Source organism: Lissotriton helveticus, chromosome 2_1 (assembly GCF_964261635.1).
Source record: "Lissotriton helveticus chromosome 2_1, aLisHel1.1, whole genome shotgun sequence".
Lineage (NCBI taxonomy): Eukaryota > Metazoa > Chordata > Amphibia > Caudata > Salamandridae > Lissotriton > Lissotriton helveticus.
The window spans coordinates 1,954,526,157-1,954,670,335 of record NC_136059.1 but is presented as its reverse complement, the minus strand read 5'-3'; the positions used below and the strand labels follow the sequence as shown (position 1 = coordinate 1,954,670,335).

At 46.2% G+C, this 144,179-nt stretch overlaps 1 protein-coding gene and 1 long non-coding RNA gene across 2 annotated transcripts; one reads left to right on the top strand and one right to left on the bottom strand.

Annotated features, from left to right (window-relative positions):
* Positions 1–42,195: 42,195 nt before the first annotated feature.
* POU4F2 (POU class 4 homeobox 2) lies at positions 42,196–48,366 on the bottom strand. Its single transcript, XM_078677658.1, has 2 exons — positions 48,184–48,366; positions 42,196–44,892 (listed from the first exon to the last, which is right to left on the bottom strand). Exons 1-2 carry the CDS (start codon positions 48,364–48,366, stop codon positions 43,918–43,920), a joined length of 1,158 nt encoding a protein of 385 aa, XP_078533784.1. The 3' UTR covers positions 42,196–43,917.
* LOC144819986 (uncharacterized) lies at positions 44,597–132,818 on the top strand. The gene is made up of 3 exons (XR_013607655.1): positions 44,597–44,727; positions 131,890–132,079; positions 132,724–132,818. It is a non-coding gene; the product is annotated as an uncharacterized LOC144819986 (long non-coding RNA).
* The last annotated feature ends 11,361 nt before the right edge of the window (positions 132,819–144,179 follow it).

Sequence of the window (144,179 nt, the reverse complement as noted above, 5' to 3'; positions counted from 1 at the left end):
ATAGTGTCGGGGGATAAGTTGTGGGTAGCGGTGTCCTGGGGTTGTCCTGTCGGTATATTTCTCTACTTGGTTTGTCCTCGTCTTTTCTCTGTCGTTGCATAGCCTCTCTGCGCCACATACCGAGACTGTCGAGCATAATTGGCGTTGTCTTATTATTTCGAAGGGTTATTTCTAACGTTTCTATTTTATCAAGGTCAAAGGATCCTGCCAGTGGCCACTGTTTGTCTTGACTCTCTTCGGTATACCTGTGCCACAATTTATTATAGGCTATGGTGACTAATCCATAGTTTATGAACATGTCCTTATTAGGGGTGCCTTCTAGTGGAGCTATATGGTCCACCTCTAATACACGGTCCGGGCTAAACAGGCTATTAATCAGTGGGGAGAAGACAGACATGACGGCTCGTAACGAGGGACTAAAAAGTCAGCACTGCCTATCTTATCACTAGGTGCAAAGACTGGACAGAATATTTCTATTCAACGTTGTTTGCAGGCAGTGAATACCTCATGGATCAAAAAATAACAAAAAAAGACCAATAAATAACAATGGGGAGAATGAGTAGGTCCGCAAAGATCTGCGTTACCTACCCTTTTTCACTATCTGCAAAAAGGGTGGTCTCTTCCCTGTTTGCAGACAGGGAATCTCCAGGAAACAATAGTTTTGCGAACAACAGTTCAGTTTCAAGTAATTATTGAGTGGGGGAGAAAAAATAAGCACGGCTGCTGCCCTACCTATCCTCCACTGCTTGCAAAGAGAGAGCCCGTTGTTTCTCCGTTTGTAGACAGTGAATCTCCAAATAAATAAAGAGCAATACTAGTATTTTTAAACAATCAAACAATCAAGCAATCATTTCGCAACTTGTCGTGATTACACGACCTTACCCGGACCATGTGGACAGTTTCTTGTCTTCCGAATCCAGCGCCCGATCGTCCTCTTTTTCTCGTATTTCTCACGGCACTCCTGATGGTCCCCAGTCAGGACCGTAGATCACTCGAGAGAGGTCTGTTCGGAACTAGTGAAGTTCGGATGATCGGCTGCCAGACGAGGGTCTATTGGGCAAGAGCTCTCCCGATCGTTGCAGTCGTTCACTCTGTCGTCGGGACCTCTCCCACTGGATCCACGAGTCGCTGATGGGCCCCACGCTTGGGACGCCAATTGTTAAAACCTGAGTCGGGTCGGGGACAATCGATATTTGCCCGGCGGTATTGCCTCTGTGACCCTCTAGTTATTTAATCAATGAAGAGGCAGGCGCTGGAGACTGGAAAGCAGGAAACAAGGTTTTTATTCTCTCCGGAGGAGAACACAACAAAACCGGCAGAAGGTATCGTTCTGAGGTGCTCTGGATACATTTCTGAGGCCTGGCCTCTTATACACTGTTTTATGACTTTATTGTAGATTACACATTCATGTTAAAGCTTTGATGTATGGAAAAGACATTCCCGGAACTCCCCTTTGGGCCCGTTCCCACACACATTTACAGTTGAAGTCCCCACCCTAGTCACAACAGGTGATGAGTATCACGCAGCTGGATATTCCGCCGATTCACGGAATGTGGGGGGTTTGATCGGATCTCATGGAGTGGGGGCCTTGATCAACCCGGGGATCCTTTGATGGGGGAAACTTTCTATTGTACGGGGAGGGGCAAGGAATGGTATCGGCAGAGCTGGGTGTCAGCCTGGGAACGGGGAAGACAAAACGGGCACACGGGGAAGAAGGGGGTTTGCATCTAAGGGCCGGAGATCATGAAAGGGAAGCAGGGGGGTGTCGCGCTGGGAACAGGATGAGGGCCTGGGGCAGAGCAGCGCCGAAGAGGGGTTTATGACTCAAGGCAGGTGCAAGCAGGGGGTGGTCAGCGTGCAGGCTTAGTGAAGGCGAAGGGCTATGTCAGGGGCCAGCGGCATGCAAAAGGGTTCGTTCTGATCGGGGCATCTTAAAAAAATGGCGGGCGCGCACGACAAAAGTGTGGCATCAGGGGAAGAGGCAAGATGGCGCAGATAATGTTCACCAAAACGTACTAATTTTCAACACTGGGATTTCCTTGTAAATGTTGCGTTGTGTGTTTAGATGCAGTTTTTTCACGGGAACTCCTCCCTTGCATCTCATTTTCGTTAAGTCATGCTAAAAGAAGTGGCGACCTTGAAAATTCATGGTTACGGTGGAAAATTGCTGCTAACTGTAGTTAGCGGCAACTTGTAAATATGGTGATACCAAAAGCTGCTGTAATGTCAAAAAATGGACGCTACGGCGCAGTTAGGTTGTTGTAAATATGCCCCTCAGTCTTTCCATTGTGACTGCCTGCACAATCGGGCGTGCCATTGTGTCAGGGTGGGGAACTCTCTCTTCATCCAAGCTGCAGATATTGCCAGTTTCCTGCTCCTAAGCAAAGCCAAACCACATCTCAATATGTGTTTGTTTGATATTTCAAGTAGGAATCTCTCAAGCCCAATAGGACATAGTCTGGGAGTGGGTATCCGAACAACTCTTTCATTTGTGCCAGGATCTCTGCCAAGAATGGACGAATCATTGGGCAATCCCACCGTATGTGTTGGAAATCGCCCAGCATGACGCAACCCCTCCAGCATAAATCTGAGGTATTAGGGAAAAGTCATTTCAATTTAGCAAGGCATCGGTACCAATTGTAAAGTAGCTTGTAATGGGTTTCCTAGAGGTCTAAAGAGCGGTTGTGGCAATCTATATCCTTCCATACGGACCTCCAGTGTCCCTCCTGCCTTTCGTGTTCCAGTGTATGCTCTCAAAATACAATGTGCTGTGGTCTCGGGGAAGGCAGTGTGTGGAGGAGCAAGGAATATAAGGATATTGGGCCTTTATTCGATTTGAACCTTTACATGAAGCGCTCTACCTATGTGAGTTACCGAGTTTCCGCCTCCCTCATGTCTGTCTGTAATGCTCAATGACGTAGTTGCTAATAATTGAAATGTTCGGTATCTGAGAGCTGAAAATCTCGCTTACAGTGTTCAAAAGTAAGAATGTCCCAGTTGTGAAATAAGTGGAATAATGTGAGACATCCCCCTTCTTTCTTTATTTTTGTTGATTTTTTTTATTGAGAGAGACATAGAAAACATCTTTCTCCCCCCCCCCCCCCCATTTTATCCCCAACATCCCCCTCTACCACAACCCACATTTACATCAATGCATACTTCTGTTCCAGTGGTGGTGCATAAGCCTTAAAAATACTCTCATTGTACATTTAGGATATTTAAGGTGCCAGGTGCAAAAATGTGTAAAACTGTGCATCTATACTATACAACTCATGAAGTTTGATACGTAGCAGCATAGATATTTAAAGTAACAGCAAAGACAAAACCGTAAAGTGTTTAGTGCAGAGTGCAAACTGCAGACAATATTTTTAAATGCGGTAGCTGGGTCCTGAAGCAAAATTCTTTTTATCAAATACATTAGTACATTTGGTATATCACCCTTCCCCAAAGCATACCACTTAATCTCTTCGCCCCCCTAGCAATCCGGTTGTTCAACCCAGTCTCGGATACAGCTTCCAAATATATATTCCCTTCTTCTTCGCCCTGTATCCCTTTCACCTATTAAAAGCTTTCTCCAGGTTGTATATAGCCAGTAATCGAGCCACCCAATGCAGAGTTGAGGGGGGTGCCGGGTCAAGCCTGGCTGATGCAATGCATAGTCTATACACAGCCATTGCTATAGTTAAAAAGTCACCTCCTTCCTTTTCATTCAGCCTAGATATTGCCAGCAATATTAATGGGAGGTCCAGCTCGACCTGAAGCTGTAATTTCCCATTGAGAAATCCCTTGATCTCCCAAATCAGGGGGCCATGCTCTCAACAAGTCGCAAACATATGGACTATATCTACCTTATAAAATGCACATCGTGCGCAGTGCGCTCCCTTCCCATTGCTCCACTTCGCAATCCTATTTGGGGTATAATAAAGCCCAAAGTAGGTCTTGTAGAATTGAGCTTGGAGATTAGCAGATATTAGAGTTGTCTGGGTGCTTAAAGAGATCTTTTGGAAGGTAGCCCCTGTGATCTCTAACCTCTCTTGCCCCTTGCTGGAGCATCTTTCCATATCGTCTTTGGAGTGCACATTCAACCGCTTATAAAGCATTCCAATCCTAGAGGGCGTGGGCAGTATTACTTTATCCACCAATTAATACCTCCCAAAGTTATCATCCCCACCCCCATTTTTCGGACAGAAATTTCTATTTTGAACTCCCTATGGGTGAGGCCGAATTTTGAGGTCAATTCCACATGTTTTAATTACAACTGTGGCAATAAAAACAGCATAGTTGTTTGATTCCAGCATCTATCCAGATCTTAAAATGTAGGTCGATAAAAATATCTGGTAGGTTTCTGTTCCACCATAGCGGTGTGTAATAATTCAGCCTCCTCAGCCCTTTTAGTCGCCGTATGGATCTGCATTTTCTAAAGGCCGTGTGTAATGTCTTAAACCTGACTCTTTTATAGTATCCATAACTTAGCTGATGCCAAAGGCATCCCCGGTCATCAGAACCAATCACTAGTTCCCTTGGGGTAGGATATCTTGTTTGCGTCCTACTATTATTGATTCTCAAAAGTGTGGTAAATTATGCACGTGAGGCCTCCCACCAGTATAGCCTCAGATTGGGGAGGCTCAGACCTCCACGCTCCTTGGTGAATGATAAAAATGTAAATGCCTTTCTTGGCCTCGAATAGGCCCAAATAAATTGTGCAAAAATGTTCTTACATTTTTTAAACCAAATGTTTGAAAAGGCAAGAGGTATTGCTTTAAAAAAAATTTGGGAAAAAATAATTTTAATTATATTACTTGAAGAAATAAGGGTTAAATGTAAGTGATCCATTTTTTTTAGCGCTTTCCTGGTCTCCTCCGCGCAAGTCCCCAGATTATCCTTTACTACCTTATCCAGATCTGAGCTAATCTTGACCCCTAGATAGTTTGCTTTTTTAACAACCTTATTATTGTTGAAGTGGATACATTCATTAACAACTATCTGGGTCTTTTCCGGATTCAGGGCATATCCTTAAAGTGCGCCATACTTTCGTGCTTCTTCTTCTATCACCCCAATAGCCTGTTCTGAATGTGGATTTACAATGGCTATGTCATCGGCACAAGCCAGAACTGCTCTCATAGTCATACCTCACAATAGGGGAAATATTGTGGGCCACTTCTAGTTGTTTTAAAAAAGGGTATATATACAGTGCGAATAGGAGTGGTGAGCAGGGACACCCCTGTCGTGTCCCCCTCATGATTTTCAAATGCTCTGTCATTTCCCCATTTATAAGTACTCTGGCTTCTGGGTCTTTATATAAGGCTTTTACTGCTCTAGTGAACCTTGTCCCTATCCCTTTCTTTTGCATCGTAGCCCAGAGGAATGGCCAGGAGGCCCTATCAAAAGCTTTTTCGGCATCTAGAAAAATTGCTGCCACAGGGTCTCCTGACACTTGGTGTAGGATTGTTCTTTTCCAGACCTTCTGGAATCCCTTCTCTGGCGATTTTCGTAGTCTTCTAGTTTGGTCATAACATCAATCATAGCTGCACTTTGTCCCGTGCCTTGCACCTTTAAAGATTCCACCTCGACTTCCAGTGCTTCCGTACGAGTCTCGACAGTGGCCAGGCATTCCACAATTTCCCTGCAAGTTTTCTTTAGCTTGCAGATTCCTGTTTGGACTTTTTTTGCGGCGATCCTTGATCTACATCCTTCATTCCTGTTTTCTTCTTATACTAGTTTGATTTATGCTAAGATGGTTATCGGGGAGGGCTATCCATTTTTCCCCGACTTGTCTCCTCCCTCCTTCTGGGGCCACATCTGTGTATCTGAATAGTCCCACTTGAGTTGTTTACTGGTGCTTTTTTTTCTACTTTCCTTTCTGCTTTTATTTTTATTCATTGGTTTTTCCTGTGGGTTGTTTGTGTTGAAGAACTGGTACTGTCATTCGATACGTAGACTTCTAGATGATCCTGGGCCTAGGAATACCACCCAGATTTTCTCCCTCACAGCTTTCTCCCCCTGGCCGGCTTCCCTGGCGTATATCCCTTGTGCCTTAGGTGTTGACTGAATCAGATTTTCATGTCCTGCTTCATTTCCTGAATATCTATCCATTGCATTGTCAGGGGGATTAGGTGCTCATTTGCACCAGTCATAGGACTCCCCTCTTCCTCCCCCCTCTCATCCTTATTATCTTCCCCAGGCTCTTCCGTTATGGTCTTGTGCCCCCCTTCCTCTTGTGAATTATGTCTTTTCTGTGTGTCCCCTGCCATGTTTGCAAACATTGAGGCAACAGTCGGCTGTGCAGGCCCCCCCTCTATCTGTACATTGGGTCTGGCAACAACTGGTTTCTTGGTTCCGGCTTCCTGCTTTGTTTTACCGACTCTGCCTTGTTGTTTGAAATCAGGTAGCGTTCCGCTGTTCTCCTGCTGCTGGCTGCCGCCGCATTAACTCCACCATTTCCAGGAGCTGCAGTAATTTGCCCTCTCGTGGCTTTCTCACCTCTGGAAGCCATCCAGCTGATTGGTGATTTCCTTCGCTGCCGCCGCCGAAAACTTTGTGTGGCCTCGCACAACTCACAAGCGCACTAGCTATACCCTGAGCCATCCATTGCCCCCACGCTGTGCAGTCACTTGCCGATTTGTAGATCCATCGGGGGAGATGGAGGGAGCAGCCGCAGTTAGTAACCCGCCATCTTGCCTCCGTGACATCCCCAGTCTCCACGCATCAAATGGACCTTGTTGAAGCACCAGCGGGAAGGCTGGATTGTAATGCATGGGAGTGAAAGGGGAAGGAAATGTTGTCCAATCGGCCATTTTGATTACCTCCTCCCAGACTGGTATGGTTGTTCTCGTGGGTGTGCTTATGTATGCATTAAGTGGACGGTCCGCCTTCAGGTTCCACAACATGTCCCATATGGCCCGCCCTGCAATCGCCCTGTCCATATTAAGCCAGTGCTTATCAGACTCTCTCTGGGACCAATCTGCGATGACACGTAATTGTGCAGCTTTATAATGAAGAGAGATCCAGGAGTGCTAGCCCCCCCCCCCCCATCCCTTGGGTGCCAAAGCAGATTAAAGGGAAGACGTGCTCTTTTGTTTTCCAGACAAACCCCGTTAGTAGAGTGCAGAGCAATTTCAAGAAATCTCTTTCCGGGGCAATCGGCAGACTTTGAAATAAGTGTAAAAACGTTGGTTGGATCACAATCTTGATTGCATGCATTCTGCCTAGTCACGATAAATACATGGGGACCAGCGCTTAAGATCACCCTGTACTTTACGGAGGAGTGGAGGGAAATTGGCCTGAAATAAGCTAGAATTCTTGGGTGTAAGTTTGATACCAAGATAGGTAAGCTCCTTCTCTGCCCACTGAAAGGAGGTCATGGTTATTAGCATCCCCACTTCTGCGTCGGGCAGTGTTAAATTAAGGACGTACAATGTAGCTAAATTAATATGGAGGACGACTATTTCCTCAAAGTGTTTGAACTCCTCCTGCAGTGTGGACAGGGAGTTCTGGGGGTCTGTGAGGGTAAACAAAATATTGTTAGCGAACTGAGAGATCTTAGGCTCCTCAGACCTGAAGCTAATTTCATTTAATCACCTGTTGTGCTCTTATCCTGGCCGCGAGAGGTTCTATGCTAAATGCGAAGAGAAGGGGTGACAGTGGGCACCCCTGTCTCGTTCCCCTCCCCACTTGGAATGCCTCAGAGCTTACTCCATACACAATTACTCTGGAGCATGGGGTCGCGTACTAGGCCTGTACCATCGCGATAAAAGTCACTAAAGTAAAATTTCTTCAGGGTACGAAACAAGAAGGGCCAGTCCACTCGATCGAATGCCTTCTCAGCATCTAAACTGAGTAGCACCGCTGGTATCTTTTTTTGGGCGCTTTTTCGATCAAGTGTATCACCTGTCGTATGTTGTTGTGGGTCTGCCTGCCCTTAATGATGCCTTATTGGCCTGGGTGAATCAAGTTAGGCATCAGGTCCTCTATATGTGTGGCTAGGATTTAGAAGTATAGCTTTGCATCGAGGTTAAGAAGGGTTATGGGGTTGTACGAGCCACAGCTCTGTAAGTCTTTGTCAGGTTTTGGCAAGACTTTGATGACTGCCTCTCTCATTGTTGGCACTACGCTGCCCATTTCCGCGATATGATTAAAGAGAGAAGGTAAGTGGGGGATCAGCTCTGCACTATATGTCTTATAAAAGTGCACCCTCAGGCCATCTAGGCCTGGTGATTTATGAAGCTTCAACGCATGGATGGCCTGTCTAACCTCCTCCTCACTAATGGGTTTCCTCAAGTGTTCATTCTGGGTCTGTGCCACTAGTGGCAAATCTACAGTGTGTAGGTAATCTTGTTGGGCTTGTGAGTCGGCTGGGTCTGCTGTATATAGGGTTGAGTAAAACTGCCTAAAAACTTAGTGTAAATTTCATTAAGTTTCCCCTTTATAGCTGTCACTTTCCTTTGGAGGACTAGTGTGGAGGTCTGTTTATGTGCCTCTTCCAGTGTACGTAATTTCTCTTCTAAGGTCAATCTGTCTATGGTCTGTGGTTTATTTAGGGACGAGTTTAATGCCATGCATTGGCCTCACACCACTGCCTTAAAGGAATCCCAGTTTTTGGAGGGGCATATATCCTGAGGCTTGTTCAGTTTAAACAATTCTCTGATATGATTGCAGAGCTCGTCTCGGGACAGCCAGTCCTGGATCAAGGCATGGGGAAAGAACCACCATTTACATTTAGGCTGGGTTTGGACTACTCTAGTATGACGACCACCGGGGCATGGTCCAATATGGTAATTGAGTGAAATGTTGTGTCCTGAATTTCTGACTAAGGAATATGTAGTCCAACAGCGGGAGGCATTCCTGAGACGCGAGCGGCGGGTCGGGCTGTTCCTGTGGCTCACCCTTATTGGCTGCGAGGTCCACCATCTTGGGGGGAGTGCGCGGTCAGCGGGGCAGTTCTTCTGGCCCAGTGTCTACAAATGCAGGCAATGCCGCGCCCCCAAAGGCAAGCCCGTCTGCACCTGTCCGCGGCGGGCCGCCGCCAGCCGCCAGGACCCCTGGATCTGTAACTGCAAAACCGCTCAGGTATTTACGGGAAGAGTTTGTTTCCCTGAGTTCTAATTGTCCCTCCTCACCCTGGGCTCTTAATGAGCCCTCCTTTCATTGTCAACTCTGCTCTTTTCAGCTGCTCTCTTCTGAGAGGGTTGGTCGTCTTGCCGGCCACAAGACGTACAGGTTTTTGAGCCTGAATTGCCGCTCGCTGGCAAAACATCATGCGGAGGTGCTTGATCTCCTGGTCGATGAGTCTCCCGATGCCCTCTTCCTTACAGAGACGTGGCTCACTCCCGACTCAGTGGCGGAGTCGTGGTTAGCACTGCCACAGGGGTATGTACTCGCAGCTATCAACAGAGAAGGGGTAGAGGGGGAGGTATTGCAGTAATCACCAAAGAAGCCTACTCTCTCAGCCTATGCAAGGAAACGATCGCGGGCTGCGAAAGCGCTTTATTTAAAATGTGTCTGACTCACAACCTTACTATATCCGGCCTGCTAATTTATAGACCCCCAGGTCCATCCAGGTTGTTCAGGGACAACCTACTAAGCATGGTTGGGTCACTGGCTAGCAAGTCAGCTAACTTTACCATTCTGGGTGAGCTCAATCTTCACTTAGAGAGCGGGGGTAATGCTGAGGTTGCTTGCTTCCTAGCAGACTTAGATAGCTTCCAGCTAGTGCAGCACGTTACTGACGCCACCCATGTGGCGGGTCACCTGTTAGACCCCATCTTTTCTAACCTTAGCTCTCTGACTGTTCCCCCTCCGGTCCCGCAAGTCTGGACTGACCACTTTCTGGTCCCATTTTACCCGCAATCTCTGGGCAAATTAGAAGAGCCGCACGTAACTGGAGCGCTTACACGTCCATGACACAAATTGGACCCGGACCGTTTTTCTAGCTGGCTAACTGAGCACCGGCCTCAACTTCCATGTAATGTGGAGGAGGCCAATTTGTGTCTCCAAGATTGGCTGATAGCGGGTCTGGACAGTTGTATTCCAGCCAGACAAGGGGGCAAGAGCCGTGGGCCTACAAATCCTTGGTGCACTGAATCTCTCACGCTGGCGAAAAAACACTGTAAGCGGCTAGAATGAGCGTGGAGATGCTCCTATGAGCCGTCAGCCAAGACAAAGTATCGGGCAGCCATCAAACAGTATCATAAAGGTATTCGCAGAGCCCGTGCTGACTATGTGGCCAATAAAATCTTATCCAGCTCTAACCCTGTTAAAACTATCTTTTCGCTGCTTAACGATATGAAAAGTGCAGGGCTCAAGAGGGATACTTCCATCACCTCTAACCAACATTGCGATGAGCTCGCCCAGTACTTTCTGAACAAAGTGGAGCTGATCTACAGGGGGCTACCGACAATGTCTACCGAAGCTGGGCTGTCAGGCGCTCCTGGACAGATCCTTTCAGGTCCTAGTTCCTCCATATCACTCTCGGGAGGCTGCTTTACATCGGGGAGTACTGCAGGGCTCCGTTCTGAGTCCCTTGCTGTTCGATTTATACGTCAGACCCCTGGCAGAGGTGGCCAAGAGCAGGGGTCTGTCCCTGGTGTCCTATGCCGACGAAGAAGTGCGATAACAACTTGGTCAAGTTTAAGGACGATCTCTTGGCAATCTTGGACTGGATGGCGGCTAACTATTTACAGTTGAACGCCAGCAAGTCTGAGGGTCTCCTCTTTGGCAGGGATCGCGAGCTGTGGTCCGACCAGTGTTGGCCGGATCACCTCAAGCCCGCCCCTTGCCCCTAAGAGGCAGTGAAGAATCTGGGCGTATGGTTCGACAGTAACATGTCCTTTGAAAAACAGTCAAAGGCTGTCGCAGAGACCTGCTTTGGATTGTTACGTGACCTCAGACCACTACTCGGGTTCTTTCCCCCCAAGGTGCGACAGACTATCATCCAGGCATCCAATGTGTCCATTGGACTATGCTAACTGTCTCTACTTGGGTGCCAACAAAGCAAGCATTAAACGCCTACAGAGGGCCCAGAACGCGGCAACTAGGTTCTTAGTTGCTCTGCCTAGATCGCACTCAGTTGCCCATGTGCTTCCGAGACTTCATTGGCTGCCAGTCGATCGCCGTATTGAGTTCAAGGCACTGTGTTACTCTCATAAGATTCTGGCACGACAGGGCCCGCCGGGGCTATTCCATCTGCTGGAGTACTATGAGCCGTCCGTCCGCTGCGTTCTGCTGATCTTGCTTTGGTCCGTGTTACACGCATCCAGAGAGCAAGGGCCGGGGGTCGTTCCTTTGGTTACCTGGCTGCAAAACTCTGGAACTCACTCTCTTTCTCCATGAGAGTAATATCGAATCATTTGGCATTTCGTAAGACCTTAAAAACCTGGCTTTTTCCCAGTAAGTAGCATATTTGTCGTTATTCACTTACTGACTCTGGTCCTTGGGGTTTCTGATAGCGCTGGGACGCCTCGTCGCTGTGGCAGCTACGCGCTCTATAAATCCTAAAAAATAAAATAAATAAACGTGGAATATGTGCGACGGACATGAGAGAAAAATGTATATTCCTTGTCGCTGGGATGTTGCTCCCTCCATTTATTTATTTTAAAAGTTTTGTATAGTGCAAACAAGACACTGAAGGGTATCGGTGCACTTCACAGTAAATGAGGGAGGAATAAAGTAAGGGGACATTGAAGAGAGGGTAACATAATGAGATACTAAGATGGTACAAGGATGCGAGCAAACATTACTTAAAAGGGTAAGGCAGGGAATCAAAGTTACATAGAATACAATTGTTAGGCAAAACAACAACAGCAAAAAATGACACTTTGCAAACAGATGGGCCATGACCAATTCACCACGGCCATGACCATGCATCGAGTAAACCCAGATCGTGTATTTCGTGTTTTAATAATACAATTGTTAGGCAAAACAACAAAAGCAAAAAAGGACACTTTGCAAACAGATGGGCCATGACCAATTCACCACGGCCATGACCATGCATCGAGTAAACCCAGATTGTGTATTTCGCGTTTTAATCCATTTGTAAAGCTACCGGTTGGTGTCCTGTGTGGGTGTGTACTATCTATACTGGAGTGCCACGTGAGATTGAAGTCTCCCGTGAGAATTATATCACCTTCCGCAAAGCCCCCCAGTAGCGTCAGCAGAGCCGAAATATGGGTTACTTGTTTGGAGTTAGGAGCGTAAGTCACTGCCACCGTACAGAGTCTCCCCCTAATACGCCACTTTACCATGATAACCCTGCCCTCTTTAACCATTTCGTAGCCCTCAGGTTGGAATTTTAATGCAGAGTGAAACAAAAGAGCAACCCTATTGTGTTTCGTGGAGGCAGAGGATTTGTATATTAGAGGGTAAATTTTATGTTTAAGCCTGTGATCCTCTGATCTTTTAAGGTGGATCTCCTGCAGTGCCACGATGTCATCATGTTGGTCTCATAAATATTTCCACAACTTATGTCACCTAGCTGGTGTCTTAAGCCCCCTAATTGTCCATGTAAGAACTGTGACTACCATTGTGCCAGTTGGAGGAGCTCCACCTGCCTCTGGTTCTGCCCTCCACTATTTTACTCCTCCCCGCGGGCCCCTCTTTTTCTCCTCCTGCCGCCGTTGATGGTTCCCCCATCCATGCATTCTCTGCCCAAGCCTCCTGCATCTATTGTCTCATAGTGTGATATAGTTCCTGAGTACCTGCAAATGTAAAAAATGAAGTAAAAAGAACCCTGGTAGAGACATCAGGTCCCGAATTTAGAACATGATAAATGATCGTCATGTGAGGCGACTTGGATCATAGCCTCTACCATATCTGCGTCGTTGCACTTGTATGTGAGATCCCTATTTTATAACACCAACAAAAAACAAGCATTTGCAATGCAATAGGTTTCGCATTATTAAAGTTGGAGCTATTGGTGTTGCATTATTTAGCAATGCCAATAGCTCAAACTTTAATAATGCGAGACCTATTGCATTGCAAATGCTTGTTTGCATTTGTCACCCCGAGTGGGACAGGTATGCCTAGACGTGTGTCCTGTGCTTACCATGCCACTGGCGTCAAGCTAGCCTGGCTAATGAGGGGTGATACCCTGAATACAGTCCCAGGATGCTTGTTTCCGGTCCATGGAGGACCAGGCCTGGCATTTCGGGCTGGACTGCTCCCATGGGGAGCAGGGTCAAGACTTATTTGCATAAGTCTTGGTCAAAAGTGGAATGACGTGGTGAGCAACAAAACAATGGATTTAAACCCAGATCTCGGTGCTAGGGGTGAATGTTTGACATTGTTAAGCATTGTGTCCATCTATTGTTCTTTTTGCAGTAATCTAGAGATGGTATTAAAAGTCAGTAGAAATCTCTTAAAAGATATATAACCAGTATAGTTCCATATTAGCCAGGTTCATTTCTATTCATATGCTGGGGTCAGTAGTGTTCTGAAGTAGTGAGGCTCAATGGGTCCTTAGTAAAATGTGCATCGAGTAGCAAGCGCCGAGAAACCTTCCTGCCTGCTGCTGAATCACCGACTGGCATGAGCCTCTTGAAACATGCTCCAGGAACAACCTGTGCACTGGAATGGAAAAGCCACACCGACCACCCCACTGGCACGTGTCATCTTGGCCAGTTGTCACGCTCCGCACACAAGGCGCCTGAGGATCACCCTCAACCCAAAAAGAGACGCTGGATGCCCATGTCGGATAGGAGTCAGTACATCAACACTCTGCCAACTCGGAGGCATCCTTCACTTTATCCTCTCAGAAGACCAGCAGTAGAAGTAGGGCTGCCACTCAAAGGACACCTTATCCACTTTCGCCTTTCGTCAACATGCCAAAACACAAAATACAGCACTGCCTCCCCGGGCAATCCCCGTGCTCCTCCAACCAAGCCTACTGACGTCACTAGCACACACTGCAACTCTGAAGGAGGCAGATTCTGGCAAGTTCAAGGACAAAAAGGCAATACGTGCAGTTTTATTAAAAATTAAATAAAGTGAAAGCACTATATCTCCAACAGTATTAGGATTACTAACTTGGCGTCGTTCTGTTTCCCAACTAGGGGGCTCATTAGGATCGTGGTTTTCCCGCATCCTCCGGGCCGGCGGAAGCCACCGCCGGCCCGGAGGATGTGGGAAAACCGCCGCGGAGCCTACAAAGACCCACCGGCAAATTAGGATGGCTGGTGGGTCTTGGTTCATGTTTGCCGCTTTTCCGCCGCGGTCGGCTTACAACCGCGGCGGAAAAGCTCTTATATGGGGGTGGTGTCTCTCAGACACCGCCAGCCATATTAGGATTGCGTATCGGATATGCTTTTCCGCGGTGGGTTCTCCGCCGTGGAAAAGCATACGGATGTGCACTTCGGTGGCCCGTTGCAGGCCCCCAGGGTGAAGGGGGGGTGGGGGGTGCACATGGGGGGTGCATTTACATGCAGACAGCGGCAGGCACCGCGTGGTGCCTGCAGCTTTCTGCATGTAAATGCAATGCGTGCTTTTTTACCATTGCGGCGGGATTGAAGCCGCACCCGCCGCAATGTTAAAATTAGAGGATGTGACCGCCAGGGTGGCGGTCACATCCTAATTGCAGAGGAGGGAACGCCGCAGCCCATGCGGACGTTCCCTCCTCCTCAAGGGACTTGAGTCCGTCCGCGATCCTAATGGGCTCCTTAGTTTGCACTATAAAAATCTCATCACAAACATTCACATATTGTTTACCAGATTCCAGCTATAAAAGTTCATCAATTCAGCAACCATATACTCATCCATCCACTAGCACATGCATCTATCGATCCACCCATTCATCCATCAGCACACCCATCGTATTACACCCATGAGGAAATCTGTCCACTTGCCATTAATTGCATATTTATGAACTGGAAAATGAATTCCCCAACACATACATCCGCACATAGCGCTTCATACTCCTTACAAGGTGCCAAAGCTTATTTGCAGTTAGGTAGCATGCTACTCTGCAGGAGCGCTTGAATGGAACAGTGTGTATTTCTGCTGAGGAATGTTCAAATGTCATGTGTAATGACCAGTTGTGTTTGGACTATGTTTGTTGTACTGCACAGTGTCTATAGTGATGTGAAATGACAGACAGATAGGAAACTTATGATTATAAGCCACTTGAAGGTCTGCGTGTGGGGGGTGTGGAGGGCAAGTGTTTTTGTGTTGTATTTGTGCTGCAGGGACTGTTCTTACTTTGTTGATGGGAACATGAGCACAGCTTATGCATGGATTCCAGCGTAGGACTGAGAGGGATGTGGAACCATCCAACCAGTCACCCATTCATCCCTACATTTATCCACACATATGCATTTCCATCCACCCACCCACCGGTGCCTTCATCCATCCATCCATCCGCCGCCCAATCACCCACTTTCAATACATTCATCCACTATGCATCCACACAATCACCCAACAAATCTTCACCATATTAGGAAAGTAGTAGGCACTTGAGGTTTTCTCCGAGATAGGAGTCTAAATTCTCTAGAACAAAGTCCTACAGAGGCAGAACAGATTCCAAATGTCTCATTTCGTTACAGAACGCATGCCACCATTAACAGGAGAGCTCTGATCCTTCACAAAGGCTATGTCCATCTTCCTCTGGGACACTCAGCTAGTTTTGGACTGAGGCCATGAACTGCAGATGGTTAGTCTCACAAAAAAATTGCAAACGACATTTACTAGAAATTAATTATAGCAGTGACACTGCCAGTGATTCATACGAGTTTAAGTAATGCTACCCATCATTTGGGACCATATAAGCAAGTGTGCGAGTGGTTTACAAAGACCTGGCTTCTGCGCCTTGCTGTGCCACAGCGAGTGGAGTTGTATTTCACCGTAGAGGCCAAAAGAGGTCCCTGGATCCTTGTGTCTCCTGACAGAGAGGGCGTGGTCACACAGGATCCACTTTTCCTTTTAGGCCAGGGCAAAGATGGTTTGCAAATGGATGGGACCGTGTCCAAATCCAAACAAAGGATTTCCTACTATGATGTTAGTTTACTCGTTACAGAGATCATTATTGATCCACATCTCTCCATCCATCACTTCTGTGCTTTGTGGGCAAGAGCCCCACAGGTCTGTAACCCCGCTTGCGTTCTTTGAATACTGGACCTGGGTCCTTTAATCCTCTGCATTAGTATCCGTATGTAGAAGTGCAGTATCTTAATACAGAAAATTGCATTCAGAGTCCAAGATTCCCTTACAGCCGGTGCCGCTAACACATCGACATCACATGTTTTACTTGCACAAAAGGCTCACTATGGGCAAGAGAAGTACTGTATTCGCTTACTACACCAGACATTTAAGCACAGACTTCCTCACACACGGCAGATACAGTACAGTATAGGCAGCAGTAGTGCAAGGTTCCATCGCACCCAGGGAAAACAGGCAGAAGCAGTGCAAGCTTATCTGGCACATGAGGAGAAAAGTACCGCACAGGAAGCAGTGAAACCTCTCCTGACAGACCGATGTTAACGAACGTGTGCAGTATTGTATGTACGTCTCTCTCGGATTAAAAACAATGACGTACCCATGGCTACCTCCCACATCCGGGTAGCGGGGGCGGGGAGCCGGCTGGAGCGTTTCCAGGTCAGCAGAGGCGGCTGCTACAGGCAAGGGGTGCGCTGGGGACGCGGCGTCCGCTTCCACTCAGGAGTCGTGACAAAAGAGCCAGGTGAGTCGGGGGACGGGAGTGTGTGCGCGTGTGTGTGTGTGTGCGTGCCTGTGTGTATGCGCGGCCGGGGGGGTTCTCTATGTGTGTGTGTGCGTGCGTGTGTGTATGCGCGACGGCGGCGGGGGGTTCTCTATGTGTGTGTGTGCGTGGGTGTGTGTATGCGCGACGGCGGCGGGGGTTCTCTATGTGTGTGTGTGCGTGTGTGTGTGTATGCGCGGCGGTGGGCGGGGGGGTTGGGGGGGTTCTCTATGTGTGTGTGTGTGAGTGTGTGTATGCGCGGTGGCGGTCTGTATGTGTGTGTGTGCGTCTGCTTCCAAGGAGCCATGGGAGACAGGAAGCACGCGTGACCTTATCTGTTTACGCGCATGTGCACATCACTTGTCTCCTGTCTCCCTTGACTCCTTGAAAGCAGAAACGATTACAATAAAGTTTCGCAGCGACGATCGCTTCGCGATCGGTTCGCAGTGCGAAACCTAAAAACGAGTGGCAGTCTCCTAGTCTCTAAAGAAAGGTGTTGGCTTGACAGGCTAGCAGGTAACACTGAGGCCGCACCTTCCACCACAGGGCCAGGGACATTAACTCCTGGAGAGACGGTTCATCTAACCTTGAATGCAAAGACTCTCCGACGCTACGCCAGATGCCTATGAAGTGAAAAGAGGTCCAAAGCTTCGGCATTTCAGTGTCTATTCTGTTTGTAGGACCGTTGGGAGAGCCATGGGCCTCCTGCCTTAAATCTTGTGTTGTCAGTTCCGGATACGCTAGGTTCCACAGATGCGGTGCTGCCCTTCCCTGTATCCATCCCCAGAAGCTTCAAGGCATCCTCCAGGTCCATTACGTGGTGAGTTCTATTGTGGAATTCAAAGGCCAAGCCAAATGGGTATGTCCAGCGGTATTTCCAGCGGTATTTTATCTTGTCTTGTCTGAGGTTGTCTGTGACAGGCCAGTTGCTGGGGCCACGCCTTGGAACAGGATACATGTGGCTCCCTGGAAGGACACTGTGGGCCTCATTTATGAGGCTGTGCGTCACTTTTACGCCGCTGGTGCGTCACTTTTTGTGACGCACCAGTGGCGTACAAAATGCGCTGTGTTGCGCCATATTTACAAAGTGACGCATCTAGGTAGATGCGTCACTTTGTAAACCCCTGCGCCACATTATACCTGCGCCAGGTATAATGTATGCAAGGGGGGAGTTTTGACGCAAGAAAGGGTCGTAGAAGTGACGCAGTGAAATCTATGAGATTTCACTGCGCCACTTCTAGGACACAAATGCGTCAATTTCTTATGCCTGTCTCACAGCAGGCGTAAGACTGACGCAGGCCCTTTCACATGGGGCTTGCCCCATGTGAACGGATACATTGCTGGAGTTGCGTCACTTTTGTGACACACTCCAGCAATGCGTCACTTTTGCGCCATGCAGGGACGTCAGAAATACTGATGTATCTGTAGCTCCTTGTGCAATGATGCATCATACTGTAAATATGACGCGTCATTGGTGTCGCAAGGAGGACGCATTGAAAAGTGACACCGCTGGAGGGGAGGAGCCAAGCTCGCGAGCGTAATGGTCGCCTTGTAGCTCGGCTCCGTCAGCCCTCTGGCCTGACTCGCCTATCCTGTTGTATATCCTGCCCAGAGACGACACAATTCCGAAGAAATAGCAACGCAACGTTTCGCTCTTACTCACCGTTTGGCCTGGAGACTCCGGCGTGCTGCGGTTCCGAAGTTGTGCCCCCCAAAGGGACCTGGGCCCTCGTGGTGTTGAGACCGGGGCCTCGCCTATCGGATCCGGCCTGGCGTTGTGGTGACCGTCGGCCCCGGCCGAGAGACTGCGCCACTGGTGAGAGCCGTTGTGAGAACATCCCGGTGACCCTGATCCGGGCCCGCCTTGACGGCCGTGAGGCTGGTGCGGGGCGCGGTGCTCCGTGGACTGATCGTGGGAAGGGGTCCCCCCGCCGCTGCTCCGTCCATCGACCCTGGACCCTCGTCTTCGGACTCTGTTTGAGAGGAGCACCAGCGATATTGCAGACGGCCCCCCGCCTTGGGCGAATCTCCTTTTTTCACCGAGGCTGCCATTGCTGGGTCCCCCCGGAAATCTGTAAAGGCCCGCATTTGTGAACTGTTCCGAGAATCGCGGAGGGTGGTGAGGAGGCTGAATTCACAAAATGGCTACCGACGACCTGTGCTGTGGGTCTCCTCGTGATGACGGCCTTGGGTTGCTGGACTGCACGGGGGCCTGGACGTGTGTGCGTGAGCCTACGATTGGAGACGTTCTTGATGCCTTACGATCCTTACGCGCGGCCCTGGCCCCCGGTGCTCCGGAAGACTCGATTCGTTCCACCGCCATCTTGGGTGAACGCTCCTTCATGGTCCCCTCTTGCCTCAGTGATGCCACCGCCTCGCCTCCCCAGGTTGCTACGAGGGATACTGTCGCTATCCATCGACGGGTCTGCTGGCCGGTGGATTTGGAACCTCCTGCTCTTCGATGTTTGGAGTTTGGGGACTTGGATGTCGTGCGGGGATCCGATCCTCCCCGGGTGCCTGAGACCAATGGTGGACCGCTGCCTGTTGTTGCCTTGATGAGGTCGTGTTTCTATTTTGCAGGGAAATCCCCGCTTTTCCTAACGGCGAGACTGAACTCCTGTCTATTATTGCCCTTGTTGCTATTGCTGAGACATTTGAACTGCCTATTTGAACTTTTGCCCGCTTGCTTATTGATTGCCCTCCCTGGCCTACGTTTTGCTCGTACTCTTTTTCAATTGTGTGCTTGCCTCGCATCGTGCTGTTTACCTCACACTGTCCTGTGGTGGGTGGTAACTGTGGTTAGGAAGGGACTGGGGTGAGATGCACGGCTCCCGGTGGTTTATTGATGTACGGATCTGTGGTGACGTTGCTCATAATTATTGTGCTGTGGGAGACCCCCCCCCGTACGTTTTTTTGGCGCTCGAGATTGTGTCGTTCTGGTTCACATGTAATATGATCGTATGGTTGGGTGGAGGGCTGTAGCCGACCGTATTTGTTTCTGCCCTTTTGCTCCTCCCTCCCATTTATTTCCTTTGTTTTGATGTCCTTTTTTGTCTCTATATTCTTCCTTTCTCTTGTCTCTACTACATTTCGGGTTCTGGTTTAGGGCGACAGGCGCGCTGTTTGGAGGGTAGGCCGTAGCCTTCTGCAGGGGTGCTGGGTGGGATGGGTGGGTTGGGTCTTATTTGATGTTTTATTTTCCTCAGTTCTATGGCCCTTTTGTATCTCTTTATTGGAGTGCCGCGTCTGTCCTTGCCTTCCGTGGTATGATTGGGGTGGGGTCTGTAATGTCGCTGTTCTTCTTTTTGTATTTTTGCTGCTTTCCATTGAGACTCCCATGCCCTTCTCGTTGTTGATATTGTTGCTCTTTTATGTGTTCCTTGCTACGGGGCGCTTGTTTAGGCGCGGCAGTCTTCTCTTTCAGTTTGTGTTTTCCTTTCCCTCTCTTCTTTCCTCTTTCCCCCCCCCCTCCCTCCCTTTTTCCTTCTCTCCCAAGGTTAGTATGACGGGTTAGTCTTGGTGTTGTCGCTATTCCGGCCCCTTTGTTCTGTTTCCGATGTGCTACTGGGTGGTGGGGATGCAAAGTTGTTCTTAATTATATACTGACTTGTGTTCACGGCCCTGTTTTTATACTGATATATACAGTGATGACATTCCTGCATGGCTGCCCTTTAGCCGTTCTGTTACCGATGGTTTGATTTGGGAATCCGGATTCTTCTATATTGTCGCCGAGCCTGTCATACTCCTTATCGCCCTATTATAAAAAATAACCTTCTTTGCTCCTGTTTGCTGGCCGTTTGGATCCTCTCTCCCCCCCCCCTTTTTAAGATTGTATTGCTTACGTTTCTCTATGATTGATTCTGTAACTCCATTCTGGACTTCTTGACTGCTTTCACGTATTATGGCCGGCCAGTTTGGTTGTAGGCCCAGATTTGTATATCCTGTCTATACCAATAAAGGTTTACAAAAAAAAAAAAAAAAAAAAAAGTGACACCGCTGTTTTCACGCAACGATGCGTCACTTTTCATTAATGAGCAGGCACGGCCCGTGCAGGGCGTTATACCGGGGCGGTGACGTCAGGTGGGGGAGGGTCAGGGTGGGGGGTTGTAAAATGCGGTATATGGACCATTACAGGTAAGTACCGGGGAAAAAAAAACGAATTTCATTACCTGCGCTGCATCGCCAAATGTGATGCAGCGCGGGCAACAAAATTAGTTGGTTTTTTTCCGGTACTTACTTGTAATGGTCCATATCCCGTATTTTACAACCCCCCACCGCCTGACGTCACCGCCCTCGTATAACGCCCTGCACGGGCCGTGCCTGTAAATGAGGATCTGTGTCTTTTGTCTGGCGGCCTGCAGGATAGCCTCACTTGTTTTAAATGAATGCAGTTTAACCAAGATGTCCCTCTGGTGCTGCTTCTCGCCCGGGAGCAATCTCCCCACACTGTGAATTATATCTATTTTGATTTTCACTGCTCATGGGCCCAGCAGCTCGGCGAATAGCCCTGTCACAAAGGCATCCAGATCCAGTGCCTTTGCCCTCTCTTTCAGGTTTCTGATCCTGATGTTATCTCATCTGGACCTGTTCTCTAACTCTTTGCTTTTCAGTAGGGCTGTCTTAAGCAGAGATTGCAGATCTTAGGTAATGTCGTGCATGTGATCCATGTGTTGTTCCAGCTCTGATGTTTTGGTCTCCATTACTACCACTCTGCTCCCCACAGAATCCGCATCCAGCCGGACCGCCGCCAATTTCTCAGAGAGAAACCATCATCATCAAATGCGATGCAGCGCGCGCAACTATATTTATTTTATTTATTTATACGTTTATTTACCTCTAATTGGCCGTACTCCGTAGTTTACTACCCCCTGCCCCTCCCCCGCCCCATGTCACCACCCGGCAGCACTCCCACCACGGGCCGCTACTGGTTCCTCCCACAGCTCCCTTTTAAAGTCACGCAATGAGGCAAGGAGGTCCTCCTTCTTAAGACCCATCTCCTCCTGATCCTGATCCACTGTGCCTGACCCTGTGGCCTGGTCGCCCCCTCACTCCTCCTGCCTGCTGCTCCTTTTGCCGCCTTTTCTCCAGCTGATGACCGGACGACCCAGCCGTCGCTGAGCCGCCCGCCCGCACCAGTCTTTCCCGTCGCTGCCTCCCTGCGGCCCCGCCCCCCGCTAGCCCATTCGCCGCCCCACCGCTGACCCTCCTCCCGGCTGCCTACTTAAGGAAGCTGCATCCTCGTCCAGGGAGCGACCACTGTGCCTGACCCTGTGGCCTGGTCGCCCCCTCGCTCCTCCTGCCTGCTGCTCCTTTTGCCGCCTTTTTCTCCAGCTGATGACCGGACGACCCAGCCGTCGCTGAGCCGCCGCGCGGTCGCACCAGTCTTTCCCGCCGCTGCCTCCCTGCGGCCCCGCCCCCCGCTAGCCCATTCGCCGCCCCACCGCTGACCCTCCTCCCGGCTGCCTACTTAAGGAAGCTGCATCCTCGTCCAGAGAGCGACCACTGTGCCTGACCCTGTGGCCTGGTCGCCCCCTCGCTCCTCCTGCCTGCTGCTCCTTTTGCCGCCTTTTTCTCCAGCTGATGACCGGACGACCCAGCAGTCGCTGAGCCGCCCGCCCGCACCAGTCTTTCCCGCCGCTGCCTCCCTGCGGCCCCGCCCCCCGCTAGCCCATTCGCCGCCCCACCGCTGACCCTCCTCCCGGCTGCCTACTTATGACGACCCCACGCACGCGCAGCGTTGACGAGCAGCGGGCGTGCCGATTGTGCGCCAAAGGCGCGCCAAAGGCAAGCCCGTCTGCGCCCGTCCGCGCCTGGACCGCGCCCAGCGCCAGGACCCCTGGCCCTCCCCGCCGATGCAAGACGACCCGACTGACCTACGACGACGCCACTCTCAACGCACTCAAAGCCGGCCGGACCCACGCCTGCTGCCGAGCCACCCCGAGACGCACCCACGAACCCTTCACCTGCTGTACCTGCAAGTTCACCTGCCCCGGACCCGCCAAGACAAACACCAGCAGCAACCACCTCAAGTGCATCCTGCTCAACACCCGCTCTGTCCACAGACACGCCGTGGAACTCTGGAACCTCCTCGACGCTACATCACCGGACGTCGCCTTCCTCACGGAAACCTGGATGAACGCCTCCTCTGCACCCGACATCGCCATCGCCATCCCGGACGGGTACAAGATCATCAGGAGGGACCGCATCAACCAGACCGGAGGAGGCATCGCCATCATCCACAGGAACACCATCCGCATCACGACCGACGCCAGCGACTCCTTCGCCGCAGCCGAACATCTCCACTTCCAGATTCACACCGACCCTAAGACGACCCTCAGAGGCACCCTCGTCTACAGACCCCCGGGACCAAGCACACAATTCAGCGAAGACATCACAGACTTCATCCGCCCACACGCCCTCCCCTCCGCTGACTACATCCTCCTAGGGGACCTCAACTTCCACCTGGAGAACAACAAGGACCGCAACACCACCGCCCTGCTGGAAAACCTCGCTAACCTCGGACTCAAGCAACTGGAGAACAACAAGGACCGCAACACCACCGCCCTGCTGGAAAACCTCGCTAACCTCGGACTCAAGCAAGTTGACCGACGCCAGCGACTCCTTCGCCGCAGCCGAACATCTCCACTTCCAGATTCACACCGACCCTAAGACGACCCTCAGAGGCACCCTCGTCTACAGACCCCCGGGACCACGCACACAATTCAGCGAAGACATCACAGACTTCATCAGCCCACACGCACTCCCCTCCGCTGACTACATCCTCCTAGGGGACCTCAACTTCCACCTGGAGAACAACAAGGACCGCAACACCACCGCCCTGCTGGAAAACCTCGCTAACCTCGGACTCAAGCAACTGGTCAACACCCCCACCCACTACGCCGGCCACACGCTTGATCCCGTCTTCTCCTCCAGCAAGTACATCACCTTCAGCCACGCCACCGGACTCCACTGGACCGGCCACAGCTGCGTCCACTTCAGCTTCAAAAGAACCACGACCCACCACCACCCGCAACAGGTACCTCACAGGAGCTGGAGCAAGATCACCGCCGACCAGCTCACCACCTCCCTCAGCCAGAGTTCACCGGCCAACACAACGGACCCCAACGAAGCAGCCCGCAACTTCACACAGTGGCTGACCGCCTGCGCCGACGACCTCGCACCACTAAAGAACCCTCCCAGCAGACCCAGAAGTAAGAAGGCATCCTGGTTCACCGACGAACTCAAGGACTCCAAGAAGACCTGCCGCACCCTCGAGAAAGCCTGGCTCCTCGACCAGACCACCGACAACATGACCGCCCTCAAACACGCTACCCGCAAGCACCACCAGCTCATCCGCACCACCAAGAAGAAATCCCTGAAGGAACGACTAGACAACAATGCCCACGACAGCAAAGAGCTCTTCACCATCGTCAAGGAGTTCTCCAACCCCAGCACCGGCACCAACGACATCACCCCGTCACAAGACCTCTGCGACTCCCTCGCCTCGTTCTTCCACCGCAAGATCGCTGACATCCACAACAGCTTCGGCGCACCACCCACGCACCCAACCGTCGAACCAACGCCCCCCACCACCACCCTCCGCACCTGGACCACGGTGACCACCGAAGACACAGCCCGCATGATGAACACCATCCACTCCGGATAACCGACCGACCCCTGCCCACACCACGTCTTCAACAAGGCCGACTCCACCATCGCACCCCAACTCCGGAACATCATCAACACCTCCTTTAACACCGCCACCTTCCCGGAGAGCTGGAAGCACGCCGAGCTCAGAGAAACCTACAGCGGACCCCACCGACCTCAAGAACTTCCGCCCCATCTCGCTCCTCCCTTTTCCTGCTAAAGTCATCGAGAAGATCGTCAACAGACAGCTGACCGCCTTCCTCGAGACGAACGGATCCCTCGACCCCTCGCAGTCCGGCTTCAGAGCCAACCACAGCACCGAGACCGCCCTCATCGCAGCCACCGACGACATCCGGACCCTGCTCGACAAGGGGGAAACAGTGGCCCTCATCCTCCTGGACCTCTCCGCTGCGTTCGACACTGTCTGCCACCGCACCCTAGTCCAGTGCCTCAGCAACATCGGTATCCAAGAGAAGGCACTGGAATGGATCATCTCGTTCCTCGCCGGAAGAACACAAAGAGTCCGCCTCCCCCCGTTTCGCTCCGAGGCCACCGAAGTCATCTGCGGCGTCCCGCAAGGATCTTCACTCAGCCCCACCCTCTTCAACGTCTACATGAGACCTCTTGCAGCCATCGCACGCCAGCACAACCTCAACATCATCTCTTACGCCGACGACACCCAGCTGATCCTCTCCCTCACCGGAGACCCCGACACCGCCAGAACCTGCCTACAAGAAGGGATGAAAGACGTCGCCGAGTGGATGAAGGACAGCCGCCTGAAACTGAACTCGGACAAGACAGAAGTCCTTATCCTGGGATCTTCGCCCTCCGCCTGGGACGACTCCTGGTGGCCCCCAGCCCTGGGCACCGCACCCAAGCCAACCGACCACACACGCAACCTGGGCTTCATCCTGGACTCCTCCCTCTCGATGACCAGACAAGTCAACGCCGTCTCCTCATCTTGCTTCAACACCCTGCGTATGCTTAGCAAGATCTTCCGCTGGATCCCGACCGAGACCAGGAAGACTGTCACCCAGGCACTCGTCACCAGCCGACTGGACTACGGAATCGCCCTCTACGCTGGAACCACGGCCAAGCTACAGAAAAGACTCCAGCGCATCCAGAACGCCTCCGCCCGACTCATCGTGGATGTCCCCCTACGCAGCCACATCTCCAGCCACCTGAGGAACCTGCACTGGCTCCCCGTCGACAAGAGGATCACGTTCCGGCTCCTCACCCACACACACAAGTCTCTCCACGACCTGGGCCCCAAGTACCTCAACGACCGCCTGACCTTCTACACGCCCACCCGCCAGCTACGGTCCACCAGCCTCGCCCTCGTAGCCATACCACGCATCCGAAGAGCCACCGCCGGAGGAAGATCCTTCTCTTACCTGGCTGCCAAGACATGGAACTCCCTCTCCATCCACCTTCGGCTGACCCAGGACCATCTCGCCTTCAGGAAACAACTCAAGACCTGGCTGTTCGAGCAGTAGCATACCCCTTCCCCCAAGCGCCTTGAGACCCTCCCGGGTGAGTAGTGCGCTATACAAATGGAATGATTAATTGATTGATTGATTGATCCTCTGGAGCCGGTCGACCACCATTGGTGTCTTTGGGGGCAAAGTGGCTGGAAACCCTGTTGCTCTGCTGTTTTTTTGGTGGCATAAAAGGACCCACTGAACTGGTAGGCATGTGTGAGAAAAGCCAGAGGTAGTGATCTAGATCCGCTTATCACCAACCCCTGTTCGAGGAGAGAGAGCCAGAGTTACTGCTACCGACCTGGAGACCGCCCTGTTGCCTCTGTATCTGTTCCTGCTCTCCTTATCCCTGTGAGGTCCCGGGATGCTTACATCGACACCTCCAATACAGCGCCGTCCCTCCCTCTGTGCACCTGGAGGTGCCTTTCCAGCTGGCTTAATGTAGTGGTGTTGGTGTTTAGATGAGTGTAGAGCAGCATTTGATTGCACCCTCTCAGCTCGTGCCAGCTTCACACCTCAATCGGCTTCCTCAGGGCATCCTGGTGCAGTCCCACATCTTGGGCCTTACGATGCCATGCTAGGATCAGTCACTGCCAATCGGCTGTTCTCCAGCGTTAGCTCAAGCCGGGCTGGCCTACCGCCTGCCAGCACTCTATCCACACAGACACTCAATCTCCCGGGCTTTCTGCAGCCAGACAGTAGCTCCACCGCCTCTCCGCTTTCCTAGCCTCGCTTGTCACCTTTTGGAGCTGCATCTAGCCGCCATCATGAAGCCAGGCAGGTCATGGCCCCCCACCACCGTCTCAGCTTGGCAAGGTTCCCAACAGACCCGGGCACCTCCGCTCCTTGCTCGTTCTCCGACAGCCAGCAGTAGTGCTCCTTGCTCACCCCCGCACCTCACATGTTGGGGGCCACTCGTCCGTAAAGCCCCATCCAGCACACTCCACCACTCACTGGGAGCGTCCTGGGGGCCACAGATCCCTTTCGGCGACCGCCCTGCGAATGATGACAGTTCTGCAGCGACCCCTGAGCACTGGCACCTCTCCCCACTGTAGCCCAGCGGTCTGCTGCCCAGCACTTTGTCGAGACAGCCTTCACTCAGCTTTGCTCCTGGGCAGGCCTATCTGCAGCCACTCTCATCTGCCCACAATCCGTGCACTGGAGGCATCGATTGTATTTATTTTTAGGTCAATGAGTGCCCCTTCAACAATTTTAATCTGATGATGTGCCGCTAGTCGCCATTACTCTGCATTAATTTAGCCATCGTGGATCACGTCCACACAGCCATCTTGGTTGGCCACGCCCCGCTCCCTCACCTTTTATGGGGCATTTATGACCTCTGAGCTAATGGCAGGATCCAAAAGAGACATTCATTGTCAGATGATACTGGACCACATCTCCTGGTTAGAGGGAGAATTTGTAGTTACCTTACCTCATTCTAAGACTGGCCAGTCGAGTATAGGAGAGCGTGTGATCTTGAGGCATACAAGCGGGGTCCGGTGTGCCTAGTCGCTATGGTAAGAAAATGTCTATGTCTTTAGCGTGCTGCTGCGTCCTCCTCCCTATTGATCCACACCAGCAGTAGCCCTCTCACACGGTATCAGTTTAACAAGATAATGGCCATTGCATTACAGGTTATTGGCACAGATAACTACAACTATAGCACCCATTCTTAGAGCATAGGTGCTGCTACATCAGCAGCAAGTGTTGGCCTTGACGTAGGGACAATCAAAATGATATGAAGATGGAAGTCTGCCTGCTACAAATGCTATGAACTCCTCAACATGATCTAAGCTGCATGTACCAGAAGGAAACTGAAGTGATTCAGTAATGGTGCCTTTTTTCTTCCTCTAACTTTTTACATTAGATCACATGGTTTCAGCCAGTGTAGGGATTCTTGGGCACTCATTTATGAGAAGAGCAAGAGCAGCATTTAAATGAGGTAAAATTCACAGGCATGCAGCTGAGGCTTTAGTTGAGAGGTATATTATTCATTCAGGAGTATGAATAATAAGGCCATATTGAGGGTATTGGCCATAAGTATTAATTTATGGAGAATTCTAGACCTGCGATCTTTTAATGCAATGTTATTCTTTCTTATTTACACTAATTAAAATGTAGGCTACTATTTGTTAATTTTTCTACTTATATGTATTCAGATTGTCTAATAGGCAGGTTGCGAGAATAACTGTTCTGATTGTACCATTCTCACATTGTAAAATATTTATTTGTATTTTTTAAAGGTGTTTCAAATTCTGGATGAAACGCGTTGGCTGTGTAAAGCATTAATTGTTTTCAAGTTGGATGATATTGATGACATGATTTGATGCAAAATAAAGAACAGAATATGAAGCAGACATCATAAGGATCTTCTGTGTTAGGACTCCAATATTTGATTGCAGAATCTTTGTATATATTTGACGCTCCTTCTCGAGTATCGTCAAATATATGCAGCTGAGGCTCTCTAGCTGATGCACTGGGAATGTGTAGGCAGGCTGTATCTGGATGGATTGCACCAACTTGCTAAGGAGGTGGAAAGCAAGGAGCTACAGAAACCTGTTCTCATCATTCTTAACACCTGCTGTAACAACTTGGCGGTGCTGGAGAAGAGGGGCCATTTTGAGTCATTAAAGATTAAGATTTCCTTGATGGGTAAAAGGATCCATGGGCTGTGATTGCCCGGTCTTATATCATTCCTGTATAGTGTGGTGGACAGGTCCCTCTTTCAGAGTGCTTACTAAGTCAGTCAGGTGCTTGAATAATTATCTGAAGAATCTGGTTAACACAGCCCTTCTGAAGACAATATCCCATGGCTGCCTCAGGGGCGAAGTGTATTTCAACTTAGATGGTAACCTCATAGCCACACAGGGCAATTAGCTGCTTGACGAGGTTTGTATGGCTTTTGTGGTTCAGATTTTTTTCAGGAACTTAGGAAAACCACCTTGTGGAGGGGGTACAGACAGACGGTTAATCATCCAAGCCCGTGGCGAGGTAGACTCATGGTTGACATCAAAGCAGTTGGACACCTTGGCATCAGGAATAAAAAAGCCATGTGAAAACTAGATTTATTTGCTTTAAAATCTAATCCCAAGCAAGGGCAGTGATACTGCGGCATTTAGAGTGGGCAGCAGAGTGCTTGCTACAGCGATTATCCCTAGCACTTCAGAGTCATCTATAGCATAGAACTGGTGATGTCAGAAAGTTGATGCTTGTCCCAGGGGAGCAAGATATGGCCTGGTTGCCCTGGCACATATCCCAAAAGGTGCCAGAAGGATTCCCCCTCTTTTGGTTTGCCTCTGTCATGGTTGGTTAGGGGCTCAGCTTACAAGTTTGCCTGTGGATCCCATGGCATGAGGAAGTGGGCATGTTTGTGGGCAGAAACATACATCTGAGGGTCCGGGGGTCACTGGGGCCCAAGTCAATCAAATGATGCTGTGAGGCCCAGCTAGGTGGTCAACCATGACTCTGAGGAAATCTTGGTTAAGGAGTAAAGGTCTAATTATTGTTGAAAACCGAATATGTCACAAGGTGTTTTGCCAAGTTAGGTAAATATGAAGAAAATATTCATCACGTTTGGTTTGATGTGTAATAAACGTGGTCTGAGAACTGTTTATTTTCGAAGCTAGTAATCAGGCAAGCTCAGGCTGTTCATTTTGCTTATGTTGACTATTGATTGTGAAGAGTTATTTGTGTTTGACAGCTCTTGACACCCCCCCACCCCGCCCCCCCCCCCCCACCAGCCTGGGTGGGTCCTCCATCTGTTAACAAAGGGTCAGTACTTGCCCCAAAAAGTGAAGCCACTTAGGCGATGTGCTGAAGCACAGTGTGCTGGGACCTGCAGGGAATTTCAATGGCTCCATCGAATAATTGCAGCCCTGACGTTGATGTTCTCCGAGTTTGCTAACAGTGAGCTGGCATGGGACCGGCATCCAGTTGTAGAACTGAAGACTTACTTTTGTTGCATTAAAGTTCTACTTAGCTAGTAAAAGATTTATCAGAGATGGTAGGGGCAAGGCAAAGAAAACCCACACCTAGCACTGCCCCAAATGTCATTAAATCACAAGAGAACACTTAAGAGAAAGCGGTGCATGAGTCTGAGGGAACAGCCACCACGCACCATCTGTAGGGGAATCAGTCCCTGATCCTAAACTAAATAATACTACTCAGCACTTTGTGTACGTATGTGACATCAATATATCACATATCGCGGACCCCTTCGTATTAAACTGTGTTCAAAATTCATTCTCATTTGAAGAAATCAGAATAGGTCCATAATCCAATTCGTATCCAATTGTTTTATTAGTTCATTCCTTAATTAAAATGGATTTCATTGTGGCAGGATTAAACATCTATCAGGAAGGCCAACACGGTTCGTTCTCATGGAGCTTCTTCAGGGCTCTTTGGTCCATAAGGACAGTCATAGTCTCAAAGATGCGGCCATCACACTGCACGCCCGTCCAATGAGCTGGCGTTTTAGTGATTGACCTCCACTCCTTCGCTAGTAGCCTTGACTAGTTAAATTGTTAAAATCATCAATGTGTGAAAATAACTTCTCACACCGCCCACCGTCTCCAGCCCCCTCCTCACCCGCCCCGCCCCCTTTAACACAGCAAAATTTAAGACTGTACTTTACACACGTGCTTTATATTTAGAGCGAAATGCAAGGTGGCGTGTTTACTTTATATTTCTGTTTCATTAAGGGAAAACCCCGTTTTAAATAAGGTTTCAAGCAGTTAGATGGGTGTGCTGCGCTGGGCCAGATATTCCTTGCATTTAATGCAGTTCAGAAAAAGACAAACGCTTCATCTAGACTGCTATTGCCTCGGCCACATTTGTTTCACTCAGCAGAAATGATAAATGCGATAATGCAAATATGAACATTTACGTCCAGAGCGCTCCCCGCATAACAAATACACACATAGCGGGATGGAAATAGGATTCCCGGAAACGTTGGCACTTTATCGAAGAGTCCAGGTTGCTTGTCCGCAGTGAGGGGGGGCTTGAGACATCCCCCGAGGGTTTATGTTATGAGTTTTCGTTGGAGCCGTTTTCAGGCGCCATGAAAGGGTGGTGTCGAAATCCAGGGGTTTCCCCAAACTTTTCTGGCCCAGCACTGGAATCAGTAGCGAGGATCAGATGCGTACACCAAATTCAAACAGACTTCCGGATACCTCAGTACCTCACGTGTACCTAAATATTCGATTTTATTCCACGTCATATTTTACCGATGATATGCGTGCATTTGCCTTTTATCTATTTTGCCGGTTAAACCAATCCAGGAAAAGGAGACTCGGAAACAGGATGTAGTAGGTGGGACACACATGGGCCTTTCACACAAGAGGTACTCAGCAACCTATTTTACTAGTTCCTCATTTTTACGTCCCCAATGAAATGTGCACTTATATTGTGGCGCGTCGCTGTTTTTATATTAAATGTTCTGTCTGCTTTCCTTGTTTCCATTCGTTTCCGGGATTGTTGTTCATGTGGATTAATGGACAGCTATTTCCCGTGTCTTCCAAAGCTGTGAGGGGTGAGGGTATATGGTGTTAATGTAAACCAAATTAGCTGTGAGGTAGGAGTTTACGCCCGTTTGTTTACACGAGGCTTGGCCGCACGCGCCCTTTTGTTTACACGAGGCTTGGCCGCACGCGCCCTTTTGTTTACACGTGGTTCCATGCACGCGCCTTGAGCGCCGGGACGCACTTGGAAGCTGTTCATCCTTCAGAGGCCTGCAGTACCAGTCTGTCTTCTATTAGACGCAACCATTAATGCCCGATTCTTGAGATAGGTCCTTTCTCTTTGCAGTTTTATATAGCGTGAACTCGACTGGAGAACTTTCCGTGAGCACCAGATTACATCACACAAGGTTAGATTAATTATTTGTTTCAGGAACAGCAATATTACGTGATTTGCCCGGAATCACAGGACGTTGAGCCGACGCCGGGACTCAAACCTGGTCCCCAGTTCCAAATTCGCCAGCTCCGGCCACCGGCTGGGACTGAAAGGGACACGGGCAAATATATTCGTTAGAAAGAAAGAGTGTCTCGTGGTATTTGCGAGCACAAAAAGGAAGCGGGCGCTGTGGGATTATTTGATACATTCCACTGTGCCCGAGGCAGAGTAAGCCGTTATTCAATGGGAAGGGGAGGCGCGAGCATGAAATGCACTCCCAGTGTCAGGCCATGAAACAGCTGGTCTCCCTTTTAAATTGGATATCCCGCAAAGAGGAGGCTGCGCACGTGTTTCATCTCGTCAGCTACCTCATTTTTTCCTCAATGTAGCTCTTTATTTTTCGTTCCGTGTTCATTCCCTCTTTTTCCTTCTCTGTCCATTTTTCATCCGTACGTCTTCTTTTTTCCTCGGTAGGAAATGTGTGATTTATTTATTTCCCGCCTGTCCTTTCTCCGAATTTTTTTCTTTCCTGGCTCATTTCCTTTCTTCTTTGTTTTCCTCGTTGCCTTTTTCTTCTTTTCTTTCTTCTTCACTCAAATGTTATTTCCTTATTTCTTTTTTCTTCTATATTTCTTCAGCTCTATCTCTGCATCTATGTTTTCGTTTGCACTATGTCACAGTTTTTATCTTACACATAACTCTGCATTTCCTGTCGCTGGGGGCTCTCTCTGGCTGTTGGGACAGTCCTTTGAGGGCACACATTTGCGGAACTTTGGGGTTCGAGCCCCGGCAACATAAAGGTGCACCAAAGCCGTGGGCCCTGCGGGGGAGCAGAGGAGGCGCGAGCAGGGAGGGGTCCTTTCATCTCATCCATTCCGAGTTCAGTTGCTTCTTCTGCTGCTGCTGCTACAAAACGAGACCACAGGAGAAGTGCCGGGTACAGGACACTCTGTGACATTGGCCCACCACCCTCCCCGGGGTGCGGTGGGAAGCAAACTTTGTAGAAAGCCCATTTCTCTTGGAAAGTGTGAATGTTTACCGGCTAGCACTGGGAATGGCACTTCAGCGTCGCAACTTCAATGATTCACCTTTGCTTCCAAGAACAAAGTAAAAACATTGTAAAGTAAAAAAAAAATTAAAAATACTTTTTTACACAGTTGCCAGTGGTTCGCTTTTTAAAGATTTTATTTGGAGTTTTTAATAAGGATTTTGATATGGCTAAGTGCCGGTGCCCAAAGTTTGCTCAGAAGCCAGTATCGGAGGAGAAAATATAAATTCCAGTCCTTACAAACGAGTGTCGGTGGCCACCGGCCCCAAAAACGAACACAGATCAAATTAAGCGCTGGCAACCTAGTTAATAACTGTCTTCTGTGACCCCATCAGCCAATCGTGGGTGTTCGCGCACCATCGCGATGGATTATGGGGCTGTGGGTCTAAACATCGCAAGCAGGGTTTGTGACTTGCACCATCCACAATGCCGCTGGCTCAATAAACGTATTTTAGCAATTTAGCAATTTATATTAAAAATTGGGTCTGAATCTGGCTCCTGCCCTCGAGAGTGCTAGGCTCACCCCCTCCGTCCCATTGCCCTGGCCCCAGCACCTTGAAGCGCTCTCTCCTCCTTCCTGAGAGGCCAGCGGTGGTCGGCGGACGCGGCGTTCTGCAGGCCTCACCTGCTGGTGTAGGGCCACATCCGCGGGAATCCGCGGAGCGGGAGCTCCCGAGGCACCCATTAGCAGAGATAATGGGTAATGAAAACCTTCCTGCCTCGGAGACCGGCGTGTGTACAAAAGTTTGCAAACAGCGTCTTTACGGATGTTTCTGAAGAAGAGAAACTGCTAAAAACAAGAGCAGGGAATGTGTCAAGAGAGGCCCGGTGGGAACCACTAACCCAAGACAAAGCTTACAAACCCAGCCCATACAATGAAAATCCTCAACATCCGGCTTCCTTCTCAAATCAAAAGTACACGGTGGAAATTGGAATTATCGTGAAATATCTATAATTACAATTTGAAATATTGAAACGGGTGTTAAACTAGTGAGGGCGTATTATTTTGTCTGTGAAGGAGTTTGTGATGTTTTCGTGGTTCTCCCCTCAAGGCCTCGGCGAGGCCCCGCTGGCCCCATCTGTGTATGTTTATCGATTTTAAAGGCGACCGTGGACTTTTCACCCAGACTGGATATGTCGACTCTAAGGAGGGAAAGTGAACGTGACCTCGGGGGAGGCGACAGCCTCAGCCCCTGGCCGGGGGGAGAGGGGAGAGGGGGTCTACCAGGAAGGTTCGGAGTCTGACAAGACCCCAGCCTGCCGGTGACGGTCGCTCTCTCTTCTATCCGCCTCATTCACCCCATGCTCGTCTCGGGCAGTCTCTTGCTAACCACGCACCCCTCTGCCCCCTCCTCCGCCTGTCTCTGGGTATCTGTCCATCTCACGCTATCTCTTAATCTGCCCTCCCACACACCGCCTATTTCCACCTCTCACCAGCGTTCCTTCAGCCCTCTCATCACATTCCCTTGCCGTTGAGCCGGGCTCGCTTCTCTCTGTCTCTAATGTCTCTCCTTCTCTTTCTCTCGCCCCATCTTTGCCTTATCCCTTCTTCTCTCTTCTCCTCTCTTCTTCCCCGTCGTTTCTCGCCTCCCCCTTCTCTTTCTTCCTGTCCTCAGCACCCCTTTCTCTCCCTCGCTCTCATGTTCTCAATTTCTGCCTTTTCTCTCGCTTTCTCGCCATCTCGTTCGTCTTCCTTCTCTATCTCTCATTCTCTGTCGCCCTTTTCCGTCGCCTTCCTTGCTGTCTCCCTCTCTCTTCTTCCTCCTTTCTCTTCTTTCTCGGACTCTCTTTCTACCTTTATGACCTCGTTTCTCATCCAAACTCTCTCATCCTTTCCACCCCTACTCTCTTCTCATCACAACCCCCTGCCTCTTTGTCTGTCTCTTCCGCCCTCTTCTCGTTATCGCTCTCTCTATTTCTACCTCTATATACGTCGTTCCTTCTCTCTCTCTTTTCTCGTTCTCTGTCTCTCTCGCCCTCTTCTCTCTCTTTCTACCTCTGTACGTCGCCCCCTCTCTCCCGTTTCCTCTCTCTCTCTCGTCCTCTTCCTCTCCACCTCTCCCGCTCTCCTCTCTCTCCCTCTCAGGCCCGGTACCCTGCACCGTCTCCATCCGCAGGGCCCTCCGCAGTCCGCACTCACCTCCAGCCCCGGCCGGGCCCGCCGGAGCCGCAGCCCGCGCAGGGCGCTCCCCGCTCCAGCCTCATCGATCTGCTCCTGGAAACACCCCGCGCATTCTTATAACCGCTGCCGCCAATTAATATTGCATTAACCCTATTTAAAAAAAAATGTCAGGGCAGGAAAGCACTGCACCCCAGCACACCAATCTATTATTAACGAGCGTGTAACCCGAGCGCGGGCTGTGTGCAGTGCGCGGATTGTAGGACCAGGAAATGCGCGAACACACAACAGGGCTCAACTCCTTGTGGGCGGGGGTACCCCCACTGTCGGCGGCCTGAACCCCATATTCCGGATCCAAAAGACGACTGGCGTGTTTGTGGCAGGCTGCGCGGTGTTAATATACAGTTACAATATTCAGGCCCTCGCAGACGCGGCTCTCCGCCGGGCCCAGCCCTCATTAATTTTTTATCAGCACCCCAGACTGGGGCTGGGAAAACCAGCGTCCGCCTGATCGCAAGCGACGAAAAAAATAAAGGCCTGTAAAGACCGAGGCCCACGTGCACCTGTCGGTCTGCAAGGAAAACACAAAATAAATCAAAACACTGGTACCACAAATATATTGCGCCGGTGCATTGTGGGAAGGCTGCTGAACGAGTTCAAGCAGGGGGGAGAAGTACCGCAACTATGAGGCAATGGAAGGCTGCCTGACGAGGGGAGGACCGTAAGACGGTGCTTCCGGGAATGAAAACAGAACCATGACATCATCCTGGTGGGAAATAACCTGCTGCACGCATGGGCGTTTATGCTGCGTCTGGGCCGGGGCATGAGAGCACAACAGATGCATCACTATGTGTTGATTCAGAGCTGAAGGCGGCGTGGCCTCCCCTAACAAGACTTCCATCAATTCCATTCAATTTTTATTTATTTTTAAATGGAATTCCACAGAAAAATACATCTTAAAAACACGTTTCATTCCACAAACATTACCTACAACACTTCCCGTCATTGTACCTCACCTGTACCCAGTCCTGGTTTTAAGGGGGGGGGGGGCACATTCGGAGTGCTTTGAGGGGGTGGGTCTGTATTCTCTGCTTTGCTGACCAGTGGACCCGTCTGTCCCCGGGGGTGCCTCAGACAGGACCCGTTAGCGCTGCAGTGCGCCGGAGACAAATGACGATCTATGCCAGGGGTGGGGCGGAAGGCGGATCTACAGACCTCCCCCGCGCTGGTCCTTACCGCCGTGCGAGTGGGCTCGGAGGCTCCTGCAGTGCTAATCACCTACCGCCCCGCGAGGGGTGACGGCCTCCGGGAGGGCCCTCCAGGACTAATCTCAAGCCGCCTTACGAAGGAGAGCGACTCGGGCCCCTTAAGCACCAATCAATGTCCGCCCTTGAGAGGGTGGGCGGCCCCCAGAGGCCCCCTCCGGCTCTAATCACTCACCGCCGATGCGGTAACTAACCGTTAAGCACGGTCCTTAGAATGCACTAATTCCTCTCCAGTGACTCCCTTGGAGGCAGTGACTCCCGGGCACCACTCCGCAGAGACTGCCCCCACGGAGAGAGGCTGCCGGAGGGGAATCGGGGACAGCAGGATGTGGCTCGGGGCACGTTCACCGGAGGCAGGCAGCCCCATGTGATCGGAATAACGCCCTGTGATGAATCCGTGGAGTCCACAACCTCCAGAACTCTTGCAGGACCGCTAGCACTCAATACGTGTCTATTGGAGAATTTGTGTCATTTTTGGACCTCTTGTGTTGTGCGATCCATGTGTACCACTGGGGTTTTCAGAAGCATGCCTTTCTCGGGAATGCACAGCAACACAAGGTCCGAACCATGTGTGAATGCGGAGTGCAGCCCCTCAGATCAGTGTACTCACGCGCTCGCTCGCTGTCAGTTTCGAGTTAACTCCATGGGACTCTTAATGGAGTTCAGCCCGAAAACCATGACGAGATAGAGGGAGGTAGAAGCAGGAAGAGAGAAGTGAGAGCTGGGTAGTGAGAAGGTGGTACGAGAGAGATAACAGTGGGGCAGGGTCAAGGGGAGGGATGAGCGGTGTGTGAGAGAGGTGAGGGTGAGAGTGAGGTAGAAAGAGGGGGTAAGATAAAGAGAACGTGGCTGTGTGACAGGAATGGGAGAGATGTAAAAAGAGAGCAGCGGAGACACAAAAACAGAGAGAGCGCGAAATAAATGCACAGAGAGGAGTAAGGGGAAGAGTTAGGATAAAGAGAAAAAGAGATAGAAGCAGAGAGGGAGATAAGAGAAGAGACAAGTTGGAAAGAAGCGTCTCCGTGTCGCATTCAACAGTCCACCAGAGACAGCCCTCCGCGTCCATTCTCTCACAATGGAAGGGTCGCAGTGACACCCCGAGATGATGTACCCCAGCACTGACATATGCACTGTCTGTGACCCCGGGCCTTGCATCTCCCCTTCGATCCCAAATCCACGCCGAAGACGTCTTCCACAATCTTGGAGCTCAGTGGATGCACGTGACAATCGTGGTAACAGGAGAATAGTGCAACAATGTGATTTTATCTTTTGCTACCGGAAACGGAAGCGCTCTCCGTCGCCCCGCCTCAGCCCTGCTCAATGTGGCCACACCCCTAATCCTCCAAGCACCTAGTGTGGCTGCCAGGCAGGTGATGGTTGACTTGTCTGGGACAGCACACCCCAGAGTGTGCTGTGTCCGGATGTAGCGCCTCGAGCCAGAGATCACCTCTGTCTGTTGTTCAAAGCACACTGTTCACCAAGAGTAGAAGGCTGCTCCATGAAGGTCGCTTCTGTCAGCAGGGCCCAGAGCAGGTACTTGCAGGAGAGCAGGCCACCCGTGCTGTGCACCAGCAGAGCGCTGCTGTGCTTTGGGACCCCGACACCTATACAGCCTCGGTCACCGCAGGCTATGTGACGTCACTGCTACGCGGCTAGGACTGCATTCCTTGCTTTAAAGATCTGCCTGCCCTCTCGGGCACTCCATTTCTTAAAATAAGTCATGGATGACAAAGTGCTGAGCGAACTGGACCATCAACCTTCAATTTTTGTGGGGCAATCTGGACTTAGCAGCAAGTGGCCATTGCAAGCATCACCCCATGGTTATGGCCATGCATCAAAACCAGGAAGCGCGGGGAAAAGTCACGTGACGGCGTTCTCCTTGAACCCGTCAAGGGAGTATTCGGATTCAATCCAATCACCCATGAAAACCTCTCAGGTTCATATAATACAACCACCTCTCATTCTTAGTCAACAACCCGCTCATCAAGTGTTCATTCATTCTTTCATTCTCTGGCCATACGATATGCATGGCTAATCCATCTAATCATCAAGGAATAAATCGCCCATCCATTCATACATTTCCATGTTCTGCAATCCACGATTTCACTAGGCCTTCAACGTCCTTTTATGCACCCGTTCATCGTTCTCTCATTCTTACAATCTAATCCTTTCATCCATCTACCCTTCGGGCATTCAACTTCCGTTCATTCAGTCATTCATCAGTCTGCCATTCATATAATCCAACCGACTCTTCAATCGTCCATTCTTTTGCCCATATCTGCTTCCTAAGGCACACTTGGTTCATCAATCAAGTCATGCATCATTCATTCATCCATTTTTCTTTGTATAATATGATTGAGGTCATCCAAGAATGAAAGAAATGTGGATCATATCTTTGTGCATCTCCTCAAATAAATATCTACATTCTGCAATCACTGTGTCCTTCGAGCCATCGAGTATCAATTTTCCATTAATTCGGCCATTTGTATAACACAATCAACCTCTTCTCCTCATCATTTACTGATTGCCCAGCTCCCCGAATCCTCCACCCACTCTTTCATGGCTGACTGTGCCTAGAAGCACCGTATAGAGCCCGACGGTTGGCATCGCTCGTCATGCCAAGACCAACAGTAAACTCCAGCAAATCTGCTTCGATTTTGAGCACAATATTGCCTCACGTGAGGGCGTGGTCAAAAACACACATCCTTGAGGTTTGAAGCGTTGTAAAAGGCAGTTGTTAATTACTACCAATAACACGAAGTTCAATGGAACTCACTTCATAGCACTCGCTAGTAAGTAGGATTGACTCAGATAGGCTGTGAAGTCCACCTGGAGCCTTATGGCTTCACATAGGTGTCTGCAGCCCATTGGTGTCCCCGGGGAGCTATTCTGCCAGCATGAAGACGGACTGCTGTGTGCGTCAGTGGCACGTGCACCGCAACTGTCACCACTCCACGAAAAAAGCTAGAAGCGGAAGCAGCTGAGGAACCCTGCAGTTCCCACCAGACATCTGCAAGAATACACGCCATAAGGCAGCATGCTGGCCAAGGGTGTCTCTACATTTTCTAATAGCAAATTGCCCACCGAAATGACAGTACGTCATCAACGCAAGTATGACATGCTACTTCACTGTTATAATTGCGTTTTCGCCTATATAGAACAACCTCTTGGAACACATAAAAATATGTAAACAACGAAGTAAAACACATAGGCGTCGTGCGTAACACAAACTGGAAAAGCTGCCGATTGGCTCTCGGAAAAGGCCTAGTGAGCTAGTGCTCACCTCGGTCATTTGCAGTGATCTGAAAGGCAAGGCCGACTCGACCTGCCACCTTTCTTGGATGGATAAACAGAATACTATAAAGTGTCTAATAGTAGCGCCTGTTATTTAGAGTGGTTAGAAACCCAGAAGAGCGGTAAAACGTGTTGTTCATAACCGGATGTTAAAATAGGGGTATATATTACTCCCACATCGCGCACCTGTATGGTATATATATGAACATGAGCATGTACATAACAGTGACGACGTGATCAGACGTGATAGTGTGTTTGCAGTGGAAGTTAATATCAAGACCTACCACAATGTACATAAATAAAATGTCAGTAGACCAGATGCATACATCTGCAACTGAAAGCCCGAGGCGCGTTAGCACAGACGATTGTTGGGTGTGTGCTGAGCAGGCTCCCCTGGGAGAGAACAGGGGAGGCACAGACCTGGCAGACTCCTGCGCAAAGTACACATATTTGAGGGCGGCTTTATTGTGCGGGAGTGTCCGGCAGCAAAATGGGCGCTGTAGACCTGCAGAGCACTGTCAACATTGTGCTGCACAGGGCATTATGAACATCATGTCTCAGGGAGTGGTGTGGCTCTGCAGTGCGGCAGTCCCCAAAGCGGAACTCACAGGAGTAAGAGCCGCGCAGAGCCCTGTTCCTGGTGCTGAACCAGGCCAGGGCGGATCTGGAGAAAACAGTGGGAGCCGGAGCTGCACAGACTCCTATCCCTGGTGCTGAAGCGGGCCAGGGTGGATCTGGAGGAACCAGTGGTAGACGGAGGCCCCGCAGGGCTCTATCCAGAGTGCTGAACCAGGTCAGTTCGGATCTAGCAGAAGCAGCGGGATGGCCAGGCTGTGCAGTCTGCGCGCTGCCCATGGTGCTGAACTTCTCGTAGCCCGCTATACCCCAAGCCTGGTCGGTTCAGCTGTGATGTGAATGAAGCAGCCCCCAAAGATGCAACAGAGAAAGCCACAGTGTAGAGGTGGTGAACAGGTAAACAGGAGAATTCGATTCGTGATTGAGAGTAAATGTACTATTTCAAATACAGAAAGAAGCCCACGTCCCTCATGTCCTGCCTCCAAGGAATTCAGGCTACAACTGACTTTGCTGTAGCTGGGTGCCATTGAGAAATGTGAGCCAGAATAAATATCAACACTTTCGCAAGTAAACACAGTCTACTACGCACAGGCTATGATAAACAGGTTCCACAGTGCTGGGCGTGACTGCGGCGACTCGGGAGACAACAGCGAGTAATGGAGGCCAATGCAAGCCGCACGTTGTCCATGGTGCTGGACCCCCGAGGGGGCATCAGTGGGAGAGAAATGCCGCATTGAGCCTTGTCCATCGTGCTGAATCGGACCCCTCCCCGCCCCCAAAGCACCCAGGGCAGCGCTAGGCTGACCGGGCTGTCCCTCGGTGCTCTCACTATCATTGCGAACACGCCTAGCAGTAAGGATATTTTGATGAAAACAAGTGCAGAGATTCACACCATGCAGCGCATTCTGGGAACAGCTACAGAGGTATTTCACTGTTAATTCACCAGCGGGCCGCGTGCATTGAAAACACACGTGGAGTGTTACTCCACAAACGTGCCAATTCAATATTTTATCGTCAACTTCACTCATTCAATGACGCTATGTGAAATAGAAAAAAACGGTAGATTTCCGTTGCAGCGACCTTCGAGTTTCGTTTTTGTGCATTTTTGCTACCAATCCCGGCAGCTCTATTGCAGGCCTAGAAGCAGCGTGTGGAAACCTCGCGGCCGTGGCAAGGTTAAGGGGGCAATGAGCAATGGTGGCTCTTTTGTCCTCACAACTATCCCTGCGGGCACCTCCTGTACCCACTGTCCACGGACAAAGCGCGTCTGCTCCTCTTTCAGGCCATTAGCCTTTGCGGGCGGCCAGCAGACGCCACCTGCACCCCTTGCACTCGCTGCGAGGGTGTGAGCCTGGAAGTGAAGCCCCTGTTCACCCCGGGCGCTGCCACAAAAAGTCGTCCCGTTTGGAAGTGTGACAGGGCACTTATGAGGTGGTGGGGCGGAGGAGAGGTGCTAAGTGCCTGGTTAGAAATCCGGACTTGGGGAGACCGTTCCCCTGCTGCATGTTTGAGATTGGAGGTCCAGACTCCAACAGCATGCCTGAATGCATACCATTAATTTGGGGAGGGGTGATAATGATAACACATGTTAATTACAGCTCTTAGAAGCGGTAACAGTGAGCTGTGAAACAGTATACACGAAACACATTCTCATTGTTATGGCAGCGTGATCAGAGAATGCTGCTTTTAGACATTTACCACATGAGTAAAACCCGCAGGGTTGCTTATCTCAAGGCAGTAAATGAGTTTCCGGCTTATATAGACTCACCCATTTGCCCTACACTCATACCCAGATGTCTTAAACATGTATATGAGGGTGGACTTTGTATGCTTACATCCATGTGTGAATGTTTCTCGTTTTAAGCGGTATTCAATTGTTAGCATAACGTTTAAAAAATAATATCTTTTCAGGATTCCAATATTACCAACACTACATAACATATACGATTGATAATTTTAGAGCTCTCACGAGACAAGCATCTATCCGGAACATTAGCATCTAAAATGATAATCTTTTGCGCTGGGCAAAGCCCTTTTGCGTGCTCCAAGTGGTGACTGCATTTCGGGCATTGTGCACAGTATTAAATACTACCTAAGATATGGAGATATGGTAACTAACAGTCATTTCAGGTTACGGAAAAAAATCTGAAAAATGATGTGATAACATTTAACAGGAAAAAAGGCATTTTAGGTTCAATTCCATATTTTAATGAAAAAAGGAACAGCAAACATACGTTGCCAGTAAAACATAAACATCTGTTCAACGAAAGACAGCCCACCACCATGATAAATAACATAATACAATACTCTTTTAAATAAACCCTTTTAACAAAACGACGTCATCGTATCAGACACAAGGGTCGAGACACCAAATCGCCTCAGGACAGCAATAGAGCAAAAATCTGTAAGAATATATCTATGTGTGCGCCATATTGAATGAAATATTTACAGTACATAAAAATGCCAAAAAATGTGGCACTTCTGATAATCGTACTAAAAGAATTGTACCAAACAATGTGAATTTACAAGATGTGTACACTATATATTTTCTCTTCTTTAGAATCGCAGTCTTTTTTTTGTAAACAGATCTCGAATGCGGAAGTAAAAAACAATGTAAACAAATAACATTTTGAAGACATGAAGGGGGGGGGGCAAATACACAGGGCTAAGAGTAGTCCATAGGGGAGAAAGTGATGCACCGCTGGTGCCCCTAGTAACTGGCTCGTTGTATCTTCAGGGGAACACTGTAGGACTCCCCGAATAAATATTTAATGATGTAAACATCAGCTCGAACAGGATAATCCGCCACAGTCTGGAGTCTAATGGAGACAGGGCTTCATCGGAGACAGTGAATAACAAATCAGACATGTCAGAACAAAAATGCACGTGTATTGTGTCTGAAAAATATAGCTGCAAATAAACAATTCCTGACAAGTTCGAATAAACATTTCTGAACAGCACGCCAAAGCAGATCATACTTTCTAATGTTTTTGTTTTCTTTTAGTTTTGGAATAAATAGATAGATTAATTAGCAGGCCCAGAAAATTAAATTGCCAGAGCTGTGAGGGGATATTAATAATTTACAAGGGATTGCTTGGCAGGCTCAATAAAAGCGTTTCAAAACGAGCAATCATTGCAGCGACAGCTCCGTTTCTAGGAAGGAGCTGCCGAACTGCATGATACAAACACCATAAAATATATAGCATATAATGTGTAAACAGGGAAAACAAGGCAGCAGCACCATCAAACCCCAAAATCAATCGAAGCACACACCATGCCTCACTTGTGTTTAGGTGTCATCAAGAAAATTGCAGTCTTAGTTTTCTTTTTATGTTTGGAAGTAAAAACGAAATACTGTAGCGTGACATTATTTCCTCTCCAATAAGTTCTGCATGTTTATGAATAAAAGGATATCTTACTTGACAGATTATTTACTTCTTTAATATCGATTCAACGGTGGCTTTTGAAAATGTTCTGACCGAAGAGTTTCCGTGATTTACCAGCGGCGTGTTAGCTTGTTGATCTCATTTTGATTAACACGGTTTTTGATTGCATGTATAAATATCTATATATACATATATACATATGCACACAAATGTTCTCACGTAGAAATATTTATAAATATTTACATCTGTATCGTCGACCCTATAAAAAACATAGTAATCAAATATTCCAATCCTTTTTACAACGTGTTGATGGATGGGATCTGGCTGAAGCTAAGCCAGTGTCTAGTTTCTATCCAGAAAAACTTTGAGAATAGTCACAGGCTTGGTTGATCTGAAACCGTTTCTTGCTTAGTTCCACTGGTCGGTGTATTTTAAATGTCCAGATACATTTGTGTTTGTACATAGAGATAGAAACATGTCCTGTCCAGTATATTCCACAAAAAGAGTCATGTGCACGAGGCCAGGGCGCTAGATCCCGGCCGAGTACTTCATGCGCTTCTGCTTCTGTCTCTGGTTGCAGAACCAAACCCGCACCACGTTCTTCTTGAGGTCCAGCTTCTCGGCGATGGCGGCGATCTTCTCGGACGAGGGCCGCGGCTGGATGGCGAAGTAGGCCTCGAGCGAGCGCTTCTCGGGCGCCGCGATGGACGTGCGCTTCCGCTTGCGCTCGCCGCCGGCGCCGCCGCTGAAGAGCTCGGGCTTGGCCAGCCGCTCGCGGTGCGCCTTCTCGGCCTCCTCCAGCCAGGCCTGCAGGATGGGCTTCAGCGCGATCATGTTGTTGTGCGACAGCGTCAGCGACTCGAAGCGGCAGATGGTGCTCTGGCTCAGCGACCCCACTCCCGGGATCTTCAGGTTGGCCAGCGCTGACCCCACGTCGGCCTGCGTGACCCCCAGCTTGATGCGTCGCTGCTTGAAGCGCTCGGCGAAGGCCTCGAGGTCGCGCGGGTCGGCGTCGACGTCAGCCATGCAGCCCATGTGCGCGGGCAGGCCGGCGTGCGCGAGGCCCAGCGCCGCCGGGTGCATGGCGCTCATGACGCCGCCGCCGCCGCTCAGGTGCGCATGCGCAGACGCCGTGCTGACGGCGCCGCCGTCCGGCCCGGAAATGGCGCCCAGCGCCGCCAGCCCCGGGTTCAGGTGCTCCATCAGCTCGCCCTCCAGGGGCTGGTGGTGGTGCGGGTGGTGCGAGTGGTGCGAGAGGTGGTGCGAGGGCAGGCCCGCCGGGTGCGAGCTGGGCACCGAGGAGGAGGCCGACGTGCAGGGGATGGTGTTCATGGTGTGGTAGGTGGCGTCCGGCTTGAAGGGGCTGTGGTGGTGGTGGTGCGGCGGCGGGTGGTGGTGGTGGTGGCTGTGGTGATGGCCCTTGCTCTGCGAGGCGATGTCCACGGCCGCCAGAGCCTCGGCGCGGGCCAGCAGGCTCTCGTCCAGACCGCCGAATATATTGCTCTGCAAGGGCAAGTAGAAAGCACACATTACTTGTCAGCGGGGGAATTCCCCGAACATTTGCAGAATGTTAAAAAATGAAGAGGCGGCACGAGCAGGGTCCGGGAAAGGAGACGAGAACACAGAGCACGCCGGCATCCCAGGTCATAAAAATTAATACCAGCGGCAAAGACCTGCTGAATACATAAGTTGGGGGGAGAGAGGGAGAGGGGGTATGGAGGAGTCATGGAGGTGTGGGGTGATTTGCTGTAAAGGTATGAAAAAATCATCAAGCAGATAAGGGGGCTGGGACTGGAAGCACACATTGCAAACATTTGAGAACTCTACAGAAGGAGATGAGGGGAAGGAAATGGCCAAATCATAACTGGTGTTTAGAGGGAGGACACAGGAGGAGTGAGGTTAGTAGAAAGGTGCAAGGTGTCAACGTTTTTGGTTAAACGGGAAGAACTGTAGTTCTCTATCAGGAAAAGCTGAATGTGTGCTGCAGCGTTCCTGGATAGAGTTGGGCCATGTGATTAATGATGCTTAGCAGTAGGAATTATGCCCTTTAGGTGCCCTCACAGGTAGATTTGGATGTATTATCTAAGGTGCCCTGGCAAGTACTGGTAGAGTTGGCCTAAATTCTTTAAGGTGCGATTAATAAGTAGAATTGGAGCATTTTCTATCTAAGGGTGTAATCGGGTCTGTTGGTCTGTGTTCTGTAAAGTGTGACAGAAGATAGAGTAAGACTGTATTACACATAATAAATCGATGTTCAATGTATTGAAAAAGTGTAACAGTAGGTAGAGCAGGATCGGAACCCATGAAACGTCATAATAAGTAATGTTGGATTATATCCCGCAAGGTGTTCTAATGAGTAGAGTTCGTCTAGATTCTGGTAGGCAACATTTCAATATAGTCTGTGAGATTACCCATGGGCAGAGTTCAACTGTATTAAGTAAGTTGCGATAAGTAGGATAGGGCTGCATTCTGTAAGGTGCCCAATGGGTGTCCTTGGGCTGTATTTTGTATTGTTTAAGGCTCCGTGATAGACAGTCTAAGGTGCAGTAATATAGCGGTGTACTGCATTCTCTAACGTGCCCTAACAGGTGGCGTTGGAATGCATTATGTAAGGTGGGCTTTATTCTGTAAAGTTTCGTAATAGAGTTGAACTGTATTCTGTAATATGCCGTAAAAGACAAGACGAGGACTTTATTCTATAAGGTGCCCTAATTTATAGAGTTGGACTATAGTCTGTAAGGTGTCGTGATGGACAGTGTTCGAAAGTTTTTGTAAAAGGCAGTGCTGGGATGTATTCTGTGAGGTGCAATGATAGAGTTGGACTGTATTTTCTAAGGTGCTATAACTAATAGAGATGGATTATATTATGTTAGGTGTACTAATAGGTCAAGTTGGGCAGTATTATCTAAGGTGCGAAATAATTTAGAGTTGGGTTGTATTCTGTAAGCTACTCTAACAGGTAGATTTGAACTGCAAGATGCCTTGATATGAAGAGCTGAACTTTACTCTGAAGTACAATAACATAAGTTGACTGTACTCCGAAATGTGATCTATGTACAGTTGGAAGTATTCTAAAAGGTGCGCAAACAGGCAGAATTGGAATATATTCTGTGAGGTGCATTGATAGGGCTGAACCTGATTCTATGAAGTACAATGAAACAGGTGCTGGTGGACTGTATTCTGAAAGGTGCACTAATAGGTCAAGCTGAACTGTATTCCGTAAGGTACCCTATTATGGCGCCTAATGGACTGTGTTATGTAAGGCGCCCTAATAGACGAAACTGGCCTGTGCGCCGTGGTGTGGTGCTCCTTTCATATGTATTGAAGTTGGTGTTGTTGGAACACAAACGGGATTGTAGAACACGCAGTCACCACTGTTAATTGTGCGCTGTAGAGGGGTCGTGGCAGCCTTGGGCTACGGGACCTTTGTTTCTGACCGCAGTGCAGGTGGTAGCACCCAGTGCCATGCCTGGCGTGGACAGACAAGAATACTGACAAGAATACCAGGCAGGATTTGAGATCCTTAAACGCAGGGCATAGAAACAGCAGATGAAGGGCGGGGAAATACAGCTGTGGACTCATCACACAACGCTTAAGTGCAAAATAAAACCTGGTGGAAAACAAAACCTTACGAGACTCCTACATAATAAAGGGCAGAGTGAGTCTGCAAGTGTGAGCTGGACAGCTCCCACCGGAGGGGTGTGGAGGCGGAACGACATGCGCAGACTCAACGGGTGTATTGTGTAAATGGCGCAAACAGCAACACTTTTCCCAACAATAGTCAGAAGAAAACGCATAGCATTGAGGATCTATATAACTGTGCCATCGAGTTGAGAGGTTTAATGTGTCCCGGTAATTACTAGGGTCACGTTCACTGCCACGTTTTCAGTTTTTTGGGCGGGAATGTGGGAATGAAGAAAACAGCATATTGTGGAAACCTGCGCAAACGACGTTGACTCTCCAACAAACGCGGAAAGAGTTTGCGAGTGAACTAACGTGCCAGCAGAATACTTAATGCCCCGTTCACTGCCACCAGCAGAATTCCTGTTAGGCAGGTATTAGTCTGAGGGGATCATTAGCCAGAAGTGGCTCCCAGTGAAATATTCCGCAGCCAGGACTGAGCGCAACGTAAAGGTAAAGGGAGAACTCGTAAGCGCATCTCTAGAGTTGTCACCGAGGGAGCGCGGAATAAATAATTTTGCAGACATGCGTTAACTGGAGATATTGGCTCCTTAGCAGAGGTAAGAGGAAAGCGGACATGTGCTTCTAGCGCACTCACTAGAGCTGTCAGTGAAGGGGTTTTGAGGGATGTGTCAGGTTGCATGCTGCGTCTCCTATGCATAGATGCAATCATTTCTGCTCGCCCGGGTTGTAGACGTAGGGAATTTAGAAGAGGTAAATGGAAAGTTTACAGGCAGTAAGGGATCTCTGGAGCGGGGCTTAGAGAGGGAGTCCTGTATGCATGCCTACAAGCTATGACAGCTGGAGAGGGGCCCGTGAAGGGCTGCAGAGGGGAAGTCTCTGATCAATGCCTGCAGGCAGTAAGTGACCTCCGGAGAGGGGCCACTGTAGGGGTGCAGAGGAGTGTCACTGAATGCCTGCCTTCAGCAGTGGAGAGGTGCCAGGGAAGGGATATCACGGATCCCCGTGTGACTGTGTGGGTGCGGGCAGTGAGCTCTGGAGGGCTGCCAGTAAATGGCCATGATGGGGATGCCAGGCTCTCCTGGAGAACGTGCATGGAAGGGCGGGCTGTGCTGCGCTGAGGCGAAGGGAGCGGCTGCCCTCTGTACTCACCGGCGGGGTAGGCAGGCAGGAGCGCCTCATGGCCTCCGAGGCGGCGCCGGCGCGGCTGCTGCTCAGGCTGGGGGAGCCTCCGGAGGGCGCTGCTGAGGAGCTGGGCAGCGTTGAGTACTTGGGCTCGTGCAGGCCGGGGGGCATGCTGAATGCCTGCTTGCTGTTCAGCGACATCATCATCATCCTGGCGGCGGAGGGGGGCCGAGGCCGGGCTGCAGCCTGGACTCTGCTGGCGCTGAACGAGCTCTGGTCCCGCTGTCTGTGTCCGGCTCCTAGCAGCGCCGGCCCTGCAGCAGGTGGAGTGAGCAGCGCCGAGCCCGCCCAGGCTCCGAAGAGCGGCCCCGCCCCCCTCGCCGGGGCCGCTGATTGGCTGCGGAGGGACCAGCGTCCAGCCTGTGTTTGTGAGTGCGGTGTGGCTCCCTAAAGCAGCGGGTGTGTGCTTACTCTCCCTGCCCTCCAGAGCCCCAGGTCCGCCTCGCCACTGACACCTCCCACCAACACCCCCACGCCCCACCTCCAGCAAATCACTATTTCCCCTGCAAGACTTCCCTCCCTCACAGCATTCCACACCCCGCAGGACGTCCCTCTATCAGCACTCCCCCACACATAAATACCGGCATTAGCGCCCCCCATGCCTCCAGGATCACCTCTCACAGAACCCCTCACAGGACTTTCATCCCACAGTACCCCCTCCCTCCACGAGCCTTCAATCCCAACACTTCGCTACATCAACTCCCTTCAATATTTCCTCCTTCAAACACCTTTCTCGCTGCACCTGCCTCCAACAGAACCACTTTCCCTCCAAGACCCTTTCCTCAAGCACCTCACTCCCACTCCCAGCACCCCCTCCCCTCACGGCGACTTCAGCAATCCTTTTAGCCTTCACCTCCACCACCCCGACTTCCAGAGCCTCCCTCCATCCAGGGCTACCCCTCACAGCACTCCCATCCCTCCAACACACCTGCTGCACAGGACCTCCCCCAGCGTCACTTTCACACCCCTCTCTGTCTCTGCAGCGCCTTCATTCCGCCCGCCAGCATCCATCTCTCTACGCACATGTCCCCCTCACTCGGTGGCCCCTCTGTGGAACTCCTTCCTCGGTCCATCACCCTCCTTCGCACTCCACTCCCACAGAGGACCTCCTTCCCACACTTCCGGGCTCTTTCCCCAGCACCTCCCTTCACTGCACCTCTCTCCCATGCTCACCTTGGTACTGAACAGCACTTCACGCAACCTGCACCCCCTGCGCACACACCTTTGCTCATATAACCATCTGCTCTCCACACAGAACCCTTCCCCCTGGTATATGCCATACAAATCCGACTGACTCACACTCGGCGGTGGGACACTGGTCTCACCCTTCCATTGCAGCCCGACAGACCTCATGTACACTCCAGCCCCTCCCCTTCCACGCAGGCAGACGCCACCGTAAAACATCCTCTGAGCAGCATTCCTACTGGTCTGGGGCTGCTGCTGCTATTAATAGGCATGTGCTGGCACCCCTCCATGCCCAGCCCGGGCCTGGTGACAGGGGCGGCCTGCAGCATGGCGTCACACTGCAGCCACGACAGGCCACGGGGAGGTGGCAGGGTGTGTCCTGAGCAGGCCAGCTCTCACACAAACCCCGACGGCCGGTGGGATTACATCTTCCTGCCTCTCGATTGTCACACCATCCTTGCTGTGAAGATCACAACACAACCGGCCCCGTTGTTGTGATCAGTGGCCACTTCCTGTGCGGAACATGTTTAAAGCGCATTTCAAGGCCTCCAAATCCCCTGAAAAGAAATCTCTCCCCTCAGCAGACGGTCACAACATTCTGTGCATTAACACCAGACCGCCCACGGACCTAAGCGTGCCCTTATTCCGGTCTTCGCAGTGCCAGTTTGCACACAAGTGTTTACAATATGCTTACGATTTGGACTCAGAATGCTTGTTACATATGGAAAAGAAATCTGGAACAACAACAAGAAAAAAAAGAAAAAATAAAGGCATTGTAAAGGTATTCACCGCCGTCCCCTCCCAGAAATGAAATAAATCAAAGTTAAAAGCTTGGAGGATCATTTAATTATGGGCGCGAAAAGCGCGTTGGAAGAAGTAGAACAACATCTCTAAGCAAATTACGGCCTGGCCAGGAAGGAATTATTAGATTGAAATTTCATTTGCGCGCGGCAGACGCAGCGCTTCAATATGTAATCCGCTAGGCCTCATCTGATTTGTGTGACTAATTCGGCTTGACGAATTTATTAGTTTTCATAATAGTGAAAAGAGCGCGACGGCCCCGCTCGTGGGGCGCGCACTGGGCGCTGTAAATCGCAGGTCGGTGCTGAGAGGCGCTGGCCGGCGCATCTATAATTCATGGGCGCGGGGGAGGGGCGCTGCGCGGGGACCCCCTCAAGCCGATAAATAAATACATACTGCGGAGGGAGGAGCCCAACGCACCCTCACAGGGCGGTTAACACACTAGCATGCTAATTAAATTACTTCATGGGCGAGATCATTTCAAAGTTTAAATTATGTTCTAATTAACAAGGGCTCTCGCTCTCTGTTTAATATTCCGAATACTTAGGCGGATCTAATTAGTAAAATTGTTGAGCACGAGAAATGAAAGTGACTGATGAATAACAACGGAAAATACTTTGTCGGGGCGGTCTATCTATCTATCTATCTATTGATGGATTTCTATTTATCACTATTTGTGCTTGTGTGTTAACGGCCACACAAGCGCTCGAAGCACATGCGCGTGCGCGCACAGAGGAACGCGAGGGTCGTGGAAGAGAGGTGCCAGGGGTGTGTTTACCACGCACTGTATCAGCACGTGTAAGTGCAGGTGTCCTGCAGATGGATGGTTTATGTGTAAATATGACAAGGTATCACACGTTTCCCCATGCCTTACGCTACAATTGTGAATTGAATATACGTGTTTTCATACCAGTGAAAATCGACGCAGCCCTAGAAATCAAGCCATTGGAAATCGGAGTGTTCATATAATCAGATTCCTAGAATTATGAACCCAGTGCAAACTCGTCTTTACGGTTCTTGCCATAGTTGGGCGTGGCTCACCTGTGCTATCCCTGCTCATTGCTGCTCAGATTCCACCTTACCATCTCGTGCCTTTAAAAAAGGACTTGGGGTCCTTTTCAGGCCTTTTTAATGATATTGTGACCAGGGCCTTGTTAAGCACGTTAGTTTGTAATTGTTGCTCTTGTAAAATAACATGGTATAAACAAACCACAGACGAAGATCACCTGAGAGGGGTGAACTGCTTATGATCACTGTTGAGGCAATGAGGGCTGTTGCATCCCACCCCAGCCTCTATGCCCCCTCCATGCCCTCAACAGCGCCAATAAACAGCGTGTTACACTATGCACTGCAGGAAATCTCATTTTTTTTAAAGAAGTGCCACATTTTTAACACATTTATAACTGTTTTAAATCGTGTCTTTATTCCTGCGCGATGCACTCGAACCGACTGAGCTGCATCATATTGTGTGTGGCGGGTTCAGGTGAGGAAACAGTGCAGGTGTAAAGAAGGAAACTCGCTGGATCTCATCTGAGTAGGTACCCGTCTCCTCTCTGGCTATGTGCTCCTACTTCCTGCTGACCCCATGACGTCCTTGTTCTGACGCACGATGCGCAGTTGCGTCATCGACTCGTCTCGTGTTCTCTGTAAGAAGTGAACACACGGGCATCGTGATTTATTTATTCGGGGATAACGCCTATCTCGAGCTGTTTGCAAATTTGTAAAAAAGCACAAAGCAGCCTGGAATTGATCATAAACTTGGACATCACAAGTAAAACACCAGTCTGCCCGTTCCGAAGTCATTTTATTGATCTTAATTTCTTCCAGTTGATGCTTTCGTGCATCTCGTCACAGACGATGACGGGGTAATACGCATTTAACCTGACTGTAATAGTACCTGACAACACATCTCTGAAATGCTAAAGACGTGTCGCTGTTCTGCTCTGTGTAAAAGCGGTGTAATAATTAATTAAACCAGCAGCCGGTTAATAATAATTGTGTAAACTTTCCCGGCTTTGACAGTCACGTGACCGTGCCCGGATGTGCCCGATTTGGTGAGCACAGCGAATCATAACGAAGCGACACAGAGGACATAGGTCTGCGAGCCAGTGGATTTCTGTAAATATCTTCGACAGAAACACACCACCACAACAGGCTAGCCAGTGCCTGCAGAGTGGCGGGCTTTCCCGTTTGATGCACTTGACGACAAGGCGTTTATTCACATGGTCTCCTGCACCGAAGGTTGTGCTTAATTTGAGGCAATGGGGACCTGCACTTCTTTTTCCTCATCAGACTTTCACACTGAACAAGAGAGAGACAAAGACAGAAGGAAGAAAGAAAGAAGGAAGAAGGGATACACTGAAAACAGTGAGAAAGAAAGTAAGGATGAAAAGTAATCTGAAATACTGAAGTATAGGGGCAGGGAGAATCTGGCGGTGAGAGAAAGAGTTGTGTGCGGTATCCTGACAATATGCCCTTGCTTTTGTGCACCCCAACATTTGATAGTGCTGTCTACGGCACCTATTCTTTTACAAACGAAGCACTGTTAATGACTTATATTATGGACGTGACCCTTCAGCGACATGACCAGCCCCAGAAAGAGCAGCCTTAGACACATGGCGGATTTTGGGAAACATTTTCTAGGCCATATTTATTAAGCCATTGTATAGGACAGGTGTCTCCAACCAGTCGATCGTGAGCTACCAGTAGCTTGTTGACGCCTTCAGAGTAGCTCACAGCCTTAAGTTATTATTTTTTTTAAAGCACAGGGTCACATTTTTTGTTTAAATGATAAGGGAAGACTATGTTACATTTTTTTTTCTTCAGGCTGTAGATAGCAGGGCTTGATAATGAGCAGTGCTGGAGTCAGATTTATGACCCAGGGCACAGAGGGGAAGAACTGAAGCGTTGAGGTATTTAAGTCTTAAATAAGTCCTTGTCAACTCAATATTGGAGTGTGAGAATAAAGTGATGTTTCTGAATGCTTTTATAGAAAATTAAAATGAAAAGTTACCTTAATGATTAAGTTAACTCTTTATTTTAATTTTCTACCATTTCTGTCACATTTACAAACAGCAGGCATCTTGCTCCCAGTAGCCAGTAGGCAGTGTGCCATATTTATAACTGAAACATATAGTGTTTTTTTTTGAATGGGAGAAATTTAAAGTGAAGAACAATATTTCTATGAAACATTAAGTCATGTTGGCTGATTCTGACTACGGAGGTCAATAGAACCGCTGTAGCCGCAGTGGTGGTCCGAACATCGCCAAATTACAAGTGTGGTGGTGAGAACATCCACAGCACCTCCGCACCTGCTGGGGATCATGGATCCAGAGGCAGGGGCACAGCGGTCTGAGGCTGAAATATCCTGGCAGTGCCACTGTGGCACCACTAAGCATATTACAAGTTTCCCCATTGCCCTTCTTTTCATGGTGGTGAGCCTGCCATGAAAAGGGTGGCATGAGAGAAACTCAAAGGGCCCTAGCAGGGCGCTTGTTGCCTCTGTGCATGGGGGTACATGCAGTGGGGCACATGTTTTGCCCCCCTGTTTGTTTGCAGCCTTTGTTCCTGCACAGAAAGAAATGCACAACATTGTGTATTTCTTTTCGTGCAGGAACGGGCTACAGCAGTCTCACTGTGGTGCATGTCTAAGGCACACCTATGAGCCTTAGATATTCTCTGCAGTTGACCGCCGCAGCAGGACTGCCCTCACAGGATTAACTTGGACTCCATCAGGCGGTCTTACTTCAGGTTTGGCGGTCTTGCAGCGGGGCGGCCCGCTGCAAGACCGCCAATCTCGCAATCAGGCCTTTGATGTTTTTCTCAACTTTCAGGACCTTGGAGGGGCCAATAAAGATTTCATTGTTAGATGTGTAAAACTTATTTTGACCAACAATGTTTTTCTCTTTAAGGATGAGCTATTTAAACAACTGAAGGTGACCAGCATGGGGGCCACCTGTGCCCCCAGTCTGGCCTGCCTCTACGTAGGCCAATTTGAGGGCAAACATGTATATAATGAGGTCGCCCCTTTTTTCGAAAATGTAGCGGGCTGGTACCGCTACATTGACGATATTTTCCTCATTTGGGAAGGCTCGACTGAGTTGTTAAATGAATTCTTGCTATGGCTGAATCTGGGTGACCCCAACTTAAAATTTACATCACATTACAGCACCTCAAAAGTGGACTTTATAGATATTACAATCAAGGAAGTAAGTGCACATTTGGAGGTAGAACAATTCACTAAGCCTTCAGCGAAAAATACACTTCTTCATTTTTCGAGTTTCCATCCTAGGTCGCAAAAAGAAAGTATACGATTCAGTCAATTTCTGCGAGTTAGGAGGAATTGTTCGGAACTTGAAGATTTTTACAAACATACAGAGATTCTCAAAAAGAAATTTAAAGATAGGGGCTATCCGCAAAAACTTCTAACGCACTCAATGAAGAGAGCCCGATTCTATGATCGGGAAGCCCTAGTCAATAAATCTGTGAAAGAAAAAGAGCCTTTAAACAAAATTGTGTTTGTGAGTAAGTTCTCAACCCTCAGTAATAAAATAAAAAATGTAGTGAATAAAAACTGGCACATCTTAAATCATGACGAAAACGTCACTCTGGAGAAACCACTTTTTGCGTTTAAGAAAAATAGGAACCTGCGTGACCTCCTAGTCCATACTTATAGGGAGGAGAACCAATCAGTTCAGAAAACGATGATAAATACGACAGCAGTAGGGAATTTCAAGTGTAGTACCTGCAATATATGCCCACAATGCCTGCAGACTACGGAAATATTCCACAACGGCCTAACATTAAAATCCAAGACCATGAGCAACTGTAAAAGTAAGAATGTTGTATACTTTCTGAGATGCTCCTGTGGCGTTGGATACGTTGGGGAGACAGGTAGGGAGATACGTGTCAGGCTTCAGGAGCATAGGTCCTCGATTAAAACCAAAAAGATTACTGCACCGTTGGTTACACATTTTCTTGAGGCGGGTCATAACGAAAGTGACTTCGTAAGGTTTGTCCTTGAGAAAATAAAAATTGGGAAGAGAGGAGGAAATATGCATTCCAAAAGGAAAATGCGTGAACAATGGTATATCTCCTATCTTAATACAGTGAGAAAGGGCCTTAACTCCAGAGAGGAATGGGAACGGTTGCTATGATGAACCCAGGATAGCAATTCTGCACACTGTAATAAAGAGATATATATATTTTGTTCCGTGTTGGCTGTATTATAATGCTCGGCTGTTATGTAATCTCGCCCATTCTCATCAATATACATCGAAGTCACATATCGTGAACAATTGTATTTGTGTGGTGACTATCAATTTGTGGTATAATCATGTACATAGGGCTACAATGAAATTAGAATGAGGCATCAACTGTAACATCTATGTCTAATGTAGGATCAAGGATAGCTTTATTCGGTGTTTGTACAAAAAACCATAAAAGCACATTAGTTATAAATACTCTACATCCGTACATACATACATTAGACATTATTACTCTGGGCATCCTAATAAAAAGTATTTCAGAACTTTCATTAAGAATATTGAAAGGCAACTATTAAGACAATTAAAAAAGAAATTAAAATAGGTGAGCGGAGTGGACCTGGGTAGTTTGTAATGTACTATGAGGTGTAATAAAGTACAGTATGGTACAGCATACAAACAATTTATAAGCATTTAACCTTCGTCTCTCTGCATCTTACTACGTACATAAAAGAAAACGACAACAGAGGGGACCTGGGTAGTTTGTATTATACTATGTGGTGTCATAAAGTGCAGTGTAAAACAAACATACAGACAATATCCAAACATTTAAACCATCGTCCCTCTGCATCTTACTGCGTACTTTAAAAAAGCAACGGCTGCATATATAGTGGATTCATCTTGTAATAAGTAGAGTCTAATCAATGCTGGTTTACATTGCCTCAATCCCCAAGTCTTAAGAATGGGTAGTAGATAGCGCTTCCTACCCCACTCGTAATATTTGCAAAACAAGATGCAATGTATGTTTGACTGGGTTGATGTGTCATCACACGGACATTTGATTAAGGAGGCAGACCAGTCATTTGTAACAGGAAAATATATCAGTCTAAAAAAACAGTCTGTTCTCATCCTCGTCAATAACATTCTATGATAGCAAGTAAATGCCAATTCCAGGTAAGGGTGTAAGCCTGTCCCATGGAAAATGAGACGGTGGGAGATGACCGTAGGTTTATTACCATCGGTAAACCACCGCCTTTCTTCTAATAACCTGAGACAGATTTCCTTTAGGACTTTCTTAGGTATTTGCGAACAAGTACTTGGTGTCATGAACAGATCTGGATGGCCAATAGAGTACAGAATTTTTTTTACATACGATAACCAAGTGAACCTACTAGCAGCTGACTGATTCATGCAGTCTTCGATAACATCCCTGCTAAAAGCTGTCTCCTTGGAGGACCATATCTTGTGCCACAGCATGACTGGGGTTATCTTTATAATGTCTGTAATGTGAACTCGATCTAGTTCGTTGTGGCATACGGTCGTGGAGATAGATCTTGGGACTGCAAGTAAAAACCTAAAAAAAACATTTTCTAGTGTTTGAATTTCTGTGCAGTCGGCCGTCCCCCAAATGCCTGCACCATATGTTGCAGTTGAGACGCACTTCGCTGCGTAGATCTTAAGCAGGGAATCGACTGGTTTCCCCCCCAGTCTCTTTGCGAATTGTTTTAGTGCGCCTATGGTGCGGGTGAGGGCCAGGCTGCGAGTGGTAATGGCTGTAGACCATGTGCCCCTGTTATTAAAAGTGATGCCTAAGTAAGTAAATGTTTTTGTCACGGCTATCTTTGATTCGTTCACGAAGGTTTTGCAGTCAATTTTAGGGTTGTTAGTTGAAGTACAACACATAGTGAAAGTTTTACCCACGTTAATCTTCAGCCCTCTATTACTCATGAAGGTCGAGAAACCAGTTAGAGCCTTCTGCAGGCCTATCTGGGTGCGTGACATAATAACGGCGTCATCGGCATATAGGAGTAGTGGTACCGATTCGCCGTTAATTTTAGGGTAATCAACTTCCAAATTAATAAAAAAATTTGCTACTTCGTTGATGTATAAATTAAAAAGAAAAGGGGCAAGAATACAGCCCTGCCGTACGCCCTTTTCTATGGGGAACTTTTTGGTTAATTCTCCCTTTTTCCATATCTCACCGTGGCACCTGCATCTCTATAGAGTTCCTTAATGAAGTTGAGAACATGTGGATTTATCCCCATCGCAGTCAGAGTGTTCCAAAGTAGATTATGGTCCAAGCAGTCAAAAGCCGAGCTGAGATCGACAAACGTCAGGAACAGATTCCCTTTCTTGACGGTCGTGTATTTATTCATGATCAATGTCAGGGTTAGGCTCTGCTCCACCGTACCCAGGCCGCTCTTAAAACCGTATTGAAATTTAGAGAGAACCCCTTTGCATTTGGCCCAGGTTTGAAGTTTTACCAATAAAATCCTGCCTGCTACCTTCATTAGGGAGTCAAGGAGTGAAATGGGTCGATATGATTTTGGGTCCTGCCTATCACCTTTTTTATAGATAGGGATTACGATTGCTTCGTGCCATGTTACAGGAAAACCTGTTTGGCTGTAAGTGTTCAATACGTTTGTCAGGAGTGGGGCCCAGAGTACAACATTTTCTTTAAATATGTCGATGGGTATTCCATCGGGCCCTGGGGCTTTTGAATTTGCACTCTCTCGTATAGCTTGCTCAACCTCTAATGGAGAAAAAGTAATGTTCAAAGGAAAGGCACTCATGGTGGGTGGTACCTCAAGCTGTAAAGATATATCAGGGGGTTGTAAAGGCACCTGATGGTTTGGCATAGCTAGATCCTCATTTTTTTTGTATAAAGCAGTGAAGTAGCCAACCCAAGCGTCTTCGGGTATAGCCATCTCCATGGAGTCGGTCTTATTCTCCGCCAAAAAAGGGGCATTAACTTCCCTCCAGAAGGAGATGTTATCCCCGAGGGCACTGGCCTTGACTAGGGCCTCCCAAGCTAAGGTTTTGAGTTCATTCTTCCTGTGTTGTAATGTCTTTTTATAGAATGATCTCGCAGCTCTAACTAGGCTGGTATCTTTCGGTATGGTTTTTATCGCCTGTAAGAGAGCCTTATGGGCTAATCTAGTTATCTCTCCGGTTTTATGTTTCCTTGTTAATTTGTCAGTTATGGTGGCAGCAATCTTATCATATGCTACTCGGATCGTGTGGGGATTAGGGTTTTGGTCTAAGCATGTTATAAAATCCTCTTGATTTTTACTAATGAGTTCTTCCAAGAATTTTTGGGGATCAACCTTGGCCCATTTAATTGCATACCCATTTTTTTTGGACAGAGAAATATCATGGCAGTATCGACTTACAGGTATACTTGTTTTTTGGCTGTCAGGGCTGCCAACAGCAAGGCTGACGCCTATTGGAAAATGATCGCTCATGGCCAGTTCTTCAGTTTTAAACCCTTTTGCGATGCCCTGATGGTTATTGGACATCAGCACAAAATCTATCACGGTGTCTGCCCCTCTGCCGTGAAATGTGGGTTTAAATTCGACCATGGGCTCACTTAGTTCATTGGCATAGCCTAGATCCCAATCATGCATGAGTTGATTAAACAAATTGCCAGGAACAGTGTGTTCAAAGTGCGTGCAGGGTTCCCCTTTTAGGTTTGTTATGCCGCAAATTTTTGAATCACCGTGGGGGCATACATGGCAATTAAAGTCACGAACTATGAGGATGCAGTCACTTTCTCCTACTCCTTTATTTAGAATAAAAGACAACTCGCTAAAAAATATTTTTGCATCCTCTTTTTTAACATTATTGTATAGATTAATCAAAAGAGTGCGCCACCCTTTCCCTTTTAACAGGAAGCCCTGCAGCAAGTTGCATTCTTTGATTTTGGGTCCCTCTGCTTCATATATTTTCACTGCCAGGTTGGCCAAATTGGAAACATACGTGCACAGGCCTCCAGATCCTCTACCCCAAGTACCCTGTATTGCAGGAGTATAGAAAGTGCTAAAACCCTGTAAGTGGGTCGCTTCTCGGTCCCAACACTCCTGCAGACAAATTATATCATATTTATCTGCAAAGGCTAGGAAGGTTTGGTCGTTGGATTTATTGGAGAGGCCTGCGATGTTCCACGAGGTTAATGTCAAGCTAACTCTCCTGTTGATCTGGGGTGGGCGTTCTTTTAGTTTGGGTAAATTAATGATGGTGTGTGCATTTTTCTCTGACTTTTCAAGGATTTCAGTGGGTATATTATCAACGGAGAGAGTATCAGTATACTCCTTGATGTTAGTTATGGATGGGCCCTCCACAGTTGATTCTGTAACTAGATGTTGGGAGGATAACTGAGTCTGAGCTGTTAGCATTTTATTCGGAGAGGTGGAGGTGGTTGTCGATATGGGGCTAATATGAAAAGATATCTGGTTGTCATTACACAATTGCTGTGCTGGATCTGAGACCACAAAAGCTGAAAAGGAACTAGGTGCCTGGTAAGTCCCTTGTGCGTGCCCTAGTGGTCAATCAACCATTTCTAGACAGTCAAATCTATTTTTTGTAGGGGGTTCCCAGTCTCTAGACCAGTTTCTATTTCTATTTCTCTGCCTATTCCAGTGGCCCGCCTGGCGCCAGGACCAGTCTGAACCCTCTTCCCAGTTTGAAAGTACTCCGTAATCATATAGATTCGAAGGTGGGTAAAAGAAGGACAGTCGGTGAGTGTCAATCCCACCCTTCTTATCCAGGTCAGGCCAGCAGCAAATATAGTCCACCGTGGAGGGGTCGTCGAATTTGACTATTATGCAGTCGCCCTGTATGTTTTTTTTGGATTCACCAACCCATGGCACTCTGCGAACCGTAGAGATTCTGCTAGTAATTGAGGGTTCAAGGGGCCTATTGTGACTCAACCATTGTAAAACCTTGTTACGGAGAGACCAGGGGCGTTCGTCTGTGTGGTCGGACAGCTCTGGAACCCCAGTAAGGATGACAGTGTATGGGGTCGCCTCAGGTGGCAAGTGTGTTACACGTCTCGGCCTGCCTCCCTTTCTCTCTACACCCAAAAACTTTGGTGGGATAAGTAATGTCGCTTTCGACTTGGTATCCTGAATTAGCCCTTTAGAATAGCCCATAGAAACTTGGGGGGTCTGTGACACTTGATTTGGTTTTACCATCCCGCTTCCTGTGGTAGTTTGTGATGTATCCTGTGCGGGGATCTGCTGCCTAAGTGGAATGTTTGAAGTAGGTATAGGATTCGCTAGGGAATCGGATTGCACTTGTTGAGCTGATGTGCCAATGCCGTTAGTTTCCCCCCCCCTATGATGAGCGGGGCTAATGTTTTCTGAGAGAACGGTGGTGTGTTCAATTTTGCTAAAAGTTTCTCGATGTTCATAAGACTTTTTTCCACAGGTTGTAAATGGCGTTTAAAAAGTTCCCCGACGTTTTTTAGAAGTAGTTGGTTATTAGCTGTGCATGAGCTGCATGTATTACAAGAGCCCCCTATTGCCCCCGTGCCAGTTAAATTCTCAGCTACTCCCATGTTGTTAAGTTCGGGGGAATTATTGTCATTTATGGTTTGTGCAGGAGGGGGATTTTGAACATGTTTTTGAATGTTATTCGGGGGTCTAGGTGGTAAGGTGTTCTTTTTTCCCCCCACTCTTTTTGCGATTGCTCCCTCCCTTTTACCCATATTGCTTTTAGTTAGGGTTTCTGCGTAGGAGTGTGACAGTTGTAAATCAGGGGTTTTTTCCAGGTCATCACTAGATTGTGAGTCAAGAGACAGCTGGGTTGCCGAGAGATCCACTACACTAGGGACTGTATGTATCTCCACAGTAGTTTCCGGTGGAAGTAATAAGGGGATAATCTGCCGCTGATGGATGGGGGTTTGGGCAGCAGCAAGGAGCCCCATGGAAGATCTTTTAGCTACTTCCAGTTCGTGGGACACTCGGCGCTCAAGCAGGACAATACTCTGGTCTATTACCTCGTTAGTCCGGGTGATAAAGAGATCTATGGGGCCCGTAACCTGTGCTGTGCTAAGCGCCGTTTTACTTCTAGTGCCTCTAGTCATAATGTAACAGGGTCTACTATAATTTGATAGGTAATGAAAATAACAATATAAGCACGTAGAAATTTACAAGAGTTACTTCACAATAGTCAATAGAGTGACTCTATCAGGAAGTCCAGAAATAAATACAAGGGACGTGGCCCAGTCCAGTCTTGCCCGGTCTTGAACGGGCTTAAACGGGCCCGCCCTTGGCCCGGGCTTCGCCCCGTGCTTTGTCCCGCGCGCGTCCCGCTGCGCGGTGTAGCCCTATTAATTAAGTACTTACAGGCGTGTGGGCGTATGGGCGTGTCCGCCGGGGGAAGAGGCACCAGCTGTCAGCACAGATGGGTGCTGGGCCTCGCAGTCCCCCGGTCTAGCGCCTAGCAATTCAGGGTCCAGCACACGCTGGGAGCATGCAGGTAAGCCGCCGAATGCAGAAATGCTCCCACCAGCGGCGCGACCACACAGGTTAGGCTGTATCAGAGAATACCCCTCCTGGGGAGCTGGAAACCTCCTTTGCAAGCAGGCAGGAAAAAATGAGGAAATGAGCGGCACCCGCAAAGCGGGTGACGCGAAAGTTAAATGGGGTCTGGATGCAAGTGGGCGTGTCCGCCGGGGGAAGAGGCACCAGCTGTCAGCACAGATGGGTGCTGGGCCTCGCAGTCCCCCGGTCTAGCGCCTAGCAATTCAGGGTCCAGCACACGCTGGGAGCATGCAGGTAATCCGCCGAATGCGGAAATGCTCCCACCAGCGGCGCGACCACACAGGTTAGGCTGTATCAGAGAATACCCCTCCTGGGGAGCTGGAAACCTGCTGGGCAAGCAGGCAGGAAAAAATGAGGAAATGAGCGGCACCCGCGAAGCGGGTGACGCGAAAGTTAAATGGGGTCTGGATGCAAGTGGGCGTGTCCGCCGGGGGAAGAGGCACCAGCTGTCAGCACAGATGGGTGCTGGGCCTCGCAGTCCCCCGGTCTAGCGCCTAGCAATTCAGGGTCCAGCACACGCTGGGAGCATGCAGGTAATCCGCCGAATGCGGAAATGCTCCCACCAGCGGCGCGACCACACAAGTTAGGCTGTATCAGAGAATACCCCTCCTGGGGAGCTGGAAACCTCCTTTGCAAGCAGGCAGGAAAAAATGAGGAAATGAGCGGCACCCGCGAATCGGGTGACGCGAAAGTTAAATGGGGTCTGGATGCAAGTGGGCGTGTCCGCCGGGGGAAGAGGCACCAGCTGTCAGCACAGATGGGTGCTGGGCCTCGCAGTCCCCCGGTCTAGCGCCTAGCAATTCAGGGTCCAGCACACGCTGGGAGCATGCAGGTAATCCGCCGAATGCGGAAATGCTCCCACCAGCGGCGCGACCACACAAGTTAGGCTGTATCAGAGAATACCCCTCCTGGGGAGCTGGAAACCTCCTTTGCAAGCAGGCAGGAAAAAATGAGGAAATGAGCTAGATTCAAGAAGAGGTGAATTATGGGCAGTGTAGGCAGGAGTCATTACAATAGTGCCTCAGTAAGGTTGTGATAGGTCACGTTTAAGAGGTGGGGGCAACTTCTTACGAGTTAAATGAGCGGGAAAACATGGTGCGTCAGTAAAAGCCGACAGAGAGAGGGAATTAAAGTTGAAAGGAAGTACGTATTTTGGAGTTGTCGAGGTACGAGGTGAAATGTTTGCAATCTGGGGAAAGGAAACCTGTCAAGGGGTGGAGTAGGGAGTAGTAAAGTAGGATCGAGCACTTGGGGTGTTTAATAGTTAGGAAGGTTAACATCACAGAGTAAAGATGCTGGCTAGAGGATCTTTCAGGTTTAATTATGGGAGCATTTAGCTCCGTGTTTAGAGGGAAAGCGCTGTAAATAGGTTAATCTAACATATAGCACGACGTTGTAGGCAAGAAAATGTAAAATGTTAAACATAGCGATTTGAAGACAGATTTTAATAGCAATGTTTTTTACTTTGTAGTGAACCCCTGACGAAGGACTTTTTACAGTCCGAAATGCATTGGGTAAAATAAGAACCTGCAACCGATGATGTTCTATGTTTTTTGGCGTGCCCGGAAAAAGGCCTGGATAGGCATATCCGTGGCATGAGAAGTTGTTTGAACATAAGCGAATCACGTGTGCTAAAGAACATTGAAAAATAAAAATGGAATGAAGAAAAGTGTTGGATAACAAGGAGCATTTATTGTAAAAAACGGTAAAGCTATTGAAAAAGAACGTGTGATCATCACAATACCAGCTGTGCGTCTGGATTGGAGTCTAGTACCGCTCCACATCTGTTGTTGCAAATTATCGACGTGAAAAGGGGCAGATCACGTATTCCAGGGAGCACACATACAATTTAGAGTTCGGAAGAACTTCGTCTAAAAGGAGTAAAATTGTGTAAACAGGAGTGCACGGCAATCTCTGACAATGTAATTTGATTTCACTGCCCTACTTGCATGTAGCACCCACAGAAAAGACTAACCGATAACGGACCAAAAATGGATTTGAGCACACACGTGATATGCACATCAAAGGACCACAAGAAACTTGCGAGTGAAGATTTGGTTCCAAATTAGCTTATGGACAGGATTTATTTCTTTGTGTAACATCTTTTTCTATTTAACATCTTTTTAAACATTGTACATGTTGTGTTAAATGTAGTATAACCGCATGAAGTGATTTTTGCCATCGTAGTTACGGCGCAATGGATAACATCAACAGGGAGGGCGGGGTATAGTAATTATCACCTGGGGTACCTTGAAACTAGAAAAGCGTTGCACTAACAATTATAAACACAGGGTCGCTAGATTCAAGAAGAGGTGAATTATGGGCAGTGTAGACAGGAGTCATTACAATAGTGCCTCAGTAAGGTTGTGATAGGTCACGTTTAAGAGGTGGGGGCAACTTCTTACGAGTTAAATGAGCGGGAAAACATGGCGCGTCGGTAAAAGCCGACAGAGAGAGGGAATTGAAGTTGAAAGGAAGTACATATTTTGGAGTTGTCGAGGTACGAGGTGAAATGTTTGCAATCTGGGGAAAGGAAACCTGTCAAGGGGTGGAGTAGGGAGTAGTAAAGTAGGATCGATCACTTGGGGTGTTTAATAGTTAGGAAGGTTAACATCACAGAGTAAAGATGCTGGCTAGAGGATCTTTCAGGTTTAATTATGGGAGCATTTAGCTCCGTGTTTAGAGGGAAAGCGCTGTAAATCGGTTAATCTAACATATAGCACGACGTTGTAGGCAAGAAAATGTAAAATGTTAAGCATAGCGATTTGAAGACAGATTTTAATAGCAATGTTTTTTACTTTGTAGTGAACCCCTGACGAAGGACTTTTTACAGTCCGAAATGCATTGGGTAAAATAAGAACCTGCAACCGATGATGTTCTATGTTTTTTGGCGTGCCCGGAAAAAGGCCTTAATAGGCATATCCGTGGCATGAGAAGTTGTTTGAACATAAGCGAATCACGTGTGCTAAAGAACATTGAAAAATAAAAATGGAATGAAGAAAAGTGTTGGATTACAAGGAGCATTTATTGTAAAAAACGGTAATGCTATTGAAAAAGAACGTGTGATCATCACAATACCAGCTGTGCGTCTGGATTGGAGTGTAGTACCGCTCCACATCTGTTGTATGAATGTAAAACCATGTGCAATTACATCTTGGATATATGAGAAATGGCTAATATATACTGGGAGGATTTGGATTTATCAGCAGACTTGTGGACGAAAGCTCGGCCGCGTCCCACTAACGGAATTGCAGTCATTCACCCGGACGTGTCGTCAGGCGGGGCGTGCTTGTTGAGGCAGGTGGGCGGTGATCAACGGAGGTCGTACAGCAGGATTGTGGTAGCTGTGCTGCGGCAGGGGGGCCGGGAGACCGAGCTGCTTTCCGCCCACTGGGGTACTGTCGGTTCTCCTGGTCTGAGTCCGGAAACCGGGAAAGGGATTCTGCGGCGGCTGCTGGCACACCGGTAAGTCGGCAGGAGTGTGCGGGAGAGTGAGGGTGTGGAGAGGCGTGAGGCGTGTCTCCGCCTCCACTGCCGCGGGGGTAGTGGGAAGTACACCTTGTTGGCAAGATCGTGTCTCCTTGTCTGCCCTCCCCCCTCCTCCTCGAACCGCGCATCGCCGCACGGACCCACAAGCCCTTAGCATCCCTGTACTCCTGGGTTACACTCCTGGTACCCCCCTGTGTCCGCCCTCAGTGGTCCCAGTTGCGCCGGTCGGCGTTTTTTGCTCTCCTGCGCTGCCTCGCTCAGCCGGTCGGCCGCGCGGGTGACACAGCTGTTCTTCTAGCTCTGGGGCTTCTCCCCCCGCCTCCCATCCCCGGGTCCGCTCAGCGACAGCCAGCCTCGCCTCTTGCTTAGGGCCGTTGACTGGTTAAGCGGTTGAGTCGGTGACTCGGTTCTATCCCCCCACTCGCCCCACAAGCCAATATAGTGGTGGGATTCCGACTCATAGTTCAGGCTTACAGTCTAGGTCCGAGCAGTGCGAGGCACAGGCGGCCGCGCGGGCTGGGGTTGGGTTAACAAAAGAGCGGGGGGGTGCCACTATTTGGACAGCATTGGGCAGCACTGAAGCGACGAAGAGCCGCGAAGAGCTGCAAAATGACTGGCCTATGACCGAAGAATCACAAACTAGCACCACAGCATCAGTCGACCAGTCGGTCAGACAGCGGGACTCAGGAGTGGCAGAACACCAAGACCTACCTGAGTCAGCAGAGCCTCGGAGTCTCAAGACAGCGCAAGATATCGCAATCTTTTCCAGACTTTTAACAGTTCCGGTTGTGCCACACCAGCGCTACCGCAGTTATTTCAGTCGACCCAGCAGTACTAGCCTCAGCTAACTAGTTAACGTTGTGTTACATCAGCGTTACCCCAGGCACTTCAGTCAGTCCGGCAGTTAGTCCGGCAGTACTAGCCACAGCTAATTAGCCAACGCTAGCCAACGCTATGAGATCTGGGAAAGTAAGAAAAACTGCGGTGGCAACAAAACGGAGGAAATCGAAACAGCCGGCACCTGACGGGGAGCCTCACCCGGGTACCTATAAGCCCACCCGGGCAAGCCAGGAAATATCGACTGTGGGCATATTCTCTCCTAACGGCTATTGCAATTCCAGCCAAAAAAATCCAAAAGGCAAGAGCACGGGCTCGGACATGTCAATCGCCTTAAAACCAGCAAACTTGTTGGACTACTTAAAAAAAAAATTTCCAACAATGACTAACATTTCTTCACAGTTCCAGTCCCAGTCCCAGTCTCAGCCCCAGGAGGCATCCAAGTGCGGAGCTTCGACCCGGCAGCCGGACACTAACACACTTCTTCCCCAACCGCTATCCCCACAACAGTGGCCGACTGAATCCAAAAAGATAGCCAAACCCATGGGAGTATACATCTTTGGCTCAGTATTTAACGATCCCACACTGGCATGGCAGGAGGATGCAAGCTCCAAACTGTACCCTCTTAAACATCAACCTGACCCACAACAGGACCAGCAATTAGGACAGCGAGTCTTACCAACGGCAGTAGACAAGCAAGGAACAAGCCTGCTGCAGACAGCTCCACCAAGCTCATGGGATAGCCCGAACTCCATAACAGGCCAAACCCAGAAATCGGACACATCAACTACACCTTTCCGACAAGACTTTGTCGCGGCAAAGGTAGTCACAACGATCCCACACTGTAAGTCAACTCTTGGTCAAATCCATGTGCAAAGCTCCCATTCGGGCAATAATACCTCTCAATTGTCCCACCCGTTTCAAACTGTGAGCACACCCAAGGAGCCACTGACTGTGTTAAGTCCTAAGGACACCGCATTCTCATCACCAGTAATAATAATGACATCGCCTCAAAAGTTGCCTAAAAAAGCCGACAAAAAAGACCAGCTCTTAGCGGACCTGTCATTTTTCTTTAAAAATACTCAAAACCCTATTAAAGACACGTCAAACACCAAATCCAATCAAGAAGAGCCTATAGTAACTAGCGTTTGGCCCCAACTTCTCCAAACATTGCAACAAACAGTCAACGCACTCGGACAAACTGGACGCGCAGGTTGACCTTTTAAATACTCTAGCGTTGTTCACGGCAGGAATTGACAATAAACTCGACAAATTGAATAATCTAATACTCGGAGCGCAAGCCTCGACAAAGCTCGTACAGTCGGTCTGTTGCTGTTCCCCAATTATTGACTCGCTCTCTTCACTTCCAGACTTCCTAACTAGTGTTATAAATGAAGTAAAGATGTTGAAAGGAGGTAACTCACATACAATCCCCTGCCCGCAATTGCAAAATCCGTCGGACACGACCCAAGACCCAGCGAACTTGAGATCCATTGCAAATCAGAGCGCCAAACCAAGCGGGGGACCAGTTCTCTGTCTAAATCAGCAGAGCGAGCAGCTAAAACCCGATGAGTTACAACCGGACCCGGCCAAAGCAGCAACTGAAAATGCCGGGAGCCCAAGTGGGCGTACCACCCGCATTTAGCGATGGGTCAACGGCCAGCCTAGCGATCCTGGCCTCCCGTAAACAGGAAGTGCCGCTGGCTCCTGAAATCCACCTCCGTAAGAGAGAGCTTAAACGCCAGCGCAAGCACAGAAATAAAGCAAGGGCAAAAACAATAGCTGTTCACCCGGAGCACTACCCCCTCTTTGCAACGGCAGCTAACAAACAGGCTTTAAGTAAGGCAGCCGCACTTCCACCCTTAGGAACCCCCAGCGCGATCAATCTAAAAGGGGACATACTTGCAAATGATATTCAACCAACTGCGGAGAGTTCACAAGAGGTAAGCGAGCCAGCAGTGCAAGCAGTAGCAGACGAGTTTAGCACTGCTTTAGTAAAGCCAAGTACGAATATCGAGGAATTAAGTGCATTGAGGCCAAAAGAGTCCCAAGTAAAACTAAAAGTAGTGCCAGCTTTAACCGCGTCTCGGGCGGTCACTACCACAACAGGAAGGATCCCAATAAAAACAATTTACAATGAAAAAACAACTCTCTCCATAATTCGCCAGTGCTCGGGGGAAGCCCGCCAATGCCAGACACAACTGGAGCAGGAATCGGAGGACGGTCCGTTAATTAACAAATCGAATAAGATAGCTCCAAGCCCAAAATACAAGGAGACCAATAAGGAATTACCACCCTTTCACATCTTACTGGCACCTGAATACACATCGAAGGGCCGCCAGGATATCCTCAACAGATCAAATATATTAAAACTAGTAGATGGCATTCCGGGGTTCACAGGTCTGGTATCGGACGACATAGAATCTATCGAATTCCTTCCACCAAGAGGTGCCCAACCGTCTGAGGTAACCCTGGTGACCCTCAAGTCGGCCAGCTGGGCAGGTGTGTTTTTGGACCACGAGGCCACACTGAGGGAATGGGGCATTCGAGTGTACCCATATTCCACGCCAGGCTACCCAACCGCATTACTAAACCAGCCAACAACACCCCAAAAAGCTGGAATTATAAGATGGAAAGACCACCCGAAACCATACTCGATATTAAAAAACGCGTCAGGACCGGAAGAAGATCATAAAACCTCGCCAAAAGCTGTCCCTAACAAAGACATATGTCAAGTATGGGGATGGCTCCCAGCCATCCTGTCAACAAGAAGCAAAGAATGACCTCTCGAATCAGAGTCCGCGGGCCACAACCACAAACGCCTGGTCAAGTCAAACCTCCCAGTAGCTGTACTAACAACCGTATCTAATTCACAAGCGGACCCCATTTTCCAAATGTGTTCCTGGAACATAAGCGGCCTTCATCAAAAAATTAAGAATCCCGATACTCTCGCCTTCTTGTGTGAGCATGCAGTGATAGCTCTGCAGCAAACTTGGGCCACACAAGGATGTCCAGTTACTGGCTTTATTGAGTTATAGAAACCAGCACTCAGGGACAGCCGCTTCGGACATTCCAAAGGCGGGCTGTCAATATATATATCAGACATCATAAAAGGTCCAATTTTACGATTACCCCTTGAGGAAGACTGGCTACTTGGGGTAAAAATCAACTCATGGCGGAAACAGCGCCCACTCTTTATCCTAAACGTGTACATCAATCCTAGTACACGTACAAAAAAAGATCATCTGGCACGCCTAACGGAAATCATGAATGAGTTAGCCTTGGAACACCCCAACTCAGACTGCATCGTTACGGGGGATTTTAACACCAACCTATTCCAAGGGGAACTAGCAGATCCTGATGGGCCTTTTTTATTTCCTATCACCGAGTTCATGATACAAACCAAACCGCCCAACCAAGCTCAAGGCGGCTTGGGCGAACTCTGTGCGATGAGATTTTATAGCGCAGGTTATCTTGTTATTAATGGTAGGTCGGCGGGCCCCTAAACTGGTCCTGGACTAATGGCAGCAAGCAATCCTACTTGGATTATACCATCTGCAACGCCGCCTTGCTTCAATGTCTAGCTAACTTCCGCATCTGTCCACGAACTGAAAGTGACCATAGGCCCCAGGTCATATCCTTCAATACATGCCCAGTCAATCACAAATCTGCCCCCCCAACCTGCCGGGGAATATACACGGAAAACCTAATGCGCCTCAAGTGGAGTGAAGATATTAGCCCGAATATTCTGCGTGTAAGCATGGACATCATAAGAGATGGAATCGAGCAAGAAGCTTCTCCAACCGCAACATGGTCGATACTCTGTTCCCACCTGACCAACCTTTTCCCTGCAAAACCGCAGCTCCAAAGGGCAACCCAGGCTCGTCAGTTTACAATTTCACCCCTGACCAAGTCACTCAAGAAAGTTAGAAACAACGCCTTGTGGGCACTGGCACAATCCCCGGGGAACAGCGAACGTTTAATGCTCTACCAAACTGCCCAAAAATCGTTTAAACTGGCGATCAGAAAAGATAAATGATCACATGATAACCAATTCTGGTGTACATTGGTGTTGGAAAGCAAGAGCAAAAACTCTAGAAAATTCTGGGCCCTAATCAACCGCTCAAATTGTAGCACATCGACGTTTGGATCTGCAAATATCCAGGAATCAGACTGGGTATCATTTCTAACGGATCATTTTAAGTCTCCAGAACACCTAGGGCTCACAGGAAGCAGCACCCCAAAAGAGACTGATGCGAGCTTTGCTATCAAGCGTAGTACACCCACCGAGTGCATACACCCCGCCTATGAGGACCTCGAGGTGACACAAGAAAGGGTTGTCAAAGCTATAACAAAAGCAAGAGCTGACGGCACGCCAGGCCCTAATGGATTGCCACAGAGCCTGTTTAAATCGAACATTGCCTTTTGGTCTGGAACGCTAACAAACCACTTCAACTACGCTTTGAGAACAGCAACAATCCCCGACTCATGGCGGGGCGCCATCATCCATCCAATTCACAAATCAGGATCACGCGCCTCGCCGAATAACTACAGACTCATCGCTCTTTTGGACATTGAGTCCAAGCACTATGCAGGCCTCCTTTTGGAGGACCTGAGGCTGTGGGTAAAAGACCACAACTTGATGCCGATGAATCAAACAGGGTTCATTGCTAATTCAGGGACTAGGACTAATCTGTTAGCAGTATCAACCATCGTCGACAAAGCTTTTTTAACATCTAGGTCAGTGTTTTGCTGCTTTGTCGACTTCAAAGCAGCATTTGATTGAGCCTTATGGGTAAAACTAAGGAAGTGGGGGATTCCAGAGAATTTGTTAGAGGCAATCATCCAACTACACTCCCGCACCTGGGTCCGGGTGAAGTTGGGGTCCGGCACACATCTCTCGCGGAAAATTATGACAACCAGAGGCGTGAAGCAGGGATGTGTGCTGGCCCCCCTTCTGTTCAACCTGTTCATAGCAGACCTGCCGCCGACCTTGGATGATACAAATAGTCATCCTCCAAAGGTGGGAGGCTTGGCACTAAGCAAACTTTTGTATGCCGACGACCTGGTTCTCTTTAGTGTTACGAGGGTCGGGCTACAAAGGCTCCTGGACAAATTGCTTAGCTACACGATCATGAACCAGCTAGAGGTCAACCTAAAGAAAACGTAAGTTGTCCCCTTTGGTAAGAAACGTTACGCTAGTGGCGGTGGTTATTTAACAACGTAAGCCTCGTCACAGGTCAGTCGTATAAATATCTAGGTGTCCATCTGGATTCTAGACGCAATCTCACAAAACAGCGTAGTGAGATCGCAGTCAAAGCTACGACCCTTGCGGTGTCACTAGGCAAGCTCTCAAAAAAACTCTCAGGCCCAACCCTATCGCCTCTTCTAGAAGTAATGAGAGCGAAAATTGGCCCCACTTTATCATATGGCATAGAGACATTCAGGGGAAAAATGAACACTGCTTTGAATAGGCACACAACTAAAATGTATAAAAAGGTTCTCCAGCTACCAAAGTCCGCATCAGCTGCACAGATAAGACTAGAGATGGGGCTATTAAACTATGATGCCTCCGACACCGGGGCATACTGAACCTTTGTCACAAACAGAGGCAGGCGGACCCTGGCACATTAGAATCCCTAGTCTGGTTAGAAATCTCCCAGAAAAATTCAGGTGGAACGTTCGGCCGCCTTTTTAAGGACGCAATTCAGCAAGTGTCAGCGAGTGACCTATGGGCCCCTAACCCCAGTCAGACAGCTTTTAAAATGGGGATTAAAAAATGTGTGAGAATGAAATCTCTCATCATGGATAAAGCACACTTTTCGAAACGCAGTCATGCTTGGGCTCTTTTAAATTCGTACAGTCGGCTAGCCCCTGCCACCTACCTGGCCTGTACATACTCATTGTTCCTTAAACGCAGTCTTACCGCTATCAGAATGGGTGACTGGCGATTCCTGCAAGATCTACCTTCATGGCGACGCATGGCGGAGGATTTAACTTGCAGAGGATGTGGCAAAACAGCTGAAACTCTGCTGCATGTGGTGTGTCTCTGCCCAGCCCTAACTCCGAACGCAGGTCAAAACTTAAAGCTGAATAGAATAGGCTGGGTGTCCGGTCCTGTAGGCAAGCGATCATGGTGGCTCTGAACCCCGAAAATACTGTTTTAAATATAAAACTCACAAAATTCATTCAGCTGGCATACCGTAATTTTAATCAAAATGGGTCCTGCCCCCCCCCCATTGCTTTTAATCTTTAATGTACCCCACAACAGATTTTAATTTTAAGGGGGGACAAAATGAAATTTTAATATAGAGGTTTAGGAATGTTGGTTGTCTTTTGCATGTACGGTACCATCGACAATGGGTATATCATACAATGGTTGATGAGAAAAGTTATCTTGCACAATATGTTCTAAGCTATCCTTTCTCTTATTACTACCACCCTGTGTTTTTACTTTCCTTTTAAATTGCTATGGAACAAGGAGGCCCAAGAGTGGATAACTTCTACTTTTATCACGGCTGGTTAATTGTCTGTTGCTTGTTCTTTCTTCGCATTTTAAAAGTTGCTATACAATGTGAACTTTATAATTTTCTTTTAAAGATATATGTTTATATCTAAATAAAGATATTTTTGATTTGATTTGATTTGATATACTGGGAGGAGAACTATCATAGTGTGTTACACACAATATGATAATAATGTGCTGTCAAATGGATAGCTGTGGTATGGAGAAGTAGATCTGTAGAGGCAAGTAAGCGCCATATATACCTTAAGGTCCATTCATCCGTAATGCCTATAAATGAGCATTATCTCCGCTTACGCACATATATGACTTTTGTGAAATAAAAACTCTGATGTATGCATTCGATAAACTCGGCAATACCAACAAAATGAGGTTAGCTGCCGCTTAATAATACCATGATTGATATCATTATACATAATATGTCTATAATGAAGATCGGGTCAACTATGCCTTTACGACAGTATGTATTTATCGTAACTACATATATACGGTAGCCCTGTATAAACGCGATTAAATGAAAAGTAGGATCATGGAATAGTCTTTCTTCTAATGCGCCAATGAGTATTTGGCCTCTTCAGCGTTGCAGTGGCTGGAGAACAGGAAAACAGGAACTGATTAACGCCGGGTAGTAGCGAGCGGGACAAAGGCAGAAGTAAAATCTAGAACAGCCTAGCCCTGAGTCTATATAACGGGGCGTTTTTTGATCAAAGGCTGATCAAACTTTTGCAGTGGGTGCCCTGATATGGAGCACGTATGAAAAACAGCAGGTAAGGGAATTATTTATGGAACATTCCCGAGATCTATGAGAACGCAATCAAACTTAAAGCGCTGACTAAACCATGCTTATTTTCTATCTACTGTTCATTTGCAGACCGCTGGCGGCTGTAAGAGGGATTGCTAAGTAGCCCGACATCACGCAAAGCTACGCACGGTCGTTATTTTAAAATACGGCAGACTCTCCGTTCTGTTTTTAAGGTATGTTAACAACTATGCTTACCTTTTAAAGTAAGATCGTCGAGTGTTATATAAAAAAAACATACACTCGTAGGTGCGCGAAAATGACAACATGCATGTGTGTATGCACGGAGTAAGAGGCAAATAAAACGTTTTTTGGGCCCATTAATGCTCTGTGGCACGGCCAAAGTCGCGTTTGTACTGGTGTTTTGTGTATTATGTAAATCAAAGGAATGATACAATGGTGGACTCTGAAGTGTTAGGAAATAAAATAGCAATTTTGGGGCAGTTTAACATTCTGATGACACTTATGTCTGGCCCTAAAATGAGGCGTTTGTGAAACAGAAACCGTATGAGAACCTAATGAAGCAGGCCCTATTCTGTGATGTGAAAAATAGGTTACCATGCTTTTCTCGCGTCCTTATGTAATCTGTGAGACGATACGTGTTCCATGTTAAACCAAGAAAAATGGAATGCGGTGAAGTGGTACAACCTATTGTTGAGAATGTGGTAATTCCATGAATGTTGGGCTGTATTCAATGTGAGTTACCCTTACATCAGAATGATCACATGTTTTCATTTGCAACTTCAGATTAAATGAAGACATCACTGATAGATGCAACATTAGCCTGTCCAGAATAACTGAAAAAAATGTGCGCCTAAAAGAAAGGTTTGTGTTACATTTGCAATACTTTATAGAATATAGATGACATACATACAAAGAACATCGGTATTGATGATGTCTCTTTTCTAAAATTTTTATGGTATCATCTAATGCACCAGAAACAACTGAAATTCTGAGTGATCTTCTGAAAAGGTAACTATTAGTTTAACCGTGACGTATAGTACGACAGTTAATAGCACAGATCTGGGGTGATGGAAGCAATATGGGTTTCAGAAGTAGGAGACTATAGACTGTTCACATATGCCAAGTATGAAATTGCATAGTGTTCACTATTAAAAAATAGAAGCTGTAATAGGAAGGTTTTTTTTAACTTGACTTGATAATTTGATATAAAGTATGGAATCGATGTATGTGAGGATGATGCGTTAAGCATAAAATAAGGAGCATGGTGGATGTGTTTTGGTAAAACTATTGATGGTTATAACTTTTGTAATTTATAAAAAGCTGTAAGCTATGTGTATCTAAGATATCTTTTCTTACATTTCAGATGTTTTTAAAAAATGTTATGTGGGATTGAATCATTTTTTCCTGAAGAAGGTGTTAGCCCTTTAACATTGGGCCCACCGAAACGCGTCGATGCCCTTTTCTGAGTCAAAAGTACTTTAAGTTCTGGTAATACCAACTCTGGTTGAAAATACTTCCTGGATATCAGAGCAGGATTATAACTGTTACTAATGTACTTGCCTCATGTCATAGGATCCATTTATTCCTTTGGCTTTGTTTCCCACGTGTATACTGTTATAAATTTTTTATTGTATATTATTTTGTGAATGTAATTTTTAACTGTGTCTAATGTTAAGAAATGATAAGCTTTTTTACGAATCTAACTGAACAAACTGTCCTATTTTAATCAATTCAATCTTTCTGCTCCTGTATAAATGAGTTGTTAGGAGTAAAAAGTGTTTCTACATCATAAGGTTGCACCCAAAAGGGAATCTTTTTCTAACATTTGTCGTCTGGTACCCTACCCTTTTCGACGCTGGGGTCCCTCTCTTTTATTAGATATCAACTTTCAATTTAGCCAATTGTGTCTTAATGTTTTATGAACTCACACGAAGGGACCTCATTAGATCCACAAACAAGCGGCACAGCCTTGAATGACTCCAATAAATTGAATTATAATAATAATCTTCAACTTTTTTCACATTGTAATCCATTTCTTTTTCCCTTTAACTTTTTATCAATTCATTTTACTCATTCTTTGATTTATGCGATCAAAGAGAAGAACGCCTGTCGCCCATCGCCTCCCTGCAAGCCGCTCCCTCCCTGCATCAGGGCTGTGCGTCGGAGGGTAGTGCGGTGCGAGGTGGAGGGCAGTGCCAAGAGCCCTCGGCTTTGCAGGAGGTCGTCCGGTGGAGTTTGTCCTCGGAGGGAGCGTCCGTGTCTGCCACAGTAAGGACGAATGAGGGCTTGTCCGGCGGAGATACCAGGGAGAGAACGGCCGGGCCTAAAGCCGTTTGGGGAAGTGCGAGAAGAGAACGTCCCTCGCCCTCTGCCTCCCTGCAAATAGCTTCATCGCGGAGCAACAGTAATGGCGGCGGCCATTGCGGGATAAGGCGGAAGACAGCGCCGAAAGCCATAGGCACTGTAAGAGAAGGAGCACTTTTTGTGGAGGGAAAGCACCTCAGCCCTACACGTCCCTCGCTAGTGAAAGCAGGGTTCGCTGATCCGGTGCGAAGAGGAAAACAGCGCCGAGAGCATCAGGCTTCTGCAGGAGGTCGTCTTGTGGCTGGCTCGCCCCTCCTCCCCACGCGTGTCTTGCCAGATCCTCCAGGATTCCGCGATTTCGCCGCAAACCGCAAAATCGGCACTTTTGTAAAAATGCCGCAATTTTTACAAAAGTGCCCGCGAAATCGGCACTTTTGTAAAAAGTCTGCGGTTTTTACAAAACTGCCCAGGAAGGCAGGGACTTCAGCGGGGTAAAACAGTGGCAAAAGGAGATCGTCGGAATTAAGAACAATCTGCACAAGTGTGATAAAATAGCTAGGAAGTGTATATAGGTAGAAAAAAACGGCATGGAGTGGAATCAAGAATAGCCAGCTTTGGTATCTGTCATTATAAATATATATTATGTTATGTAATCCCCCCCCTTTCTGTACAAATTAAAATTAGGCCATATCCTAGGTTGGAATTATGAAAAAGTCAAAGTGAAAAATAAAATAATGAATTGTTAAACCAAGTACCTGGTTGGAAATATTTAATTTGAAGCTAACATCTGAAATTGCGAACTTTTCTGAAATCAAATATTGTAAAGGTGTTCTGATATCTGAATTGATTGATTCCCTAATTAGGAATACAATTAATTCATCAGCTTCAGATTAATTCACTCAACTGTGACTGATAGTTTTAAGGCCATACCTGAAGATTATAATGCTCTAAAACCTCCTTTTCTAATCTGGTTCCAGCCCTCTGTCTTGGCGTAAGTTCAACAGACTCTTAATAGACAGGTGAAAAATGACCATGACCATATTTCAGAATGTTGGATATCACCTAATATGAAAGAAAAATTTATTTTGATCATAAGAATTACAGAAGACTCAGGCTGTGCTGTTCTAAGCAATAATATGGTCCGTTGCATTCTGTAGTTTGTTGTGTAATGGACGTTTTTTAACTTACCACGGACTTACCCATTAAAAAAACTTTCAAAATTCACCTTTGTTATAATGTTCCCCTCTTAGGGCATTAAATACACTGAGAGCATATGAAAGTCCTTCTTTTTGGGCCTGGGTGGGGATTTGAAGACTTTTATGGGGGCATAGCCTGGGTCTACCGGGTAGGAATGTTTATGGAAATGGTGAGGTTTAGGGGTATGGGATAATTTAGGGAGATGCGGAATAGTTGAAGGAAGTGGAGGAATTGGGTCACCAGAAGACATTGGGTGGAGTTGGGACAGTGTGAGTGCTTTGAGTGGGGTCAGGTGGCGCAATGAGGTTATAGGTTGGAATGGATGTACATGGAGGAATAGGGGCAGGTGTGCTGGAAGCACTTGTCATAGGAGGTATTAGACCTCCCTGTGTGGCAGACAGGGCAGAGAGCATATCTTCCAGGATGTTAACCAATTTAGACAGTTGCTGAGTTAGATTTGCTTTAATACACTTGGAAATTGTGGCTCGTCATCCTGTGATTCTGGGCACGTCACTTAATCTCCCTATGTCTATAAACAATGCATGTGTTTGTGTTGTAATTGTGTAGTGTGACTGGTGCACATGTGAAGAGCTTCAATACCTTCGGGTCAAGTTGGAGCTATAATTAAAAAAAACTACAGAAGAATGCACTAGGAGGTTAAAACTAAAAACAAAGTCTTAACATAAGGAAATACAGGTGAAGGCTGTTATTCCTTGGATTGCATTTCCAAGTAATAACAGCCTTCACCTGTGGGCTGCTTCCTCTGTTCCATATCCCAGGTTGCCTATTTCAAAGCGAATACTCTGCTAAAATAGTTTCCATTGATATAAGGCTGAAAATGAATGATTCTGAGTAAAATAAAGTGCTGCAAAAATGCTGCTATATTTCCATATTTGTGCCGCTAAATTTGCTAATCCATGCCCCTATATCCTGGGGGACTATCTTGCTAGTGAAAAGCAGGACAACGCAGGAGAGGGACAGGGTCACGCCGTGGATTAGGAGGCAACATCCTCTTCAGCGCAGATGCAGGGGACTTGGTAAGAGATGGCCATGACCTGCAGAATCGACGGTGAGGCACCTAGTTATACCTACTCTGAGAGGTGAGGCGCATTGGTTAGTCCTTGTGGCAGTGGTGAAAGAGAAGGACAATTTTCACTGCAATTTATCACCGCACAAGGCTAATTGCATACAGGCTTGGCCCCAGTTGTGTTCTATCCTGGATATTAGAAGGGCTGCCACCATATTGGGGGGCCTCACTAGTTGTTGGATTGAAACTATTTAAGGCACAGTGCAAACTGGTGTTGAACTAAAATAGAGATAGGACTAGTGCAATAAGTAAGTACCAGTGAATTTCATCAGAGGGTTTAGTGAATAGGAGTAAACAGAGGACTTCATCTAAAGAAGGATGAGTGGAAACTAAAAGAGGACTAATTCTTCAGGGAATCTGGTCCATTAACAGTGACAAAGGACTTCACTCCAGTCTGATGCTATCTGAGCAGCCATTTTGGTAGGGGCAGAGCATTACTAAAACCAAATATTCTCCTATCCTATCTAAACCATGTCAGGGCATCATCTAAAACCGGAAGGAATTAATTAATTCTCAATAATTTACCCTCCAAATCTTACTAAAAATGCCTCTAAAGCTTTTAAACAAAACCTTCTCAGATCGAATCCAGAAGCGCTAATTCTAGATCCTTCCTTCAATTTAAAAAAAGGTATGATTATTAACGACTTTATCTTCTTTAGTACTAAAATGGCCAAATGGAGAAATACTCTAAATAATTCACTGAAAGTACAGGAATCCAAAAACATTCCCTATCGAACGAAGTTGCTGATTACACCATCCCGAAAGCTGAGAGCAACATTAAATATAACATGTTATAAAAATGTCATGCTGCTCATCCAAGCTGCTAACAAAGATCTGGAACTCTTTGACGAATTTTTCGCAACATTAAAAAACCATGTCCTCAGTGGCCCCACCTCAAGAAGAATCCAACCTAATATGAACTCTCAAGTCATTGCCGCACAGGGGAACCAACCGGCTGTGTCTGAATTAGGCAGTGTGAGGGATCCCCTGCAGTCTAATCCAACTATATCGCTGTATTGCATTAACACCAATGAAGAACCCCATCCATTGAATCAGGAAGACAGGAAACTGCAGGATAATACAAATTGAAGAGATAGGGAATTAGGTTACATAAACCCCAATGTTGAGCCCCAATTGTTACTTCTTGAAGTCATTGCCTCGAGCGATGGCGAAACGGGAACTGCCAGGGTGATAGAATTCTAACAGGCGGTTCATGAGGTGGCATTAAAAGGCAATTCCACCAACGATGAGCCCCAACAATTGAATCATGAAACCAATAAGCCAGAAGACAGGGGCCTCAACACTCAGCTAGCATTAGTTACCTCACCCGTTGATTCTAGTTCCCCTACTACGCCTAACTTTGATCTCGACCCGCTAATAGGAACAGTAAGCAGGTTGGAAAACACACAAGTCAAACAAGATAACTGGAGAGGCACGCATGTGACCTGCACAGGGAATTGCAGATCTGTTTCCAGTCTAAAGAAAACAGGCACAGATTCAGCAGAGATTTTCAAAGCTAGCCTTCCAGTAGGGACGCAACCTCCAACCAGTATACATCATAGATTAGACTCGGAAAAGACTAGAACCCCACAAAGAAATTGCGAATTTTAATTATCTCAGTTCACAATCCTGCAAGACTTACAAAGCCATGCTTTCCGCTATCAGAGATATGAAGAACCTGCTGTGCCTATCAGAAAATTGGCTGGCAAAAATGGAGTCTCTTCAGTCTTCTCTTTTGTAACACATGTCAATCGCTGTTCCACCCCTATTGCGGCATCTAACAGAATCTACCGCCCACGCACGCAACTCAACTATCTAACAGACAGTGAGTTATCATCCATTCTGTCAACATATGAACCTACTCACACTTCGCAAACTAAGATAGGCGAAAACGTTATCCAAACAATCGCATCGAATACGGACTGATCTTCCCAGGCTAAGAATAGAAGGATTAATGCCAGCAACCTAAAGATGGTGGCATTATTGCCTGAAATGTCTGTTCCGCCAATGATCAGCTCCCGGAAACACAATTGTTGCATAATACTCAACTGTCGTTCAGCAAACAAACACGCGGCTGACATAGCCAACCTCATACTAAACCATGAAATTGACGTAACCATTTTAACTGAAACTTTGCTTTCCGACTCGTCTTCGCCATGCTTAGATCTGTTAGTCCCCCCCGAACTACCAGATTATGCGACAGGACAGACAAGACAGATTGGGTGGAGACATCGCTTGTATACATAGTTCAGACATTACCTTCACTAAAATTCATTCTGACCCATTAGAGTCTTGCGAATATTTAGTCATGTCTTTAAGATCAGCAGACAACCAAAACTGTAAACTCCATGCACTCTACCACCCACCTGGTGCAAAGACCAAGGGCCCGATGTAGGTAAAAGGCATTTACCGATTCGTAAATACCGAATTTTACCGATTCGATATTTACAAATCGGTAAATGCTATGTAGATATTTTTTCCGATTTTATTACCGAATCTGTAACATTTGGTAATTACCGAATCGGTATTTACCGATTCGGTAATTGCCATTGATTCCTATGGGCCTTGAGGCCCATAGGAACCAATGTCAATTACCGAATCGGTAAATACCCATTCTGTAAAATTACCGAATTTACAAGGGGGACAGGTTGTCACTTTGACACCCTGTTGCACCCCTGATTCAGGCTTGTGTGCCATGTGACACACATACATGCCCTAAGGGGCATGTATGTGCATGTACACAGGAATTCGTTATTTACCATCAAAGAGTATTTGATGGTAAATAACGAATTTCTAAGGCCCTGTGGCAATGTTTTCAGTGCCACCTACATTTCAAATGACAGATTCGGTAAATGTACAGAATCGGTAAATACCGATTCAGTAAATTTACCGAATCTGTAATCTTTAAGCCCCCTACATCTGAAAATCCAAATACTGGTCAGTAACGGCCGAAATCGTCCGTTACCGACCGGTATTTGCCGTCCTACATCTGGCCCCAAGTTCATAGACCAGTTGATAGAAATCATTACCACCAACTCTAATATACAGTCGAACAATATCTTCTTAGGTGACTTCAATATTTACTGGGAGGATCAGGCTGACAGTCAAATCACCCTCCTTAAAACCTTCCTGGAAGAACAATCATTAGTCCAGGGATGTCATCTCTCCACCCACTCCAAAGGATCAACCTTAGATTGGATCATAGCCAAAGAGAAAGCGATCGAGAATATTATAATCACACCCTGCGATTGGTCTGATCACCACATAATTACATTAGAAATTCCCCCGAGAAAAACCAAATCGTCCTCACAAGCTATTAAGCCCAAAAAATGGACCAGGGACACCAGAGGAATCAATATGGAAAACGGAGCAGCTAGCTGTGAAATAGAGTTGCAGCCATCCAAGAGCATGAAACTGAAAAGGATCTCTGACAAAGACAAAAATCCATGATTCAATGGTTCCTTAAATGAGGAAAGAAGATCACTCAGACTTTCGGAATGCAAATGGTGTCAATACTCTACCTCGCCCCACTTAATCCAACTGATACAATCCAGGAAAGCTTATAACAAAAGCATCCTTATATCTAAAAAAGACTTTTTAGGAAAGAACTGGACATTGCAGTAAATAGACCAAGTTAACTATTCGATCTACTTAAAGAACAATCAAATAAATCTGCCAAATCAGCAGCAGTCATCACCAAAACAAGCTTAAATAGTGAGGATTTCTCCGTCTTCTTTACAGACAAAGCTAACGCTTTGGAGGGGGAACTCAAAAAAACAGCTGAAGACATTGAAAGGGAGAAGGGTACCTCAGATGAACTTCAGGCTCAACAAGAATTAGACAAACCAAAAAACAATGCTCAAAGGTCAGGATTTAAACCAGTCAGTGAATTAGACATCTGAAAGATCATGTCGACCACTAAACCTAACAACCCCTTTAACGATCCCCTACCAGCAAAGTGCTGGTCTTCTTTAAACCACCTGCTTATCCCGTCTTGGACTAAGATCATAAATGCCTCTTTATCACAATGCCAAATACCGGACTGCCTGAAAACAGGGCAAGTCATTCCTCTCTTAAAAAAACCAACAGAGAACCCTTCTGTTCCAAACAATTTCAGACTTGTAACTAACATTCCCATGATAGCCAAAGTTCTGGAAAAATGTGTCCAACAACAATTGAGCTTTCACATTTCTGATTTCAATCTGTTAAATGATTGCCAATCTGGGTTCAGACTGAACCATAGTACAGAAACTGCAATCCTGCATATAGTAGATGACGCTTTACTGGCTCTCGACCACAACGATACATGTCTCCTAATACTGTTGGACCTGTCGTCTGCTTTCGACACGGTAAACCATGCCAAAATTCTAGATCGGTTGAAAAACAGAATGGGGCTAGATGGTACAGTCCTAAAGTGGTTCAGCTCCTTTCTAGAGAATAGATTGCAAAAATTAATTGTCAACCAAACCCTTTCAGGCCCAACCAGAAATACAATTGGAGTTCCACAAGGTGCAACGTTATCTCCGGCGCTATTCAATCTATATGTAGAACCGCTAACGGTTATATTACAAAAAGCGAACATTTCCTTCCATATGTACGCAGATGACACGCAGCTGTTTATCAAGGTGGCATCGACAGTAGATATAAAGCTATGAACCAAGCTCTAACGAGAACCCTCCAATGGCTAACCAAGAACCATCTGAAGCTAAATCCGCAGAACACTGAATTCTTACTGATTACACCACAGAAAAGCAAATTTAAGATAGCAGAATGGTGCGACCTTATCACTGCTATAAAATGTACCCTGAAGGTTGTCGACTCTAGTAAATCTTTGGGAATTACTCTGGACAAAAACCTGAACATGGTAGCACATATCAACACAATGGCAAAGAACACCCGTTTCCATCTAAGCTACTTGCGCAAACTAAAACCATTCCTAAATAAAACAGATCTTAAAACAGCAGTTCAGGCACTGGTCATATCTAGGATCGAATATGGGTACACTACATTGGCTGGGCTCCCCAACATCACAACAGCCCCATTGAAAGCATGTCTTAATGCAGCTACAAGACTGATATCGGGATCCAAATTTTTTTACCATATCTCCCCTCATGTGAAAGTGCTCAACTGGTGAAAATTCCTCTTGTCTATAATTACAATTGACGCTGCTAAAGCGTTCAACAGAGTGAATTGGAGTTATTTAAGCGAGGTTCTAAGGAAGTTTAATTTGGGGGAAAACATCTTAAAAATGGTAGAAAACATCTACAATTCTCCTAAAGCTAAAATACTAATAAATGGCAACTTAACTAACCATATTCAGATAGGTAGAGGAACATGCCAAGGGTGTCCCCTCTCTCCCCTGCTCTTCAATTTCTATATTGAGCCGGTCGCAGAGTGCCTTAGGAATCTCCCTTCTATTTCCCCTTTTAACTATGAAGGCTGGCAAAAGAAAATTGCTCTTTATGCAGATGACCTCATGATTTTCCCCTCGGACTTAAAAGAGGCCCTCAAAACAACTGAGGAGACCCTGATAAGTTTCGGGAAGATATCAGGTTATCAGATAAACCAAACTAAAACATAAACCATGAGTTGGAATGAGGATTATGTATCCCCATTTTGTAAGGGGAAAATAAGGTACCTGGGGATTGACCTTGTAAAAGATCTTGATAAAAGAACCTCTACTAGCAAATGACCTGCATATGTTCTGGCAGTGGCCCAGACTTGATGGCGTCTGGAAAGATGTGGGTCTTACCTTAGAAGGGGTAACGGGAAGACAACTAACTGTTAGTATGGATTTAGTTATTTTTGGGGTGACAGGCTCGAATGCAGTAAGACCTTTAAGTAAAGCCCAAGAAAATGTAATCTTTGTGCTGATACTCCTAGCAAGGAGTGAGATCTGCGTTAAATGGATAAGCCCTGTCCCGCCGACTCACAATGAATGGCTTGTGTCAGTTTTTAGAATATACAGCCTAGATAAGAAAAAGAGCCTAGTCTCAAAGAAATATAAATTCTGGGATATATGGGAGGAGTTTCATAAGGGTTAAGTTATGATGCACAGCTTTTTTTTTTCTCTCTTCTTATCTTCTTATCTTCTTTTTTCTTTTTTTCTGCCTTCACTCTCAACATAACTCCACTAAAAGTCCAATGATTACGCTAACGCAACACTACCTGTGGAAGGCTTGCAAGAGTAGCCAAAATGGCTGGCTCATCCCCGTTCGATGTAAGAATCTTTCCCCATATAAGTTGATGGAAGTCAGGGGTTTCCCTTCTCTGAAATGCCGGAAAGATATGGTCTAGCTCCTGGGTCAAACAAAGAAAATTCGGAGTAAGAGAAGGGTCCCTGAGAACCTCCAAACTTTAACTTGTTGCGTAATGAGGACTAAAGAAAAAAAAAAAAGTAAGTGCTCAACTGGCAACCCTTCGAAGCAAGAATTCATTTCAAATGAGCATGCATCACTCATAAAGCATTGCACCATAAAACGACAGTTTACCTAGCACAGAAACTCTCGCTTTCAGGAGGATACCGATTCTCCAGGAGCAAAGCTGATCTACTAATGAAACCAGCTTTTTTCTGTAAGAAAAGAACTTATGACCGAGCATTCTCCGGGGCAGCACATAGAATCTGGAACGCACTCCCCCCCCCCCCCCCCCCCCCCCGAGCATTAGAAGAATCCCATCCATCGCAGCGTTAAAAAAAAGGACATTTCTCCCATAAGACCATACTGTAGAACCTATGGCTACACACCGGGACAACGGGACACCGGGACAACGGTCAATCTTATCTCTTTCTTGATTGACCAGGCGGAATCCAGTTATAGCCCCATATATATGGCATTCATCGACTATAAATCGGCCTTTGATAGGGTCACCAGGAAGAAGCTGTGTCAAAAACTGTCCCTATTGAACATGCCAAATAGCCTACCTAGGGCTCTGCAGCTCCTGCACTACGATACATGGGTCAGGATTAAAATCTGGGACGGCTCACGATTATCACGACCAATACCAACAATGCCAGGCCTTTAGCAGGGTTGTGTCCTTGCTTCTATGCTTTTCAATCTATTCTTGTCTGATCTTTCAGCAGCCCTCGATCTAATCAATTCACATCCACTCAAACTGGGCAGCCTCCGCCTATCCAATCTACTGTATGCCAATGACTTGGTTCTTCTTAGTCATCCTAAAATAGGCTTACAACGCCTCCTGGATGTGACTGTCATATATTAACAGGAATGGACTACAGATAAACAACAAGAAAACCAAAATCCTTGCCGACCGGACATCTGGACCCAAAAATACGGCATGGTTCCTAAATCAGGAAATAATTGCAGCAACCAGATGCCACAAGTATCTGGGTGTCTTCTTTAATAACAACGGCAGATACGCAAACCAGCTGGGAGAGCTAAAAAAGAAAAAAATTGCGTTGTCTTTCGTACTTGGCTCCATTCACAAAAAATTAAATGGCCCAACATTCCCCCCAACCCTCCAGGCGGCCCAGCAAAGGTCATCCCTACCCTTACTTATGGGTGCGAGGTTCTGAAAGGGTGTGATAGCGGGCAACTGGATAAATCAGTTGCAAAAAATCTATAGAACAATCTTCCAGCTACCCTCTTATACGTCACCGGCACAAATCAGGTTGGAATTAGGCATCTGCAGACGGTCATTGGGCCGTATGCGACTTTCTTAATAAGCGGCCATAAGCTCAGAGTGGCTAAGGAAGGCAGTCTGGCCCACTATCTATGGACCCAGCATAACACAAGTCGATGGCTGGCGGGGCACCACTACCTGTCCTGCGGCCTTAGCTCCCTCGGTCTGAGCAACCTCTGGGTCCTAAATGTAAGCACGAAACAACTCTCTTCAGCAGAAGACAGGGCCAGCCTCTCGGCATGAAGCCACGGATGGATGACCCTACCAAACCTACTTACAGCTGAAACCTCAGAGCTATTTAACGACCGCTTTCAATGCACGTATTAAGCTCCAGTTCCTGAGGCTGATAATGGGGTGTTTTCTATGACCTGCCATCTCCCAAAATGGTTAAGAGAGGGGGTTGAGGAAACGTGTCGGCTCTGTGGCCATTATAGGGAAGACAGAATTCATGTCCTATGCTTGTGCCCTAATCTTTTAGAAGATAGAAGAACCTTATTGCGAAGGGGTTGGATTGAAAAGGACGCTAGATCCTGCAGAGGAGCAGTGCTGACCTGCTTTGACCCTTTGAACACTGCACTCAACTGTGCCGTGGTCAGGTTTATGGATCGCTTCTTCAAAAAGTTAAAGGATGTGAGATGCCGACAGGCTAGTCGGCCTAGGACTTGAACCACTCTGCTTATTTCTGACTGCTGTTTTCTTTGTGAACTGACACAACTTACTGCATGTCACTGTTAGTGCAGCACAATAATGTTTTATATGTCATAATGACTTATGTTTTTAATAGAATTGCAAGGTCTCTTTTACCCATCATTTGTTTTATATATTGTAATGAATTTCTGCTATTGTGGACCATTGCAAGGGTTTTAACAAATCATGCAATAAAGTTTTTAAAGAGTGATCAGGGAATATCTGTTGTTAATGTGCATTTAACCCGAGGAGGGTCATAGTAGAAACATGTCAGCCTACTTTTTTGGAGATATCCAGTGGGTTTACATGTACCTGTCTGTTTTTTCCTATTTTAATCCTTACCCAGGGATGCATTGAATAAAAAGTGCCATATTTAATTTTCGCCCTTTCTCTCATGCTCTGCTTCCTTCACCACTCCCTGCTCATTAGAAAGCTATTTATCATACCTATGAAAACTTCCATGAGCTCCTCCCTCTAGTGATAGGGTCATAGCCCGCACCGTAACTAGGCATCAAGGTGTGAGAAGGTTCCGTATGATGAAGCATGCCACCTTTGGTGGGTGAGGGAATTCGTCCTTTGAAAGGCAATTCCCACATCAGTTTGGCACACTGACCAACTCTTTTCTTCTTTCCATTTCTTCTATCTAGACCCAGGTATTTGTTAGTGCTTTGTTAAAGTATTCAGCCATAACTGGCGTGTGAGAGAAGTGTTTGTTTAACAGCTCTTCAACTGTGGTAATTAGAGCTGTTTTTTTCTGGTGCTACGCAGCGTTAACATAGCAGTTTATTAGCAGTGTGAGAGTGGTTTAAGATCACATTTTAGGCCTTTGATAAGCAAAGATTGGAGTGTGTGTGAGTTAGTGGCTACTGCGGCGGCTCTGTTTTTTAGTCATATTTAACGTAGATAGAAAGCCTTCCTGACGGCCGGCCAAAGATGTTACCTTTTATTGCTTGGGAATTAAATTCATAGTAGCCAGGCAGTGTGGTTGTTCATGTGGCCTAGGTCTCCTGAAAGCATAGGATGTCTCCCGTGCTGGATTGTCCTCAGTGATTTTCTTGAGGCCTGCCACATTCCATGAAATAATTGTTAACTGAGGGCTGGAGGTGGCCACCTCTGAGTGATTGCTTTGCATCCAAGTATGGGTGGTGTTAGAAGTGCATTTGGTGGAGACTTGAAGCAGGCAGTACCCGCTGTTCCTGATGCTCTTGGGTGTCCCAGGAGTGCACTACCCTTTGTTAATTTGTGCATGATATTTTAAGAATGTTATACTTCTCTAGTTCAGCTTGGTGTTCAAAAGACTAATGGGCGCTGTTTGTTCCTCGGGGTACAGCATTGACCCTTTGCTTAAGGGGCTGGGCCAGGAGCATGTGTGGGTATTTCTCTGGATGGTTTAGTTTAATGTCTGTTCCCCATTCCGCCAACTGGGGCACTTCCTTGAGCATAGTGACCTGATGTGGTTTTTGGCATATGCCTGCCAATGTTGGTTCACCGTGAGTATCACCGGAGAGCTTTTGGAACCTAACCCAGGCAAGATCGTCCTAGCGAATTTGGGCCAGGGATAGTACGTTTGAGTAGGCAATGAATGGTGCCCCCATTTTAGAATATCATGTTGACCTTTAATTTGGTATTGGGTGGTTAGCACTAGCTCCAAGGTGCCCGTGCTAGCCTTTTTATAGTTTGATTCTGGTATCCTAGCACAATGTGCAAGGGGAGCGTTGGTTGGTTGGTGCCCAAAGTTCCAAAAGTTGTGGGCACATTTTGAGTAGGACCAGGGTTTAACAGACTGACGTACTGGCCATTTGGGAGTATGTTTGTGTTATTATTGGCCCGAATTCGGTGCCAATTGGTATCTGTGTGTGGCTCGAAGTTTAGTGCAGCTTGGGGCTTGCATCAACCATTTCCTTGTTTATCGGATGGAAAGGAGCTGATCGTACTACAGTGAGGTCTTTACTTTCTATATTTATTCCTGAGAATGAGTTGTCTTAGGGACTTATCTTATTACAGCGAGATCGTTTGTGCTGTTAGTGCCCGCCTTGTGGGTGAATATCGGGTACAACTGGACAGAGTCAAATTCTATGGGTGGGTTTTGATTTTTGTTAGTAGTTATCAGTGATGCCGCTGTTTTGGTCTTTGTGACCCCTTTAAGCTGTTTCTTTAACTTTTTCTTCACTCTCCTGGAGAGTGGCGCAGCTGGCTGTGTTGGGCTAGGTGGTAACTCCTTTTTGTTCCCTCCTGTTGGTTAATCACTGTTGCTGATGCTACTGTCTATGTTAAGAGGTTATTGATTTTGTGGGGACTTTAGGCTCTGAGTGCAGGAGTTTGAATGAGAACCATCCATTGCGTTTATTGTTGACGTAAACGGTGTCCCTTCTGTGCCTTCAACTGCAATGTTTTCATTGGCATATGCAGAGGGCCTGCTGCTTGCAGAAAGGTTGACTTTACATTTGACCGTGGCAATAAGTTCAATTAGGAGCTCTGGAAGTGTGGCCAGTTTGTCGATGATGGATGCACATGAACATGACCATGACCTGTCTTCTCAACTTTCTTGGATTTGGCGTTGATAAGGTCCATCTCGGCACTCAGTTCTGCAAGGCGCTGTGCGATCGACTGTAGGAGATCAATCTGTAGTTCCATTTTGGAGGACTGCCAGTAGATAGTTATAGTTAGGACCTAGTTTCCATCGGAAAAACTTTTTTTGTTTTCCCAATAACTTTGGCGCCAGTTGACGAATCTTCGTGAAATTTTCAAAACTTGTGATCAGCTCGGGTCAGCTTATGTGTTAAAAGTTTCGGGGTGATTCGTCAAGTGCCGAGAAAAAAGGGGGTCCCAAAACGTGTTTTCCCCATGTTATTTTCCATAAGAAACTTTAGACACGGCTACCGCCCTAACTGCTGAACGGTATTACACCAAATTTGGCAAAAAGGTAGCCCTTGGTTCCGAAAAAGTCCTTTTTGTTAAATGGTGTAAATTCGTTCAGTAGTTCCTGAGAAATAAAAAAAATAAAAGTCAGAAAATCAATTTCCCAAAGGAAACTTTAGCCAAGGCTAGAGCCCGAACTGCTGAACGGAATTACACCAAATTTGGCAAAAATGTAGTGCTCGGTTTAGAAAGCGTTCTTTTTTTTTAAATGGTGTAAATCTGTTCAGTAGTTGCTGAGAAATTCAATAAATAAAAGTCTCAATATCTAGGGACGCGGTGGGTTTGCGAACCCTCCTGACTACGAGCTTGCCTGTGATTGGCTGCCAACACTCCAAACCAGGAAATGTTGGCAGCCATCTTGTGACTCAGTAGAACCGAGTCACAAGAAAACAGCAAAACAAAGTTAAAAGTGAAGAAAATGGGGCAGGGTTTCAAACGTCTGAATGTGCGCTGGGTGTTTCGAATCCGGATGACATTTTTTAAAAAAATTAAGCGGGGGCACCCCCACTTTATTTAAATGAGGTCCTAGGTGGAGCGCTTGATGGACCTGGTGACCGCCACCCCTCCCCTCGCCGGCCACTGCAATGTCCCGGGGTGTCCGCCCCTGGAAAATTGCTGTTTGCTATGACAGGGAAGGAGCAGGGCTTCCACCCTGTGATAACAAACCCTGGGTTGCTTCATTGAAGCGAGAGGAGGAAAACCTCCTCTCGCTTCAATAAAGGAAAGGAGAATTGCTTTTGTGCAAGGGAAGCTGCATGTTAGCAGCTCACGTTGCCCAAGACCAATGACGGCACCCGCAGGAGGCGGGGAGGCGGCTCGACCATGGGGGCATTGGGGCTCCCCCCACGGTCCCCAACGTAGAGGCCAGCCCCGGTGCCAGAAGTGGTCTGGGAGGGGGGCCACGTGGCCCCCCCTGCTCTTTAAAAAAAGAAATATGTAGATGTGGGCATGCCTCTGGGGATGGGGTCCCCGAGCCGAATGTGAATTATTAAAAGTGAATGTTTTTTTTTCCCAAAAAATTTGGAGTGGCGACCCTAGCTCGGCTTTCAGTGCCGCCCCCTAGTGTAAACACAAAGGGTGGGCGCCTCTCAATTCGGCCCCCTAGTGTGAAAGCGATGAGTGTGCAGCTCTCTAATGTGAACACGAAGGGTGTACGGCTCACAGCGCAACCCCCTAGTGTGAATATAAAGAGTGCCCAGCTCTCAGCATGGCACTCGAGTACTTCTCAGGTGTTTAAAACACCAAGGGGCATATTCTCAAGGACACATCGCCGAGTTAATGGAACTTTATTGCAGGCAAAATGGTAATAAATGTAACGCACCATTCACAAGCTGGTGCAAACAGCCCATATCACCAGTTTACCAGCGATAACAGCCTCAACAAACATCGTCACGGATGACTCCGGCAAATATCGCTAATGAGATGCAGAGTAGGCGTTCCATGTGCAAAAAGCAGTGAACATACCACTTCGCAACATTCTCAACGATCAGCAAGATCGGCGAAGAGAATACTAAACAGGCGATAAGGTGCGTTAGCACCAGGAAGTTTACACCTGCTCTGACCTGGTGTAAAGTTGGACTACAACCTGCAATATGAAAGGGAGCCCAGCCCACGGCCACACCTGAACGACAACAGATGCCATGGAGCCTAAGATCATGCAGCTCGGACACCCAAGAGGGCCCCGAAAACCCCTACCACCTGCTCTTGTCCGCCATCCACCCTGACCTCTCCCCTACAAACAAATGTGACAGCAATCTTCCAAAATCTGGAACGTAACAAATCAGCTGATGTCGCAAAATTATAACCATGAAGAACCATGTGTGGTTGGCCAAATGAGAATCACAGTCCTCTATGGATTTACATATAAAAGATTTTATTTACACAAAACATGCGTGTCATCCTTTTTCAATCTGTGAATCACAGCCTGCAAAAACAAAAAGCAAGATAAGATTGTGTGTCATGCGCCCATCAAAGGAGAGAGAGAGAAAGTGAGAAAATGTGAGAGAGAGAGAAAGAGTGAGAGAGGAAGAGAGAAACAGTGAGAGATAGAGGAAGAGAGAGCGAAGGGGAGAAAGAGCATGAGAGAGAGAAAGGAAGAGATGGAAAGTGAGTGCCGACACTGTGAACAAAACCCTCACAGCTCACCTTTCCACCACCGGTGTGTCTCCAACCGTGGGCCGGGACATACTGCAGCCCTCAAGCTCACTCATCTGAAACGAAGTATAGAATCAGTAATGGCAGAGTACATACAACTGAAGAAGCCTTCATCGCTGTCCCACCCCTCCGCACTCAGGCTGCTGCACCCCATCCACTCCCAGTGCCCAGAGGTGTCTTTCCACCCCGCGCACCTAGGCTGCTGCACACCATCCACTCCCACTGCCCAGAGGTGACTGCCCGCCCCTGTGCACCCAGGCTGCTGCACACCATCCACTCCCACCACCCAGAGGTGACTGCCCACCCTGCACACCCATGCTGCTGCACACCATCCACTCCCAGCGCCCAGAGGTGTCTGGCCGCCTCTGCGCACACAGGCTGTTGCACACTATCCACTCCCACCACCCAGAGGTGACTGTCCGCCCCTGCGCAACCAGGCTTCCCTGCTCACCTTTCCGTCACTGGTGTGCCTCCAACCACTTGCCGGGACATACTGCGGCCCTTAAGCTCACTCATCTGAAACATAGTAAAGATTCAGTAATGGCAGAGTACATACAACTGCACACGCCTTCATCGCTGTTCCGCCCCTGTGCACCCAGGCTGCTGCATCGCATCCACTCCCACTGCCCAGAGGTGTCTGCCTGGCCCTGCGCACCCAGGCTGCTGCACACCATCCCCTCCCACCGCCCAGAGGTGACTGCCCACCTCTGCGCAAACAAGCCTCTCACCTCACCTTCTGCCACCGGTGTGTCCAAGAGGGCCCACCACGTACCAAAGCAACCTCCCCAGCCGTCGCTGGATTCTGCGGCACAGGCCCCCACACATCCTGCTGCACTACGCCGAGGAGTCATGTCTGTACAGCCAGCTGCCTTTGGCATACACGCGGTCCAGCCGAGCTCACAATTCAAATCGGGTCTTGATTGCCAGGATGGTGTATGGAGGCCACGCATCATCGCAGGCTGCACTCCTGCTCAGCTCTGGTGGCACTAACTCAGTGGAATTCAAGTCATCGCCAACTGGCGAGAGGCCCGTGTCGGGGGGCGGGGGGGGGTTGACAATCTGTGAATCACAACCTGCAATACAAAAAGCAAGATAGGATTGTGCGTCATGCGCCCATCAAAGGAGAGAGAGAGAGAGAAAGAGATGAAGAGTGAGAGGGAGAGGGAGAGAAAGAGAAAAAAAGAGAGAGAGAGAGGAAGACAGACAGAAAGAGAAAGAGCGAGAGAGAGGAGGAGAAAGAGAGAGTGTGAGAGAGAGAAAGGAAGAGAGGGAGAGTGAGAGAGAGAGAAAGAATGTGAGAGAGAGAAAGGAAAAGATGGAGAGGGAGAGTGAGTGCCGACACTGTGGACAAAACCCTCACAGCTCACCTTTCCACCACCAGTGTTTCTCCAACCATGTGCCAAGACATACTGCAGCCCTCAAGCTCACTCATCTGAAACATGGTATAGAATGAGTAATGGCAGAGTACATACAACTGCACACGCCTTTATCGCTGTCCCGCTTCTGCGCACCCAGGCTTCTGCACACCATCCACTCCTGCCACCCAGAGATGTCTGCCAGCCCCTGCGCACCCAGGCTGCTGCACACCATCTACTCCCACCACCCAGAGGGGTCTGCCTGCGCCTGCGCACCCAGGCTGCTGCACACCATCCACTCCCGCCGCCCAGAGGTGTCTGCCCGCCCCTGCGCACCCAGGCTACTGCATCGCATTCACTCCCGCCACCCAGAGGTGTCTGCCTGCCCTTGCGCACCCAAGCTGCTGCACACTATCCACTCCCACTGCCTAGAGGGGTCTGCCTGCCTCTGCGCACCCAGGCTGCTACACACCATCCACTCCCACTGCCCAGAGGTGTGTGCCCGCCCCTGCGCACCCAGGCCTTACTGCTCACCTTCTGCCACCTGTGTGTATAAAAGAGGGCCCACCACGTGCCGCAGCAAGTCCCAAGCCCGGGGCCCTGGACAGGGCACCCTCCACATCATGCAGCCCCACTCCGCAGGCCACTAGGTCTCACATTTGGTGCTGGGTCTTATTTTTACTATGGCAGAGGACATACCAGTGCACCCGGCATCATCGCAGGCTGCACACCCGCTCAGCAATTGCGGTGCCACTAACTCTGTGAGCAGCGAGGCCACGCCACATGGCGGTAGGCCCCTGCTCGGACTACACTGCGGTCCAGCAGAGCACACAAAGCCTGAGCTGTCCAGACCGCCAGGATGGGGCATCATCGCAGGCGGCACACCCGCTCAGCACCTACGGTGCCCCTACCTCAGTGCGCCGAAAGTCACTGTCCCATGGCGGTGTGGCTGTGCCGGCCGTAGTGCATCCGGTGCCACCAAGTCTGTGCCCCAAAAGTCATGGACCCTCTATGGTTGGGTAACGTGGTGCGGAAGCCATCATGTCACCTCCGGGCCGGGGGAATGTGATGTTGCAGGCCCCTAGGCCCCCATGCCCACATGCACACCACACGGATACACCCCAAGAGAGATCAGAAATGGCGTTGAGCATGTGCTCCTGGCCCTTCTTATTAGCAGAATCACGTGTCCTGTGATGCCTCTCCTTGATGGGTGTGGTGTGGGTGTAAACCAGCCATGAGAGAGTGGCTGTGGCATGCTGAAAACTAGACCTGTGACCAGCAGATCACTACAGTGAAAACCTGGGCCATGTAACGTTGTCATACCTCCCAGTAAGCGTAAACGGAGTGGGCTGGACTGGCGTATGCCAGTCCTGCGTAAGGCTGTGAACAATGACTCCGGAACTCTGGGCGTGGTTCCGTCTTGGGCTGTATGAGGAATCAACTAATGGGGGTGTCCCTGTTGTAGTGTTGCCGCCCCCCTGGCCGCAAGCGCCAATGTGTCACCCTGTGACCCAAGTCCCACTACATGGCCAACATGGAAGGTAGGGGGAACCACTGACCTACATTCATCCATACTTCCACACATGAAATATCGTGGTCATGACACATCTGTGTGGATATGAATGTTTATTGCACATTCAGTGGAGTGTTGCAGCTGTAGCAATACAGGGACATGCAAAGCCCAAATTTAAGTTTTTGGCACATGGAGGGCAGCCAAGCTCGTGCTCGGGGGTTAGGCTTCACCAACATATGTACTTATCCAATCACTCCGCCAATCCCCAAGCACTTATAAATTCACTATACACTCTCCTCGCAGTACTGTAATGATCCAGTCTCTACCCATGTACTTATATAATGACCCAGACAAAGTTACATAACCAAAGTCTTCCCCACTGCCAGAGGTAACATGCTTACGTGCGCTTTGCACAGCACAATGTAATGTGGTAGGGCCCAGGGGTATCATGCATACATAATGAACACACAGACACAGTTAGATAGATAGTGGAACTGGGTATGGGCACACTCAGCCCCTTTTTATTACCAAGGTCACATGTTCAGTGACATCTGTACTGCATGCGTGTGGGATGAGTGTAAGCCAGCCTCCAGGGCATGGTTGGTGCTGGCAACAAGTACAACAGTAATCATCGAATCACACACAGATTCAATCATAAAGGGTCCATGACTTGTGCTGCACTAAGGTAGGGGCACCATATGTGAAATAACACACAAAAGATTCTGTCGTAAAAGGTCCATGACTTGTTGTGCACTGAGGTATGGGCATCAAAAGCATTCAGCGTGTGCGCAGCCAGCTATGATGCATGGTGCGGGCAGGCCGCACTGGGAGCAATGTGTCTTGTCTCCTGGACTGCGTCATCTGCAATCGCGAATCGATCTGAATTGTAAGCCCTGCTGTCCGCAGTGTAGGTCGGAGGCAGCGGTCAGCAAAGGCCCACAGCCGCGTGGCGTTTAGTTGAGCTGCACAGTTAGTGGCAATTCAGCATATGCGCAGCCAGCAATGATAAGTGGTGCACTGAGTTAGTGGCACCTGAAGCGCTCAGCATGTGCACAGCCAGCGTAGATGCGTGGTCCGGGCGGGTCACACTGGTAACAATGTCTGTTGCCTACTGGACTGCGCCATCTGCAATCGCGACTCGATGTGAATTGTGAGCCCTGCTGTCCGCAGACTAGGCCTGAGGCAGCGGTCAGCAAGGGCCCACTGCCACGTGGCATTGACGTGATCTGTACAGAGTATGACTTGTGGTGCACTGAGTTAGTGGCACCTGAAGCACTGAGCGTGTGCGCGGCCTGCAATGATGCGTGGTGCGGGCGGGCTACCCTGGATGCAGTGTCTGTTAACAACTGGACTGCGTCATCTGCTATTGCGACTCGATCTGAATTGTGAGCCCTGCTGTCCGCAGTGTACATCGAACGCAGTAGTCTGTACAGACATAACTCTGTGGTGCTGTGCCGCTGGGGTCGCAGGGGGCCTGTGTCGAGGAGGCCGGGGGTCACTGCGGTGGCCTGGTGGCAGGGTGAGGGCCGCCGCTTTGGCAGACGCATTAGCCTTCCCAGAAGTGAACCACACGCAGAGCCCCAGCCTATTTATTTTTACTCCTACGTTGGAGTGGCATACGTTGGACCAGCCCACTCCGCTTCCAGTTCTGCTTACAGGGGGGGATGACACAGCTACATGGCCGAGATCTTCCCCACTGCCTGAGGTAACATGGTTGTGTCCACTGTCCACAACACTACGAGCACCAGCAGTATATGTACACATGGAGAGGTCTGTGCTCTGCATAGTGAGGTCTGTCTGGCACATCACCACTACACTTGGCATTGTGTGCATTGTTATTGATGGGTGATTTGCCTACTTCACACATACTTGGTTCCCACCGCTCCCAACATTCAGCTATAGTGTGGCTGAGGGAACATGTTGTTTTGGGAAGGTCAGCAGTCCTGTTCTGTGCTACCTCTGTGGTAGTAGTGGGGGGGAGGGGGTCAGGCCACCAGCGCATTCTGCTGCACTGCACCCAGGAGTCATCTCTGTGTGGCGTACACGCGGTCCAGCTGCGCTCAGAATTCAAATCGGGTCTTGATTGCTATGATGGTGTATGGATGCCTACGCATCATCGCAGGCTGCACACCCGCTCAGCTCTGGTGGCACTCACTCAGTGAAACTCAACTCATCGCCACGTGGCGGGAGGCTGTTTCGGGCAAAGTGTCTCGGCTGCCACCAACTCTGTGTACTTCAAATTATGGGAAAGAATGGTAATAGCGTTGAGCAGGTGCGCCCGGCCCTTTTTGTTGGCAGGGTGACATGTCCTCTGACACCTGTGCTGCATGGGTGTGGTCTGGGTGTAAACCAGCCGTGAGGGAGTGGTTGTGGCATGCTGCCAACTAGAGCTGTGATCAGCAGATTACTACAGGGAAGACCTGGGACATGTAGCGTTGTCGTTCCTTCCTTGTAAGCGTGAGCGGAGTGGGCATGACTTCACCAATATGGTGTTTGAATCTGCGCACCCACCGAGATAGGTACACGATGGGTGCACGACTCCACATTTTTCTAAAAAAATAAATAATATATATTAGTATTTATTAAAAAAGAAGACATTATATAGTTTTAGTAACAAACACAAGAAATTACAAAAACGATTTTTTGGATATTAAAGTTACAAAATATCACAAAAAAATATTCAAAATTACTGAAAAAAACCTTAGGTTTAATGAGCATTATAATTAGAAAATAGCATTTAAAAAACTTTTGAAATTCACAAAAAAAAATAGGTTTCAGGGATGTTTTAGTTAGAAATTAGCATTTAAAAAACCTTAGAAATTCCCTGAAAAAACCATAGGTGTCAGGGACGTTATAGCTAGAAATTAGCATTTAAAAAACTTTGAAATTCACTGAAAAAAACCATAGGTTTCAGGGATGTTATAGTTGGAGATTAGCATTTAAAAATCCTTAGAAATTCACTGAAAAAAAACATAGGTTTCAGGGACGTTGTAGATAGTTGGACATTTCACTTGTACAAAACCAGAGAAATTGGGCCGTTATAGTTAGTGGAGCTAACTATAACTCGCGCCCCCGCAATGCACTGCTGATGACGTCACATATTACATCACTCATGACATGGTCAGTGACATCATTGATGATATCACTCATGACATCTCAAATTACATCACTGATGACATCACTGATTACATCATCCATGTGAAAATCTAATCCACCTCCTCACACTCTAATGTAACCTTTGATACACCCACTGTAAAATACAGTCTACCATTTTCAAAACCATCGACACACCAATACCAGTTACTATATACGCACTCACTGATTCCTAGGTCTACACACACATCCACTCATTCACCCATAGAATCACTCATACATGTACTCACCCATGAATACAACACTATCATAAGCACTCATACACCTATATAGACACACCCACACCACCACTCATCCAGAGTTATTCACACACCTTGCCAAATGTGCTTTGTATATACAGTGTTTGCATTTTCTGTGTGCCTCATAATATGCGATTGCCCAATCCCATCAGCTCTATAATCCACAATACATTAACACGTGATTATGCAAAAAAAGTGATAAAAAAAAACAAATTATTGATCAGATTTAGAGAGAAAGTATATTTGTATTAAGGGACAAAGAAGATTCTCTTATCTGTCTCATAGTGCCCTCCACCACGATACAGTGAAGAAAAGGGTAGGGGGGGTAAGTCGACGTATCAACTCCCTGAGTTGGCCCCTTCCTTTCCTCCTGTGATTAAAAGGAAACCCACAAATTAATTTCACAGTTTGAGTAAAAAACATCAGTTTCACAATATACAACAGACATGCTATTCCTGTTCTACATGAGATTCACCATCCGGTGTGTCTTATACTTTCTAGTTAGTCTTTGTTTGTAGGGGTCCCTCTCTATCTCTGGTCAGACCTAATCATTATATAGATGGATACCCAATTCTTCATCTTGGTTGTGTCACCCAGGAGTTTTAGTCTGTAGGTTTATGATGTGCCAGGATTCTCTTTCTCAGATGTAGTACCCTATTTCCACCTATGAGATGCTGTTAGATTTGTTCTATGGCAAAGAATGTAAGTAGTGAGTTATTCGATAGGTGGTATTCTGCAAAGTGTCTCGCTACTGGGTAGTGGGGATCTTTATTGCTGATGGCCCCCATATGTTCCAAAACTCTATTTTTAACCACTAGTGTGGTGCTCCCCACATAACGCAATTTGAGCGGACATTCTAGTATGTAGATTACAAAAGTGGAACGCATGTGAGGAATTGACAAATGTTTTTTTCCGTAGTAGGGGTGTTGTATGATTTCTGCATGCGACTATTACGGCTCGCCTTGCAGTGGCCGCATGGGAAGAATCCCTTCTGACTGTGGTGTATGTTGAGGTGTTTATTGGTTATATCGCCCTTTACCAAGATATCTTTAAGGTTCCTCCCATTTCTGTATGTGATTTGAGGACATTCAAATAGGTTGTCAACTAGGGTAGAGTCACTGGCTAGGATATTCCAGTTCTGATTAAGAATTTTGCAAATCCTCTTGGATTCTGTGGTGTACGTGAGGACTTCCCTAGTACTAGTTTCTTACAATGATACAGGCTTTTCTTGTAGTGTTTATTCCCTGCTGATCTTACTGACTTTTTCCTTGGCTCTTTCCAAAGCCCATCTAGGATAGCCCCTTTCTCTCAACATGCTGATCATATTTTCTTGTTCAGCAAATAATAATGATTTCTACAGTTTTTTCTTGCTCTCAGCAGCTCCCTGAAGGGGATACTCCACTTAAGGATCTCTGGGTGGCTGCTGAGAGCATGGAGTAGGCTGTTACCCGTTATCATTTTGTGATGTAATTTGGTGCAGCGTTGGCTGTTCTTTACTTCCACCAAAACATCCAGGAATTCGTTGCATTCTCTGCTCATAGTGTGAGTCAGTTTGAGAATAAATGTATTCACATTGAGATCATTGATGACTTGTTTGACACCGTCTTCGCTCCCCTTCCATATGACAAACAAGTCGTCTATGTATCGATGCCACTTGATTACTCTTCCCCCATTCTTTTTTTTTTTTATATATATATTTTTATTATTATAACACAAGAGGAGAAATATACATAACGGGTGTCATTGAACGAAACACAGCATAGCCGTGAACAGGCAAATGAAGTGAAGAAACACCATACAGTCACGGGCAGCAGTGAAATTAATAGCAATAAAAGCTGAGTCAAGTCAGGTAAATATCAATGACCGCAGGCATCCCCCCATACCATCCACCCATCGGAAATACAGGATTTACGAAGCATACAAGTGACACCCAGATATGATGGTGAAAAACAGGAGAACACGCCACAGATCTTGTGAAGAAAGGAAAAGGGAATAGAATGGTCATAGAAAATAACAAAGAAAAATAAAAAAAACCACTACCCCCCACCCTACACCCCTGCAGATGGCTACGACCTAACCCCAATAGCAGTGTGCCTGTCGCCCCCTAAACTACACCCCAAGGAAGGGAAAAAGGTGGAGGAGGAGAATGTTACAATACGTTACGAGCTCCCAGACTCCCATCCCCCCGCCAAAAGCTGACACCCCCTATCATAAGAATAGCAAGTCATAGCAAATCAGAGACAGTCTGTAGGGGAGCCGCAAACAGAAAAAAGGGAGAAACACCCCGTCCGACCCCGGCACCACAGAATAGCAAACCCCGTCTCAGGCACATCAGATAAACAATAATCAGAATAAACAGATGCACAACCGGCCCCGCACCCACATATACAACCCAGCAAAAACAAAAGGATCATTGCGTCAATGCCCAATCAAGTTCAGTCCAGACCCTCGCGATCCATCATGTAAAAAAGTGGCGAGTGTTAATGCGAAAATCGACCAAGTAGTGGAATCATTAATCGCCAACTTTCCTTCCGTACCCCGTTGACATACGTGAAAGGCTCGCACAGGCACCAGATGAAGCAGTTACATGAACCTCAACCCAGACCCACCCGATCCAGTGTATGAATGCGACCCACACCATTTGTTGCGATTGCAAGCAAGTCAAAGTATCGGGCTGGCTCGAGAAAGTCATTCTGGAGTCCGGCAACATACAACAGAGCACTGTGAAGCCCCACATCCCCGGCACATCCAAGAGCCCTCAGGAAGCCCGGTTGTCGTCGCATGGTCGATGGTGCAAAGTCCGGGAGAAATAAGAAAGACGTGTCCTGGCGCCACCGCAGCTCTTCGTTAGAGGCCGGAGGGAGGACGACACTGAGTAACATGCCCGAAAACAGTCCCTCCCTCCGACCCTCCAGTCCCGCTATGGACACCGGGCGCCGCTCAATAATGCAGTGTGCCTGGCCATTTTGGGCAAACAAGCCGCCTCCTGTACAGTCCCGCACCGTGAACTCCAGGGGATAGGCGGTATCCGACTGCCAGTCCGCATCATGTATCACAGCTACCGATGACCCATCCACAACAGTGAAGTCCGCCATGCACGGACCCATCCCCGACATAGCAACATCAAACCTGCACTCCAGGGCTTTCATCTTCTGGCTCAAGAAGAGGTGTAGTTCTACAATAGCCACCATAATATCGCCCAACCGGGTGTCTGCGTTCTCTCCCCCATTAGTGGCCCCTTGCGCGCCAGCCGTAGCTCCATTAGAGGAGACGAGCCCATGCGAAGCCTCCATTCGGACCATGGTGCCGTCTTCGGCGGGTCCAGGCATGATCATAGCCGGGCCCCTTCCAACCGCAATCACTCACAAGACACTCCCCGCACGGCACTCAGTCCGCGAAGCAGAGAAACACCCGCAGCTGCTGTCTGCCAATCGGTGAAGAGTCCCTTAAAGACTGGGACACAGTCGGCCGGGATCGAGTGTAGTCCTCCCATGCAGAGTATGCGCAATCGGCGTGTGGGGAATCCGTTCTGCGGGGCAGACGATGGGGGGGGGCCACTACAGTCACAGGCAGAGCACCCAATTCTGATGGCGGTGCCGCCGCTGATAGAACGCGCGGACTTCAATCCAATTCGGGAGGATCCCCAATCTCGTCCACCAGACCGGCACTTATTCGTTCCTCGCTGCCGTTGTTGTTCAACTCGGGGGCGGCCACTACAGTACCACAGGTCCCGGTTTCAAATCAGGTGTAGGCCACACACTTCACGACGCCTTAACTCCGTCCACCGGACAGGTAGGATGTTCGGGGGTTCACCGATCGACGGCATTTCTTCTCGGCCGTGCCGGGACGTTGCAAGGGCGCAGGATTATTAACAGGATATAGTGGCAGGAGAAGGAGGTCCGCGGAGCCGGGAGCCTAAGCGGCCATCTTGGTCGCCAGTCTGGCTCCTCTCTTCCCCCATTCTTGTGTGATTCTAGGTCTCTATTCACTTCCTCTTCCCAAACCTCTAAGAACAGGTTGGCAAAGCTGGGGGCGAAGCACATCCACATGGCGGTACCAAGGACTTGTTTATACAGTGTTCCATTGAACAAAAACATGTTGTTATATAGACAACATTTGGGGCCAGATGTAGGACACCAAATACCGGTCGGTAATGGCCGATTTCGGCCGTTACCGACCGGTATTTGGTGTTTGACATGTAGGGGGCATTTTATGTACAGAATCGGTATATGTACCGATTCGGTAAATTTACAGATTCTGTAAAATACTGAATCTGTAAATTTACCGAATCGGTAAATCCAGATGTAGGTGGCACTGCAAACAGTGCCACAGGCCATTACCGATTCGTTATTTACCATGTAATACTATTGCATGGTAAATAACGAATTCCAGTGTACATGTACATCTGTGCATGTACACCTGTGCCATGTGGCACACATACATGCCCTAAGGGCACGTATGTGTCATATGGCACACAAGCCAAAATCAGGGGTGCAACAGGGTGTCAAAGTGACACCCTGTTCCCCTTGCAAAATCGGTAATTTAACAGAATCGGTATTTACCGATTCGGTAATTGACATTGATTCCTATGGGCCTGTTGGCCGATTCGGTGATTCGGTAATTACCGAATCATACAGATTCGGTAAATATTACCGAATTTTTACCTACATCTGATTTACCGAATCTAGAATACCGAATCGGTAAAATTCGGTATTCTAGAGTCGGTAAATCAGATTTACCTACATCTGGGCCTTGATCATTTCTAGCAACATTCTGTATGTTCAAGATAACAGATTTTTCTACTGTTAAGGAAATGGTGGCAGCACTGTATGATCAATGATAGAATATAGAGAGTTTACATCCATAGTAACCATGAGGAAATCGTCCTCCCAATCAATGTTCTTCAGTTTCCTCAAAAAGTACCTGGTGTCTTTAGTGTATGATGGTAAAGTCATGACGTACTCACGAAGGAAATGATCTACATATTTAGATAGGTGTTCAGATGCACATCTTATGGATGAGACAATAGGTCTCCCTGGTGGTTTAGTGGGATTTGTGTGTACTTTTGGCAGGAGGTAGAAAATAGGTAGTTTGGGATTGTCACATTTAAGGTAACAGTATTCCTCCCATTGCAAGATCCTACAATCTTTCCACATGTTCAACATGTTCTATATTTTTACAATGCTCTCATTATACTCTTGCATGTTAGTTTCAACATAGATCCTTTTATCATCCAGTTGTCTCGGAGGTTCCTCAATGTACATGTTTCTATCCCATAATACAATGTTGCCTCCCTTATCTGCTGGGCGTATTACCATGTTCTCATCCTCAGATGAGGGTTTAATAATTCTCCATTGTGTGTTGGAGAAATTCTGGGATGTGTTCTGTTTTTCTGTTTTAGAAATTTCATCAGATCCCTCATAAGTGTCATGAAATGCATCAACGAGTCGTGAGACATTTACGGATAAAAAATGGATTTAGATTTGAAATTACTTATAGCTGGTCGGTCAGTGATTACATCTCAGAAGTCATTTATAGGATCTAAGTCTGTTTCCATGTACAATTCTTGTATGGCTCGCAGGGTATCTATATCCCCAACGTCAAGTAACATCTTCATTGGTACCCATGTTTTGCTCAGATGTGGTGATAATGATAGCATTCCCCTGGTCATGCGGTCTGGACTTTCTTGGAGAATGGCATTTCTTTAGCTTCAGCATTCTCACAAATGTTTATATATCTATCCTAGTCTCTGGATAGTTGAAGTCATTGGATGGGCAGAAAAGAAGGCCTAAGCAGAGTGTTCTTTTTTCTAACATAGACAGAAGTCAGTTGGATAGATTAATAATAGTTCTATTTACCATAGTGTCATCCATTTGGGCCAGTTGCTTTGGTTCCCATTGGCCCCTTGCCTCTTTTGTTTCCTCTGTCGGTATCACTTACTTCTCCGCCAGTTCCTTTCTGGCTTCTTCCTCTTCCTCTGCCCCATTTTCCTCGTCCTCTCTCCCGTGTCTTCAGTGGTTGTACTGTTCTTGGTGTTTGCCTCCCTGTCCGTAGTAGGCAGAATTCATCTAAAAAGGTAGGCAGCGTTCTTTTTCCTGTTTCCCCTTTAGACAATATACTGGCTACTAGAGATGAATCTCCCTTTGTGTCACTGCTTGTTATAGTCTCTGTGCCACTTATAATTTCTGACATACTTTGAATTGGTTCCCCTAGTGAAATTTTCTCAGAGGTGGTCGTATTTGTGGCTGTATGTGAGAATCCTCCCACTTTCGTAGTCACTGCAGTCATGATGTAACGTACGTTGTTTGCGTGCCTTGATGTCATCTTCGTGAAGTTGCAGTCTCATTTTTAATTCATCAACATATTTTTTGATAACTTTAAGTTTTTTATGGCTTTTTAACTCTTCTTCTAGTGACTTCAGTTCTCGTAAGTTTCCTTCTCTGTCCTCCCATGCGTATTTTACTAGGATTGTGAGCATCTGTTTAGAGCTCCTGGTGGAATTTCTGCCCATTCCTCCAGCATCTTCAGGTTCGGAGATTCATAGGAAGGAGTAGTATCAATTTGTAGGCCACGTGGTACCATCTCCTAATCGATATAATCCTGTAAGGATATCGCCTCCCACCATTTGGAAGTCTCTGATTTCTTTAGTTTTTCTAATTTTTTCAGTTTCTCTTGCAGAGTGCTGTCTCTGGCACTTGTTTTGCTACTTTGTTGGCCTTTGATTGGCGTGAGGACAAAGAGGATCTGGTCAGCTGCTCTTCTTTCTGTCTCTTCCTTCATGCTTTCTCTCGTATTGTCTATGAATTGTGGTTTCGGAATAGGTATGTCTGTTGAGTGGAAAGAATTCTTATGGAAAGCACTAATGGCTTAAAAAGGTGGTGTTTTTTCTTCCTCCACACAATACAGTGGTTCCTGCTGCAGCTGTTGATTCTGTACTTCGAGTGCACAGCCGTCTGCACATTCTCTTCTGTATTCCCTAAGTGAGGCGTTATTCCAAAAGGGATGCCATTTATACAAACCAGGATGTAATGAGTCCTCTCTTGCTTTCTGTGCCCCAGTTTGTATTGCCGATTGTCCCACAATTCAGTGTGTGATCAGGCTTGCTTCCTTAGCAACAGGAATCCACTGCACCATGAAGAATAGATCCAGGCAAGTGCTGCTTTTTTCTTGTATATATTTTAAGTCACCATCAGTGCAGTGCAGTGCAGAGATATAGACGGTCATATATATATATATATATATATATATATATATATATATATATATATATATATATATATATATATATAGTTAGGATCGATTTCCATAGGGAAATCGCAACATTCTATTTGGAATAACTTTGGCGCCGGTTGAGCAATCTTTCAGCAACTTTGCCTCGTGGCGCTCCGCTCCTTCCCTGAAAGTTTGGGGGGGATTCGTCAAGCAGGGGCTGAGATAAAAGGGGGGTCCCAAACGTGTTTTCCCCATGTTAATTTCCATAGTGCGGTCTGTCGCACTTTTAGCTCGAACGGCTGAATGGATTTTCACCAAACTTGGCAAAATTGTAGGGAGTGGTAGTCCGATGTGCCTTTGCTATGTCTCAAGATATGTGCTCCAGAGGATTTTGAGTAATTTAGGTTTAAAAAAATGTATATATCTGTAAGCGCGCCCCGGAGCGCGTACCGGGGAGCGCTCCGGGCGCGCCACGCGACTTGCGCACGGCAAGCGGATTGGTTCTCGGGTGTCTGTAAACATTCGAAACAGTCAGCAGCGGCCGCCATCTTGTGTCTCGGTAGGATTGAGATACAAGAGGTGGCAAAAATCAAAGGGGGAAATGAGCAAAAGGGGGCAGGGTACACCCCCCGTGACCCCCCTAGGTTTGATGTGGGGGCCATAAAAGGGTCCCGTGGGACAAAAAAAATATTTTTTTTCCGATTTTCGCAGGGGCAGCGCCCGGTACCCGCACCGGGGAGCGTACCAGGAAGGGTACTTAGGTGAAAAATAGTGAAAATAATAGTGTAAAATAATCATTTTGAGTGATTACAGGTAGGGTAGCTCTGAAAAGAGCTTTTGGGTTCTGTGGCTGTTTTAGGTACCTACAAGTGTGTTCCACACACACCCACATGCACACAGCCCCATACCCACACACCCACACACTCCCCACACACACGCACACCTCCACCCACACTCAAACACCCCACACCCCCACATCGACACCTTACACATCCACACCCACACCCACATCCCACACACCCACACTCAAACACACACCTCACCCCCCTTCCACCACACACACACACATGCACACACACACAGATATCTCACAGACACACCCCACACATCCCACACACACATCTCCCCCCACATACACAGAGACAACTCACAGACACATCCACACATCCCACACATACATACACATCCTACACACATACCTCCCACACCCACACACACCCCACACACACCCCACACACACCTCACACACCCACACTCCCACCTACACCCAAACACCCCACACACTCACACCCACACACACACCTTACATACCCATATCCCCACCCACATCCACATACCCCACACACCTATACACCTCATCCCCCCAGACACACACACACACACACACACATACACACCTCACAGACACCGATCCCCCACACACACCTCCCCCACGCCTACACACGGGGAAAACTCAGTGAAACACTAAAATAATAATTTAAAGTGCTTAGAGGTAGGGTATCTCTGAATAGAGTTGTTGTGTTGTTTGGGTGTTTTAAGTACCAACATGTAGGTACCAATCCTGAGTCTTAAAGTCAATGTACACCGTCTCCTCTGTAGATAATTTGCATGTTGTTACAGAAGTTATTGTGGTATATGGAATCTATACCATAGTCTGTCAGGGAAGCAGAAACAACATGGAGGCAGGAGATGAAAAAGAGATGTCAAATACACATTGGAGATAATATAGTGGGAGAAAGGAAGTAACTGAGCAAAATTACTATGTAACACAAATACGTTGCACAGTATACTATAAGTCTGACTTTATATTATAATCAATTTGGTACTAGTTTATGAATTACATATAATAATGAATAATGTCTCGAACAATTTTTGATTATTAAATATAAATTTATTTTTCTGATTCTTTTTCAAAATTTAATAGAACGTCTAACATTTGACTGTCCGAAATGTTCTCTTGTTGAGTAAACCTAACTTCCAACATTTGACTGTCAGAAACGTCCTCATATTGAATTAACAAATCCACAGATTCTACACATTGTAGAAGTTCATGGTCCCGTGATTCATCCATGAATTCCAAGTCAATGGGTACAATGATTTCCTCATTGTTCATCTCTAGGACAATTTCAAAGGAAATGTTCTGTTCTCCTTCCATTTTTGTGCTGAAATTTGCATTAAAAAAAATCAGTAGAAATATTGCACTGTTGGGTTTAAGTTCAGACAGGTAGTTTTGATTTTTTAATAGTGAAGTTAACTTTGGGCAATGTATGGTAACAGGCAGGAAGTAGAAATATTAAAAAGTGCCTGTGAAGAAGCGTAAGTAAATTCATAATTATAGCAGAGAAGCCTAAGTCAATTTATAAATATAACAGAGGAGCCTATCTCTATCTATAACTATAGCAGAGGGACAGTAAATAACTATCAGAAAATGTTTTTAAAAAATAACTTAAAGTGCCCCTTACAAATTATCAACTTACTTTACAGAGAGGTGAAGAAGACAAAATGCGAAAATCCTTTCAAGATGTACCTCAGGTAGTTGTAGTCAAAATGGCCGTGTTTCCCTCTCATTTTTCATTTATATTCATGTACATAACCAATCAAATGTCAGGAAAAAAAAATAGAAAATGAAAGTAACATTTTAATTGGTTGTCAATTCTAACACTTCAGATGTGTTTTTGTTATGTAATTTACCTCAGGATATTTAGACAGGGCTACAGGCCAAATGGCTCAATGGGATTCCACTTTATTTGGGAAAATGGTAGGCACTGGTATGTAGTATGAGCTATTCTATATTTGGTGAAAGTGTCTCCAGTGATTTTTAGGTAAATTAACTTTCGAAATTTTTTAGGGGAGCGCTTCCCGGTATGCGCTCCGGTACGCGTACTGGCAGCGCTACGGGAGTCCTCCATTTTGTGTTTTGGTAGATTTGAGACAGAAAATGGAGGACAAACACCGTTGGAAATGGGTATAAGGGGGCATCGTAGGCACTCCTTGACCCTCTATGTTTTGTGAGGGGGTCTTAGGAGGCCCAAATAGGCAAAAAGAAACAAAAAATAATAATAATTTTTCGCGGGGTGCGCCCGGTACGCGCACCGGGGAGCGTACCGGGGAGCGTACTATAGTGAAAAATAGTGAAAAAAGTTAAAAAAAAAGATAATCATTTGGAGTGATCAGAGATAGGGTAGCCCTGAAAAGGGCTTTTGGGTTCTGTGGCTGATTTAGGTACCTACAGGTAGGTACCAATGCACAGTCTTAAATTCAGGAGGAATATTCTATTCCCCTCATCAGAAAAGTGCACACCATCTCCCCTGTAGATATCTTAAATGTTGTAACGTAAGATATTATTGTATATTGAACCCATTCCATAGTCTCTCATGTAAGCAGAAAAAGATTTATTCACATGTTTCCGTGCTTTCTCAAATTGTGGACAAAATTGATTGGACCACTTCCATTTCTGTCTTTGGCATATATTGGAATATACCAAGGCAGTTTGTGGAAAAAGTGCCATCAAATGATCAAAGGTGTCCTTTAAAAGCATTTCCAGACCTACCCCAGTCAAAGTGCCCAAGTCATTTCCTCCACAGTGCACAATTAACAGGTCAGGGTGTGGCAAATGCAAAAAGGTTTTCACCAATGGAATCAATTGGTGACATTTTAATCCTCTGTGGCCAATCCATTTTATGTTCACGTTTGATAAATCAAGGTTGTGTAAATTTCTGGTACTAGCATACCTTTGAGCCCAGTGGATATAGCTATGTCCAATAATCCAGACAGAATACATGGTCAGAGGAGATTCTGGTGCAGTTAGATGAAGTGTGGAAAAGAAATGGCAGTTGGAATAATAGGAGTTTGCAAAAAAAAACCTGTGGAGTTTCAGTGCTCTTGAATCACAAGCAATGATTGGTAGAATGAGATAGGTGAAAACTGAAAGTTAGGGTGCATGGTTGTGTTCTGTGTAAGAAGTAATTTGAGTGGTTAAAAAAAGTTATTTAAAGAAACCTTACAACAGATAAGCTGGTGTATTTGCAGGTCAAACATCCTTGCAGAGGTGATTTGCAACATTGTAGAATAAACTTTTAACCCTGGCAGGTCAGTGGGGAGGGAGTTGCTATGGTAACCGGTAGAAAGGGCTGAGGGAGGGAAGGGTGTTGGTTTGAAAATACAGAGGGAAGAGATTTGATTGGTTACCATGAGCAATATGTCTGTAGAATTAGAGGTTTTCTGTGCCTTTACGGTTTGCAGTGTCTGGAGAACATACCTTTTGCTCTGCTAAAGAAATATTGGTGTGTGTATCTGACACTGTTCTGAATCTCCTAAAATATTTGTAAAGGTGAGTTATGATTCATTTAATATACATAGAGACTTGTATACTCTATGGAGAAGATTTGGAAGCAAATTGTGGTTTTTTAATGTTGGTTTGTGTCATGCTTTTTGATAATGCTTGGTAAAAAGTTTTTACTGCATAAAGTAATTGTATTTTGTAAAATTGTGAAGTTTTAGTCGTGACATGGAATGCTTCTACATAGGACCTGTGCTGTGTTTTGTAAATGTGATGTAAAAAACGATTTTGGGGAAAATAAATAGTTTTTACATTTTTTAAAAGGAATAAAGAATGTGTGCATGCATGTTTAATAGAAATACATTTGACTCTTTACAATGATGTTACCTGTGTTAACTCAGTGTAGGAAGCATATTGAGTTTGTTTGCATAGAGGAATTGTATTTTGTAAAATTGTGAAGCTTCATGTGAAAGCGTTTGCTTCAGTCTTATTCCTGTTGTGAGGCAGGTGCAAGATTTTGCCCCAGTCTTATCCCTGCTGTGAGGCAGATGGTTGTAAATATGATCTGTGCTGTGTTTCCTAAATGTGATGTCAAAAACGATTTTGGGGAAAATAAATGGATTTTACATTTTTGAGTATAATGTGGTGCAAAGGTTTAAAAAATGACGCATACATGTGTCACTTTTTAAATATGGGGGAAAAAGTTACATGTTTGGGCTTTCCTGGGGAGCATAGGTGGTGAGGCTTGTGTCTAAGTGTGCAGTGGACTAGGCTTCATGAAGCATATCCCTGTCTGCATTCTTAGACACTGGTGTCAATTTGACTCTTTAGAATAATGTTAGCTGTGTTTTAAAACAGTGTAGGAAGCATATTGAGTTTGTTTGAATAGAGGAATTGTATTTTGTAAAATTGTGAATCTCCATGAGAAAGCGTTTGCCTCAGTCTTATTCCTGTTGTGAGGCAGGTGCAAGATTTTGCTTCACTCTTATCCCTGCTGTGAGGCAGATGCTTGTAAATATGATCTGTGCTGTGTTTCCTAAATGTGATGTCAAAAACGATTTTGAGGAAAATAAATTGTTTTTACATTTTTTAGTATAATGTGGCGCAAAGGTTTAAAGGCATACATGCGTCACTTTTTAAATATGAGGAAAAAAGGTACATGTTTGGGCTTTCCTGGGGAGCCTAGGTGGTGAGGCTTGTGTCTAAGTGTGCAGTGGACTAGGCTTCATGAAGCATATCCCTGTCTGCATTCTTAGACACAGGTGTCAATTTGACTCTTTACAATGATGTTAGCTGTGTTTTAAATCAGTGTAGGAAGCATATTGAGTTTGTTTGCATAGAGGAATTGTATTTTGTAAAATTGTGAAGCTCCTTGAGAAAGTGTTTGCCTCAGTCTTATCCCTGTTGTGAGGCAGGTGCAAGATTTTGCCTCAGTCTTATCCCTGCTGTGAGGCAGATGATTGTAAATAGGATCTGTGCTGTGTTTCCTAAATGTGATGTCAAAAACGATTTTGGAGAAAATGAATGGTTTTTACATTTTTGATTATAATGTGGCGCATTTGAATTGTCGTATCATTTTGAGAAGGAATTTAAATGTTGAAAGAGGTCTGGTAAATGGAGCAATGGGTCATGTTGTTGGTTTTGTGAATTACAAAAATAGAGATGGAATTGAAATTTTAAAAATTTAATTTGATGACATTGATGAAATAGAACAAATTTGTCGTTGTTCAGCTAGATTTTTGCTCGTGAAAGACTTATATGTTCGCCGAAAACAGTTTCCTATTTGTTTGGCATATGCGGTGACAATTCATAAGTCTCAAGGTTTAAGTGTAGATAGCGCTTTGGTGAACATTGGAAGTTCTGTGTTTAAAGAGGGTATGGCATATGTGGCTTTATCACGAGTCAGAACTTTATCAGGATTGTACTTGATTGAGTGTGATGAAACAAAGATTTGTGCTGATCTAGATTGTGTTAAAGAATACAATAGGTTAAGAAGAGAGTATGCTCCACATTTGCCTCAATATCCTCTGATTGAAAAACGTGTGGTAGGCCGAAAAAGAAGAAATGAGAGTAATTGCAGTGAGGTATCAGCAAAAAGGCATAAAGTAGATAAAAGTGTAATTGTAAAGAGAAACAAAAAGGAATCTGTTGAAGATGTTGTTGGATTTCAGTTTGAAAACAGTTCTGGTGTCAACTGCTATGCTAATGTAGTAGTTAATGTTGTTTTTTTTCTTCAAAATTTACAAAGACAGATTGTTGAAAATCGGGACGAACATTGTGCTGTTTATTGAATTCTGTGTTAGACAAATGTAGTAGTGATAGAGCAAAAATAGAAAGTGTTTCAGAAATTAGAAATCTTCTAGATATATGTTCAGGTCAAAATCAATTTTCACAGAATATTCAGCAGGATTGTCAGGAATTTTTAATGTATATGTTTGATGTATTGCAAGATGAAGGAGTAGATATAAAAAATCTATTTGACCTTTCTTATCAATGGCAACATGACTGTGATAACTGTGCTTCATCAAGTACTACTAGAATAGACTCTGAAAGATTTATATATTTAACTTTACCAGACTGCAAATCAGTGTCTTTCAATAATCTAGTTAAAGCAGCGGATCACAATATGGTGTGTACCCAATGTAAGTCTGCAATGCTGTCCACATTATTTCTACAAAATTATGGTCACTATGTTATTTTAATGTTCCAACGATGTAGACCTGATGGAACTAAATTGACAACTTCTATTAAAAAGTTCGTGGCTTCTCAGTTATCGATATCAGGAAGAACCTTTGCAACTGTAGCTATTATTTTTCATGACGGTCCTTCTACAACATCAGGGCATTACACATGCTATTTAAAAACTTCTAAAGGTTGGACCCAATGTAACGACACTCATTTGACTTTCAAACAACGTTTGCCTTTTGGCTTTATAAATTCATACCTAGTGTTTTTACAGCCAAAATTTAGGTAAAGGTAATTGGCCTATGAAGACGGGAGGAGTACTCATATATACTCATACATCTGACACTATTTGGCCAAATGGAAAGGTGTAAGAATGAGTAAAGAGTCATGACTGAAAAAAAGGAGTATATTACAATTTTGAAAATATTTCAGATGTTCTTGGAGCTTTTCTTGTAGAAAGTCGATGAAATTGATTTCTAAGTGAACAGCAAAGTACTATGCAACGAGAAAAGGACCTGCGTGATATACTATTTGGCCTCAAGGAAAAGTAAGTCAATCAAAGATTAGCGTACATTTGTCATTTGTCAGTATATAAGGTTTTTTTTAAAACACAATCTTTTAGATTGTGGTTTTTTTCCCACTGTCATATGATGAGTAATTTGAACTCACTGCTTTAAGTGAAATTCAATATATTCTGAGAACAGCAAAAATAAACTATGTAACATGTTGTAGAAGTTATTCTATACTTTGGATTGTGTAAATTAAACTGTATTCCCATTCTCTGACATCCACTCTCCCTCGCTTATCTTTGTTTGCTCCTTACTTTTGACCTCTTCTCTCTATTTTTCGTTCACTACTTCTCTGTGCTCAGTGCCTCACTCTACTTGTGTTATTTTCACTTGTGTTTATCTACCTTCTATTACTTCTTTTACAACAACTTCACTGCTCCTCTCTCATCGTTCTTCATCCCATTTCTTTCTCTGGTTCCGTTACTATCCATCATTTCCTTTCTTTCAATGTCCTTCTCTTTACTTTCATCACTAAATTATTTTCTCTCAGTACCACTGTTTTAGTCGTCTTCTCCTCTCTTTCCTTTTTTTTCCTCACTTACTTTTTTTCTTTTCTCACTCATTGTACTCCACCTCACTCAGTTTTTCTCTTAGTGTGTCTACCTTATAACTTCCTCAGTCCATTTCCTTCAATTGTTGTTTATTATTCTGTCTCCCTTCATCCTTTCACTCTATGACTGTTCTTCACTTACTCTCAGTTATCTTCTATTCCTCATTCTTCTAAATGCATCCTTAATTAGACTGTTTTCTGTCTCAGTCATTATCTTTTTACTTACTTCTGTTTCCTGATTTAGTTTTCCTAACACACATTGTTTAAGTATCTTTCTTACCTTCAGTTCATTTCTCTGTTCTTCTCTCTTTTATCTTAGTGAATCTATATGCCTTACTCTTTGTAATTTGCTCTCCTTCTATTTCTTTTTCCCTCTTTTTGTCCTTCTTCCTTAGTTTATTTCCCTTTCTGTGTTCATCACTCTAACTTTATTTCTAAAGAGTGTTATGATGTTTTTAGCTCTTCATTTGTATCTTTTAATTTAAAATACATATTTGACTAATTATAACTTATTTTTTTTCTCTCTTTCACAGATACCAACTGTAGTAAAAAAAAATTAAAGTTACATTTATTATATGGTAAGTATGACTAAAAAAATGTAGTTTGTTATCACCCTTTGCTTTAAGGTCACTAACATTTTCTCAATCTACCTCACTCCTGTGTTTTTACTCTGCTTCTCTCACTTATTCTTATTCTCCATGTTTACTCCCCTTTCCCTATTTACCCTCTCATATTCAACTTCTTTTGATCCCTATTCTTTACTTCAATTACCCTCTGTTCCCTTCCTTTGCTTCTTCACTCATTCTCTTTTTCTTAATTATTTACCTTACTCCTACACATATACCTCACCCCCCTCCCAACACATACACACACCTGTAACATACACCCCACACACACACCACACACACACCTCATACACACAAAAAAACCTCCCACACACACTCCTCAAAAACACACACACATTCCATACAGACACATACATCGAACACATATACACCCCACACTCATACACTTCTCACACATATTTCACACACCCTCATCTCTAACCACACCAAAACACTCCACACAACCACACCCACAGACACACCTTACACACCCACACTCCGACCTACACCCACTGACTCCCTGTAAGTCACACACACTGCATTACTTATCTTTTTTTGCTGTTTTACTCAAGCCCATTCAGGTACTGTTTCCTTTACTCTCTTTGTCCTCTCTCTTTGTCACTCACCATGTGTTATCCTAATTCAATATTTCTCCCTCTTTCACCCCTCTTTACTTATACTATGGGTAGCGCACCGGGGAGCGTAACAAGGGGAAAACCAAGAGAAACAGTAAAATAATATTTTAGAGTGCTTTGAGGTAGGGTAGCTGTTGTGTTGTGTGGGTGATTTACTTACTGCACTCCTTCCACTCCTTTTCTCAGTCCCTCTGTTCTCACAGTTCCTCACTCCCGTTCACTCAATCCGTCTCTCTTACTGTAATTGTCTCTGTTTCTTCACTCTTTCACTACTTGTTCATTATGCTTTCTCCCTGAAGTTCAAGCACACTACGTTATTTACATTTCTTTGCTGCTTCAATTATTCCATTTCTGTTACTTCTTCTTTTCTTCTTTAATTTTTTTCTCTCTGTCAATCCACATGTTTTAACTTTAGTCGATTTTATCCATCTTATTTCATCCCTCTTTAGTTATGCACACTATTTTTTCCTCTCTCTCTCCCTCACCAGTGTTATTTAAATCTGGTTCCGTTATTACCTTTTATTTGTACTTCATTTTTTCTCTTTCCTTTTACTCTTTACAGCCACTCACATTCTTCATGTGCCTCTGCTTTAGTATTCTTCTTCTCTCTTTCTTTGTTTCACAGCCTTATATTTTTTTCATTTTCTCTTACACTTTCTTATATCTTTTACACTGTTTTACTATGTATTACACAGTACCTATGTGTTGCTCTCTCTTGCTGTCTGTCTCTTAACATTACTCTCTCTTTCTCTTTCTCTTATGCTCTCCTTCTCTTGTTTTTTTTCTTTTTTTTTTATTGCGCGAACGGGGCGCTCTCCGGTGCGCGCACCGGGAAGCGCACCCATGAGAAAAATGAAGTCAAGAGTGCTAAAAATTTTAGTAATTTTTTAAAAATGGGAGGTAGTTCTGAAAAGAACTTTTTTTTTAATGTTTTTGTTGTTTTATATTTTTCTTTATTTTTCTGAACATTTTTTTTGTTGTATTTTGTGAACAATTTTATGTTTTTTTTGTTTTTTTGGGGGGGAACAACGAAAAACAGGCATTAGAAAGGGCTCAACAGGAGCAAAAAAAAATTTACTTCTGGGGCGTTTTGAGCAATTGTGGTTTTCAAATGCTCTATTAATTAAAATGATACTCATATTCCCATATGAAATTAGTTCACCACAATAAATGCACACTAGCTTCATGTGCACAAAATTCTGTTGAATATTTGGGACCGTCTCCCTCGCCTCTGGTCCCGAAAGAGTTTGCTGTGATGATGTACTGGCCACAGGAGTTCGTGGGTTATCCTGGAGGTGACGCAGCTCAGCAGCGCTGTAATTGATTGGATGCCACCTCTGCATGTGGCGGTGCATAGTATAGTTCCCAAAACTATACTTTTTGTTTGTACCTCTAGACAAAACATCTTTGCAAATGAGGCATGTGACATATCGTGCATTGACCTTTTTTTGGTCTTGAGGGTAAGAAAAAAATTGCCATATAAAATTGGCTATGTGGTGGGATTTCCGGGGCTCTTCCCGCAAGAACTGCCTCGGCTCTACGTCCTCTTCCTCTTCTTCTTCCTCTGGGTTTGGAAGGAACTGTGGAGGTGGTCCTTCTTTCCTAGGTGGTTGTGGTGGTGGTGGGGGTCCACCAGCTGCAGCTACTACAGATGTCATTATTTTAACAAGCAGAAACAGGTCTTCCTCTCACAAAGATGAAAGTCAGAGTGAGGAAAAAAGGAGGGGTTTTCATCATTTGGGAAAAAAATAGTTCTAAACCAATGAAAAGTGTTATTTACAGGTCACATGACCTGTCACGCTTGCGTTACGCGTCCCGCTCCACGCCCGGAGCGCTTCCGGTGTGCTGCGCTTCACGCCTTGTTCGCGCACCGGAGCACTTCCGAGTGCGCTAACGCGGCGCGTCATAAGACGCATTACGCGGCAACGCGATACGTCGCACTTACGCGACGCGTCACGATGTTGTTCTCAAACGCGGAAGTTGTGCAAACGGAACGTTTCCCGGTGCGCGGATCGGGTCGCGGCATAAAATTGAGCTAACGGGAAGCTACCCGGTGCGCGGACCGGTAGCGAAACTAAAAAAAAAAAAAAAAAAATTATATACATAAAAAAATCATATTAAATACATATAAAATATATTTTCCTTTAAAAGAAGAATACATTTAACAGCTTTTAATATTTGCTATTAAAAAAACATTGAAATTCACTGAAAAAAACCATAGGTTATAGACCATATATAGTTAGGAATTAGCATTTACAAAACCTTGAAAATTCACTGAAAAAACCATAGGTTATAGACCATATATAGTTGGGAATTAGCATTTATAAAACCTTATTTTACGCACACAAAACCATTGAAATTCGGATATATAGTTAGTTGCACTAACTATATATTTCGCGCACCCGCAATCCACTGCTGATGACGTCACATATTACATCATTCATGACATGGTCAGTGACATCACTGATGACATCACTGATGACATCTCAAATGGTGCGTCTCAATTTCCTCTGTGAGAGAGAGACTGTGTTTGTATTTAGAGGCTTGGTCCCGCCTCGAGACAGCACCACCACAAGTGAGCGCCGCATTGCCCGAACCTGGACCGCTGTTTTGTACTGCGCAAGCATCTGGGAAGCGAGCGCCCTCCGAGGACTGGACCTTGGAAGCGTCCTCACAGCTTCAAAGTGGCTGCGGGGATTCCGTGAAATAAAGCAGCATGAAGAAATCGGCACTGGTAATCAACAAAGGAGTAACAGCAATCTACTACAAAGACCAGCAGGCTTTGCGAGACTGAGAGCCTCCCGAGGCATCCACCAGAGGGCCAGACCCTTACAAAAACAATCAGCCCATCTGTGATGCTGTTACATCCTGTGATGCCGTCAGCACCCTCGTCCTTTGAAAAAGGTCTAGTAGAGACCGAAATGCATCAGGAGGTGCTTTTTGCTGCAATTGTGCTAATTAAAGCCTTTCAAAAACCACGGAATGGTGCGTCTCAATTTCCTCTGTGAGAGAGAGACTGTGTATATATATATATATATATATATATATATATATATATATATATATATATATATATATATATACATACTGGCGAACACCGTAAATGCATACAGACTCATGCACAAAATTTCTGACTTGGAGCACGTTTTGTGCTCTGTACCTGTTTCTGGCGTCTGAGGATTCCGAGGATTCAGGACTTGTTCTGTTAGATATATATATACATATATATGTATGTATCCACCAACAAGCTCACCAAATACTGCAAGCATGAGACACACTATATGTGTATATATATATATATATATATATATATATATATATATATATGTGTGTGTCTATATATGGCAGTCGCCAGTAGGTAGTTCTAGTTAGGACGGTAGGCAGATAAAATATAGAGTTTTAAATATCGATATACAATAATGTCGATGTTTAAATATCGAAGGGACATAATATAGAAGGTAAGTTATATCGATATGTTTAATATCGATGTTAGTAATATCGATGTTAGTAATATCTATGTTAGTAATATCGATGTTAGTAATATCTATGTTACTAATATCGATGTTAGTAATATCGATGTTACTAATATCGATTTTTGTATGATTTTTATGTATATTATTATGTATTTATTATGTATTTAATTTTTATTTATGTAATTTAAGTACATTTTGTATTTTAGTACCGTAGCGGGTTCTGGGTTTATAGGGGAATAGCGTGGGAAGTAATTTAATTATAGTAAATTAATTATTAATTGTTAGGAATTATAAATTAATTTTAATTAATTGGTAATTAATTTGTATTAATTGGTAATTAATTTTAATTAATTGATTAATTGATAATTATGTTCTGTAGCGGGTTATGGGTTTATAGGGGAATAGGGTGAGAAGTAATTTAAATGTAATTAAGTAATAATTTATTTTAATTTATAGTTTTGTAAATTATATTATTGTTAATTAATTATTAATTTGTAATTTATTATTAATAATTGGTACTTATTATTAATTAATTTTTACTTAATTATTTATTGCTAATCATGTTTTTAATAAATGTGTATTGGTATTTGTAAATAGTTTATATTTATTTAATAATTCATTTTTGTATTATTTTAAATTATTAATTTATTTATAAGTATGTCATTTTTACCTTCTACGCTATCCAATACTTTCCCTACTGTTGCACTCTCTGGAGTTGGAATAGTAATTTTTACCCCTACGCTATCCAACACTTTCCCTACTGTTGCACTCTCTGGAGTGGGAATAGTAATTTTTACCCCTACGCTATCCAACACTTTCCCTACTGTTGCACTCTCTGGAGTGGGAATAGTAATTTTTACCCCTACGCTATCCAACACTTTCCCTACTTTTGACCTCTGGAGTGGGAATAGTAATTTTTTCCCCTACGCTATCCAACACTTTCCCTACTGTACTGTTGCCCTCTCTGGAGTGGGAATAGTAATTTTTACCCCTACGCTATCCAACACTTTCCCTACTGTTGCACTAACTGGAGTTGGAATAGTAATTTTTACCCCTATGCCATCCAACACTTTCCCTACTGTTGCACTAACTGGAGTTGGAATAGTAATTTTTACCCCTACACTATCCAACATTTTCCTTACTGTTGTTTTTTTGGGAGTTGGAATAGTATTTTATTCTCTCTGTTACTTAATATTTTTTGTATTGTTTTAGTTAATGTAGTATATAATTAATTTAAAAAATATTAAAAATATTTTTTTTTTAAATTTGTTTTGCATAATTATTTAATTTTTATATATGTTATTATTTTATCTGTATAGATGAATTTGTAATATATATTGTTTTTAATTATTTATAAGTCATTACAATAAATATTACAACTGATTATTAAGTATATATATTATATTTGTTTATTTTTTTATTACATTATGTATATTACATTATGTATATTACTTATTAATTTTAAATAATATAATATATTTTGTACTATGTTTATTATATTTGTAAGTCTTTGTTAATTAATTTTACATTTGTTTTTATTTAAAAAAATGATATTTAAAAAAAAACTATATTTTTGACATCGATATATTTTTTTTGAAATTTTTGTACTTACCTTTTTGTAGAGAGGATCTTGATATTTTTGACATCGATATTAGTGCTCCGATATTTTTGTAGGTCGATATTTTGTCTTTCTATATTTTGTCATAGATCCAGTTAGGACCTTGTTTCTATTCCAAACCGTTTTCTCTTTTCCCAATAACTTTGGCGCCGGTTGACGAATCTTCGTGAAATTTCCAAAACTAGTGGGGCGCTCAGGTCAGCTCCTATCTTGAAAGTTTCGGCATGATTCGGCAAGAGGGCAGGGAAAAAAGGGGGTCCCAAAACGTGTTTTCTCCATGGTAATTCCGATAGGAAACTTTAGACACGGCTACAGCCCGAACTGCTGAACGGAATTACACCAACTTTTGCAAAAAGGTAGCCTTTGTTTCAGAAAGAACTCTTTTCGTTAAATGGTGTAAATCTGTTCAGCAGTTCCTGAGAAATTCAAGAAAAAGAGGTGAAAAAATGCATTTCCCATAGGAAACTTTAGACACAGCTATAGCTGGAACTGCTGAACGGAATGACACCAAATTTGGCAGAAAGGTAGTGCTTGGTTCGGAAAGCACTCTGTTTCTTAAATGGTGTAAATCCATTCAGTAGTTGTTGAGAAAATCAAAAAATAAAAATATCAAGGATGTCATGGAGGCGATGAACGGAGACCTCCCTTGAGCATAAGATGGACACCATGGCTATTGATGTGATTCTTATGTTATGTTATGTTGTTATGTTATAACGTTTTATTGAGCGCAAACAGCTGCCCCAGCAACGAGGCGTCCCCGCGCTAAACTATAACAAAACCAAGAGGGGGAGATGGAACAGAGAGGCAATAAGAAATTAGAATGGGGAGAAAAGGAATGTTTTGATCGATTTGCGGAAGGCGAGCAGATTAGTTATGGAACGAATGTGAGATGGGAGGGAGTTCCAGAGCCTTGCCCCCAGGACTCTGAAAGAGCGACCGCCCATTCTGCTTAGCCTTATACGTGGGGTAACAACCAAGTTTTGACCCAAGGAGCGTAGGGCCCGCTGAGGGGTGTAGGGCTCTAGGAGAGGACGCAAGAGACCAGGACAGTCAGTCTTGAGAATTTTGAAGACCGTAGTGAGGGCTTTAAACTGGACTCGGGCTTCTATGCGTAGCCAATGTAGTTTCTGGATGGTGTTTCTTGCAGAACACCTTCGGGGGAGGCCTACAACTGCCCTGGCGGCAGAGTTTTGAATACGTTGAAGCCGCATCATCTCAGCTTTATTAAGGCCGAGGAAAAGGACATTGGCGTAGTCCAGTCGAGCCAGGATGGTGGATTGGACTATTAGTTGACGCGTATGGCGATCAAAAAAGCCAAGAATAGGATGAAGGTTCCTCAACAGGCCCACACAGGTGGCAGCCAGTGTCTTAGTGTGGGTCTGGAAGGTAAGGGATGCATCCACCCAGACACCAAGGTTTTTTACCACGGTTTTGGGGGGGGGGGGGTCGGGCCCAATGCGGACGGCCACCAGTGATCAGTCCAGTAGTCAGGGTTTTTGCCCAAAAGCAACACCTCTGTTTTGCCAGCGTTCAGCTGGAGGCAGTTGTGTGACATCCAGCGAGCAACTGCCTCTAGCCCGTTCTTAAATCTCGCCGCTGAGGTCGAGGGACCCTCAGTCAGGGAAATGACGAGCTGGGTGTCGTCGGCGTACGACACTAGTGTCAGGTCCCATTCTTTTGCTATTTCGGCGAGAGGCTGTACATAAAGATTGAATAGGGACGGGCTGAGCGCCGAACCCTGGGGGACGCCTTGCTCTATAGGGTGAGGCTCTGATATAAACGGGGGGGCAGAGACCCGGAAGGACCTGTCAGTTAAAAATGAACGGAACCACTCTAATGCAAGGTCTTTAATACCAATGTCTTCGAGACGTTTTAATAAGATGGAGTGGGAGACCGTATCAAAGGCTGCGCTGAGATCGAGTAAAATCAGCGCAGCACTTTGACCGGCGTCCAAAATGTTCCGTAAGTTTTCAATGGTGGTCAGCAGGGCGGATTCGGTGCTGAATCCTGGTCTAAAACCATTTTGTGAGGGGTCTAGAATTTGGTGTTGCGTCATGTAGTTGGCTAGGACCTTGTTCACATGGGCTTCTGCCAGTTTGGAAACCCATGGGAGCAATGAAATTGGTCTGAAGTTTCCTGGTTGTAATGGGTGTAGGTTAGGTTTTTTTTATAATTGGAGAGACCCAGGCCTGCTTCCAACACGTGGGGACCACTGCTGAGGAAAATGATAGATTAAGTAGGATAGTCAACGAAGGAAGGAAGAACTCGAGAGATTCTAGAAATTTGGCGGGTCTCATGGCGTCTGTGGGCGAGCCGGATTTGACTTTGGCGCACAGTTTGGCGAGTTCGTCAGAAGTTAAGCTGGGGATAAGAGACAGACTGGGACTGTCTGACGAGGGCTCACGTGGTTTGGAGGTATCCGAAAGGATCTGAGGGAAGGAGGTGTAGATTTTCTTTACCTTTTCCGTAAAGAAGGTGGCAAGTTCCTCGCATTGTTGTGCGGAGGTTATGCCCGAGGTAGGAGTAGGACTGTCTTTAAGTTTTTGAACAAGTTCAAAGATAGTTTTTGAAGGGTTCTTACTGGAGCTAATTGTTTCGGCATAGAAGGAAGCACGGGTGGTGCGCACCGCCTTGTGGTATAACCTCAATTTTAGCAGGTAGGCAGCTTTATCGGTGTCCTTGTAATCTCTCCTCCACTGGCGTTCAGCCCTTTTGCAGTCTTTCCGCATGGTTAGAAGATTTTCGTTATACCATGGGTTAGATGGCGTATTGCGGGTTTTAGTCCATTTTGCTGGTATTAGGGAGTCTAGTCCTAAGTTAATCCAATGTTGAAAGGCCGCGTATGCGGAGTTAATATCTCCGTCTGAGAGGTTAAGGTGGAGGTTACCTAGTTTGCTGGTAAGGTCGCTAGGAGCCAGTTTATGCCACGGCCTCTTATATCGGGAACTGGAAGTGTTTTTCGCAATCGAGTCTCTGGTCTTCAGGGTGAATTTGATAAGGGAATGGTCAGTCCACCCCATGGGTTTAGGGGGGGCAGCCGAGGCATCTGGAAGATTGGAAAACACAGGGTCCAGTAAATGCCCGGCCGAATGAGTGGGAGTTAGAATGAGTGGGTTTAGCTGAAGGGCCGTGAGGTCCGCCTGAAAGTTCTTAATGGTATGGTCAGTCAGGGAGTCGAAATGTAAATTAAGGTCTCCCAGGATGGTAAAATTGGGAGAGGATATCACTAAAGTGTGAGCGACATCTAGGAGTTCCTCAATGAACCTGGCAGTGGGGCCAGGGGGCCGGTAGATGTATAATCCGGAGAGGGTGAACTGGGGATTGGTGGAGATTTTAAATCTTGCACTTTCACAGCCCCAAATGGCTTCCTTTTCAAAAGTGCAGTTGTAAGACGATTTGTAGACAACAGCTATCCCCCCCCCCCTGGAATCTCTATTAATGGTTTTTATGGAGAAACCCTCGGGCAGCGAGAGATTTAGGATGCTGTTTTGGTCATCGTGGAGCCAGGTTTCACAGATAAACATAATGTCAGGATGTTCCTCTGTTATGAGAGTGAACACCTCGGCGTGGTGTTTCACAAGAGATCTGACATTAAGTTGGAGAATGGAAAGAGAGTGTTGCTTATAAGCAGTGGTATTGTGGCTAAATAGCCCGGGTAAGGGTGTCTGAAAACAACATGACTTACAGTACAGACCTGTTTGTCCTAGGCAGCCTTCAAGTTTGTTGCATCTTGAGTCTGGTTTAAGTGCAAGGAGGGATTTTCTATCGTACTGGAGTTTAGATGATGCAGGTTGAGCAGGGGGACTGGCAATAGGCGATGGTCTGGCGATGACGGGCGCAGACGGGCTTGCCTTAGGCGCGCCTTCGGCGCGCAAACGGCGCTCCCGCTGCGCTCGTCCGCTGCGCTTGCGTGGGAAACACATTTTAGGGGAGAGGAAAGGTGGGCGTGGCCTATCAGGTGGGTGTGGCCTCGCGGCTGGCGATGGCGGCAGAAGTCAACAAACACCACAAAACAGCGCTAAAATCTGCTGAAAGTGGAATGCTTTAGTGGCAGGCAGCCCAGCACAGAGCTCAGGGCAGGAAACAAAGTTTTAAAATATGTGAAACAAAAGATAACAGATTAAAACAATTTGCGTGTATTTCCTCCGGCTTCCGCCTCAGAGGTGAAGTTATAGAGGGTGGACTTAAGGAAACTAAACGAAAAGGTCAAGCAGGTGGAGATCACCACTGCGAGTTTGGTCAGAGATGTCGCCCAGCTCCATGGAGAGGTTTGTGAACTTCAGGACTCCCGTAAACTCACAGACCTAAAGCTTGACGATTATGAAGGCCGCCTGGGACGTAATAACCTCCGCATCCTGGGTGTTCCGGAAAAAGAAGAAGGTCAGTCCCCTGACTTGTTTATTGAGGACCTCATCCTGAAACATCTTCATCCCAAAGGTCCCAATAAGTTCTTTGTCATTGAGCGGGGACTTAGAGTCCCGGGCGGCCACCCCAGACCGGTCGCTCCCCCGCGGCCGATCCTTGCAAGGTTCTGAACTTTCGAGACAGTGACGTCATTCTCCAGAGCTCCAGGGCCGGGCCCGCTCCGTTTTGAAAATGCGGACATAACCTTTTTCTCAGACTTCACGCAGAGGGTGCAAAAACAAAGGAGGTCCTTCCTCTCTGTGAAACGAATGCTTCGAGATAAAGGTCTGAAGTATGCGATGATTTTCCCAGCACGCCTCCGGGTTGAGGCGGACGGGAAAGCCTGGTTTTTTGACCGCCCAGAGGTAGTGGCGGACTGGATTGAGTAACTGGGAGGAAGAAGCCTTGGTGATCATGCCGGAAGGGAGAGTGAAGACGTTTACCCAGCCTAAGGAGAGTTCCGCAGTGACATTGGGTCCCGGGTTGAGTATGTTGGGCGCGGGGTGGCGGAGTAAGAGGGGGGGGTTTGGGTAGGAAATCCTGTTTGTGATACTTAATTACTGTGGTCCCCCTTTTAGACCTGACACATCTGGTTTGATGAGGTGGTATATCTGACTGTTGGGGATAGGGAGGCTGAGCGCTCTATTTTTCCCTCCCCTTTTTCCTCTACTTTTAGTTTTCCCAGGGCGACAGGCACTGCAAGTTTTCAATGGGCAGTTTCAGGCCCAGAGTGCAGGGAAGCAGGGATGGGGGTTGTTGGGTTGGGGTGTTTTGTTTGGTTTTGGTTAAATTCAATGTACCAGCAACATCTATTGTTATTCCTGCGGAGGAGGTGAATATACGTGTTGCTGCTCCCGTGATGAGAGCAGAGATATCTCCGAACCAGATATGGTGAAACAGGCAGATGTAGGGATTAATGTGCTAAGTTGGAATGTCAATGGGCTGGTGGACAAGATCAAGCGTAGTGTCGTTCTTTAGTATGTAAAGCGCCAGGCCCCAAATGTTGTTTTACTTCAAGAAACCCTTCTCATTGGTAATGCATGCAAAGCCCTACATAGAGGGGGCTACACAATGTTGGCTCATGCAGGATTCACCTCCAGTTCGAGGGGGGTGGGTATTATGGTGAGGAAATCCCTTCCCCTAGCGGTGCAGTCAACCTGGATAGACAATCTGGGATGGTATGTACGGGACTCGAGCACCTGGGAGGGTCACCACATCATACTACTATCAGTTTATGTGCCTCCTGGCCTTCAGATCACCACCATCAGAGATCTAGGGACCATTACTCACTATCCCGGAGAGTTTGTTGAAATTGGGTCTGAGAGAAACGGGGATGGGGTTGACCCTACACAGGGGAAGTGCGCAATGTGCCCAGGCTCTTATATGGAAGACGAGAGACACATTCTTTTTTTCTGTCCAGCGTACGATAAAGCAAGGAAAAAATGGGTTAAACCTCTGTGTAACACCCTAGGAATAAGAACATGTTCCCAGGCCTATAGGATTGCAAAGACTAATACCCTACAAACTGTTGTATTTAGCATTAGTAGATTTCTCCTCTCAGTTTATTTTTCTAGAAGGAAGGTTGGTCAACCATTATGAGTAGTCAAATTATGCACATACTTCTCTAACCAAAATGGTGTATGACTTTGTCCCTCGTTATCAAATGCAAATGGTGACAAATTTATCCTTGTGTACATATGTATACTTATTCTGTACTGAAAATGGTTTTAACACTTTGTATATATGGACATATTTTAAATTGTAGTATGCAATATATGTGTTGTATGTTATGCTGTATGTTTTATATGCATCTTTTATGGCTGGATCAGTCGAAATAAAGAACAAATTGAATTGAATTGAATTGAAATTGGGAGGAGACCTCAACTCAGTAGTTTCGGGTGAGTTGGATCGGCATCCTCCCCGAGTTCTTAGCCCTGCCGCATGTTGGCTTCCTGAATTTCTTGAGACCTTGGGGCTGGTAGATGGATGGCAGACTTATCATTGAAACACGATGCAACACATCAGCCACACTGGGGCACATGGAAGCCTCTCGCATATAGATTTGTTTTGGTCCCCGCATCTCAGGCTGCCCATATCCATGAGATCAGGCATCTAGCTAGGGGTATCTCTGACCACTCACCAGTCTGGCTCCACATGGTCCTTAACTATAAGCAAGTGGGACGGGTGGCCCCCATCAACCCATGGTACTCTAGAGACCCAAAGATTCGTAAAACACTCCTCACTGCAATCGATAACTACTTTATGGATAATGAAGGAAATGATGATCCGGGGTCAAGCCCTCTCCCTGATTTCTGGTAAAAAGAAAGACCGTTATAGAGAGATGGTGACCATTGAGGCTGAACTTAGCCAGCTAGAAGCTGACCTGGAATCTGAGGTCACACCGGACAAACTCCACTATTTAAAACTCCGACAGCAAGAATACAGAGCACTAGCTACTGACCAGGCAAATGCCTTGGGAAAAGCTGTGCAAGGGCAGATATATGAAATGGGTGACAAGGCCGGAAAAATTACTGGCATGACTGGATAAGAAGGAATGGGCTAGCCATCTAGAGCCAGGGCAGGGGGCGGGCTTATTACAGACCTGCAGGCAATCGTAGACATTGCCTTGCCCAAACTCCTGGCTGAAGACCGCGACTTTTTGGACAGTGACTTGTCCAATGATGAAATAGCAAAAGCAATAAGGTTCATCCGATCGGGTAAGGCCACTGGCCCTAATGGGTTCCTGATTGAATTATACAAACTTAAACCGGACAAGCTGGCCCCTTATCTTAGGGGTATGTATGAGGACTCCAGGAAAAAAGGGTTCCAACCAGTGGATCAGAGCACGGCCACCATTATCAACATTCACAAGGAAGGGAAACCTAACTCTGATTGTGGTTCATACAGACTGATCTCCCTCCTCAATGTGGAACCCAATATTTTGGCCAAATTATTGGTCGACCGTCTGATTACAGTTATTGAGAATCTAGTCCATTCAGACCAATCGGGGTTTATTCCGCATCGCAATACTGCACTTAACCTGCGAAGGGTACATGGGGTACTGGGCAGAGCGGCTTTCATCCTAGAACCAGCTGTAATAGTCTCCCTAGACGCCACTATGGCCTTTGATACAATTGAATGGCCGTATCTCTGGGCAGTGCTGGAGAAGTTCGGGTTTGGCCCAAACTTCATTCGATGGGTACAGCTCCTATATGCTAACCTGCTAAGTAGTGGTCAACAACAAAATATCCGCCACCTTTGAGCTGGGCCGGGGGACACGGCAAGGGTGCTCATTGTCCCCCCTCCTATTTGCCCTATCCTTGGAACCATTGGCGGCGTGGATACGCAAGGATCCGATGATCCGGGGCATGCGCTGGTCCCCATATTGGGAAGACCGCATCTCTCTCTACGCAGATGATATCCTGCTTTACTTGACTTCTCCGAGACGGTCCTTGATTGTGGTTTTAGATATTCTTGCCATCTTTGGCAGGTTCTATGGGTACTCTATCAATTGGGGCAAATCTTTGTGGTTTGTTTTGGCTGGAAAGCCACCCGTCCCACCGAGGGGATGCACAATACAGCTATGTTCCAATGGCTTTAAATATCTGGGGATTTTTCTCTCCCTAAACTCATTGCTCTGTTATTCCCAAAACCAACTCAGCCTGAACGCTCTTAGATGTTTATTGAATATCTGGGACCAGAATGATTTAAATGACTGCCTGCTACAATGGGCCACTTTGGGGCTTATGCTTGCCAAAAGAAACATTGCTCAGAGGTGGGGGGCATCTCGGCCTCCGGAGGTGGTCAACTGGAAGAAAGACCTAGACTGGTCGATGTTTAGAGAAAAAACTGTATATGTAGCCCGTGGCTGCCCTAAGAAGTGGGCGCGTGTGTTGGGCATGTGGAATTCATATCGTGGAGATATATGTCAGCCACCTTTCTCCCCCATTGAAGAGGGCCACCCCTTGCCCTAGACATTCGGAATGACCTTTTTGCACTAATTGATGTACCCTATTGCCAACTTGTGATTCTCTTATTACTCCTCTGTAATGTGATTGATATGCTGGTGCTGATTAATAAAAAGTTTTGATAAAAATAAAAAATCGATATATAGAGGCACGGAGGATCCGCGCACACTCCCGATCACGAGCTGCATTCTAATTAGCTGTCAACAGTAAAACAAACGCGCAAAATTAGAAAAGGGGGCAGGGTAGAAACACCCTGACCCCCTAGGCCTGCTCAGGGGGTCCCACAAGGACCCCCAGGGCCCAAAAAAGAATTTTTGTAAACAAAAAATCGTCTGAATTCGCGCTGGGGGCGCGAATCTGCCCAAAGCAATTTTTAATAAATGAAGCGGGGACTCCCGCGCTTCTTTTAATTTAAGTCCCCCCAGTGGGACAGGTCCCGGGGGCAGTGAAAAGCATGTGTGGGGGACCCCAATCCCCCCCACACTTCCCCAGGGACTGCCACCCCCCCAGGGCTTTGTATAAATATTTGCGGGGGGCACATGGCCCCCCGCAGCCCCGGGGAACGACAACCCCCGGAGCTTGTTTTTTTATAGTTTGGGGGGCTTCTTTTTAAAAAAACAAATGTACCTGTGTGGGGGGGCTCGAGTCCCCCACATGCCCTGGGGACCGCCACCTCCCCGGAGCGCTAATATACAATGTCAGGGGTCTGTTACGGACCCCCAAGCCCCGGGGAACACCACCTCCCCGGGGCTGTGCCATAGGTGAGAGGGGGGCCGCGCCGCCTCCCTCTTGGAGCCAGTGATGGGCCTGGGGGCCGCCATCACCCAGGGCCGGCTCCTGCAGTGTCCCATGGTGCCCACCCCGGGATACTGCTGTTTGCAATGACAGGGCGGGAGCCTTGCAGCTCCCGCCCTTTCCTTGCAGACTCTGGTTTGGTTTTTGGAAGAGAGAACCTGCTCTCTCTTCCAAAAACCAAACCAGATTACTTTTCCACACGAGGAGCTGCATGTCAGCAGATCCCTGGGTGGAAAAGCAATGCCGGCTCGCGCAGGAAATGGGGAGCCAGCGGGACCGTGGGATAATGGGGACCCCTCATGACCCCCAACGAGAAGCCAGGGGACCCCGGGGCCATGATTGGATAATAATACTTTATTTTTTAAACCATGCAAAGGCCGGCCCCGGGGGATGGGGTCCCCGGGGCCATAAATGGCCTGAGGAGGGGGGTCACGCCTCCCCCCTCCAATTATTTAAAAAACAAAACACTGGCCATGCCCTGGGGGATGGGGTCCACAGGGCCAATAAAATAGGAAAGGAAGGGGGGCCATACAGCCCCCTTTAAAAATGTTTTTTTTTAAAAAGACCTGCATCACTCTGCAACCGTGCCCCATGGCGCGTTGTAAGATGGAGAACTAATTCCCCTTGAATACTGGGGGTCCCTGGGGGGCACCTAGCCCACTAGGAACCTCCAGTATGCGCCAGGGAGCTGCGTTGCAGAGAGGTGTTCAGAGCCACGCCCCTTTTTACACCTCTCTGCAGCGCAGCTCTGTGGCACTTACTGGTGGTACCTGGTGGGCTAGTTGGACCCCGGGAACCCTCAGGATTCAAGGGGACTTTATCCCCCAACTTAAAACGTGCCATGGGGCGCGTTTGCACAGTGGTGAAGGGAGAAGGCAGGGCCTGAGGTGACACGTGTGCAAACACACCCTGTGGCGCGTTTTAAGTTGGGGAATTAATTACTCTTCCATTCTGAGGGTCCCTGAGGTCCAACTAGCCCACCTCGTACCTCCAGTAAGCACCACAGAGCTGCGTTGCAGAGAGGTGTAAAAAGGGGCATGGCCTCCGAACACTTCTCTGCAATGCAGCTCCCTGGCGCATACTGGAGGTTCTTGGTGGGCTAGTTGGCCCCCAGGGACCCTCAGGATTGAAGAGTAATTAATTCCCCAACTTAATAAGTGCCACGGGGCATGTTTGCACACATGTGACCTCAGGCCCAGCCCCCCTCCCTTCACCACTGTGCAAATGTTAATTTGGGGAATTAATTCCTCTTGAATACTGATGGTCTCTGGGGGCCAACTATCCCACCAAGTACCTCCAGTATGCACCAGGGAGGTGCGTTGCAGAGAGGTGTTCAGAGGCCACGCCCCTTTTTATACCTCTCTACAACGCAGCTCTGACACGCTTACTGGAGGTACCTCGAGTTCTTTCTGCACATGTCTTGCTTCTTCCTGCATAAATAACTTCCTAAATAACTTTGAACAGTATATGAGAGCAAGCGATAATCTAAATATTTTAAACATTTATATATTTCTAACTGTACTTAACTTATATTATGATAAATATATTTTGTCAAAATCGAGTCAGGTGCGGCCTCCTTGTGCGCTCGGTGCGCGATTGCCATGTGACCTTAAAAAAAACATTTGATTGCTTCATAACATTTCCCATTGTAACAGTTGGACAAACCCACCCATTTACTCATTCTCTCTCCAGCGTTTGATGAGAGACACCTCTTCTGCTTAGAAAGCTTTTTTGATTTTTTTTTCCTGTATACACATCTCTTATACTACACACAACATACAACGATCATCTTGATCAATATTCATGGTCTGTACATTAGCCTTCCACGTGTGATTGCCATGCATCTCAAACGTTACATTAAAAAACAAATATGTGTTACACAATGCCCCTGGTGTGTGTGTTTGTGCACATTATTGTGCTCCTTTTCGGCCTGGGTGTTTGTGGTTCTAAGAAGTATCAGGAGCCATGGGCAGAGTGCACCTCCTAGATCACGTGACAAACAGTAAACAGAAATGTGTACATTTCTTTTGCTGTACGCTCTGTTGTCAGGCTTTACCAATTTAGTAGTGTGTTATATGTGAGACTTTCAGATTCACATTTGACATGCATTGCTTGACTGTAATGAGTGTTATCACTGTGTATGACGTAGCCTCACTGCTGATCCTCCCTCCATCCGAGCACATTCACATGTGTACGCTTCGCGATAGCAACACTTTCAATAATACCGCACACCATTGACATGCATATCTGCACATATCCACAACCTTGACAACGACATGTGATGTTCGCCATTCAATCTTTTCAAATACCATCTCATTAGCGATAGTTGCTGCCCTTCCGACACATGCTAGACTAACGTAAATTGCACAATCTGCGAGGTCAAAACTACAAAAGAAACACACATAAGTACACTTCCTGGCAAGGCAGGAACTGAACAACGCCAAGGTCCCCGGAATAATTATTCACACCCCTATGCTGGCCTGGCGTACGCAAGCCCAGCCCACTTTGTGTACGTATAAATAGGATAACCCCGACGCCGCATGTCCCTCTTCTTCCACACTGCATCCACCTCGCATATCACAATGCACAATAAAAAAAAGGGATCCATGAGGTGTACACGATCCTGGCAATCAATGCTGGTTCTAAATTGTGAGCCCTACTGCCCGTCGTCTTTGAAAGGGATCCATGAGGTGTACACCATCCTGAAATCATCAATCCAGCTGAATTGTGAGCACTGTTGCCCGTAGTGTTTGCTCACACTACAATGACAGCAGGTGAGCAGAGCGGCCTGGGTGCACAGGACCTCCAAATGAGCGCGGTGCGGTGGGAGGCGTGGGGTGCATCAACTTGGCTGCACAGGTGCAAACAAGCGATGTTGCCGTGCGTAATGATGTGATCTCTGACCTGATACAGGCTCATCTCTGTCTCATTTTAAAGAACTGCTGGACCGTACTGTAGGCCTGAGCCAGCGGGCAGCTCTGCCCTACAGACACCTGTTGAGCGCGGTGCTGCGGGAGGGGTGGGGTGCATCGGCCTGAGTACGCATGTGCGAATAAACGATGTTGCCGTGCGTAATGATGTGATCTGACCTCATTCAGTCACATCTCGGTCTCATTTTAAGGACCTGCTGGACCATACTGTAGGCCGGAGCCAGTGGGCAGCGCTGCCCTACAGACATGTGGCGTTGGCTTTTAGGGCACTGTAGTGAGCTTGTTACTAAGTGTACATGCACACAGCCTGGTGCCACTGCATTACACACGCACATTATGCTTCTACCATGCGCTCTGTTCCTTTCTATGTGAACCTTCGTATAATGTATTATTATTTAACCTTGTGATTCTCTTGCACTCCAACTCCTCTTTGAACTACGATTACCACTAACAGTTGGTAGATCGTACTTCAAAAACAAAGGATGCACTCAACTGCTGTTTTCTATCAAGCTTGAAATAAACCTTCATTTACCTCCAGGCATTTCCACCATTAAATTATTTCTCCCTTTTCAGACACTGAATTGATTGGCTCAAGATGGGCGGAGCGGTAGCACACCCTGCGATGGCGCCCTTTGCATTCTGACGCTTTCCAGCGTGGTATCAAGCCACCGTCCCGGACTAGAGACCTGCTCTCCTACCGTACAACCCTACCCCAGACTCGCAGCATGCACCAACACGTCATGGGACACACCGGTGGTGGCAGGTGAGCAGTGAAACCTCAGTGTGCGGGACCTACAATTGAGCACAGTGCTGGGGAAGGAGCTGGGATGCACAGGTGCATGGAAGCGATTTTCCCGTAGCTAATAATGTAAGACTATATTATGAAAGAACGGCGATAACATTATCGCAGCTTTAGCGACAGGAAACTACCGCTAAAGCGGCGATAATGGGCTTGATAATATGCCCTTATGAATTCCCAGAGAAGCCCGGGTGTGAACCTGGGCTTCTCTGGAAATTCACAAGGGCATATTATCAAGCTCCTTATCGCTGCTTTAGCAGCAGTTTCCTGCCGCTAAAGTGGCGATAATGTTATCGCCCTTCCGTGATAATATGGCCCCTAATCTCTGGCCTCATATGTTTCATTTTAAGGACTTGCTGGACCACACTCTTACTCGCGGACCCCAGCGTCCTAGACAAACGGGTGACGGGAGGGTACACACTAAGGGCTGTGTGCAGTAGGCCGACGCTCTGTCACCTCCTCCCTCTCTTCTTTTGACTCTCCCTCCCCTTCTCCCTTCCACCCACTCCCCCTCCCTCCCATTCTAACTATCGTCCTTTCATTCGGACTACCTTTTTTTTACCTCTTCCGCATAGCACACATACTTATGTTTCATGTTTGTCTTGCAGGTTTTCTACGCTGCTTCCACTGGAGTCCAACCCACGTTTATTAAACTTACGTTTCTATTTATTTGTGTTTTAATAAAGGTTACTTTCTTTTTCAAATAAATAACTGAGTGTATAAGTCTTCTTTTTCTGACTACACTTGTCTATAGTTTATTGTGAAAATCATCTGTTTATAGGAGATTATGATGGCAAACCTTTGTAATATTACAGTGCACCTACCAAACATAATCTAACTGATTATCACACAAATGAAGTCTGGGTAATTCTACAACTTCAAGAGTTCTATGAGTTTATCACTTTATAACACCATGAGTACTGCCCGTGTGATTACAGAACCAATAAGACACTGCCTAGGACCACCGAGGCTGCAGGGACTGCCGAGGCACAACTTGCATATTTAAGTAAAGCCCCAGAGTGTGGCAATCCCCAGACTTCAGTTGGCCTCGAACCCCCCGAACAATTAGTAAACAATACCCGGGAAGGTGGTGGTCCCCTAGGCTGCAAAACGTCTCTGTGCCCTTCCGCGCCTAATTTGCATGTGACATTAAGATCCCCAGTCCTACAGAGACCCCGCAATATAATAATTGGATTGGCCTCTGAACATTACCCACCAGGAGCCTCATTTAAATGAACGGGTAAGACCCCGCTTATTTTGTTTTTGTTTTGTTTTTCTCTCCATTTTTACCATCCGCATCCCCTTTATTAAAACGATGCAAGGTTTTCCTCCCCTCGCTTCAAGAAGTCAAGCAAGGATTTGCTATCACAGGGTGGAAGCCATGCACCCGCCCTCTAATAGCAAACACAAATGTCCCGTAAATGCACACCCCGGGACATTGTATGAGCTGCGCCTGAGAGGTCACCCTCCCTAGGACCATGATGAATTAGTTAGTATAAACTCATACTAACACTACTTACACACATGTAGTACAGTGACCAGAATGTAGTGAAAAAGCAGAGGAAGTGCAAAATCTAAAAATAAAATCCTACCAGAAGTCGGATGGCATAGTTCAATGAGCCGACAATCCGATAAATAGATTTATTACAGGAAATAAGACACCTGAAACAGCCACCAATAGGAGCAGACAGTAAGGCAACGTCTTCTCCAGCACGGTGTACAAAATCCACAAGGTTCCCCTCATGACAGTCCTAAATTCCAACATTACATACTTAGATTCTAGTAGAATTGCATACTAATGTTCTACTATGACTTACATTGGAATACTACTCAGAGCACAAAACTTTACAGCAATGAGCTCATGGTTTCATCCATGAGTCTTGACACTGGTAGGGGTGAGTAGTTTGCTTCCCACTCCCTATATACTATACATGCATACTAACACTACTTACACACTTATACTACAGCGGCTAGTATCCTACAGCACCCAGAGCCCATCAACTTATACCAATCAGCTCAGTTTGATACCCAACTCTTCACACCGGTAGGCGCGAGTTCTTCGCTTTCTCCATCCGATATAGTATAAACGCACGGTACCAGTCAGTAGTTCGCTTACCACTCCCTGTATGGTATAAACACCTACTAACACTACTTACTCACTTATGCTACAAAGACCAGACCACATCACTTTACAGCAATGACCTCACGGGTTAGGCTCTCGGTTTCATACCTGAGTGTGGCACCATATTATATCAGCACCATGTCACTCTGAGCAAAATCGCACTTTCAGACCGGTAACAGTGACTTCTTCGCTTCGCACTCCCCCACAGAGGTTACAGTGCTCCTACCCTCCTTTCCAACATTTTTCGTCCTTTTTTCCCCTTACTCACTTCAATGGAATCACAAAATGGCGGCCAACACTTCCTAGTTGCAACCGCTCGCAGCCAATAAGCAGCAAGCTCGTGCCTATAACGCCTCAGCCAATCAGATGGCAGAATTCCAAAATATCGACATCTGTAAATTTCGATATTTCTCAAAAACTACTGAACGGATTTACACCAAATAAACAAAAGCGTGCTTTCTAGACCAAAACCCTTCTCCCTGCCAAATTTGGGGTAATTCCGTTCCCCCGTTCAACCTGTTGCCTTGTCTAAAGGTTCCTATGGAAATGAACATGGAGAAAACACACACTTTCTAGAACATTCTACAACACGTGGAGGTTAAAAGTTCATCAATTTTTTTAAACCTAACAATATTTTTTTGCAACATTTTCTCGAACATTTAATGGCACGTGCAGGTTAAAAGTTCACAATTGTCTTAACTTCGAACACTGCGTTCCAAATTCAAGTAGCAGGTTGAGTTGATCAAATTTTGTCCTATAATATGTACTCCATGTTCAAACTGCTTTTTCTTAACCAATCACAAATATGCTTTTCAACAAAATGAATGTGCACCCTACTTTTAAAAAACAATGCTTTCCTTCTCCCAATCAGGAACCGTTTTGTATGTAAAAAGAAACTAGTTCCCCATCTTTAAACATATCTATTATTCTACAAAGGAACTGTATGAGCTACAGACATCTTTCCATACCTTCAAAATGCTAGTGTGGATCATAAGGACATAGCTATGTTTTCTGGTGCAAGAGACGTATTGACTTAGACCTCGGTTTACAAAATGTGGACATTAAATGGTTTGGACAGAGAGGATTGAAGTGGCACCAATTGTTGCCTTTGGTTAAAACTTGTTTGCATCTCCAACACCCTGACCTCGTGATTGTGCTCTGTGGTGGAAACGACCTAGGCACATTGACTGGGGTAGGTTTGGAAATGCTTATGAAGGACACCTTTGGACACTTGGTGTTACTTTTGCCTCAAACTGTCTTTGTATATTCCAATATATGCCGAATACAGAAGTGGAAATGGTCCAAACAATTTTGTCCTCAGATTGAAAAATATTGGAAGAAAGTCAACAAAGCTATGTCTCCATACCTCAGAGACCACAAAATGGGGTCCATCTACAACAACAACTTACGTTTTGATATGGCGGATATCTACAGAAGTGATGGAGTACACTTCACAGATCAGGGAAATCGATTTTTCTGAATAACTTGAAGCTGTGCATCCGCACTTATATGTAGCTCCAACTAATGAACACAAGGGCTCTTTTTAGAGCCACCCTATAACTTACAACTTAGGCCCGCTATTGTAGGGCCAGGTAACGCAACTCCCGGACCCTCGCCAAAATGTATTCTCCACACAGCTGTGGCACAGCGGCCAGACCATTTCCCTTTGCAGCACAGAGCTCTCGCTTTGATCCCCGGTTCTACTCACCTATAGGGGTGAGTAGTTTGTGCTTTACAAATACTGTATTGATTTACCTTCGCACTCCCTATACAACACCACCTAAGCACCATATACAAGTTGGACAGGTGTGGCACAGCACCCAGAGCACATGACTTCACAGCATAGCACACACAGTTTAGGCTCACTGTTTCATCCCTGAATCAACCAGAACCTCAATTTAACAGCATTTCCCTCTAGGCAATACCTCACTGAATTTCCATACCCCACACTTTCAGACCGGTAGGGGTCAGTAGTTCAACAGCTTTAACCTGAGTCTATCAGCAGCTCAGCTTATGCCCCCAGCACCATCAGACCGTAGCAGTGATAGTTAGCACTTCACAAATACCAAATTGATTTGATACGCGCAAATTTACCTTCGCACTCCCTCTATAAAACCCCCTAAGCACCATACACAAGCTACAGTGTTCTAAACAAAAGTTCATCCAAGTAGCTATAACTACTTGCTCACACTACTTGGACAGGTATGGCACAGCGCCTAAGCACATGACTTCACAGCATATGACGCAATGTTTGCGCTCACGCTGTCAACCCTGAGTCTGACAGCAGCTCAGCTTAGCAGCATGAGAATCTAGACAGGACCTCACATATATTCCGTACCCCAGGACTTTCAGACCAGTACAAGTCAGTAGTTCATCCTACTACATATAAACACGTGCTGACACTACTTCCACAGGGGTACTGCAGCGGCCACGGCACATGACTTCACAGCATAACACACACCGTTTGCGCTCACGCTTTAATCCCCGAGTCCCGCACAAGCTCACCTTAGCGGCATCAGACTCTAGGCAATACGTCACTTAATTTCCGTATCCCAGCACTTTAAGTCCTGTAGGTATGAGTAGTTCGCTTGGCACATCTTGCATAGCACACCCTAAACACCCCACAGAGGTTACAGTGCTCCTGCCCTCCTCTTTCCCACTTTTTTCACCCTTTTTCCCCTTACTCGCTTCAACGGAATCACAAAATGGCGGCCAACACTTCCTAGTTGCAACAGCTCGCACTGCTCACAGCCAATCAGCAGCAAGCTCGTGCTCATAACGCCTCAGCCAATCAGATCCAAATATTGATATCTGTAAATTTCGATATTTCTCAAAACCTACTGAACGGATTTACAACAAATAAACAAAAGCGTGCTTTCTAGACGAAGACCCTTCTCCATGCCAAATTTGGGGTAATTCCGTTCACCTGTTCGACCTGTAGCCTTGTCTAAAATTTACTATAGAAATTAACATGGAGAAAACATGTTTTGGGACCCTCCTTTTTTTTTTTGGGCCCCCCCTTGACCAATCACCCCCAAACTACCAGTAGGTTATATATATTATATATATATATATATATATATATATATATATATATATATATATATTCACTGAAAAAACATAGGTTTTAGGAATGTAATAGTTAGCTGGACATTTCACTCATACAAAACCATTGAAATTCCTCTGTTATAGTTAGTTGTACGAACTATAACTCTTGCGCCCGCAATCCACTGGTGATGATGTCACATATTACATCATTCATGACATGGTCAGTGACAACACTGATGACTTCACTGATGACATCTCAAATGACATCACTGATGACATCATCCAGTGAATGTGGTTTGGATCCATATTTATATATGTATTATATACATAGCAATCTGCATTGAAGAATGAGTGGATGTATAAGTGTCTAGAAGGACGATTTAGTAGCAGTGTAATTGACTATTTACTTGACTAATTTATAGTGTCTCACTAAATATATTGGATAGTGATTAAACTGTGTGAATATCTGTATTACTCAGTTGTTGTGTAAACTGCTGCACCAGTTAGTTACTAGCTACGTGAAAGTCTATATTAGTTATTGGTTAGTTCACTGATTATCTGTATGGGAGAGTGAATCTGTGTGTGGTTCGGTGGGGGGTTTGTGACTGCCCAAAGATGTGTCAATAGTTGATTCAGTAGGTATATGATGTTAAGACTACATGTTATAATACTTGTTTGGGTGAGTGAATATATTTATGGATGTGCTGATGAGCAAATATATCTCTCAATGGTACATGTCCAAAAAACTAGAATAATAAAAGGCAGTGTATGTGACCTATGTTGAATATAAATAAATAAACATAAGACTCAGAGATTGCATGAGTGACTGTATGGATAACTGAATACTTGTAATAGTAATTTTATAACACACTAAGTATGAGATACCATCTATATCATTAAATGAAGTGGTGTTTGTATAAGTGTGTAGCTCAGTAAATGTAAGTATGATCCATTGTTTGCATAAGTGAGCAGGATGACTGCATACGTAATTAGGATGTGTGCTGGTGTGTAATGTCAATATAGGTGTATAAGTATATTTCATAGTGTTCTATTGATCATTGACAGCATGTATGAGTGAACCTATACATAATTGATTACATGTTTGTCTAGATCTAAGAATGACTGAGTGAGGTTTTAGATACTTGCATTAGTGTGTCAATGGATCCAAATATGGTACTTTACAGTAAGTGATGAAAGATTATAGTAGTGTATGATGAGGTGTATCTGATTGTCACGTGGATGATGTCATCAGTGATGTCATTTGAGATGTCATCAGTGATGTCATCAGTGATGTCACTGACCATGTCATGAATGATGTAATATGTGACATCATCACCAGTGGATTGCGGGCGCGAGAGTTACAGTTAGTATAACTAACTATAACAGAGGAATTTCAATGGTTTTGTATGAGTGAAATGTTCAGCTAACTATAACATTCCTAAAACCTATGTTTTTTTCAGTGAATTTCTAAGGTTTTTTAAATGCTAATTCCTAACTATAACCTGCTTGAAAACTATGGTTTTTAAAATGACAATTTCTACTTATTATGTGGACCACTTCTCTATATTTTCAACCAGAAACCAAATCTGCAATGCTACGTCAAAAAATCAGGCAATAGTTCCACTTACCACCAGCAAATTAACATCAACATTTCACTACTGTAAGAACGTCAAACATGTAGTACGTGAATTACATCGAACTCACACGCATGTTTAAAGAGTAATATGTCTTAGAGATTGTACTTATACAATTCCGACCCTCAACAAAATCACAATACTCAGCGCCACTACCCCTACAACCACCCCCAGGGACCTCTCCTTCCTACTACCTCAGAGGTAGCGCAAAACAGTACTACGGACCTTTCCAAATAATATATCTCCTCAACAGTACACTAGCTCCATCTACAGAGATGTGGCAACCAAGTATGTATAAGGGAAACAACTCGAACATCAACAATAATGTACACAACGCTAAGACTACCGGTGAAATACTATACACAATTCACTATAGAAATCAAAAACGTTTCCTTGTGTACATATACTATTGATACGTGTAGTGTACTGAATAGTGGACGCAACCATATTATCTCAGACACTAGGGAATATTTCAGTCATGTAGCTGTGTTCACCCCCCTCCTTTGAAACAGAAGCGGAGTGGGCTAGTCCAACGTAAACAACGCCAACGTATGACTATAAATAATTAGTCTACGTCTTGGGCGTGGTTCACTTCTGCAAAGAGAACAGACTGCGCCGCAGAGAAGGTCAGCACCCTGCCACATGGCTGCCACTATGACCGCGTGCTTCCTTGATACAGGCCGATTGCGAACTCAACGCCACAGCCTTATGTCTGTATCGACTAGTGCTTTCCATTGACACTGCGGACAGCAGGGTTCACAACTTGAATTCAACTTTGGATCTAAATTTGTCTCCAGTATCTGTGCTGAGAAGTGCCTACAATCTATTCTGTGGTCAGTAGAGTTTACAACTTGATACCAGTTGAATTCAGCTTTGCATCGACACTACGCACAGCATTGAATCCAGCCTTGCTTTGTTTAAGGCAGAGACAATTGTACTGTGTCCTCCGATTCTGTTAACTGTGACAAAATAGCATTCATCAATCTTTGTGTCGACTACTGCCTTCAATCTACACTGCGTACAACAGGGTTCTCAACTTCAATTCAGCTTTGCATCAACACTACGGACCCAATTGAATCCAGCCCTGCATTATTTAAGGCAGAGACAATTGTACTGTGTCCTCAGATTCTGTGACAAAATAGCATGCTCCAATCTTTGTGTCGACTACTGCCTTAAATCTACACTGCGTACAACAGGGTTCACAACCTGCATTCAGCTTTCCATCTACACTACGGACAGCATTCAAGATATCCTTGATTTATGTAAGGCAAAGATTATTTTCTTAAGGGATGCCACAAAAAAACATTCAATGACTGTAGTGAGTTCTGTTTTCAAATGTACACTGCGATCAAAAGAGTTTACTGCTTGATACCAGTGGCGCATAAGCACTACAGACAACATAAAATTCAGTCTCGATTTATTAAATGCAGAAAAATAGCACTGGGTCGTCAGAATTTGTTAAAGTATGTAACAAAAAAGCATTCCTCGATGTGTGTGTCAACTACAGCCTTCGATGTACTCTGCGGACAGCAGGGTTCACAACTTGAAGTCACTTTTGAATGTATACTACGGACAATAAGGAATTCAACCTTGATTAATTTAATGCAGAGACAATTGTATTGTATGTGTTCAGATTTTTTCAGATAGAATGACGATTGTACATCACACATTCCAGTAGACAAGAGACATTATACCACTGCGACCCCCCCCCCGAACCACGAATCATCACAGGGTTCACACCCGCTCACTTCTTTCGGTACCACTAAATCACTGCACCACAAGTCATTTTCCAGTAGCCTTATTAAAGCAGAATTCACTAGGCAAAAAACATTGCTCCCAGTACAGCCCCCGTGCCTTACGCATTATCGCAGGGTACGTACAAGCTCAGCAACAAGGATACTACTAACTCAGTGCACCATAAATCATCGGAAATAAGAGTGAACAGTTTTATGTCAGCAATGAGGCATACTATCACTTTTAAGTGAAATTCATGCAGAATCCAATCGACAAAAGACATTACTCCAATTACTGTACCCCCCTCCCCCCCAGACCATGCATCATCGCAGAATATGTGCACGCTAAGCACCAAAGATACTAGTAACTCAGTGCACCAAAAATGATTATCACGTGGCGTTACTAATGCACCATTCACAACACAAAAAACATTACTATAAGTACAGCCTGCCCGGACCACTCATCATCGCAGGCTCCACAGAACCTTCTTGTGTTAGATACCACTAACTCAGTAGAAACCAAACTATGTATAACACCTATCAAACCCTACGCAATATCCCTTTATTATGCTTCCTTGAAAAACGTATTTGATATCACTTTTACATTTAGTTGAATAATAAAAGGCACGCTGCATACATGTTCGATCTTCCACTTCCACTATGATTGATGATGATGCACTCCACCCTAAGATCTACTCTGCAGACAGCAGGGTATACAAGTTGAATTCATCTTTGCATCTACACTATAGACAGTAGGAAATTCAACCTTGATTTATTTAATGCAGAGACAATTATACTGTTTGTATTCAGATTTTGTTAAAATAAGTGAAAAAAAAACATTGTTCTATAACTGTACCGACTACTAGCTTCTATGTACACTGTGCACAGTAGGGTTCTCAACTTGAATTTACTTTTCCATCTACACTACAGACAGCATTAAATTCAGCCTCGATTTATTTAAAGCAGAGCACAACATGGTACTATTGCACTGCTAGTATGTGCAACCACCTTCAATAGCTGCATCATGTGAACTATGATAACAAACAATGTACAAGTTTGCGCCAAAATGTACCTCCACCACCAGCAATACCAAGTACCTCTGGGGTCTCACCCTCAACATCGCCACCAGACATACGTCCCCAATTTGTGAAAGTTACAATGCACTGCGTGAAGAGGAATCCTGTAATTTGTTATGAGGAGCAATCAGTACACCTAGTTTTCACAGCAATTGATAACCATCGATGCTAGTTTTTTCCCCCCTCAAAGTTCATATACTCCAGTATACAACAGAGAATGATTTCAGTGCAGCCTATTCAGACCACGCATCATCGCAGGGTGAGCACACGATAAACACCAGACGTACCACTAACTCAGTACACCGTAAGTAATAGCCACGTGCCCTTGTTAAGGTAAAATTCAATAATCAAAACACATTTTTACCAGTGCGGTCTGCCTGGACCACGCATGATCGCAGGCTCCACACAAACCTCCCCTACCTCAGTCCACCACAACTCATGAACTCTTTACGATAGAATCTTCTGTGTATTATTTGATATACAATGCTCCTACCTTTGTACAGCAGAAGTCATAAACCGTTTATGATTAAATAGCTGTATATGATATCATGATTACTATTTTATTTCTTATCAACAACAATGTAATAAAATGGAGTCGAGCACACGTGCCCGTACCCACTTCAACTATCTGTGTCTGTGTATTTATTGTGTTTGTAAAATGCTGCTCCTCCACCCTACCACATTATATTGTGCTATAAATAGCATATGCAACCATCTTACCTGTGACAGTAAGTGTGGGCTATTACTTCTTTTTTAATTTTTTTAGCATATTTATATAGCGCAAAAACAACTCAAAACAAAAACATTTTCAGGCACGCGTACATTACGTCATTACTCTACAATACCAGGATGTGGACGCAACTCTGATGCTCGAACACTGATTTCCAGCACCAAGTTCTACAGTGTACCTGAATAACCACATACGTATATATACGTATATATATATATATATATATATATATATATATATATATATATTAGCTGCCCTTCATGTGCCCAAAACTGCAACTTAAACCTTTCAAACCCCTGTATTACTACACCTACAACACTCCACTGAATGTATACCAAAGATTCATAATCGCAGAAATGTTTCATGTCCACCATCTTTTATGTATACAACTATGAACGAATATAGAGTCAGTGATACCCCGTACCTTACAAGTTGGCCAAGTTGTGGGACAGATATAATGACACATTTCTTTTTAAGACCCGGGTCACGTCAGCACTACAAAACGGACACCCGAATCACTTGATTTCTCATATAACTCACGACAGGACCATGCCCATAGCTCCGGAATCATGGTTCAGAGCCTCGCGCAGCACTAGCATACGTCACGCCATCCCACTCCACTTACGCTTCCAGGAAAACATAACGAAACATTGCCCAGATTTAATTGTAGTGATTTCTTACTTGCAGGTCTAGTTGTCACAACGGTACACACACACTCCCTCATGGCTGGTATATACCCACACCACACCCATCCAGCCCCTGTATCACAACACACGTGACCCTACCAATAAAAAAGACGGGGCTCACGTGCTCTACGCCATTTTAGAGTTGCTCCCATCCCAAGCGCTGTGATGGCTCCTTCTAGTGATTCAAACACATCATGTAGGCCCGAACCACCGAGTGGGGGGCCCACCACTACGTGTTGGGCCTCTTTGGTCACTGAGTTAATAGTATCAGAAGCACTGAGCGGGTGAGGAACCTGCAATGATGATGATGGGAGCACGAGTATGTCGTTAGCCATACCAATATCAAGACTCTGCACCATATATGAGACTTCTTGGTGGCAGAGCGGGACTACATGATGAAGAAGGTGTCCTGTCCACGAAAAGGTGAGTAGTGAGGCCTGGGTGCGCATCGGAGGAAGTCGATAGGCTGCAGCAGACTGGATACAAGAAAACGACGCAGCGATTTAGACAAACGCAGTCCTATATAGGGTATCAAATTACATGTAAACATTTTTTTCCAATAGCAGGAACGTTTTTATAATCGATCAAACGTCCGAAATATAAACTATACAAATAGTTATTTTAAACGTGAGAGGGAACATGTGTGAAAGGCCGATGTTATTCAACTCCACATTAAGATAGTAGCAATTACCAAACATAAAATCTTTCTTTTACTATCTTTTAGATGTAGTGCTTCAGGGTGCATTATGTCCCAGCACGTGGTGAAAAACACACTGGTGACAGAAAGTTGAGCTGCGAATATTCTTTGCAGTCACTTTCTCACTTCCTCTCTCCTTTCATAAAAAAACTACACACAATGTTAACTTCCTTTTTATCTTACAGGTTGTGTTTCACAAATTGGAGTCCCCCCAACACCTCTAAAACTCAATGTTTGATGATTCTGCGATGATGCGTGGCCATCGTAACAACGTTTGAGAAGGCTGCTACGACACGTGATGCACACTCTTTGAATCACGCCAATGGCACAAGGTGAGC

Coding starts and splice junctions, on each gene's coding strand:
- POU4F2 (XM_078677658.1), bottom strand. CDS start 48,366: ATGATGATGATGTCGCTGAACAGCAAGCAGGCATTCAGCATGCCCCCC. Junction 44,893..48,183: donor CCTGCCTGCCTACCCCGCCG/GTGAGTACAGAG, acceptor TTGCCCTTGCAG/AGCAATATATTCGGCGGTCT.